The sequence below is a fragment of the Dendrobates tinctorius genome, unplaced genomic scaffold (assembly GCF_039654945.1).
Source record: "Dendrobates tinctorius isolate UK_male_01 unplaced genomic scaffold, ASM3965494v1 ptg000029l, whole genome shotgun sequence".
In the NCBI taxonomy this organism is placed as follows: Eukaryota; Metazoa; Chordata; class Amphibia; order Anura; family Dendrobatidae; genus Dendrobates; species Dendrobates tinctorius.
Window position 1 is genome coordinate 6085505 of NW_027361697.1, and position 144179 is coordinate 6229683.

Here is a 144179-nt window from a genome sequence, read left to right on the forward strand (position 1 = left end):
GGAAGGTGACAGTAGGGGAGAGTAGGGGAAGGTACACGCCATAGAGAGAATATGGGTGTACCTAGCCCAATTTGAAAGACGTTGTCATGTGGCGTGCGCGCTGGTGAGTAGCAGTAGGCTGCTCAGAGCATAGTGCTCCCAGTATGGTTCGGCCCCCGCAGATATTGGGTTTGGTCCGACAACAGAATGTAGGTGTAGCTTCAGAACGACGAAGGCAGGGATGACGATTGTCGAGGACGACAATGGACAAAGGAAGGGAGAGTGTAGGGAAGGTGACCGGACGGACGGACTAGTCAGAGTGAAGAAGGAAAGGTTTGCACAGTGTAGGTAGGTGTCAGTTATTACAGTGGGGAAACAGCTAGGAAAGTGTAGTGGACGTGCAGTACCTTGGGTGGACATTAGATGGCAGGGAGGAGTGTGAGCAAAGGACTTGACAGCAGCTTAGGGCTTTAGAAACCGTTGGTCATGGGGGGCATGGTTGGAGTGACAGTTTCAAGGAACCGGGTGAGCTATAAATTCTGAGGGAGGGTTCCAGAAGATTCCAGTCCCCAGGGGGAGCTCAGGTGACAGGAGGACTGCGCCAGTCTGTGCACTCTGAGGAGAATTCGACCAAGGGGACTGAGGAGAGAGAACGTCAGGGGGGTGGTCCTGACAGGAAGGTACCACAGAAGAGACGTGGCAGTGGGTGAAAGATACTGTATTTAACACGACAACTGACCAGTGGAAGCGCTGTTGGTTTACGGGCCTAGGGTGGCCACAGTGACGGACCTGTCAGGAACGTCAAACAGTGAAGGAGGGACGGTACGTACAAATACGTCCCTGGTGAAAAGTACAGTGTGAAAACGGCTCCGAAAACGAAGGGCCGACAAGTGCAGAGAAGTGCGGTGTGTTGCGGAGGCCGTTAGGCGGACGGCAAGTAAAGAAATAAACTTGGACCTGTTGTACCCAGTACCTGCCTCCATCTTGTCTCTGTGTCATCTCTGCGCGGTATAAAAGAGGGACCACCCCCCAGCTCGCCCGACCCACCGACCCTACACTTGTAGACACAAATATAATGTGTTCACGTGGGAAATGTTATTTATTAATGTTTTTGTGTGCTATGACTATCTGGATTAAAGGGATAATCATTCAAATTTTAAAAATTGCAAATTTTTTAACATTTTCGTCAAGCTTCTGATATTTTTTATGAATAAACACAAAATTTATCAACCTAAATTTACCATTATCATAAATTATGATGTGCCACGAAAAAACAATCTCAAAATCATTGGGATTTCTTGATGCGTTCCACATAAAGTGACATTGGTCAGAATTTTAAAAAATTGGCCCCATCACTAAGGGGGTAAGGTTGTAAGAACTCCTGAAGAGTGAGTTTTTAGCTTGTGCCTGAAAGTTTCAAATTTAGAGGACAATCTATAGTGCAGAGCACTGTATTTTAGAAAGGGGGGATTGCACCAGGCAAAAGGAAATAGCCATCACCTGACGCATTTCAGATTGCATGTGATCCTTAATGATAGCATGATACAATATTTCCTTTTGCCTGATGGACCCATTGTCCTGTGTTCTGTGTACCTTCGGTTTGTTGAGTTGGTGAGTGACCTGGACTTTTGCTTTGCATTTATGGGGGAAGCATAAAGAAAATCTTGGAGTTGCTTAAGCAAGGAGCAGACAAGAGGACTGCAAAGAAAGAGATCTTGTAAATATGGAGATTTATTGTGGGGAGGTATATGGAGATGTGTGGAGGAGATGCATTGTATCAGGGAAAAGTGAAGGCATTCATTTGTGATAACTAGGTCTATTAAAGGGGGAAGAGTGAAATTAGGAAAAAAAATATGAGTTTAGTTTTGTCTTTGTTACATTTTATAAAGCAGATGAAGAAAAAGAAGGCCAAAGTGAGTGATAAGGCGCTCTTATCACTCAACACTGTGGTGGATGCCACGCTTGCCTTAGATCTATTTTCCTGAGTCAAGAATATTTTCCTGGGCAATCCGTGAACTGATGAAGGTCTACTGTTTAGACCAAAATGTTTGCTTCTTCTGGAATGCAGTTGTCAAAAAAAAAAAATCTATTTCTTCACAATATTTGAGTGCCAAGTCTAACATCTGCTGCTCTCAGTGATCAGTGGCTGAAGCCACTCCTTGCATGATTCTATAGCCAAAAGCCAGTGGTTCCCAGGAGGAATAAAATTAATTTCCACTTGGTAGACACACTTTCAGTGCATCGGTTGGGCAGCTTTGGAACACTATTAACTTGCATATTTACCCAATATCTGCAGGTTAATAGTGTATGGGGACATGACAAGTTACCTTTAAATTTACTCCTGTCTTGAATATCCATCAAGGTATCCATGCATCCTCTCTCAGCTGTTATAGCAGGATATAGCTGTTATAGCAGGAGTACCATTTGTTACTGACAAGCTTGCTTTATATAGTGAGGAAGGCTGCAGAGACAAAATTGGTCAGGTAGTACAAAGACTATCGTATGAGATTTTTGTTGAAATAACGTTTTTACAACATTAAGAGTGAGATGGATACTTAACTATTCTTTTCTGCACAACTTTTGTCTTCTCCTTCTCCCGATCTGATATAGTCTACAGAGATGCTAGAGTACAGTTTAGCAGACACTGATATTTGGAAAGAGCTCCATATTGAAAAGCATGGAGCGGATCAAGGGGAACGCAAGAAGTACAAAGAATTCCAGCGAAGAGATAAGCGAGCATTGTGCTCGAATACTGCAAACCAGCCATAAGATGGAAAGATCATTCAAAATTGAAGAACCATCTAAAGTGTACTTATCTTACTTACTTTTTAAGAAAAAAAAGCAAAAATTGTTAACATCTATAATAGTTATAGCCTACTGAGCAAAAATTGTTAACATCTTTAAATCTATAAAAGTTATAGCTTACTGATCACTGACTTGACCTTTGCTTGGATGATTTTCCCCCCAACTGGCATGCCTTATCTTTGTAAAAAGACCCTCTGCAAACCGTAGACACAGCAGAACTGCTCCAGCCTACCGGTTCCCTAAAGTGGTTCATCTAGGCCTCTCCAATCACATCCCGCTTCTCTGACCTTCCTCAGGAGAGGTCTCTGATCCCATAAACTGTTATAAAACAACATTATAAACAGAAGATTAGCAAATTTAGGGGCAAGTGAAGTTATTTCCATGTTAATTGATGGGGATGCATGCTACTGTTTCTTTTACACAGGGCATTTTGGAAACCTATTTCAAGATTGGTAGGGGACCCTGCAGTCAGACCCCGAGCAATCACACATTTATTGCCGATGTTGTTGATCCTGTTTAGTGGGAAAACCTCTTACCAGATTTTTAACTGTCACAGAAAGCTATATCTATGGTAATTATGGTGAGATTAGATTTTTGCTAATCGTCAAGAGTAGTCAATTCCTTCCAGTGAAGAATTGATGATGTCGCTAGGGATTGCCCGTATCCATTAAATGAAACCATAATAGTCATTAATAGACCGTAAACCAGAATGAGAAGTCCTTGGTATTCTAGGCTTTCATCAGAATAATAAAAACAGCTTCTTTATAGTTATTTCCTGTCCATGAGTCTGTGTTATCCGATGATTCATTACCTTCATGTGGGTGTCCGTAATGTGTTTGTTACTATCAGTTCAATGAAGACTAAAAACACATTTTCCCGTTATTGCCCTGTTTGGCCTTCCACATTGTAGCTTTTAATAACTCACTAACGTAATATAAAGCAAAGAGGTTCCCACGTCTGTTGTGCGGAGTTGAACTGAAAACAATCAGCTGATTTTTCTACGTAGGATATTAAGATTCAAATACAAAAATATTAACTTAGGCCTTCAAAGAACATTCAAGTCAAACCGACCCTCCACCTTGGGTTGTAGAGTGATTCTACATTTTTTATATATAATCACTTTACCTGGTGTCCTCCCGCTGCTTCTTCTGACTCCGGTCTGTACTCCATTTGCTTGCTTTCAAGATGGCCAACACAATGACAATGAGTAAGTGCAGTGGTACGTCTAAACCATGCCTTTGGTATTCTACAATACAGAAAGGATCTTGGTGTTGTGATTTACAGCTTCCACTACACCCTGTACAGCTGCGAAGGTCATCTCGGAAGCAGGAGGAACTAATCTGACCAGAGGAACAGCAGGTGCAAATGAAGAGCACCAGATATCGAGACCCAATGTGAGAAATGTTTAAACAAATTCTTCAATAATTCGGCATTCCGTAAAATCAATTAATTTAATTAAACATAGTAAAAGAGGTATATGTTATCTACTGCGTTTCAATTTCAAAACGTGGGAGATTGACATGCACCAATTTTAATATGTTTCAATAAAAGAATTGATTTTATGAAGTGCCAGATTTTTGAAGAATTTTGTTTTTAAATACCTTGGAGTCACAAAGAAATTCAGTGCACCCTTGTTTCAAAGGAATCCAAACTTACCTTCTTGGGCTTAGAAAAAAGTAAAGCGTCTTCCCGATTTTTTTGCACAATGAAATGAAGTGACCTCGCTACTTAAGGAGAGGAAGAATCCAGACTCTGCGATAGTTAAGAAGTAGTTTTATTTTGGTTTTCCGGCACAGAATGAGACCCTTATCAAATATAGTCTACTAGCCCTTGCTGTTTACTGTTATATATATTTTTTACAACAGAGTATTTTTACATGTTTGTTATACTTTGTTTTTTCTGTGTTTCAGTCTTTGGGTGGTGTGAACACTGTCCTACCGACTTGTTCACTTTTGTGCATGGCTCATGTGTTTTTAATTTTTAACAACATGTAGTTTGTTTGAAAAATAGCTCAGTCCCCCTTACATGCATTTAATAATAAAAACTGTGCTCAAAGGTGGACAACCCATTTAACATAACTTTATTTGTTTTGTTTTGTTTTTTGTAAAAAAAAGTGATTTTTTTCCCCTCTGTACAGGTCATGTCTAAAATGGCATTTTTTTTTCAATTACTTTCTCAAGTCAATTCCTTTTTGGCAAAATTCCATAGATCAAAATGATTTTTATGACTTTAAGGTCAAAAGTCATATCCCAACCTCTAAAAATAGCAAGTAAGCCTTAATTTCCAGATAAGATTTACACAAATATCCCTTGGCAGTGCAGCTAGATCTGGTTTTATTCGGTTTCTTATGTTAAGACGGTCCCAGTCTGTATGTCACAAGGGTCGGGGGTCATGCCAATATTCACATTCATTAAGGCCCTCTTGAGTTATTTCAGTAACACACTGTTGCTTTTGTCTGTAGCTTTGAGCTCCCACTCTTTACCAGCAGATCTTTTCCCAAACATCAGCACAATAACAACCTTTATTGCCATTTAGAAATACCAATGAAAATTAACTGTTTCATGGCTTTTCGCTACATTGGAGCAAAAGCAAAATGCGTGGGAACAAAAACTTTTTTTGTAAAGTTATAAAGTTGAAAAACTTTTACAAATGCAGTTGTCATGATATGGGAATACAGAGATTGCGATCTTGACCTTCTCCAAAATGGACCATAGGCATCCTTAGCTATAAAGGCCATAACAGTGCTACATGCAGCCAGTATAATGACATATAATGCACATTAGTTAGTAATCATGGTCTAATGAAATAGCACCTGATTCCTGATGTCTGAGGGGTCCCATAGACCCTGTGTGATATAGACAATAGATGGTAGGTGGGGGCCTTGTTGCACATTATACTTTGGGCTGTAATGGGCACGATCGGGGCTGGCACCAGTCCAAGGTGTCCATGCTGCCTGTGTGGACCACTTTGCCCAGGTTTCCATCTAAGACATCCATTGCACATGCACCGTATATATAGAGCAATTTCAGAGGCTGACACCACCCTGTACAGCAGAGGTTTAACCTCTTACATACTGCTGTCAAATTGGTACAACGGCATTTAATAGATTAGAAGTGGAAGAAAATGTCCCTTCCAACGACCAATGACCCCTCTTTCTGATATGATTGCACGGTGCCGAAAGCATTATCATGAAAGCTAGGGGCCAACTGAAGGCCCCCTTGTATCTTCCATGCTTGTAATAACTGTGATAGGTAATTTTGCAAAACGCTGCAATTTTACAATATTGCCTTATAATAGTGTGGTGCCCCTGAGGGTTCAGTCGCCACAGAGGTATTACATCTCCTCCTGAGGTGTGGTACCCCACCATTCAGGTAAGGTGGAGACACCTGACCACGCTCCAACACCTGCATCCCACACAACACAGTAGTGTAGCAAAGCAACCTTTGGTGGCTCCCTGCTTGGAACACGAAGCGTGCTGGGAGGCGGGTGGAGTTTAGGTTGCACTAAAGAGCGGGAAGAGGATAGGATATAGGGAGTTAGTAACAGGAGTCTGACGAGGTCGGACCTGTGTAAGGAGATCCCCTGAGAGGGATGAAGGAGGGAAAGTGCTGCAGCCGACCTCAGTGATCTGGGTCCGCTGGCACAGGAAAGGAACACTGAAAGAAAGCCTGACTCTCCATAAGAAGGAAACGATTAGTACGGAACATGAGGAGAGGAAGAGAACAGAGGATTGAGGGTTAGAAGAGAACCCCTCTCAAGTTCTAGGCGCAAGGCCGGGGTCCGGTCCCCGAGGTGGTTGGATACTTATGGTCCCGCAACAGACACCGGAGGAATAGAAGTTTGTCATCACTTTATTCCCACACAAGACTTGGGGGCACAACAACAATGAGATAGAGGGCCAGGACTTAGAAGCAGAGTCCCCGAAGCAGGCTACAGCTGTCTGCCGTACAAGTAGAGTTCATAGGAACATCAGAAAGGAGAAACTCCAGTGTAACTCAGTACTAGGAGTACATCACTTAAAGGCGCTAAGAGGGAGACGTTCAGAAAAGGCACATAAGTTGGAGGAGTGTTGGAAAGGTGTGCTTTATCTTGCCTGGAGGTTGGCTGGGCTCCTGACCCGGAGGACACGGCACCGATGTGGGCTCTTGAGCCACCACAGACTGTGAGTAAAGCTTTCAACTACATGCCCTGGTGTCCTACACTTATTCCTGCATCAACCTGCCCAGCACTGCTACATCCCTTGCGCCCGACACTACACCATCTAAGTGTCGCTACATCCACTCTGCCCTGGGACTACAGCCCTGCCTGTGGAGGGCTATACCATCACTGCTGCACCACACCATCTGTCTCAGAGGAACTGTCTGCAGTGTCGGCTTATCATCTACATTGTCGAACACCACAGGTGGCGTCACGACTTACACGTTCACACTGAACATTTACAATGGGTGCCCAGGGCCACGGACCGGGTCACCGCTACTGTGACACTTCCCTGTGAGATACCGGCCCGGTACCGAGTACCCCACAGCCCTGGGTGTGAGGGCGACCCAATAGCATAAGCAATCAAATGGTACCTGATTATAGAGGCCAATAAAAAAAGTGAAGATAAAGAACAAATATTGTCACAAAATATATGAAAAAAATGTAAAACAAAATAAAATAAATATATGATATTTTGTTTCCTCACATGAGTAAATGTCCAAACTACTAAAATATCAAAATATTTATTCAATGGAAAAAGATGGAAAAAAAATCAAATTGAAAGAATAATTGTTTTTTGTTTAACAAAAAAATTGAAAAGAGATCAAAAAATTGTAAGCAGTATCGTATGATTATGATAAAAATTGCAGACTGTATCATAAGAAAACAAAGCCCTTATAGAACTTTATCAATAAAAAGAAAAAAGTTAAAGGGCTTGAAAGGCAAAGAGGAGAAAAAATAGTGAAGAGGGGCCCATGGTCACTCAGTAGTCCAAGGGACCAAAAGGAAAGGGAACCTATTCTCACCTCCAAAACAGCTAGAATTGAGCATTAAGATGAGCTATAGAACTGCAAAGGGCCCATATATTGATCTTGCACAGGGACCTCCATTTGTCTGTGTACGCCACTGGACCCACGTAAACCCGGAGCTGGCTCTACTCACTATACAAATATACTGTTAAACTGTAAAGCGCTGCGGAATATGTTGGCACTATATAAATAAAGATTATTATTATTATACACTTACAGTGGTCTACTTTATGTTGTCAGGCAGGTCCTATTTAAGTGATTTTTTGATTGAAAACAGGTGTGGCAGTAATCAGGCCTGGGCATGGCTAGGAAATTTAAACTCCGCTTCCCAATGATGTGATAAACCACAATTAATTTAAGGTTTATGGGGGATCTGGTTTTCACACAGGACCCTGTAGGTTTGGATTTCTTTTTCTTTTAATAATAAAGACCTTCATTGATAAACCATATTTCGTGTTTGTGTTATCCTTGTCTAATATTTGAATGTGATTGGTGATCTGAATTATTCAATTGTGACAAACACACAAAAGAATAGGAAATCAGGAAGGGGCCGAACACTTTTTCATACCACTGTAATGTTATATTGTGACAGAAACGTGTCAAACTCTTGTACAGTCATCACTAAGTTACCATCTCATTGGCTGCATTCACAAATTACAACCTTGGTCACTGCCTTTTGACTGCGACGTGTGAACACAACATTAGGTGGTGGACTAAGCAGAGATTTTGTTCAGCTTGGACAAGCTGTCTTCAGTTTGTTGGAGGTGATGATTTCAAAGAACTCCCTTTATGTGGAGCCCAATAAATTAAATGTTATTGAGCTAATGCTAAAAGGGTTTTAAAACTGGCCCACCATGGTCTAAATATATACTGTATATAAAAGCAAACATTTAATTTGCTGATCACCCACTGCTTCTCCTTAGCTCTTCCTTTGCCCCCCATCAGTCTCCTTGCTTCCTAATTAGGTAGGAATGGTGTGTAGGCACTGCAGCCAATCAGTGGCCTCTGCTGTGAGTAAAAATATCGATTTTACTGGGAGAGTTGTACAAGCTTGCCCAAAAGTTGGCATTTGTGTGTCTGAGGGAAGGGGTTTTCTACATGGTCCTGAGATGCTTGAGTGTCATGACTTTGAGGCATTGCAAAGTTGGTATTGCTCACTACCAAAAAATCTCCGTGATATTGCTGTCCTCTAAACCTCAGGTCAAGGTGGGCGCACAGACCTCAGCTATTGATGATGCAAGCTGGAAGGCATATGGGCAGCAAGGACTAGGCACACTCAGGTATCTTAAGAGCTGTAGGAACCCAGCAGGGATGAAATGTTCATACGAGCACAAAAAGAACAGATCGTAAAGCACACCATACATGGAGGTTTAGCCACTCAATCCCAAGACACAGATGTGTGTCACACTGGGCCTTAAATAGGTCTAGGGAAATGATATCATTAATCGAACTTGCAAAACCTGATGTGGAGTACAGCAGAGGGCAGTGGATACAAGGGAAGGAAGCGAAGCCCAGGATACCAGGGAACAAGTGTGGAATATTCCCGAGCCCAGTGTATTCACATGGACAGCAAGTTTTTTTTGGAAAGCTAATAATGATTCTCAGGACTTGGATCCACAGCAATTAACAGGTCTTTTAGAAACTACAACATATCCAAAGATTTGTAAAAGTATAGTTTTATTTTGATAGAATATTTAAATGTATCAGAGAAAAAGCGAAAAGTTCCACTCTCTGGATAAGAAATTGTGTATACCTGATTAATAATAGATGTTATGACCAAGTGAGTAAATTTCCATGGTCAACATACTTATAGATTTTTGCTTTTATTTCTAAAAACTTTGGATTGTTGACAAGATTTGTGATGTCTATGACCAGCATTAAATTCAATCCAATAAATGTCAAGGGGACAGATGTACAGTGTTATGTGATGTAATATCACATCAAGAATCTACAACCCGAGGCCAAATACTGAAGCCGAACAGTAGTATTCCTTGTTGTGCTGCAAATCACAAAGTCATGCCAGATGGGAGTAGATCAGTGCCCTTAATGTGCCGGATATGTTCTGATAGAAACATGAAAAAAAGAAATAAAAGAGATAAAATGAAGTAGGGTGCTACATAGCAATATGCCATCACACATATTGTAACAGCTAAGGCCAGGGCCAGACAGATGTAGATTCTCTCATCTGAGAGAATCAAGACGTTTATGAAAAGGACACTGATTAAACGCTGAAGATTGTGTGATCATAGATAATGTGATCTGATTGTCTCAGATGAGAAGAGGGAGAACAAAATTTCTCCATCTTCTCCATTGTGTCACTGCGCAGAAATCGGACTGCACTCAGATGTCATCGGAGTGCAGTCAAATGGTTTCGGAGCACTGATTAACTTCCATGGCCGAGTTCAATCTAATAGTGGGATCAAACTTGGACATGTGATTTTTTTTCCTTGGATTGGCTTGATCCAATTAATAAATTAGACACGTGGAAGGTCCCATAAAAAACATTGGTCTGAGTGTGATCGGATGTTTTGTCAGATCTTACTAGGATGGAAAATATGGTGGTGTGAGTGAGCCCTGAGGATGAGTTTATATCTTCATCACAGTCTCCAAAAGGCTCCATCACAGGTTCTGTGAAAAATGCAGAAAAGAGAGTGAAGAATGTACAAAACAAAAACCACACAGTATAGCTTAGGCTAGGTTCACATTAGCGTTTGAGTCCGCATGTGCAAACGCATGCAAAAATGCATGCAAAACGCATGATGGAAAAAACGCTGCTTGTGCATGCATTTGTATGTGCTTTTGCATGCGATTGCGTTGTTTCTGCGCATGCGTTCGATATTTCCAATGCTTTTCCAGTAGAGTTTCCTTGACATCAGACACTCGATGGTCGCGTCTCATGGGATTTCTATATATAGACACACCGCACAGATGAAATCCTCGACTTTTGCTGCTGTATCCAGCTGCAAGATGGATCTTAGCGTGGAGAGCTTCATGATTAATCTTGATTTGCATTTGAAATTGGCTGTTGCCTTTGCTGTGGCTTGTGAAGAAGAAGGAAGAGAAAGACGGAGAAGACGTTGTCGTCACTATTGGCAGCACCTCATTGTTGAAGTCTGAGAGAGCCATGGAGCCTACAAATCCTTATACACAGAGCTGCGTAAAAACCCGAAAAAGTTTTTCGACTACACAAGGATGTCAGAACAGAGCTTCGATGACTTGCTGCAACATGTCCGAGGATCCATCATCAGGCAGAACACATAACTACGTCGAACAATTCCTGCGGAGGAACGTCTGTTGGTGACCCTGAGGTACTTAAGTTTGAAAAACAAGCATATATCATTAGTATTATTGTTGGAAAAGCCATGTACTTTTTTTTTTACCATTTTCTGTTCGGCAGATTCGTGGCTATCGGAGAGACCTTATCATCTTTACATTTTCAATTCTGGATTGGAGTGTACACCCTTTGTGGGATTGTTGGAGACATCTGCCATGCTTTATGTGACTATCAGGATCCTGTCAGCGCCGGCGGGCTGCCGCGGCTGGACAGCCTCACTCTGAGATTCTGGGAGGCTTTTTATAGCCTCATTGTGGGCTCACTCCTTGTCGCTTATACTCAGACCCTTGGCCGAGTGTGTGACCCTGGTGTGCTTTGTGACTGTGATACTTTATGCTTGCTTGGTTTTGATCCGGTTCTGTCCCTGTTGCGAGTTCTGCTTGTTCCTTTTGTACTGCTCTGCTATTCCCGTGTATGACTCTTTTGCCTTGGACCTGACTACTCTCTGACTGCCTCCCTTGTACTGCGTTGCTATCTCTGTGTATGATTCATTGCTTACGTTTTGACTATTCTCTGCTTGTCCCTCTGGTACCGCGCCGTCCTCCCCGTGTATGACCCCCGCTTGTCTGACCTGAGTTTCCCTAGCCTTTGCTCAAGGATTCCTGTAATAGAACCCTATCCTGCAGCAGGACGCTAAGCCACACCCCCTTTGAACACATGATCGTAGGTCCTTGTACTGCTAAACTACTTTCAGTGTCGCAGGTCCTGTTGTCTGAACTTTCCCTGCAGTATCGGACCCCGGGTCCTCCCGTAGTCTGGGCGAGTTAACCTGTCCAGATTAACCTCTAAACTACCTGATCCCACAAGCTCAGCAGATCATGAGAGTGATGCTCTGCATGAAGAATTCATGCCCCAACCCACAACTGAACTCTGGCTGGAAAATGCTGCAACATTTCTGGACATTTGCAATTTTCCAAACTGTTTGTGGGCTGTGGACAGCAAACACATTCAGATTATGAAACCAGCTGGAAGCGGATCCGAGTATTTCAATTACAAAAAAAACTTTTCGATTGATCTCATGGCGATTGCAGATGCTGACTGTCGATTTGTTGACGTGGACGTTGGCTCATTTGGACGAGGAAATAACTCTCAGACTTTCAAAAACTCTGACATGGGCCAACGTTTGTATGGTAATGATTTCAATTTTCCACAGCCATGACCTCTTCCGAAAACTGAAGGACCGCCAATGCCGTTTGTTGTGGTTGGGGATGAGGCATTTCAAATGTGTGCCAACCTCATAAAACCGTACTCAAGTCGGGACTTAAATCACACCAATAGGATTTACAACTACCGACTGACAAGGGATGGCACAAAGAATTGTGGAGTGTGCCTTTGGATTGCGGGTATCTAAATGGCGCATTTTGGGCTCAGCTATCAATCTTAAAATTGAGACAATTGATGAGGTTGTGAAAGCGTGTGTTGTCATGCACAATTGCATCCTGGCAAAAGAGTGACCCAACTTAGAACTTGAGGAACCTGTTAATACCACATTGCAGGATTACCATGATCACCCTCTGAGGACTACAGTGGAAGCTGCACAAATGAGGGATAAATTTGCTGTCTTCGTTGTTTTGGTATTGGAAGTGTGGCATAGCAAGACGAAATGGATTAAGCCGCTAAGTAAACTGTACCTGTAATGATATGTACCTGTACGGTTTGCTGACTTTAATACTAACACCTTGACTGTAACTTTAATAATAAACACCTTGACTGTAAAGCCCCCATTACACACAGCGAGATCGCTAGCAATATCGCTGAAACGTCACTGGTTTTGTGTCTGATACGTCACTGGCTATGTCTGATACTTACCTGCGACCGGCTCCCCCGCTGGCTATCGCTGATCGCGCGAGAAGGTCCTGGACCATTTCTCGTCGTCAGCTTCCTGCTGGGCTTCCTGTGGCGCCAACGAGCGACGCATGGACGCGGGCGGGAGGATGTCAGGATCGCCGCGTCTGGCAGGTAAGTAGCGACCCCCGACCCCTGCGATGTCGCTGATGAGATCTGACTGTGTGGCAGCTCACTAGCGACCACTTAGCGATGCACCAGCGATCCATATCGTTGTCGGGATCGCTAATGCATCGCTTAGTGTAACGGTACCCTAACACCCATTAATACTTCACTCAACAATACACACATGTTTAAATAAAGAGATAAAGAAAACACAGGGACACAGGTATTGTGAAACAAAAGAATTTTTAATAACAAAAATAAAAATAAATTGAAATTTAACAAATAAATAAAAAAAAAGAAAAATAATGGGACTTACTTTCGGGGTCTGCAGGAGGGAGTTACATTGTGGACCTGGGGGGTGTCGGGCTGTGATGGTAGGTTAAGAGTGGTTGGGGAAGTTGTCACAGGGGAAATGGAAGTCAATTAGAGGATTGTTCAGTCTGAAGTACGCATGCATATCGAACACATGCATACGCATGGCCTTGCGCTCCAATGCATTCCTGTAGACAGTAATGCGTTTTTTTGATGCACTTATTCACATGTGCATGCTGCGCTTATTTGACAGATTTTTGACGCCTCAAAAAATGCAACATGTTGCATTCACCACGCACCACCGCATACCACGAAACGACGCATGCGTACGCATCCACTCAAGTGCTAGTACCAGGGGTGGAATTCAGACTCCCTGCTTGCGTGAGGGATGCCGTGTCCCGTTTGACCTCATTGTGTCAGCACTGAAGAATCCTCACAGCACGAAGTGGACGCAATCTGAGGATTCACAAATCTGTAGTAATATACAGTGACTGTAGCCTAAGGCTGAACAACCCCTTTTCATACCATTTAATGCAGAAAGCTCAGAACCGGATCAGCATATTGTGTTCTACCAGTTTTCCAAATCAACGGTAATTTTTACAACTGGTTCCGGTAAACCTGTGAGAACTGGTGGAATTCCATTCCTGGCTGCTACTATGCTAGTGGTCGCTAGCTGTCCTGCATTGATAATGTCCATCATTCATGTAACTGATGCAGTTTATCAGTGGCTTCAATGAAGACAGCTTTATTGAACGCATTCATATAAAGCCAAGCCGCAGGACTATAAAGTCACGTTCACACATTCAGTATTTGGTCAGTATTTTACATCAGTATTTGTAAGCCAAAACCAGGAGTGGAACAGTCAGAGGAATAATATAATAGAAACACGTCACTAGAGTTGAGCGAAACGGGTCGGTCATATTCAAAAGTCGCCGACTTTCGCTGAAGTCGGGTTTCATGAAACGAAACCCAACCATAGCGTGAGGTCGGCCACGAGGTCGGCAACCAGAGCGCCAAAGTCGCGTTTCAAAAGATGCTTTCAGCGCCCTTTTTCAGCCAATGATGGAGGACGCACACTGTGGGCCACGCGATGACATCCTCAAATCCATAGTAAGATTCAAATTCTCACCAATCCTATAGACGCCCTCCACCTTGTCATTCACCATCCAATTTCAGCCTGTTACATTGAGGTGTAATCTCTACTGGGTCTGAGACAATAGTTCAGCGTCCTCAAATCTATAGTGAGATTCAAATTCTCACCAATCCTATAGACACCCTCCACCTTGTCATACACCGTCCAAATTCAGCCTGTTACATTGAGGTGTAATCTCTACTGGGCCAGAGACAATAGTTCTGCGTCCTCAAATCTATAGCGAGATCCAAATTCTCACCAATCCTATAGACACCCTACACCTTGTCATACACCATCCAATTTCAGTCTGTTACATTGAGGTGTAATCTCTACTGGGTCTGAGACAATAGTTCAGCGTCCTCAAATCCATAGTGAGATTCAAATTCTCACCAATCCTATAAACACCCTCCACCTTGTCATTCACCATCCAATTTCAGTCTGTTACATTGAGGTGTAATTTCTACTGGGCCTGAGACAATAGTTCAGCATCCTCAAATCTATAGTAAGATTCAAATTCTCACCAATCCTATAGACGCCCTCCACCTTGTCATTCACCATCCAATTTCAGCCTGTTACATTGAGGTGTAATCTCTACTGGGTCTGAGACAATAGTTCAGCATCCTCAAATCTACAGTATAGTGAGATTCAAATTCTCACCAATCCTATAGACACCCTCCATCTTGTCATACACCATCCAATTTCAGCCTGTTACATTGAGGTGTAATCTCTACTGGGCCTGAGACAATAGTTCAGCGTCCTCAAATCTATAGTGAGATTCAAATTCTCACCAATAGTAGATACACCTTCTACCTTGTTTTACAGTACCATATAGCTGGTGGTATTTTGGGTACATTTTCACAAAAATGAGCAAGTATGGTGGAAGACGCCATGGAAGTGGGCGGGGGTTGCTAGCTGGTCCCGATGGTGGTGGTAGTGTTGCATCTGCTGTTAGTGGCAAAAGCACAATAGCACCTAAGGCAGGAGGTGTTGAGCCTGCGTCATCGTCTGGCTCCACAAGGCCTCGAAGGCTCTCTTTTCTGGGAGTAGGTAAACCACTTTTAAAGCCGGAGCTTCGGGAGCAAGTTTTGGCTTACATTGCTGACACAGCCTCCAGCTCTCTCACCTCCTCTTCTGAAGTTTCAAAAAATAAAAGCACTGAGTCGTCATTGGAGGCTCCTGTTCAGGAACAACACTTTTCCTTGTGTCCTTCACCCCTACCAAAAGTGAAGGATGTGGCAGGCCACACTACCGATTACTCCATGGAGCTCTTTTCACATACCATGCCTGGGTTAGCAAGTCAAATCGTGAATTCCCCAGTCCAAGATGAATCTGACATGGAGTGCCCTGATGCACAGCCACTGCTAGATTTTTCTGCTGGTACATTCGCTCAGAACACAACATTGTCCTCGCAGTGTACTGAGGCAGAATCAGACCCTGATGAAACTCAGGTGCCACTTCCCGCATACTATACCACCTTACACGGTGACACAGAGGAAGGTGCACATGAAATTGAAGAGGAGGTGATGGATGACCCCGTTGTTGACCCAGATTGGCATCCATTGGGGGAAGAGGGTGCCGCTGCCAATAGCTCAGAAGAGGAGGAGGATCCGCAGCAGGCAACGACATCGCAACAGCTGTTATCTGGCAGGACCGTAGCAGTCCAAAAACCTGTTACAAAACCAAAAGAGTTGCAGGACAGCTTGGCCAGACGGTCAAATTAGCACAGCGTGCAAGGTCTAAAAATGTCTTCCATAGTAGGAAGAGTGCAGTGTGGCACTTTTTTGAACAAAATCCTAATGATCAGGCAAAAGTTATCTGTAAGAAGTGCGCAAAGACCTTTAGCTGAGGGAAAAATCTGAGAAATTTGAATACCAGTTGCATGCTTAGACATTTAACCACCATGCACTTGCAAGCGTGGACGGACTACCAAACCTCACGTACCACATGTGCACCTGCTCCGAATGAAGGTAGTCAGCAACGCTACATTGCTTCCCCCACTGTAAGCCCACCGGTTAGCACACCACCAGCAGCAAATGTCGAGGTGTCGTCATAAGGGCAAAGCAGTCATGGAATCACAATGTTATTACTACAAAAGACTGAATCTAGGCTATCAGCAACACCACCAACACCATTACCATCACCAACCCTCTCTCAGTCCACCATGTCCACTGCTAGTTCCACCATATGCAGCTCTCAAGTCCAGCTCACCCTACCAGAGACTCTGAGTAGGACAGGAAAGTACTCATCCTCTCATCCGCGTACACTGACTTTGAACGCCCACATTGCCAAACTAATCTCGTTAGAGATGATGCCCTACCGGTTGGTTGAAAGCAAAGCTTTCCGCGAGCTCATGGCCTATGCAGTACCATGCTATGACCTACCCAGTCGGCACTTCTTTTCGCGAAAAGCCATCCCAGCCCTCCACGTGCATGTGAAAGACCGCATTGTCCATGCACTCAAGCAATCAGTGAGTGGAAAGGTGCACCTCACAACAGATGCATGGTCCAGTAGGCATGGCCAGGGCCGTTACGTGTCCATCACTGCGCACTGGGTTAATGTGGTGGATGCAGGGTCCACAGGGGACAGCGGCGGTGGGACAGTGCTGCCTAGCTCACGGTATAGGAAACAGTTGGCTGTAGGCGTTCGACCCTCCTCCTCCTCCAGAAGCGAAAGCTCGTCCACAGAGCGCAGTTGCACGAGCACTCCATCCGCAGCTGCCAGTGTTGCACACGAGGTGTCCCACTATCGAACAGCTAGTGGTAAGCGTCAGCAGGCTGTGTTGAAGATGATGTGCATGGGAGACAACAGACACACCGCAGAGGTACTGGCCGACTACTTGCAGTGACAAACTGAGTCATGGCTGGGCAGTCTACATCTTGAGGCAGGCAAGGTAGTTAGTGATAACGGCCTGAATTTTGTGGCAGCCATAGCCCTTTCAAAACTCAGACACATACCTTGCCTGGCTGACTCCTTGAACCTGGTGGTGCAGTGCTTCCTCAATAATTATCCGGAATTAACACCACTGCTCCATAAGGTGCGAAGACTGTGCTCGCACATCCGCCGGTCGCCCGTACACTCCAGTCGTATGCAGAAGCTGCAGTGATTGCTCCACCTTCCCAAGCACCGCCTAATTATCGACGTTGCAACAAGGTGGAACTCCACCCTGCACATGGTTCAGAGGCTGTGCGAACAGAGGCAGGCTGTAATTCATTTGTGGGAGGATACACGGGCAGACAGTTTGCAGGCAGACATGGAGTTGTCTGGTGTCCAGTGGTGGAAGCTGAAAGACCTCTGTAAAGTCCTTCAGTGTTTTGAGGAATGCACACGGCTGGTAAGCACAGACGATGCCATCATAAGCATGAGCATCCCACTTATGCGTCTGCTCATGCAAACTTTGACGCACATTAAGGAGCAGGCGTCTGCAGCCGAGTAGGAAGAGGAAGAGGGAAACCTTGATGACAGTCAGCCATTGTCTGGTTAGGGAAGTCTCGTGGATGAGGTGGAGGAAGAAGAGGAAGAGGAGGAGGAGGAGGATGATGGGGATGATTATTTTGGGGAGGAGGATGCTTCTCAGGGGGCAATAAAAAATGTTGGCGTGGCAAGGTCAGGTAGAGGGTTTGTGCGTGACTGGAGGGATGTGGATTTGCCAGAAAGTGCTCCTCCACCTAGCACTCGCAGTGCATCATTGACACCTGGAACATTGGCCCACATGTCTGATTATGCCTTGCAGATCCTAAAAAGGGACCCCCGCATTGCCAAAATTATGAACGATGACGACTACTGGTTGGCCAGCATCCTGGATCCACGCTATAAAGGCAAATTCCAAAACATCATGCCACAGGAGAACCTAGAGCTAATATTGGCTAACAAACAGGCAATTTTGGTAAACCGTTTGTTTGAGGCATTCCCAGCACACAGCGGCGGTGATGTTTTTCCAACAAGCCGTAGGGGGCAACATGAAAGAGGTGTTCGTGGTGCACACAGGCGAAGTGGCGTTGGACACAGGGGTTTCATGACCATGTTGTGGACTGATTTTTCAAGTACCGCTCACACGACTGGTAATACTGCATCGAAAGTGACAGGAGACAGCAGTTGTCAACTATGGTAACAAACTACTTCTCCTCCTATATCGATGTTCTCCCTCACCAGTCATTCCCCTTTGACTGTTGGGCCAGTAAACTTGACACCTGGCCTGAATTGGCACAATATGCCTTACAGGAGCTTGCTTGCCCTGCTGCTAGTGTGTTATCTGAACGAGTCTTCAGTGCTGCTGGATCAATCCTGACAGAAAAAAGGACCCGCCTGTCGACCCAAAATGTTGATGATCTAACCTTCATTAAAATGAACCATGCATGGGTTTCATAGGATTTTGTCCCACCCTCCCTTGCTGACACGTCGGTTGCCAGAAAAATGGCTTGCTTTTGTCCTCCTCTTCCGCGGACTTCTCCAATTACTCCATTTGCAGCTGCTGAATGTCCAACATCGACATATGCCAATTTTTGCACCTCCCTAACTGGGCTGCCTCCCCCCCACAGGGCCGGGGTCGCCACCTGGTGCACGCACCCGTGCGAGAGCCGTTGCCCTGGACAGGTGGTTGGGCACACTGTTTGGCAATGGCACTGGCACAAGATCCCCAATCAAGTGTCTCTGACGGTGGGGGTGCACACCCGCCGTCAGACACACTGGCGTACTATGAGGGGCCCTGTGCCAGTGCCGTCGCCAACGAGAGGGCCCCCCCTGCTTGCTCAGGATCACAGCACTTGCAAAGTTGAGATACTTACCTCTCCCTGCTCCATCGCCGTGACGTCTTCCGCGTTTCCTGACAGTGACATTCTGGTCAGAGAGCGCGATGACATCACGTCTGTACGCCCTCTGCTTAAACAGTCCAAGTGCAGTGAGATGGAAGATGGGGACGATGAGGAGTCCAGACTAGTACAGGGATTTCCTAGCGAGGAGACTTATTTAATTGTTTTCAATGTTGGGACAGCTATTTTTGGGGAGCACTATACTCTGGAGAATGATATATGAGGCCCACCATACACTGGAGCATTCCAAAGGTGGACGTCGGACACTGGAGCAACATTTACATGGCCCATTATGCACTGGAGCATTAGAAATGGGGCCCATTATATATGGAGCATTATTTGGGCCCATAACACAGTGGAGCTTCATCCATGGGGACCAACATATACTGTAGCATTGTGTGGAGCTCATCATACACTGTAAGGAACATTATATGGGACCAATGATTCTGTGTGGAGAAATATATGGGCCTCATTACTCTGTATAGCGCACTATGCGGTGGCCATAATACTGTATGGAGTAATATACTGTCCGTTTTTGGAGCTATTGGAGAATTTAAAATGGATATCAGTCATGAGATGTAAGAAGTGAAGTATTTTTCATTGTACTATACCGCTATTTCTCTGCCGTATCAGAGGATCATGAATTGTGGCATGTGTTAAAGGAGCCCATTGACACTCTTTGGCCCTGGGCCCACGAAAATCTGGAGCCAGCCCTACCCCCCCACAACTTTAGCTAAATAACCCCCCGTTTTCAATGCCTAACTATTATTATAAAGTAAATTAAGGTTGACAAGCTTAAGTAATAAGAATTGATGTTTTTGGCATTAAAATGGGCACTGTAGGTGTGTTTCCTGTCCTCCACTCACTGACGACTTTTCTTCCCCATTGACTTGCATAGAGTTTCGTGTTACAGTCGGCCTTCGACTTTTCACGATAATCGGCCGATTTCGTTCGACCCGACTTTTGAGAAAGTCGGGTTTCATGAAACCCGACTCGACCCGAAAAAAGGCAAAGTCGCTCATCTCTACACGTCACCACTTCTCTATTTATCACCCACTCCTGGTTTAGGCTTGCAAACATTGATCCTTCTCTACTCCCCCATAATCTCTTCTTCCCGCAACCGCATACAAGACTTCTCCCGTGCTTCCCCCATACTCTGGAACTCTCTGCCGAAACACATCAGACTCTCACCATCAACAGAAACCTTCAAGAAGAACCTGAAGACCCACCTGTTCAGACAAGCCTACAGCCTGCAATGATCCTTGGTCTACTGAACCACCGCCCGACCTGCTCTACCTTCTCCTACTGTATCCTCACCCACCCCTGTAGACTGTGAGCCCTCGCGGGCAGGGTCCCCTCTCCTTATGTACTTGTGTGTCCCTTGTCTTACACATGTTTATTATACTTGTCTTTATTTTCCCTTTTCACATGTAAAGTGCCATGGATTAAATGGCGCTATATAAATGTATAATAATAATATAAAATACTGACCAAATACTGAACATGTGAATGTGGCCTAAAAGGAACGTGCTCTATTTGTGTAAAATACACATAAAACATACATGGAAAAGAAGATGTGAATGAGTCCTAAGGATCTGTGCACACCTTAAGTATTTGGTGCAGAAAATTCTGCACAATTTCTGCATTTCTTGGTAGGGAAAACACAGCGTAAAATAGGTGTGTTTTTGATGCATTTTTTAGATGCGTTTTTGGTGCAGATTTTTTGCCATTTATTAATATGAATGAAATCTGCAGCAAAAATGCTGAAAAAATTGACATGTCAATAGCAATCAGCGTGTGCATGAGACTTCAGTATTCTTCTTTCCTTTGCTGACATCAGTTTTGTGACAAAACTGTGCAGGAAAAAGTGACAAAAATAGAACAAATCTGCAAGGTGTGCACAGGCACTAAGAGTTGAAGTGATAATAGGCGAGAGAGAAAGATCCTTTACTAAAAACGGAATCTTAGTTTAGTAGAATAGCAATTATTAAACTGCAGTCATTCAGTTTTTTGACTAGTCATCAAAAGCTGAGAAATCTGACCCAAGTAGGAAGCAATACCAGGCAACAGAAATGTATTATTTATACGACACATCATGTTAATTGGACAGATGAAACAAAATTTGCCTTTGGAACAGGAAGCAAATTTTATATGAAAGTGTGACATTCAGCGGCAGAATTGTGAAAATATCACTAGAACAAAACTTGCTGTGTGATAATGATTTGCATATACGAAATAAATGCCGACAATGAGACAGTGTACAGTGCAGGTGATGAAATATTGTACCTTTCTGTCATTCAGGAAACATGGAAGTAGTGAATAATAACCTAGACGTTGTTTATTGTGATACGAGATTGCAGAGTAATTGTAGTTTTACAATTCTTGACAATTATGATTTTGTTAAATTGTGTTAGAGGAAACAGGAAAAAAATCTCTTCAATTAGCTAAGAGGAAGAAAATATTAACTTCCTTTATTGTAAACTTTTCGGGCTGGGAATATTTATCACTTTCTGTATGTAGGTCATTCCCTTTTTTTGTCTTATGCGTGCCATTCTTTTTTCAGTATACTGTGACATTTCTATATATGACAGCAGTGACATTTACTAGACACAATGGTCATACTGTAGTTTGTGCTTATTCACAGTCTGATAATTCCAGAACACGAATGTGCGGTGTAAAGCTTCAGGGAAGAACAAAGCAGCACAGCGACTTGAGCGGCTGCGGATACAAGCGGGCACGCTTCACCCTGCCTTATTTCCTGACTACCACACAGCTTAGTTGCAGTGATTTATTATAGAGCAATACCTCATGAGTTTTTAGGTTTTGCTGAATAGTTTGGAGGGCTCCAATTTCTCATCCTATTTTGCACTCCCGTGACAATTCTGTCATTCTAAGACTTTTATATTATACATAGGTTTTTGCATGAAAAACAAATCTACTGTACTATATAATCGTCTAATTCTGTCTGTCTGTCCGTCTGTAACGGAAATCCCGTGTCGCTGATTGGTCACGCCCGGCCGCGATCAATCAGCGACAGGCGCAATCCGACCGCGAATTGGCGCAGAATTCGAATGACGCACGCCACCGCTACCGTCGGGAGATCTGCGGCGCTAGCCGCTGATCTCCCAACGGTTGCCGCGGGTCATCTCCTGCCGCACGGAGGTCAGCGGCGACGCAGCCAGGAGATGACCGGCGCAGCGCTCAATGTGCAGATGGTACCCAGGGTCCAGAGGAGAGGAGACTCTCATCCAGGCCCTGGGTACCATAAACCTGCAAAAAAATAGAATTAAAATAAAAAATAGTGATATACTCAACTTCCGACGGCCCCGGACTCTTTCCCTTCTCTCACCATGCGCCCGGCATCTTCTGGTCCCAGTATTGTTTTTCGCGAAAGACCGCTGATGATGTCGCGCTCTCGCGAGAGTGACGTCATCTCCGGTCCTTCGCGCTAAGCATTACTGGGACCGGAAGATGCCGGGAGCATGGAGAGGAGATCGGGGGCCGTCGGAAGGTGAGTATAACCCTCGCTGGCCATATTCTAGAATACCCGATGCATTAGAATCGGGCCACCATCTAGTCTGTAATATTCATCTTTTCACTCCAGGACTTTTACATGAGTGGCTTATCCATAGGATAGGACATCAATATCTGATCAGTAGGGGTGCAGGAACATCTGTTATTGGTGCCACCAGTGGACAGATGTTCTAAGTTTGGAGCTGCACAGCTCCGTCATCAGAATAGTGGCCACCACCAAGTACTACACATCCGCCCTCTATTCAGATCAATAGGGATAGGACGCACAGTACTCAGTCTCTGGCCACTATGCAGTTCACAGAGCTGTTCTGTGCAGATCCGCAACTCGGCATATCCAGCAGCCAATACCGGAAACAGCTGTTTGGTGGTGGTGCCGGGTGTCGCATCATTACCGATCAGATATTGATGACCTATCCTAAGGATATACCATCAATATAAAAGTCCCGGACAACCCATTTAATACTAGGACACGAACAATACACTTATGTTTCCGATTTTCTGCAGTTCACTTGTCAGCTTTACTGTGTAGACTGGGACAGAGTCACCAGAATTAGGTTATGATCACATATCCAGTAGTTATTTCCATTTTTGGAATGATAAAAAAAAACACAGAAAAATAGTTATTCATTCATTTGAATAGGGACGGAAATAGAAATATCCTAAAATTTATTTTGCGTGACTGCGATCCAGTTGCAATCTATTTTTCAGCTGGATCAAAAAACGAAGTCTGCACAACTTTTTTTCCAGTCCATAAAAATAGAAAGCAACTGGACATATAACATGGAAGTCTATGGGAAACAGATCATAACGGATGGTCATCTGTTACGTTATCAGTTAATAGATCTGGTTTTTAACCCCTGCCCATTCCCAGAACACTAGAGGTGCTCAAAGATGCCGCAAGTAAGAACGGATCTATTATAAACGGAACAAAGCAGATACAAAATGGAAACCAAAGTGTTCATCTGTTTTTTCTCCGTTTGTAATGGATCCTGTTGTAAAAAAAAATGGATTTATTACAAATGGATGACAACTGGACATGTGAACAGAGCCTTGTGTTATTGTTGGACCAGCTGCAGGGCTTAACAAACAGATAACAGCTCAATAGTTTTCCTCAGATATGGAAGAAAATTTGTTTTATTTACTAAAATCAGCTTCGTTGCAACTTGACAGAATAACCGTTCCTCAGAAATTATCACTTTCTGAAGGAGAGAAATTAGTCTATTGCAACTTTTTTGCTTATTAAATGGTTTATCTGGGAGATAAAACTTATTTTATTTTTAAAGGCTTCAAACTGGTTAAAACAAATGAAAGAAGCAGTACTCACTCTGACCAGTTTCCCGCAGCTGCAATTTCAACACTTTCCTGGTGTTAGGCTCACCTAATAAGGAGGATCCACTAAGCCTCAGGTCCGGGTGGGTACACAGATCCCGGCCATTGCTGTAGCAGACAGGAAGGCATGTACGGAGCGAGGTCTTGGAACATCGGAGGCCACAGTAAGACAGGTGCAAATAGGAAAGTCCAGAGCAACGAAGGCTTCAGGTATGCAGGGTCACAAGAGAGATGTTGACCAACAGCTGACAGAAGAGCACAGCAAACAAGCAGAATATAGGACAAGGAGTCTTATTATCAACATACAAGTGTTTGTCTTAAATAATCCCAGGCAGATGATGTTATGGAGGCATGCCGGGTCATTTCTGAAACCTGATGTGGAGCATAGCAAAGGGCAGTGGCCATAGAGGAAGGTGGTGAAGCCCTGCCAAGCCAAGGCAGGAGTGTAACCCATGGTCCCTGTTGAATACTTTTACCAGTCTCATCTTAACACTCCGGAAATCTCTGTGACCTGTTTCATCCTGATATGGGCTGAGCAGCACTTCTAGCCATTTTAACTATGTCAAGATTGGACCAGACAGTAGAGCTCAGCAGGTTACGTGTTTTAACGGGAGCTCATAGGGATCAGAGTGTGTCTTAAAAGTAATTTACATGCTTCCATTTAATTAAAGAAACTTAGCTGAGCTGATATCTTAAGCTCATTTGTTCTGGCGGATGCCTTATTATTAGAATTTACTGTAAATGGAATAATAAAGTGCACATATAGTACAAGCTATTGCGCATACAACCACATGACCTTTCGGGATGATGTTGTTGAACTACGTATTGCTGTTAGCTAAGAAGGAGGAATCAAATAGGGAAGTTGGTAATGTTTCCATTCAGTGAAGAGCTCTGGATATTCTTAAAGGTTATCCTGTCAGCTGTATTTTCTACCTGCTGGTGTCCAAGTATTAAATCGTGCTGAAAGCAATGTAAGGAAATCTCCAAACATTGAAGCCTTTGTTAAAATGAAACAAAAACAAGGGAAACATTCTCCTCCGTTCTCGGGTAACTATGCAAAAAATGTCTTTTATCACACAGCAAAAAGTATTGTCATAATGAACCCCTCTGGGAAAGACACAGCAGCGGAGCGGAGAGGACTCTGGACTTGTCACTATGAATTAAGTCCTTCTTGGTTGGGTAAGATCCACAGAAAGTATTTTGGCTTACCAATTGTTAATACATGATGAACGTTTTAGGTGAAAAGGGGGCACTCAGACCAAGTTTGGTTGTCTTTTACCATGTAGCACTTTATATGGGTCTATAATATTTTATATAATGTATCACTTATGTTATCAAATGCAAACTCACCTAAAATAAAGTCACAGGAGCGCAATCTTGTAGAATATAAGATTAGATTAATGTATTCAAGATAGCACTGATTGAGAGCTATCTTTTGGGCAAGCTATCATATTCAATCTGTGGGAGTCGGGAGGGAATTATATCACCGTGCCTTGCTTCCTGGTGGAGGTTGACGACAACCCTTAGAAAAAAGGAAAGTTCCCGCTCCTGGATAAAATTCCACTATATTGAAGTATTTTAAAGTTTCATTCCAAAAAACAACATGGTAAAAAAAAACAAAGCTTTGTGTTTCGAACGCTATCCGTCTTTTTTTGTAAAAGCTTTGAGACACCAGGAAAAAAATGGATATCCGGATACTGCACATCTGCCCCGTTCTCAAATAATTCGGGTTTGGATGTGCAGTAACCGTCCGTGGCAGCTTTTCTGTTGACGAAGCTGTTCAGATCCATAACTGAGCAGTTCCGACAACTGTCAACTCCAGGTACAGCTGATCTGCAGGGGTCGTCAATCTCCATTAGTCATCAATTGCAAAGGTAGCTGCCAGCAGCAGATCTTGATGACTTTGATGAAAGTACAATCTTCGTGGCAGAACATTCCGTTGACAACCAATAATAATAGCATCATTGTTCTGCCTTCTTCCACGTATGACGCTGTGTGGATTCCAGCATACTGCTTAACCTTTCATCCACTCCCAGAAACAAGACTGTATGGGTGCTTAAGTCTATTATTTATTGGTATGATATGGACAACAATGGGAGATGATAACAGATGGTATAGTAGAACACTGTAGTAGATGATATCAGAGGTTGCTGTACACATATATGGGTGACTCAGATATTGTTGTACACAATGTTGATGATTCAGGTAAAAACTATAAGAGACAGATATAATGCAGCATGTCAGTACTGGTAGATAATATACAATACACAAATACTGGCAGGTAATCACAGCAATACAAAGTACTATCACAACAGTAGCAATGATACAGGATTCTGTTATCATGCATTATACAAAAGCTGAGCAATATAGAGGATGCTTGTAACTATCATGCAGTGAAATAGCATTACAGAAGCTGAACATGCATTGCAAACATCATGGAGGGCTGCATTATGGCTCCTAACACAGATGCATTATACATAATTGCATTAACCTCTCCGGAATCCGCTTGTTATAAGCAATGGTTTTACAGAGAGCTGGACGCATGTGAGCTGCTCAGAAGACCGGCTGAAAATGGTTACATATTGTTGACCAGGGAAGGAAGAAGGGCGGTTCTGAACAGTTAGCCATTTAGGAAAACAGAAAATTCCAAACACAGGAATAAAAAGGAGAAAGGCAACTATGACACCTAATGGCCATAGCTGGGACAGCACTTAAAATATCTTGCTGCACAGAATGGGCAGAACAATCATTGATGGCAGCCAAAGCATTCTGCGCTTGACGCTCTTATTAAGTAAAGGTACTGTCACACTTAGCGATGTACCAGCGATCCCGGCCAGCGATATGACGCGGTCAGGATCACTGGTACATCGCTAAGTGGTCACTAGTGAGCTGCCACACAGGCAGATCTCACCAGAAACATCGCTGGGGACGGGGGTCGCTACTTACCTGTCACACTAGGCGATCCTGCGTTCTCCCGCCCGCGTCCACGCTCGTCGCTCGTCTCTCCACAGAAAGCGCCGCAGGAAGCTGACGACGAGAAGCGGTCCAGGACGTTCTCGCGCGATCAGCGATAACCAGCGGGGGAGCCGGTCGGAGGTAAGTATCAGACACAGCGATATCGCTAGCAATATCGCTATAATGTCACAAGTTATAGCGATATTGCTAGCGATATCGCTTAGTGTGACAGTACCTTAAGTCGAGATGTTTTTAAAATGTTTCCATTTTAATCAGTGGTTGTACAACCACCGATTAGACATCGATCACCTATCATAAGGATAGGGCATCAATGTTAAAGTCCCTTTTAAATTTTGCTGTCTCACGCATACACTGGGAGGGAGAGATATTGCAGCATTTCCTCACCTTTTTTTGCTCTTCTATGTTCACATTAATTTTTACTTCTGGAGAATTTCTTAGGAGATTTCTCCACATTTACAGGAAGCATGCAAGAATAATCCTTCAACAGGCTATATTAAAAATGTACTGTATTGGCTTTATTAAAAAATAAAAATAAATAGTAATAATAGGTACACTTTAAGGCAATTATTGATATATGCCCAAGTCATTTAAAATACACTGGAACCAATTCAACAAGACTGAAGTTTTTCACGCCGGTCTCTATGAATTGTGCTGGAGTCAGACACTCCTGACCCATTGAGAGATACATGTCTTTTCTTGAATCCTACAAGCCTGACTAGTGTCAAAAATGGCATGAGGCCACCAAAAGTGGCACATTTTTTGTGCTACCTCTCATTGTGCCAAAACTTCATGACCAGAATTCAGGCAAAAAAGCTTTGATGAATTAGGGCAATTGTCAGTATGCGAGACAAGTTTGATAACATAGATTGACGTTTTCCTGCCTGATATATTTGATATAATTATGTTTTGAATATTTGAAAGATCTACAAGTATCTGCTCATGCCAGGGAATAAGGAAACCAGAACTGGCATCGTCCAAACACATCCAATAGGGAAGGACTCAATATAATCTTTCAGATTCACATATTTTAGAGCCACAGTTCAGACACCTGGATATCATTTCCAGCTTTTGTGCTGGAGCTGTAAAATATAAAATCCAGATGGCAAAACTTCCCCGGGGTTATGATAAGCAACATCTTCCGTTGTATCACTCGGCAAGATAAGACTTGCTGAGAATTTAGAAAACAGTTGACATTTAGAAATATGTCAAGCTGCCTGAATCCTGGCTTGATTTCTTGGGAATTTTTATGGAAATGACTAAAAAGTAATGAAGAAAATATATTAGTATTAAACATCTGAGAAAAATTACATCAGAAGGAAGAGAAAGGAAGAGAAGGGAGAGGGAAGACAATGACTACTCCTGACTTACTGCTCTGCGCCTCCAGGTCTTTTATTTCCTACCTTACGCACACAGATCACACAGACTAATATTTGCATAAATTTGACGTACAAAGCATTTAATTAGGTAAATGGAGCAATAAAGTGTCTGGAAATATCCGTGATGTTTTCTTTGAAAACAGGATCCTTTTGAATTCTTATCATTTATTCCCACCTAATTATTCACCAATACTTTGTTAACTCAGTGTCTGTATTTTCCCCCAGGGGCATCAATTAAAGTTCTTTACTATTTTTTAAATTTCTGAAATGATTTTCTCTTCTAGGTCCCAACTGGGAGTTGTTGCTAGATAAGAAAATATTATATAAACTAAAAAAATGAACGTGGGAGTAGAAGTAAGACTCAGTGTGTCAATGGAATAAAATTAGCTTATACCCTAAAATTGATACATAACTGAACCCCAATATTTATCTACCAGAATGTTACCAGATACCCTCATTCTTCAAACTGGGACTGCACACAAAGTTTTCTATAATGTTGCAAATAGAATGGATATAACATAATGATGGAAAATATTGCACTGAATGCGCTCAACCGTAGGGTTCGTTGGGTCCAGTGTTCGGGTGTAAGTTTTGATATTTAAATTGGTTATCTGGGACTATTTCATTTTTTGCTATGAGCCTAACACCTAACTGGTAAGTAGTTAATAACTATTTGCCTGTTGTGTCTGGCGCCGATCTCTTCCAGCATAAAGGGGTTCACAGACTGCTCCTGTCAGCGATTCAGCGGCTTCTGCCAACATTACGTCGACAGAGCAGCGGCTTCTTTTCTGCTCTGCTCCGTTGACTGGTCATGATTGTCGACGTCATGCTGATTGACAGCCTGTTTCCAGCTGCCTAACTTCAAGTTGGCTGTCAATCACCATGATCAACAGAGCAGCCCAGAAGAGGAAAAGCTGCTCTGTTGACATGGATCAACTAAATCGCCGGTAGGAGCAGTTAGCACTAGCCTTTACTAAAAGAAAAAAAGTCCTGGATAAAGCCTTTAATACAGCTAGGTTTGCTCAAAATGTGATTATTCCTTGTACTGTCTCATTGTCCTGTCCACGGAAGTTCACCAGCAAGGCAGCATTGCTCCGAAAGTGGAATCACAAGACTCGCTGATAGCAACTGTGACTCCACCATGGGAACATATGGACACACTGCTGACGGGTTTCTAAAGATTCATCTTCCTTTGTCAAGGATAAGGAATGTCTTAAAAATGTCAGTCTAAATAGAATCACCTCTATTAACCAACATTATGCTATGCGGACTGTAATGGCAGGATTATAGCAAATGTCAGGTGCAGCCCCAGCTTTAAGAATCTGCTCATTTGGTAACATTACGGCAGATAAACATTGCTTGAATCAATTTTGGAATATATTAGCTGATTTTGATGCCTTCTCCTACTCCCAATTTTATATACAGCACAGACTTTTTTCTTCTTTTACATTTATAACTTATTTTCTGTACTTTAGGCATAAATCACTTTTATGTGTAGCTGTCGTTTTGTGTTTTGCATAATAGCACAAAAGGTTCCAATTTTGGTGTCGATAAAGTGGTTTTGTATATTTTTGTAAGGAACAGACTTTACTATTTCACTACCTTGGTACAGGTACAAGAACCTTTGCTTCCACACAACGGATCTGTACCGCATTTTATGTGTCGCCATATGGTGCTCCCATGAGGTGATGCTCCTAGGGTAGAATACTTACATAATACAGCACGTATTGGCGTATGCTCTAATTTTTTATCTCATGAATTCTATAAAAAAAAGCCTATGTGTTCTTCCATGCAAAATCATAGCTTCTGATTTGGGGGGATGATTAGACCTGGAGGATTTGCTGAAACAAACTATACTTGTGAACTGAGATTTCAGATCCCAATAATGCATAGTACAAAAAGAAATCCTGCATCTTTTAGGGTATGGTTCAGATTTCCAAGTCAGCAGAATACATATTAATTCAGTTTTTGACCCTTTGCAATGAATTTTTCAATCCCATCTGAATTAATCTTTTGTGCCGTCTGATGTTTTTTCACGCTCTCATTGACTTACATAGATGAGCGCTATCCAAAACTCGGGCATGCAGCATTTTTTCCTCGGACCAGCTCTGTGTAAGGAAAAAATTGGAGATGTTCATGGCCCCGTAGACTAACATTGGTCCTGGTGCGATCCAATGTTTTGTTGGATCATAGTTGGACTGAAAATAAAGTCTTCAATCATGAATCCTAATGGGAACCTGTCAGTTCAGATAATGCTATTAAACTGCATATAAAGAAGGTTGCTAAAAGGGTGGCACCTGGGAGAAAATGAACTTTATTCTTCCCGGGAGCCACCATCTTTCAATTATGCTGGCGTGCCGGCGTAGATACCATCAACACTTGCAGCACTGAGAGCGATAGTTATCAGCATACCCTGGTACTTTGACTGACAGCCAGGTCTTCACTGATGCACTGAAAGACCGACTGCAAGTCAAATTACTGGGGCGTTCTTTCTGCCTCTGTATAAGAGTATAAGCAGTATGACTGAAATCTGGCAGCTCCCTGAAGGAATAAAGCTAATTTTCTCCCAGTAGAGCAACCATGCACCTTTCTAACACTATTTACTTGGAGATTAACCCTATACCCCTGCATTGTCTGACTGGATGCATGGCAGACACGTTGTGCCACCCCATCGCTTGGATACTGAAGCCAGCAGCTGGCTTCAGAAGATGAGGATGCGCTGCAGGATAGTGGGGGAAAGGTTAGTAGGAGTGTTGATTTTTCTTTTCTATGTATTGAACAACAGCAGCGCAGGCAGGATGGGGGGAGCATATACAGGGATGGGGGGAGCATATACCAGGATGGGGGGAGCATATACAGGATGGGATTAGAATATACCAGGATGGAAGAGAATATACAAGGATGGAAGAAGCATATACCAGGATGGGGGAGCATATACCATGATGGGAGAGCATATACAGTGATGGGAGGAGCATATACTGGGATGGGGGAAGCATATGCCAGGATGGGAGGAGCATAAACCGTGATGGGAGGAGCATATACCGGGATTGGGGAAGCATATACCAGGATGGGAGGAGCATATACCATGATGAGAGAGCATATTCCATGATAGGAGGAGCTTATACCAGGATGGGGGGAGCATATACCAAGATGGGGGTACCATACACCAGGATGGCGTGACCATATACCTGGATGGTGGGAGCATATAATGAGATGGGGTGAGCATATACCAGGATGGGGGAACAAATACTGGGATGGGGGGCATATACCATGATGGGAGAGCATATACCGGGGATGGGGGGAGCACACACCAGGATGGGGGAGCATATACCAGGATGGGAGGAGCATAAACCGGGATGGGAGGAGCAAATACTGGAATGGGGGAACATATACTGGGATGGGGAAGCATATACCGAGATAGGGAAAGCATATACCAGGATGGGAGAGAATATACTGGGATCAGGGAGCATATACCAGGATGGGGGAGTGTTATGAATGGGTCACCGAGGAGGATGGCAGGAACAGGCTAAGCCACCAGAAAACCAGAGAGGTTGGTAACTAAGTGGATTGCAGACCCCTGATCCTATCAACACAACTAGCAGTAGTCGTGGAGCATTCCTACGATGCCCTAGATGCTTCGTCACGGTCGGAGAACTAACAGCCTAAAGCCAGAAAGGTGAAATCTAAACTGCCCCGGAGCAGATCCCCACAGGAATAGACAGCCCCCAAACATATATTGTGAGACAAGATGAGACACAAACACAAGCAGAGAACAGACTGAGCAAGCGATGGGGCCCAAGCTGTCTAGACAGGACAGGACAGAAAAGATACTGTCTGCAATCATGCACAAAACCCTAAAAAAATCCAACACATCTGATATACAAAAACCTGAGGCCACACGACCTCACCCCCGCTAGATCAGCACTCTGGTATAAAGTGGAAGCCAAGCAAAAGATACTAACATAACAGGGGACTGAACAAACTGACACAAGCTGTAACATATGGAGCGGGGCCCAGCGCAGCCCCCAGCAGGGAGTACGCTGAACCCTAGCAACTAAGCAGAAAGCAAAAAAAAAGGCACAACCAGATTAGATGCAAAGGATTAGCAAAATAATCACTTAACTGAACCATGCAGATCAGGCAGGAGACAAAAGAACTCCAAATGCACAAGGAGGAAATCACCAGCAAACATCAAGGGCAGCCAGCTCAATTATATGCTCCCAGGCAGTAATCCCAGGTTCCCAATTATTGTCATCAGGTGAGAAACTTCCATCAACCTGGCCAGCTCCACTACTCCCAGTAACCTCCAGAGGGAGCAGAGGGAGCTTCGGCTCAGAAGTCAGAGAAAGGCAATTCACAACAGGGGAGCATATACCAGGATGGAGTAGCATATGCCGGGATGGAGGGAGAATATATCAGGATAGGGGGAGCATATTCCCAGATGGAGGAAGCATATATTGGGTTGGGGGGAGCATATACTAGAATGAGGGAGCATATACCAGGATGGGGTCCCATATACAGGGATGGGGAAGAATATACCAGGATGGAGGAGCATATAACAGGATGGAGGGACACACACCAGGATGAGTGAATTATACCAGGTTGTGGGGACACATACTAGGATGAGGGGAGCATATATCAGGATGGGGGGAGCATATACCTGGATGGGGGAGCATATGCCAGAATGGAGGGACATATACCAGGATGGAGGGACATATACCAGGATGGAGGGACCATATACCAGGAAGGGGGGAGCATATACCAATATGGAGGAGCACATACTATGATTGGGGGAGCATATACCTGGATTGAGGGACATATACTAAGATGGGCGAATTATACTGTCACGCTGCAGCTCTGCATGTAAATGCAAACTCCACAAGATGGCAGCAGAGTAGAGGAAAGACTAAAATACTGCTCAGAGCAGACCAGCAGCACTGCAGTGAGGCTACCACCAGGTGGCAGCAGAATATTCAAACAGGCTGGGTCGATACCAGAGAGTGGGGAAACACAGAGTCAGAGGAATGCCAAAAACGGTCGGTACCAATCAGAAGCAGAAATACCAGAAGCAAGAAACAGGAGCAGGTCAGAGCCAAAGCAGAGTCGGGTACCGGGGAATTCAAACACACAAGGACATACAGAGACAGGACAGGCAGGGATGGAGAACACGGACACAAGCAAAGTCAGCTAAGCACAGCAGGACAAACCAGGGGTTCTCCATAGTCAGCTACACAAGCCATAGGCAGGAAATATAACTGACACTGCTTGCAGGAAGCAGTGCAGAAAAATAGCCAACTTGACACCAGAACGAGGCAGATAAAAGTTAATCCCGAATGACCAGACCGGGAAAAAGAGACACAGGAAAAACCCGGTCTGGACCATGACATATACCCGGTTGTTGGGGACACATACTAGGATGAGTGGAGCATATACCAGGATAGGAGGAGCATATGCCAGGAAGGAGGGACATATACCAGGGTAGAGGGATATATACCAGGATGGGGGGACAAATACTAGGATGGGGGCCACATACACCAGGATGGCGGGGTCATGTACCAGGATGAGGAAGCATATACCAGGATAGAGGGACATATACCTGGATAGGGGAGCATATTCCTTTATATCTGCAGTCTGGTACCCCTGCTCCTGTCTGTGCCTGCACTTTGTTGCTCCTGCCTGCTCTTTGCGGCCCCCGCCTGCTCTCTGTATGAGTTATTTTTTCTAAACTAAAATCTCAGTTTTCATGCTAAATTACCGTGTTGGGGCTTTGCAATAAATAATTGGGTTATGAGTTGCATTTTGGGCACTCGGACTCTAAAAGATTCACCATCACTGTGGTAGTACATTACTTGAATCAAATGGCGCCGGAGTCAGTGCATTCTCATACCACGATCTCAGGTGCCATTTTATTGAAGACACTGCATATGCAAATTCGCAGACACAGTGTATTCAAAAAATTGGTGGAAAATTAAAGCTGTGAAGAAGCAAGAGAAAAGAATGCAAAGTAAAGTGCACACACAGCATATATTGTGAATACAAAAGGCATTTTTAGACCAACAATGCCAGACAGACAAGAGATAACAATTAAAAATAATTAAAACCATGTGTTTGAGCGACATGCAAGAAAAATCAAGAGCAGGTAAGTGAAAGTAATGTATATAAAGTGCAAAAATACATTAAGAGCAATCCATGTCAAAAGAGAATAATAATAGACCAATGAATCAAATGAGTAATGAATGGATTCCCAGGGAGAGTGATATTGATCAATAAAAAATAGACTTAATTATATCTATAAATCACTAGATGACATCATTATCTTAAATATAGAATTGAAATTGGAATAATAATGAATTAAATATCCAAATCTTAAACCACTAGCAAAAAACCACTCTCCCTGAGAATCAAGTCATAAATTAATATCATGATCAAGATATAAAGTCATGGACCAATAAAAGGAGTAGTACATATCTGTGCAATCTGTGATGGGACATTTATGAGTAGCAGAAAAGAAAAATTCCAGCGCAAGAAATGGAAAATTAAAAATCCATTTTATTGTGCCAATGCATATTAAAATTCCAGCAGGTACAGCATATCAGTCGGATAACTGCAGAACAACGCGTTTCGACGCCTCAGGTCTTAATCAGGAACATGATTAAGACCTGAGGAGTCGAAACGCGTTGCTCTGCAGTTATCCGACTGATATGCTGTACCTGCTGGAATTTTAATATGCATTGGCACAATAAAATGGATTTTTAATTTTCCATTTCTTGCGCTGGAATTTTTCTTTTTTCTTTTCCACTATTGATTGAATGCCTAGTCAAATCCGTGCGCAGGATTTGGATTCTACCAGCAAGACAGTACGGTGAGCTGGATTATTTTTTCTTTTCTTTTTACCATTTATGAGGAGCGGTTCATTTAAGGAGCTTGTGTACATAGGTTATTGCTAATTGCCAATTAGCTCATGGATATTTTCACAATGAGCTATCATATGTATTAGATTGATGGTATTTTATATATGTACTACTCCTTTTATGCATTTACTGAACATACATTTCAGTAAGCCAACATTTCGGATTTTAAAATCATTTTTCAAGCTGGTGTTATAAAGTATTCTAATTTACTGAGATAATGACTTTTGGGTTTTCATTGGCTGTAAGCCATAATCATCGACATAAACAGAAATAAACACTTGAAATAGATCCCTCTGTTTGTAATGACTCTATATAATTTGAGTTTCACTTTTTGTATTGAAGACCTGAAATAAATTAATGTTTTTATTATATTCTAATTTTGTGAGATGCTCCTGTAAGTCAGATTTTAGGTATAATACACAGCTTTCAAGGCAAATTGAATATGAGGAAGAATAGGATTTGCTAATTTGTAGTCATAAAACATTTCTTTCTTTGCTCCCAGACTGAGGTTTATGTTGAAGCACAGCATTGCCGACCTGACTGTCTAATTTGGCAATGCTTACTTTAGCTGCTGCTGTTTGCCTATTGTTATTCAATGACGCAGGACCAGCAAGTGAATGTTAGAGGCTGGAGATGAGAAGAGAGAAAGGAGAGATGAACGCTGGGGAATCCAGCCAGAAGGGAAACAAAGTGGAGACAGAGACAAGTGAAAACATACAGGGGGTTTAGTATGATTACAGCACAAGTACTGGAGTGAGATCAAATTTAGTATTTGCCCATTAGTGACGGCTGAGCCCTGATGGATAGGCTTTTCCAGGAGCCACCAGTCCAGACAGAAGCGCTATCAAAATCAAGATAAGGCAGGGTCAAACAAGGATGATAAACTGTACACAATATGCTGAGATGGGATATAGAGTATACCATGATACGCGATCATCAGCACATTTTGTGGTGAGCTGCCAAACACGCATCTCTCATGTGCCATTGGTGGTCCACAATGATGTTTCTCACTTTGGCTGTGATTTGGTTTTGCTCCTCTTGCTCTGAGGATCATACCAATGATTTAATTATCATTTTTCCATGGCTTCATAAGCCGTGGAGAAACCTTAGCAAAAATGTAATGATGGAATTCAGTACATATCAGACATCATGAGGAATTACAGCCAGTTTGAGGAGATGGCAAATTGGTGATTGTTTAAGGGTCCCCGTTTCATATCTACCTCAAAATTATGCAGAGACATGATCAGCTGGGATATTTTGCAGATGACTCATTTACATTGCTCTGCAAAAGGTGGAAATGTGCTTTCTGCTTCAGCTCTGCCCTAAGTTTTTAAAGGGGTTGTCGGGCTACAGATATTGGAGACCGATGTGAGATTAGTGGAGATCCGACACCCATTGCCACCAAAGATCAGTTGTCCCTTACTCCAGTAGTGGCCATATGTAATCAGTGCAGTGAATGGAGTTGAACAAAAAAGCCCTGTCGTGTAGTGGCCGCTTCCGAGAACTGCAACTCAGATCTTATAGAAGGGAATATGATATTTGACCTAGTTTTTACCAGCCACTACACAGTGAAAAGATGTGTGTTGTTCAGCTCCATTCACTAATTACATATGCCAACTGATCAATGTAGTTGTCAGTGGTGATTAATCCTATGGATAGATCATCAATATCATTAGCCCAGATAACCCCTTTAAGACAGTATTAGGTAGACACATGCTTGCCAACAGTGCCAGTTTTTCTGGATCAGTCCTGCCAACAAGCCAGCAAAAGAGTTCAGCAAATCCACACATAACCATGGATGTTTTGGAGATGCTCCTGGGTCTACCTGCTGATTTGCCACTATCTTTTTGTTGATGGTCTATCCTCCTGAGCGGTCATCAATATCTGATCGGTGAAGGTGCGAAACCCTGGACTGCCTCGCCGTTCAACTGTTACCAGCATCAGCCGGAAGTTCTCAGATGGTGGAAGAACAGAGTAGCTCCATAATTTCTGTAGTCGCCGTGGCCAGGTATTACAGATCCATCTTCTATTTTTTTTGCATAGGGGGTAGATCTGCAATACCTGATGGGCTGTCGCACACCCACTAGGTATTGATGGCCTATCCTAAAAATAAGCCATCAATAAAATGATATTTCATGTTCTAAATCTTAAAATGATGGCTGTGTATACAGTATTGCTGCATGTGGGCAATGTATTATAATATTATTTAGACATCATATGGCAGTTTTTGTGGGCAATGTATGGCACTATAAAGTGAGCACTATATGGTATTAATACTTAGATTGTATGTGCTTGTGATGACACAGCATTTTATCTTAATTAACCAGATGTCCATTTTCAGTAAGCCAGGAGGAATAGACTGTTATCTATATGTTGACTTTTGAAATTATGTGTTTCTTTATAGTTTGTCAAGAAAACACAGAATTTTATTCATATAAGCTTGTAATATTGACTTGTATGTTGACATTTTATGTAACATATTGTGCTGTTATCCTGGATGACTAGTGATGTTTACTGATATGCTGATTGATTACACATTGTCCAAGCCAGCTAGTTTGTTGACTTGCAAAACAGAGGAGGAAAAACTATGCAAATAGATTACATAATCAAACAATGTGAGTTGATCTCATCACCATTTTTCCTCTCTACCTGGGAAAGCTGACTTGAAGGACATTTGTCAGCTATAAAACTAATAGCTACCTCCAGACATCCAGACAGCTAAGAAGAACCAGAGACTCTGTACAGGACAACAGCCAAGACATCATGGATCCATCATGAGGGACACAGATTTGTCATTCAACAGGATGCCAGCTTAGGGGAGCACGGCCCCGGCTGTAAGAATACAGATCTGCTCCATTGACCATTGCAAATCTATGGATATGTTTGGAGTAGTCAATATTTGTACCCACTGGTCGCCTAAGCCCCATGGATATGTTTGTGGTCACTAGGAATGGAACCCACCGGTTGCCTGTCTCCATGGAGATGTTCAGAGAAGCCAAGTTATCACTGTCCGGTCAACTGACCTTGTACCTCCATGGACTGTCATCTTCCTGAGCTTGTCATTACCTCCTCTCTGTGTGCTTGCCAAAGATGGGATAGTTGGCCTTGGAAGCTCTCATGTAACAGTTGCTCTTATCCTGGCGAGTCAGTAGAAGAGTGGGACTCTGTAACTTGCACCATCTTGAGTATTGTGCTGGTACAGTCCTACATGTTATTTGCCTATTTCGTGGTTCAATAAAGCATTGTCACACTCTTTCACCGTCACCCTGTGTTGTCTGAGTAGGGTTATGCCCACGGGGAAAGGAGAGTGGGCGTTCGTTGGGATGATCCCTGGTCCATGCGGTTAACAGCTAGCTGACCAGGGCTCCCACCCCGTGTTTCCACAGTGCTGTTATTATTTTATATAAGCAGTTTTTTCTTTATATGTCATAAAATAGAAAGCAGCCCATTTTTCGCTATCTGCTTTTCTATGACCCCATTTTCCTTAACACCCGCCCTCCTCAAAAGCACTTAGGAAAAGAATAAAGTGATGGGCAAATGTCTGTAGATAAAACACTGTGATGTTCAACAGAACATTATAAAACTAGAAGCGGACATGACACAATTTCATCTATTTGGTAAATTTACACAGTGATATCATGTAATAGGAAGCAAAACTCTGTGATTGAAGATGAAGACCCAAACTGATCCTAAATGTAATGCATGGCAGCAGTGAACATCCAGAGATCCTTCAGAGAAATGACAATGTGCTGCTGCCTGTGGCCTCTACATCAAGAGATTGGGTTATGAAGCTTGACAATGCATGACAGTCACTGACAGCGCTGCTGAAACAGAGGCAAAACAAGAATAACTCTACCACATAGAGTTTTGCTTAGTGAGCTGAATACATATTCCTAAGAATTTTTTTTTTCTGCAGCCTAGAGCAGATGCCAAAAGTAGATGATCTCATGAAAACAAAAAAATGATATTGGCTCCTTGGTCAGAATTGATCTCCTTAATTATAGGGGTATTCCTATTTTCACTAGCGGACACAAGCAGAAAAGGGCCCCTGTGAAAAAACAGTATATGGGCCCTTTGCAGCCCAATAGCTCTTCATAATGCACAATTCCACCTGCTTTTGAGGTAATAGTGGCCCCCTGACTTCTTGGGCCCCTGTGTGGCTGCACACGGTACAGCAATGATATGACCGCCCCTGCCTATTTCTCATGCCATAAGCATCTATAGATGCAGGTACCACTTCTGATAGATGAGATATGTAGGATACCAGAGTTAGGGGCCATCATCTATAAGACATTTGAAGAAAATGCAAAGAATACGCTAAAAAATTCTGTGCTGGAGGAGAAAGAGTTAAGAGAAAACTGAGAAAATAAGCAGAGGGAGACACAGAGAGATCATGCTGAGCATTCTAATAAGTCTTTTATCTCATCTCAGAGCTGGATTCCCATCTATAATGAACAGTACTGCTGTATAATATCCTCCATGCTGCTGCTTCTGTCTATGTGCTAATAAATGAAGGGCATGAATCCCTTTCTCTACGCGCTGTACTGTGTATGGGAGACTTCATAGCAGGTAATCTCCCCCCACCAGCTCAGAGTCGGTTGCAAATTAGAGAGAGAGCCTGTAGAGGGAAAAACTATTGAAAATGCAGTACTGTATATAATACATATAATGGCTACAATGATCATTATTCCTCATTACCAAACACATGACACCATATTCTGAATTATTACTTGAAAGTAAGTTTTTCTAACCCACCAGTAATTGTGTAAAATGAAATGTATTTACTCAGTCCTTTATCTGCAATCTATCAGATAGTTATATTTTGTTTTTTAAAGATGATTTAAAGAGGTGGCTCAGAGTTGTTCATTTCTCCTATCTGACGTAGACGTATGAGGACTTATTTTTCCAGGGTGACTTGTATTTGTCAGGATCACCATTTAAGTTACAGAAAACATATAAGCTTATTTTTATTACCGCTTCACTGGGAGCAATATGAACAAAATAACTTTTTTATTTACTTTTTAAACTTAATGAAATTCACTGTGCTGCACAAAGAAGAAGTTAACTTTATTCTGTGGGCAGTGGCATAACTAGAGTCCAATAGGCAAAATTTGGACCTGGACCTCAACCTGCATGTTCATCAGATGTATAGGCCCTTTTAGCGTTCCAGATCCTGTGAAGACATTCATATTCACCCTCTCATGTAAAAATATCCCCCATCCTGTAATAATGTACCTGATCCTGGCCCCTTCCTGTAATAATATCCCCCATCCTGTGCCCCTTCCTGTAATAATGTCCTCCTTCCTGTCCCCTTCCTGTAATAGCATCCCAATTCCTGGGCCCCTTCCAGGTATAATACCCTCCATCCTGGGCCTTTTCCTGGTATAATGTCCCCCATCCTGGGTCCCTTCCAGTGACAATGTTCCGCTCTTCTCCAACAAATGTAAAAAAAAAAATTCTGTTCATCTTCCACTGTCCTCATGGTGTCCTCTTCTGTAGCCGGCGCAGGAGTCGTCAGCTGACTTCAGCGTGCAAGCAGTGGGCAGCGCATGATGTCACTGCCATGCACTGGCAGTGACTTGCACAATAACATCAGCTGCAGGCCTCTGATTGGCCGGCGGCGTGTATTACAGTGTAGTGCAGAGTGTCGGCGGGTCTCTGTGCTACAATACATTCCACCTGAATGTGGATCCTTGGATGCACTTCCAGCTGAAGAAACTGCTGTTGTCAGCGGGCCACTCTCCCGCACAGGTCGCACTCTTTGGAACTGCGATCACTACATCCCTGTCTGAGTCAGTACAAGTACGGAGTTGCTAAAAATATATAGCTTTTTATGTCTTATTTCTGTACAATTAAATCCCTGATTGAAATAAAAAATATTTGTTTTTCTGTTGGCTTATTCAGAAATCAATACATTTTGATAAATATCAAGCAAAAAAAAAAACTTGAGCATTTTTTGGCATCAAATGCTGTAGTTTTCATTGGTACAGTACATACAACTCTTGTATTACTTTTTATTACGCTGTGTTGGAAGCAAAATTAACAAAATTTGAATGAATCTAGATATACAATTGCTCATTTTGCCCTTCTACCCAGCTAATAATTCTCTTTTCTCTGCTCTGTATAGAATCAGGAAGTCTCTTGTCTGCAGAAATTATTCTGCTCTTCAATTCCAGACCCAGCTGCTCCACCTCCCCCTACCAGGTATTTTGCAGTGACTCATGACTCATACAGGGAAAATTGACCTCCTGTTTCTACATAGAGCTTAGAAGGAATCAGCTAGTCAGTTTCTAATCACGTGTTGTCATGGACCTAATGAAAAAGAAAATAATTAACTGGGTAGAAAGGCAAAATGAGCAATTGTAAGGTACACAGTGCTGTATAATATGACGACTGCAATATAGTATGAGGATATTAATGTTGATAGGAGGAGGGCTTCTTTAACCCGCTGTTTCCGTACACAGTGCATGCTGCAGATAAGCCAACTTAAAATCCACCAGTGAGCTTGTTTTGACAGGGAACTCTGACTTTTTATTGGTATTTTTCTGAACTACCCTTTGCTGATTTATGACTAAGGCCTCATACCCATTGGAGATTTAAAAAACGGTCCGATTTCTGGACTGTAAAAAAGGGTGGAGTGTTATGCTAGTGTCATGCGATTTCTATGTGATTTTTAATCTTTCCATCCGTTTTCTATCCGTTTTCCTTCCATTTTACATCCGTTTGCAATCCTTTTTTTTTCCCAGCAACTATTTTTCTACAGTCATTTACAGGACCATTTACAGTGTTCTATACCACAGAATGGTGATGTATCCGTTTAAAACGGATGGAAAACGGATGGTCTGTTTTTGGTCCGTTTTTTTAATTGCACCCATTGACTTGTAATGGTGAAAATCGCTGCAAATCGCAGCATGCAGCGATTTTTTCTCAGACCGACTTTGGATGAGAAAAAAATCGCAAGTGAGATGTCACCCATTCACTAACATTGGTCAGAGTGCAGTCCGATGTAAAATCGGATTGCAATCGTCCAATTTTATCGCCAGCGAGTATCAAAGTTGAGCTGAACTTTGAAGAGGTCATAAATCAGCTGAATTGAGCTCAGAAAACCATCAGTGAGCTTGTTCCTGCTGGGAGCTCTAACTTTTTGTCTGTCTTTTTCAGAACTCCTCTTTGCTGATTTATGACTATGACCACATCAAAGCTGAGCTGAACTTTGAAGCGTTCATAAATCAGCTTAGATGAGTTAAAAAAAAGACAGAAAAAAGTTACAAAGTTTCTATCAGGACAGTTCACTTGATGGATTTTCAGTTAACTCATTCTGCCGCCATTAGTGTCCATGGAAACAAACAGACTATAAAAGCCAAATGGTGAAACATGTTTAATGCAATTGAATTTCAAAAATGATTTTAAGCAAAAAATACAATCAATTTAGTAAAAAGATGTCTGCAAAAGTGTTCATACCCTTTAGGCATTGGGCAGTGTTTTCCTCATGTCACACCGCATTCTGAGTTTCCATAATCAGTTCTAGATTTTATGCAGCTATGTATGCTGTATAACTTTAGTTTCCATGGTTACTTGATAGAACTCTATTAAGTTTTATGTTGATACATCTTGAATGTATTACTATATTATTCTAATAATTCTGGGCAAAACTCCAACAAGGATGCAGAATAGATGTCACTGACAGATATCTCTGATTTTGCTTACATTTCCACTGGCTGAATAATTGGATAACTATTCTTAACAGCTTACAGAATGTTGCAAGCCATCCTTTTTTTTTTCTCCAGCTGTTTTTCAAATGAAATACTCTTAATCTGCTTAAGTATTTTTACCATATAGGAAGATCTCTCAAAAGAAAACTCTCCAACAGCCGTGCATAATGCCCTATTAGAATCCCTGCGGCTTCCCATCACTTGCCAATTATTGCATTGTTATCTTGGCTTTAAGTGTTGGGTTGACCCTTTGTATGCTGAGCCCCACTCTTTAGCCCACCACCCTTGGTTGCCTTATTGGATTTAACCCGGGACTGTTGGACTCCTCATCTCTCTCTTGTCTCTGCCTGACCCTCTGGACTTGGCCCCAGCGATTACAATGACCTTGTCTTTGACCTATGATACTGTCACCGTCCATTCCTCCCCGGAACTGACCTGATTTGCTGATTATTCTACCCTCCAACGACCAGCAACATTTCCATGAGCTCAATCTAGAGACTTTTATAGCCATATCCCTGAAAAGCACAGTGTCCTTGGGACCCTCTAAACATCAAGGTTTGCACCAAGTCCTGATTGAGTTGACGGTTAAAGAGAATATGTCACCCAATCTGAGATATTACAGAATAATGTAGAGACTGAGACCCTGATTCCATCCATGTGTCACTCACTGATTTATCAGCAAGAGATTATCACTCGAGGATTAGTAAAGCTGCTGCCATGTAGTCCTCCATATTCATGAGTTGTGTGTAACCTCGTCCCCACCACTGATTGGCAGCTTTCTGCCTACTTGTACACAGAAAGCAGCCAATCAGTGCTGTGGGCGGGGTTATACAAAGCTCAGCATTAGAGAACTGCTAGATCTGCAGCAGATAAAACTGTGATTTTATAAAAAATAACATATCAAGAACCCCAGTAAGTGATACATCGCTGGAATCAGGATCTCTGTCCCTACATAATGCTGCTCTCAGATGGGGTAGGCAAAACCTGGTGACAGATTCCCTAAATGCTAACCATAACGAGGACTAATTGATGATACAGCATGTTGATTGTTACAATTGTTCATTCCTACACAATTTGCATATTCCTACGTGAAGACCAGACTGAAGAAGACGACTAGACTGGAGATGGGCAGCTTGGTGCAGTATAACGTCACTGTATTACGTGGCCTCAGTCTGTAAGCAATTTCTCTAATGCTTTAGGGCATTTTTTTTTTCATTTTCTTTAGCTTTGATTCTATTATAAACATTTGATGATTGCTCAGATCATTGTGAATATGTAATATTTAACTTGTCCTCGCTCAATGTCTCCTGCCCCCGGGCTGCTCGATCCTGGCATCAACTATGTTTGCGTTCCACTTTTGACCTTCCTCCCCCTCCACCTCCCATGATTACCACCAGTCCCAGATGTGATTGTCTGCTGCTATAAACATCGACTGCAAACAAATGACAGCATCCAGACGCCAGATGTGACACTGATCCACTGAAACCTGGTACCAGGTGGCAAAGGAGCTGAATACATGCTGCTAGGTTGTTTGTACACTTGATATATCTTTTGATGATATAAGTAAAGTAACCTTAAAGGGGTTTTGTGATGAAAGTCTGTAGTCACTGTTTGTGACCGTAGACATTTTATTCCTTACATCGTGCGCAACACACAGTGTCAGGATTCTCCAGTGTTGCCAATGAGATCAGGTGGTCAAATGACTACAATTTGCATACATGTGATCACATGCTGACTAGACATGCTGTACCTCTCACAGTACAAGTGAATTGAGCAATGCTGATCATCACCTCTAGTTGGAATGTGGCCGGAATAATGCAAGTCACATACTTGAAGTCAAGTGATCGCTCGCCCTTGCAGGCAACATCGGAGAATCCTGACAGCATGTGGTGCGCACACTGTAGAATTCACTCTATGTGATTGCAGACTATCACAAGAAGACCAGACAACCTCTTTAAAAAGTAACCGTTGTTTTAATTTTTTTCATACATCAATAATAAAAATAATAATAATCTTTATTTATATAGCGCCAACATATTCCGCAGCGCTTTACAGTTTAACAGTTTCAAAACACAAGTTATAAGTAACAACGCTAACAATACAATAATTAAAGCAAAATAAGACGACCCTGCTCGTGAGAGCTTACAATCTACAATGAGGTGAGGGAGATACAAAGTACAGGGGTGTATTTACAATTGTGTATTTACAATGAAGGTCCAGCCATCTTGCGGGAGTGAAGGATGGATGGAGATAGTGAATGGGCTACACATGCACACTTACACAGAGAATGAGTTTGATTAGTGAATGTGATAGGCCGCTCTGAACAGGTGTGTTTTGAGGGAGCGCCTAAAACTATGCAAATTGTGGATAGTCCTGATTTCTTGGGGTAGAGCATTCCAGAGGATAGGAGCAGCACGGGAGAAGTCTTGGAGTCGGGAGTGGGAGGTACGGATTAGTGCAGAGGTTAGTCGAAAGTCGTTTGCAGAGCGCAGCGATCGGCTAGGCCGATAGACAGAAATGAGAGAAGAGATGTAAGGGGGTGCCGCACTGTGGAGAGCTTTGTGGGTGAGAACAAGTACTTTGAATTGGATCCTATAATGAATGGGCAGCCAATGTAAGGACTGGCGAAGAGCGGACGCGTCTGAGTACCGATTACCCAGATGGACGATCCTAGCCGCTGCATTAAGTATGGACTGGAGAGGGGATAGTTGAGTGACGGGGAGGCCAATTAATAGAGCGTTGCAGTAATCCAGGCGAGAGTGGATCAATGCAACAGTGAGGGTTTTTGTTGTTTCCATAGTGAGAAAAGGGCGGATTCTAGAGATGTTCTTTAGGTGTAAGCGGCAAGAGCGGGCAAGAGATTGTATATGGGATGTAAAGGAGAGATTGGTGTCAAACATAACACCCAGACAGCGCGCCTGCTGCCGGGGTGTTATTGTGGTACCACCCACGGAGAGGGAAATGTCAGATTTAGGGAGGTTAGTAGACGGCGGGAGCAGAAGAAGTTCAGTTTTGGAGAGGTTGAGTTTCAGATAGAGAGCGGACATGATATTGGAGACTGCGGACAGACAGTCACTGGCGTTCTGTAGTACAGCGGGGGTAAGGTCGGGGGAAGACGTGTATAGTTGTGTGTCATCAGCAAAAAGATGGTACTGAAAGCCAAATCTGCTGATGGTCTGTCCAATTGGGGCCAATTGGGGCCATCAACACAGTACACATTATAAGAGGACATTTTGTAATATATATTAACAGAGAACTCTGCTTCTTTCTACTCCTGGACTGATTATGTATGTTTCTCCCCGTGTTTGCGTGGGTTTTCTCCGGGTTTTCTGGTTTCCTCCCACACTCCAAAGACATACTGATGGGGAATTTAGATTGTGAGTCCCAATGGGGACAGTCATAGTAATGTCTGTAAAGCACTGTGGAATATGATGATATAAGTAAGCATAATAATAACTAAATAATTTATTCCCAAAATTCTCAATTCACAGATAAATCTGTCGTTAGTAAAAACACAGATTTTCCCCGTCACTGAGATAGGAGATGACAGTTGGTGCTCATAACATTCAATGATTTATTGTAACTGTTGTTTTAGGAGAATTTGCAATAGAATGTCTGGGTTTACCGCTAGCTTCTTTCTCCATAGAATTTTAAAAGCACCAACTACCATCTCCACTCTCAGTAATGGGAAAATCTTTCTTTACTGAATTTAGATTTTACTAATTTTATACATTAATTGAGAGTAAAAGGTCAATCCAGAAGGAGAAAGAATCAGATTTCTCTGATATTACAAAGGTCAGCCCTAGCCCTAAAATGGGTACAAAGCACTTACCGTGATCAGTCTTTTATGTCAACACCTCGTTAGCTTGCAACATGTTGATGTTCTAATTCCAACGTGCTAACACAAAGTAATAAAAAAACAGTCAACTATATATATATATATATATATATATATATATATATATATATATATATATATATATATATAATCAAATCAGGCAAATAAGCTACATCTAACGTGACTCGGACTATGCCACCGAGGTGAGGCCATACCAGTCAATAACACATTTTTTCTTTCTTACTATATGGCAGAAGACCCTTTGAACTTCCCTTACCTCCCCCCGGCACTAGGGTCAGGCTGCAAGCGCTACCTCTGCACCCTATATAGCTATGGCTCCTATTTGTGGGATGAGTATGATTCTCCCTCCACTTATCAACACTGTTGCTGCCACTGTCGAAAGAGAAGCAATCTAGGGACCCCTTCTTTTTTTCTCAGGCTCAATAAGAGTTCTAATGTCTTCTTTTATTACACAAATGACAAGGAATACGTTGTCTGAAAGTATATTAATAGAAATTACCTGCAGGAAATGGAATTGAAAAAAACGAAGCAACCATTAATCACCAGACAAGCACCACTACATGGCCAATGCTCTGATGGCAGACCAAGACAGAAGTGGGCTCTGTGCAAGAACAGTACACAAGCCCTTTGCAGTCCAAAAGCTTAACTGTTTTTAAGTGGAACTGAGCCCACCAAAGTTGACCAAACACATTATATATATTCAGATGTAAGATGGTATGGATACGTCCTGGAACTGAAGTAGAACTGTGCTTGCTGGTCTGAGTCCTGAATAATCAGAAACGCCATTTTGAAGCTCTTAGGCTAGTTTCACACTTGCTTTTTTTGCAGTGCGTTTTTCCCGCAAAAAAACGCATTGAAAAAACGCATACAAACGCATACAGATGCTGCGTTTTTTTCAAGCATTTTTATGAGCATGCATGAAAAAAACGCAGCGTTTTTATGCGTTTGTATGCGTTTTTAGTGCGTTTTTACCGCGTTTGCGTTTTTTTCCAACATTAGGTGGCCCCTCACACTAACCCAAACCATGACTTTACTAACCCTAACCCTAACCCTGACCCTGACCCTAACCCTTAACCAAACCATACCCTGATCCTAACCCTAACCCTGACCCTAACCCTGACCCTAACCCTAACCCTGACCCTAACCATAACCCTAACCCTAACCCTGACCCTAACCCTAACCCTAACTCTAACCCTGACCCTAACCCTAACCCTGACCCTAACCCTAACCCTTAACCAAACCATACCCTGATCCTAACCCTAACCCTGACCCTAACCCTAACCCTTAACCAAACCATACCCTGATCCTGACCCTAACCCTAACCCTGACCCTGACCCTAACCCTAACCCTAAACCCCCTTAACTAACCCTAACTCTAACCCAAACCCCTAAATTCCACTGTCTAAACTAATGGTAAAAAAAAAACGCATGTGCAAAAAAACGCATACATAAGCATGCCAATGCGCACATATGCTCACCATAGACTTATAATGGGTGTCTTGCTGTAAAAAAACGCATTGCGTGCGCATGCGTTTTTTTGAGGCAAGTCGGACGCCCAAAAAATGCAACAGGTTCCATTTTGTGCGCCCGAGCGCATACCGCAAAAAAACGCATGCGCGGAAAAACGCGTACAAACGCATGTGTATGCGCACATAAGCGCAACCCATGCAAAGTATAGGAAAAAAAAACGCATGCGCTATTTAGCGCTAAAATACCGCGAAAAAAAACGCAAGTGTGAAACCAGCCTTAGGGAATGCAGATCTCTCAAACGCAGGGCTTCCCTATGTCCTTAGCAATATAAATGCCATCTTAAAACTCTTAGGGAATGCCAATCTCTCCAATGCAGTGCTTCCCTAAGTCCTTAGAGATAAGGCCTCACTGTTATGATGGAGTCACCGTAGGAGGCAGACACAAAAATAGAAGCTATGTCCAGAAAACCAGAGAAGTTGGCAACTATCAGACTGCAGACCCCTGAACCTATCAACACAACTAGCAGTAGCCGTGGGGGGTTCCTACGATGCCCTAGACCCCTCGATCACAGCCAGAGCGCTAAATAGCCTAAAGACAGAAAAGGAAATCTAAACTGCCCCAGAGCAGACCCCAAAGCAAAAGGCAGCCCCCAACATATAATGACGGTGAAGCAAGATGGAAAAACACTCACACAGATAGAAAGATAGACCGAGCAAAGACGGGGCCCAAGCTAACTAAACAGAACAGGAAAGGAAGGTTGCTGTCTGCAATCTGCCAAAACCCTATCAAAGACATAAGCCAACAAGCTGATATGAAAAAGACCCTGAAGCAGCTAGGCTTCAAAAACTAAATCAGCACTCAGGTATTTTCAGAAGACAGAGCTAAAGGAATTCAGCACACCCCAGCAGGGAATGGCAGAAATCCAGAAAAACAAAGCAAAACAAAGTCAAAGCACAAATGCAAAAAGCCGAGCAGAAAACAGCTTTAGAAGAGCAGGAATTCAGACTGGTCTCCAAGGATCCCACAGAGAAATCACCCGCAGGGCAGAAGGGCGTCGGCAGCCTTATATCCAGTAAGTAACTCCACTCAGCCAGTCATCATCATCAGACTCAGGTGTTTGATAATCAGGCTCACTACCTTTCTTTACCAGAAGAGGGAGTTCCTCGGGCCTCAGTAGTGAAGGGGAAAATGAACTCACAACACCTCACATTCCATAGCCCAAGATGCTGTGTAATTGGTTGTCCTCATCGAGTCGGATCATGTCAAATCAAACAATGCATCCCAGAGTCACCAACAACAGATCCAGTCACATCGCCCTATCCAGACTTTCTCCAAGGATCCGCAGCTTCACCTCCACCCAAAAACCCCTGCGCTCAAACTCCAGCCTCTCACCGCTGCCCTCTACTGGCCAAATCATTGGTTGCACCAATGGTATGACCGCCCCTGGACATACATATACATGACCTCTGCAGCAAATTATTGGTGATGTTTGCAAGTATCGCAAGTGACTGCTGAGGCCATTGATATATTGCACATCAGGCAAAGTAAATGGTGGGGACCATTGATCCTGAATGGGTGGGGAATTTTTTATTTTATTCCATTTTCTTCCAGCTCATTCATTTATTTTACCCTTCCTACTTTCTTTTAGTTTCCTTTGCTTTTCCATACTTCCCTACATGACAGTTCTTCCATGTTTTAAGATGACTAATATATGTAAATTTATTAAAATTAGCAGCAGAGGACGCAATATGTCTGGGACTTTTACAAAACGCAGCAGAATCAAACATCAAAGGTGTAATCTGCATTTATTGTGACATTTTCTATTTAATCCCCCGGATGGGAGCTGTTTTTCCTGCTTTTAATCCTTCCCTCGCACTTTTTCTGCGACATTCTATATATGTCTGCAATGATTATCTGAAGTCATGCTTCTGCTGCTCGGCCGCCGTCTCCTTGAGCACTCTCCTGAGATGGTTAATAATCCTTAGATCTCTTCCTGAGCTCCATCATTCACTGCAGAGGTTGGGACTGTTGGAGCATGGTTAATAGGGGTATGGGAGGCGGAGAGGTTATGCTTAGAACAGACATCATGTGACTATTAGTGTTTTGGTACCCATGCAGGCAGAATAGTGCTCAGCATCAGTCAATGCAAGGGATGGCAAGGGCTATGCTAAAGCATCCAAGCAGCCATCAAACCATGTGTTGCATTGCTTGAACAGACGCCTTGGGTGGATTACCAGGGCTAGGATTGAGCCATCGCACAAACGAGGGCAGGAGGCTTGGTGTAGGGGGGATTATTTATCAGGTGGGGGGTCTACACTCTCTGGATAATGCATCAAAGCACCAAGCTTCGGTCTCTCAGCTTGAGCTGTCCGGCACGTTCAACCGATGATATGGATTCTTCATTGGGGGGTCAAGGAACAGAAAAACTGCCAAGGCCATGTGGGTCTAATCTGGGGTAAGAATTCTCATCCTTTTCAAGCGACCCACCCACTCACTTTTCCCGTCCTGTTTTTGTGCCAACTCTCGCATTGTTGATGTCGTTCACGTTACAATACATCTCCCCCGTTACCTCCTCCATCAACTCCCTAAACCGAACAGTCTGCGTGAATGAATAAAAGGATCTGCAATCAATGTAAATGATGGTGTGTGCTGCATCGAAGCGAGAAGTGATGATACATCAGCGCTAGTTAATGTCATGCGGGGAGAGGGGGGATTATTGTCAAAGGGACTCAGCTTATCTTCCTCCAATGTTTTGTCATTTTTTTTGCATTTTTTGATCTCCCATCGTGCTCATTATTATCCATTGTTTTGCCTTCTATACGTGTGATCATGCTCATTGCATGCATTGCCTTCGGAAGACGTGACCATAAATGTTCTTGGTCGACTATACAATCCATAAGAGACGTTCTTCGGGGACAGCAGCAGGCAGGGAAATGAGAAACACGGCTGACAAGAGCCTGTTCTATCTCCAACAATGGTTACATCAAAGGACGCTCTGCGGTATTCGCTCCATGACATTATCATATACTGCAGGGGAACAAAAAAAAAGTAAACTGGCAGGGAAAACAGCCATTTGTAAGAGCGAGAAGGATGACGTGCTGTCACCGGAGAACGGGACTCATTTACAAAGTCATCAACGCGACCTGACATTGATATTGTGAGGATGTTGATGACGCAAAGTGGGAATTCGTAGTCTCATGTGTGTAGTTACTGCAAAATCTGAAAAGCCGACGGGATCGATTGGTGCCTAGAAATTCATGCCCCGGATTATGTGCAAAGCATGTTAGCAAATCAATGTATTCTATCTTAATTGTTAAATGCCGACTCGGGGGAGATGCTACAATAAAGTGGCAATCAAATGATGAAGTGGAGAATACTCACGGGACGGAGGGTCCGGCCTTCTTTTTGGCCAGATTTATATCACTCGGTAACATTTCTTGGAGAACAAACCCCCAAAATTATTTCATTATTTTTCCTTTGTAGAAATTAGTAACCTACAGGTTATTTAATTCACTATGTCTAGTAAGAAATTTTGGAATTCAATTGAGGAGAAGGGTTAATTTTGAAATATTTTACTACTTCTCCGAACTCAAGGGGCGAAAATGAATTTATACTGTGACTCGAGGATGACCACCACTCATCCAAGGTTTCATAAAATTCTAATAATTGAAAGGGTTAATCAAAAGAGATTAATATTAGATTTGAGGGCACAAGCTGTGAAATCACAAAGCCTCCGTCTGCCACCGAGACCCTTATCTATGGCCATCTGGGACGAGAGCAAGAGAGTATAGGGGGGAGATGGAAGCGTTAGTCGGGATGTTTAGCCTAAAGAAAACCTTGATTTGCAGCGGTATTATTCTCTCTACTTCATTGTCACATTTCTGCATTATCATTTACGTCTAGGATATATTGGTCTTTATTATCTGTCCTATTGTTATGACATATGTGAAGCTGTTCTCCAACACCGGCCTTTAATTTCTTTGTCGTTTTTGCAATACTTAATTCATTTTACGTCATGGTAGGTATTGGGCTGGGTTTACCTATATCTCTCTTGCATCAGGTTCAGGTTCAGCACTGATGGCAAAACAGATATAAAAATGCATCATCTAGGCGTTTTTACCATTTACTGCTAGGCGCTGGTCAACAGCCGGACCCTGTTACATGAGACATTGAGTCAAACCACCAGGCAATCGCCTGCACTGGACAGGTGAGAACGATCCCACTGCAAACAATGGGATCAGTTCCTCCATCAGTTTCCCTACGATGTATTACTGAAATGGCGCATGGAAACGATGACGCAGAGGTGGCCACAAGTAATTCCAGCCTGCCATTTCATGCATCCGTCATGATTAATGAAAAAAAGAGCAAAGATTGTAGGTTTTAATTGTAGAAAAAAGTGTGTTACACCAAGGACAACATCTGAAAGAATTTTGTATGTTCTTCCCGTGTTTGCACTGGTTTCCTTACCCCACCAATTTAGATTGTGATCCCTAATGGGTACAGTGATGATAACGTCTGTAAAGTACTGTGAAAATTAAGGGCGCTATGTAAGTGTGTAATATATACCAAATTTTTTGGACTATAAGACACACTTTTTCCCTCCGAAATGTTAAAGCAAAGTGGGGGTGCATACTATAGTCCAGATGTACAGTACCTTATTTTATAGTCCGGCTTTAGATGGGGGGCGGTGGCAGTGGTGGAGAAACTGGTCACAGGAAGACGAAGCCTGCGGCCAACACTGTGCCCTCTGCTAAAGAAAATTATTATTCACTGCTCCCCAAGCCCATAGTCCCTCCCACCTATATTCACTGACGGCCCCGAGAGGTGGTAGGGGCTATTGGCGTGGGGAACAGTGAATATTCATTCTGTTTAATAGCGGGCACACTGTTAGCTGCAGCCGCTAGCTTCCTGCAGTGGCTGGGTGATCACGTGTTCCTGCTATTAAACATAATGAATGTTCACTGCTCCCCACGCCCATAGTCCTGGGTATGGGGAGCAGTGAATATTCCGGCAGCCCTTCTTGGCGTATGAGGGCGCAAGGCAGTGATGCTCACCTGATACAGTTGTGACAGTCAGAACTCCAATAGAAGCATGTAAAGGCTGCAGCAGGACCACCAAGGAGATGAATGAATGAGAAATATGGTGGTTCAGAGTCTGTGCTGACCGAGATTCAAAGATATGACCACACACACGACGGTGAAGCATGAATGCGGTTGATTGCAAACCCGTTTCAAGGTTTCCAAACCTCTTAATCAAGACCAAGCTACAATGATGATTCTGGTTTGGTCCTTATGAAGATGTTTGGAAACCTTGAAATGCGCTGTCAAGAAACCGCATTCATGCTTCACCTTTGTGTGGCATAAAAAATTCTGAAATGTTGCAAAATGGTGCGACCTTTGGCATTTTTACACCAGTCCCAACCAGCTATGGAAAACCCTTCCTGACAAATTCATCAAAATGCACTTTACTAAAGTTGTGTAAATTACTCCAGAAATATACTCCAGTCCTGACTGTTGTAACCTTTCTGGTGTAAGTGTACGTCAGTTGTAAGATGTGCCTAATCCATTCTGCGGTGTGCGCCTATTAATAAATTAGGTGCATATTACTACAGTGGCCCTATGTCTCATTCCAGTAATGAAGGATTCAGCTCTTTTTTACCTAGATAATTCATTTACTAGCTTCACCCTTTCACCTTTGTGCTCCTTAGTAGTTCATTTCATGAAGGTTTCGCCATGGGGCTGCCTCCCTCAGGTGCTATAGCCACCCTTTGTGCATCCCTTGTGCATACATAGTACACACTCAGGTCTGACCCAACACTTTGCTGTACATGTAATATGGCTACAGGTATAGGGTTCTAGCACTCTGTTTTGGTTACTCACAGTGAAGCCACTCAATTATTAAAAGAAGAAGAGCTCTTCTTAACTACTTAAAGGGGTTCACAATTATATTATTTAAAAAAGATGTGTTAGGGATACGATTTTGTTTAATTTACTAATATATAAGTATTACAGGTTCTCCTCCATTTTTTTAGTACCGCCTTCCTCACATTCTGCACAGCTCTCTTGATCTCACAATGGCTGCTAATGGAGGAGCATGTGACTATCATGTGATCAGCCTCCTCCAATTGAATGACAGCTTTCCCGTGCACACTGTATTTCAACTGGAGGAGACTGATAGGCCGGTCTGGTCACGTGCTCCTCCATCAGCGGCCATTGTGAGAACAGGAGAGATGTGCAGAATGTGAGGAAGGAGGAGACCCTGTAATAATACTTATATATTAGTAAGGGCCACAATATCATGTCCCCAACACAATTCTAATAACGCATTTAAAGATTTTTCTGTTTTCACGAAGGACATGCCTTTCTTTTTGTAATGAAAAGGCGGTCTATTTTCCATTCTACTTTCTGTATCAGTTTTTCATGGTTTGTAAAATCTCTGCTTGCTTTCATTCAATAGATATTGTAATAATTTTCTAGAGGATAAAAATCTGTCCTGGTCATAAGATGATCACACCAAGTCTCAGCTTGTACAGTTATCAAAGTTGTGTTGTTAAATGACCTGCTCTCTGGTTTTTCCAAGACATGTCCTGATTTTCACATTTATATCCAATGGGTTCTAAAATTGAAGGTTTCTTTTGAATATTAGCAAGCAGAGATCTTGTACACCAAGTCATTATTTATTATAAAACTAAAAGGCTAAGGCTGGTTTCACATTTGCGTTTTTTTTCACGGTATTTTAGCGCTAAATAGCGCATGCGTTTTTTTTTCCTATACTTTGCATGGGATGCGCTTATGTGCGCATACACATGCGTTTGTACGCGTTTTTCCGCGCATGCGTTTTTTTGCGGTATGCGCTCGGGCGCACAAAATGCAACCTGTTGCATTTTTTGGGCGTCCGACTTGCCTCAAAAAAACGCATGCGTGCGCAATGCGTTTTTTTACAGCAAGACACCCATTATAAGTCTATGGTGAGCATATGTGCGCATTGGCATGCTTATGTATGCGTTTTTTTGCACATGCGTTTTTTTTTTTACCATTAGTTTAGACAATGGAATTTAGGGGTTTGGGTTAGAGTTAGGGTTAGTTAAGGGGGTTTAGGGTTAGGGTTAGGGTCAGGGTCAGGGTTAGGGTTAGGATCAGGGTATGGTTTGGTTAAGGGTTAGGGTAGGGTCAGGGTCAGGGTTAGGGTTAGGATCAGGGTATGGTTTGGTTAAGGGTTAGGGTTAGGGTTAGGGTCAGGGTTAGGGTCAGGGTTAGGGTTAGGGTCAGGGTTAGGGTTAGGGTATGGTTTGGTTAAGGGTTAGGGTTAGGGTTAGGGTCAGGGTCAAGGTTAGGGTTAGGATCAGGGTATGGTTTGGTTAAGGGTTAGGGTTAGGGTTAGGGTTAGGGTCAGGGTTAGGGTTAGGGTTAGGGTCAGGGTCAGGGTTAGGGTTAGGATCAGGGTATGGTTTGGTTAAAGGTTAGGGTTAGGGTTAGGGTCAGGGTTAGGGTTAGGGTTAGGGTCAGGGTCAGGGTTAGGGTCAGGGTTAGGGTTAGGGTATGGTTTGGTTAAGGGTTAGGGTTAGGGTTAGGGTCAGGGTCAAGGTTAGGGTTAGGATCAGGGTATGGTTTGGTTAAGGGTTAGGGTTAGGGTTAGGGTTAGGGTCAGGGTTAGGGTTAGGGTTAGGGTCAGGGTCAGGGTTAGGGTTAGGATCAGGGTATGGTTTGGTTAAAGGTTAGGGTTAGGGTTAGGGTTAGGGTCAGGGTTAGGGTTAGGGTTAGGGTATGGTTTGGTTAAGGGTTAGGGTTAGGGTCAGGGTTAGGGTTAGGGTTAGGGTCAGGGTTAGGGTTAGGGTCAGGGTCAAGGTTAGGGTTAGGATCAGGGTATGGTTTGGTTAAGGGTTAGGGTTAGGTTTAGGGTCAGGGTTAGGGTTAGGGTTAGGGTCAGGGTTAGGGTTAGGGTATGGTTTGGTTAAGGGTTAGGGTTAGGGTCAGGGTTAGGGTTAGGGTCAGGGTTAGGGTTAGGGTTAGTAAAGTCATGGTTTGGGTTAGTGTGAGGGGCCACCTAATGTTTGGAAAAAACGCAAACGCGGTAAAAACGCACTAAAAACGCATACAAACGCATAAAAACGCTGCGTTTTTTTCATGCATGCTCATAAAAATGCTTGAAAAAAACGCAGCAGTTGTATGCTTTTGTATGCGTTTTTTCAATGCGTTTTTTTGCTGGAAAAACGCGCTGCAAAAAAAAGCAAGTGTGAAACTAGCCTAAGTTCCTACTATGAGCTCTTTGATGAATCTTTCTGCACCCATTAAGTAAGATAGGTTACTTGCATTTTTTTTTTTAAATGAACAGCATCAAAAACTCACCAAAAATCGTGGGAACGTAGCTTAATAGAAAATTCTGGGGGTTTTTCTTTTCATAATGCAAAGAAAAAAAAAACTATTTAAAGTGGGTTTTTCACTTTAAGAAAAGTGGACCCCAATCTCTTTCATATTTGTCAAATGGAAAAAAAAAAAGCAGGTACTCACCTTCCCCGGATCTAGTCTCTGTGTTTTGCCTGCAGTGGTGACGTTCTATCTACAGTGCACATCACCGCTGCAGACAATCACTGAGCTCAGAAGCTTGTGCCATCTGAGTAGTTGCTATGTTTATTATTATTTTTTTTAGCATAAAAGCGTTGGGGGACTTTTTCTTAAAGTAGAAAACCCCTTTAATAAAGTAATGCTTGAATAACGCTCACAATTTGGTTCTGCTATACATTTAATACCTGGAATGTTTTACTTCCGTTTCGGCATGCATTCACCCTTTTCGTAGAAGTTACTTTCAAAGAGAAATAGTGGCATATTGTATAGACACTTGTTGTAACTATTAAAAAGTAAATATTTTTGTATTTTTGACCTTTTTTTATTTAAAACGTAAACGATTGCTAGATGTACCTAGAACATTAGTAACAACAACATGTCTATCAGTGGAAATAGGTCATTGCCCAATGTCCTGAAATGACATTGGAACCAAACCATCAAGTCTGGTAATCCCACGTGTAGCTGATATTGGAGCAGATTACTGGCTTAAACAATCGCTTTTTTTGGTTTAACTCGTAAATAGCTAATTAGTCCATATTGACGATACGTTCGGATGTGATAATAATAACAGGCGAGTTCAGAATGTAATGTGCATACTCTGTAAAACAACTCTGTGGTTCCCTGCAGACAAAATCTATCCTCTTGGCAGTAAAAATGGTGCATTCAAAACAACCATTTTGCGGCTTTTTTGCAGTATTTTTTTTTTTGGGTGGAGGGTTGCCTTAAATGTGTGCTTTGTCTACAGTACATATTTAATAAAGTTAGTTTTATTACTCAAAAATGCTTCAAAACTGTAACAAACGTTTTTGTTGTGTTTTTAAGCATTTTTGGTGAGTAAAGTACTGTAGACAAGGCACACACGTAATCCAACCCCCCTCCCCCAAAAAAATACTGTGAAAAAATGCTGCAAAAAAGTTATTTTTGCAGCATTTTTTCACTTTCTGATCGCTTTCTATAGGTCAAAAGGTGCTGAAAGAATTGACATGCTGCAGATTTAAAAAGAAGCTGCAGTTCTCATATTCAGAGAGGGGGAAGAAAAACAGGCGTGTGTATGAGATTACTGAAAAAAAATGCTGCAAAAACACTGCATGCCCTCTACCACAAGATCATTGACTACAAGTTAGCGCACTTTTTATGTCGGATAATTTTAACCAGGGGCAAATCAATCATTTGGGCCATAGGCCAGTCACTCAGACTGCAGGCACCACAATCAGGGTAAGCCCATACTTAGCTACAGCACTCAAGAATTGAGTCTCCGCTGCTGTTATTGTCTAAAGTGCTGATGATAACGCTGCAGCCAATCAGTGAGATAAGCGGCTCTGGTCGAGTAGTTGAGCCTCTTAGACCCACTGAGCACACTGATTGGTTGAAGCACTGCTTAGGGGCGGGGGTGGGGTTAATGAAAACTGAAAAACGCTTAAGTTGGACAAAAAATTTCAATTTCAGCTGGTTTGACTATGTAATATGTATGAGGGGTTATCCTGACTTCACTCGAATTGCATAAGGGGAAAAAGGATTGGACTTATTGACTTTCACTGCCTGATCTCTCCGAAAATCAGTCACCAACAGAGGCTTCCTCCCGTCTACCCATAAAAAAACTGATGCATGCTCAGTCAGACGGAGTGTTCATGTGTATGGGGGAGTCAGGAGGAAGATGTCATCAGAATCAGTGTATAGCCTACAGCTATGTAAGGTGTGCCTGAATTTTTAGGAGTGGTGTCAGCTGGATATTACTTAGGACAATGCGTGATTGTAAATCTCCATTGTATGATTTGGTTCAGTATAATAAATATTAGCTAAAAATCAAATTTAGTTTAAGCCATTATATGTAATTAGTATAGTCTGATGGCTCTCATATGTGTTATTTGCTGTTCTCAAAAACAATTATTGTCACCAGGTGAAAATTTACTATTTGAAACAAAGGGTGTCATGAAGATATCCTCTTTTCAAAATGCTGCCGGTTCAGCGTTCAGCCGATTGCGGCTGGTCCTTCTCTCACTCTCGATCTGCCGTAGTCGGCAATGGAAGATACAGCCATATTGTTCCCCTATTCCATGAAATAAATGGATGTCGCAGGTCTACAAGAGGAGGAAATTCTTAAAAAATAGACCCCAGGTCTTCCATGTAGAGGGAGTCCCTACTTCTCCACGTTGTCCTACTCTTATGGACGTATCCACAGGTGTCTTCTGGTAGACCGTTCCAATACTGGTTCTTCTATGGGTCATCACTGCCCGGAACTTTATTACAGGCAGTAGGAGCAGTTTTCTAGATGATACTTGTTGATCCCTTTTTCATTTTCATTTTCCAGGAATACTGTGGTGTGAATACCAATTGTAACTATGAAAAAATTACCAGAATGTATGAGCTTAGTTGAAAAAATGCTCAAAAAACAACAGGAAATGGAAGATATTACAGCCTTAGATGGTGGCTACCTCAAACTAAGCCATAGGGCATGCTGGCCATAAATATTTAGCGCATAAACTGTTAGAGGATTATTCTCCTCAAAAAATCAAGTTATTCCCCATCCATTGTATAAAGGATAACTTGCTGGTCACTGGAACCCCCAGAAATCCTGAGATTTGGAAATCTCAGAATGGGTGTGTGCTGTCCCTTCCTGAATGGCGTTGAGGTGCATAAACTATCCATGAATTCCGTTAATTGTTTTTGGGACTGACGAATATAGCACCTGGCTATTTCCAGCCGTCCCAGGAGAGGAGACCAAGCATGAGCACTCCATTCAGGAAGGGGCCGCAGATCCCCATTCTCTGGCTACCAAAGACTCAATCATTTGGGGGGTTCTCAGTGGATGGATCCCCATTGGATATGGCATAACTTGATTTTTTTTAATAACCCTTTAAGGATAATATCAGATTGTGAATTAATTTTAGGTTGTGAATGTCAAAACCCTTTCAGTTTTACTGCAAATTGGCACAGTTTTGCAACTCCATTTTTGGCCTTGTGACTTGTCTTGGTGAAACACATTAATAAATCATGTTTTTCCTTCCTTTATTACCTGTTCTGTCGCCCTTGGGAAAAATACTATTGATGCATCTCCAAATGAGTTTTATTTATCAACCTACATTTTTTTCTCTTTTATTTGGAGAATAAGATATTCTCCCACCATTACTCCTACCTTCTTTAAGTACTTAATTGTATATATTGTTTCTCCAGTAAAGAATGCATTTCCTGCTTTACCACCGCAATAATGACTGAACGAGATCCTTCCTGGAAATGCTCTAGATGTGGAATGTGGGATTTGACTTCTATGGCGACAAAACACTGAATCATTGAAAATCCTGATGATGCAGAATTACTATATTTCCTGCAATTCAATATTGGAGACTTAACCTACTTTACCAGTAAATTGTCATTTATTTGGTCCCCCCCATTGTCTACATGCCAGCGACTTCTATTCTGTGATTTGTAGGACAAATGTTTGGTACTGGTAGGCAAAAACTGCTATTTGTCTAGTCCTTAATTTAGTAATTAAAAATAGAGTGACTCTGTGTGTATTTTTTATAGATTGTGTTTGTCAGATATACAAGTGGTTTATAATATTTCATTATTTGGACTTATACCCGAGTGTTAGTCTTTGAGGTACTGGCCATTGTTTATGCACGGCATGTCCGCCATCAAGTGCCTCCATACTGAGTAGGAAGAACTGCAGTACCATTCACAGCCACTATTCAATGTGTGGAGCCATGCTAACAAAAAATACAGCTAGTCTTGCAATAAACAAGCCTTCATCCAGCTATACTGATGGAAAAAGTAAAAATGTTATTGCTTTTTGATTGAGTTGATGAAAAAAGTCAGTAAGGCTGGGGCTACATGCTGAAATGTGTCACATGACAGCAGTTCTCTGAAAAGTTTCATAACAAAAACATGTGCAATTTGCCTTCAACTTTCTGTCAAGCGACTATTTTATAGCTCTGATTTTGCTTTAAATAAAACAACCAAATGTCATTATAAATACATTTCTAAGTGCATTTAAATAGCAAATCACTTGTTATTCAATCTTGTACATCTAACAGAAGGCTGTCCTACAATGTTAGTAGGACACATGTCTGTTGTGAACACTTTGACCTGACTTCTGAGTTTGGGCTCCCTCTGGTGGTTGCTGCTTGTAATGGAGCTGTTCGGGTTGACAGAAGTCAATCACCTGAAGATGATGACTGGAGGTCAGGTGTTACAGACTGGGAAGATTTAAATCAGCAAGCTTCCCTCAGTTGCTGCTGGTGATTTGGTTTTCTTCCTGTGCATTTTGAAGTCCGCTTGCCCCCTGTTTGGTCCTGCATCGTTCAGATAAGTTATTTGTTTGCTGGAATCTTTTTGCATTTGATCCAGTTTTTGTCTTTCTCTGCTCTCTGCTTTGCTGTGTGGGTTCAGCATTATTCCCTGCTGGGACCAGTGCTGGACCTTGTTTCATATGCTACAGCTTATGTCAGTCTGTTCAGTATTGCTAGTCCCCTGTTATATCAGTATCTTTTGTTTTGCTTTCAGTTCACACCAGAATGCAGATCTAGTGGGGGAGAGGTCGTATGGGCTGAGTATTTTTGCATATCAGACGTGTTGGATTTTTTTCTTAGGGTTTTTTGTGTGATTGCAGACAGTATCTTTTCTGTTCTGTTCTATCTAGACAGTTTGGGCCCCATCATTTGCTTACTCTATTTTCTGCCTGTGTTTGTGCCTCATCTTGTCTCACCGGCAATATATGTTTGGGGGCTATCTATTCCTTTGGGGTTCTAGTCCGGGGCAGTTTAGCTTTCCCCTTTCTTGCTTTAGGCTTAGTTAACTCTTTGGCTGTGCCGAGGCATCTAGGGCATCTTAGGTACGTCCCATGGCTAATTCTAGTTGTGTTGTTAGTTTAGGGGTCTGCAATCCGCTTAGTTACCAACCTTTCTGGTTTTCTGGTTGCCTAGCTTGTTACCCGGCTATCCTCCTCAGTGACCTAATCATAACACATGTCTGTGAGCATATGTATTAGTAAGCTCTGCTGCTGTGACCTGGAGATAGCATGACAGTGTGGGGTACAGGTTATCTCCAGGTCACAGCAGTCATTCAGATAGACATGTTGGACAGCAGTGTGAGCGGCCTCGTCTTATCTCAGCACTCTTGTATCTCCACTGTTGGATCAGATGGACAGAGTAGACAGCAGTATGAGCAGCCTCCTCATAACTTAGCACCCCTGGTATCGCCAGTATTACATCAGATGTACAGGGTGGAAAGCAATGTGAGCAGCCTCTTCTTATTTCAGCACCTCTGATATTTCCAGTAATACATCAGTTAGACATGGTAGACAGCAGTGTGATCAGCCTCTTCTTACCTCAGCACTCTTGTATCTCCACTGTTGGATCAGATGGACAGAATAGACAGCAATGTGAGCAGCCTCCTCTTACTTTAGCACCCCTGGTATCTCCAGTATTAGATCAGATGTACAGGGTGGACAGCAGTGTGAGCAGCCTCTTCTTAAGTAAGCACCCCTGGTATCGCAAGTAATAGATCAGTTAGACATGGTAGACAGCAGAGGGATCAGCCTCTTCTTATTTCAGAACCTCTGGTATTTCCAGTATTAGATCAGTTAGACATGGTAGACAGCAGTGTGATCAGCCTCTTCTTACCCAAGCACTTTTGTATCTTCACTGTTGGATCAGATGGACAGAGTAGACAGCAGTATGAGTAGCCTTTTCTTACCTTAGCACCCCTGGTATCTCCAGTATTAGATCAGATGTACAGGGTGGACAGCAGTGTGAGCAGCCTCTTCTTACCTTAGCCCCCCTGGCATCTCCAGTATTAGATCAGTTAGACTAAACATGGTAGTCAGCAGTGTGATCATCCTCTTCTTATTTCAGCACATCTGGTATTTCCAGTATTCGTTCAGACAGACATGGTGGACAGCTGTGCTGGCGGCCTCTTCTTACCTTAGAACCCCTGTATCTCTAGTATTAGATCAGATAGACAAGGTGATCAGCAGTGTAAGCAGCCTCTTCTTACCTCAGAAATACTGCATTAACAGTATTAGATCATATAGATAGGGTGGATAGCAGTTTTACCAGCTTCTTCTGATCTTAGCACTCTTGTATCTCCACTGTTGGATCAGATAGATGGAGTAAACAGCAGTGTGAGTGACCTCTTCTTACCTTAGTACCCTGAAATCTCCAGTATTAGATCAGATAGACAGGGTAGACAGCAGTGTGAGCAGCCTCTTCTTACATTAGCACACTTGGTATCTCCAGTGTGGAGACATGGGGGTCAGTGGGTGCTCTCATCCGTTGGCCCTGCTATCTTTATAAAGACTGCATGGACCAAGGCTCATACCACTGAACGCCTTCACTCTCTCCTTGTGGGCAGAGCACTACTCAGACAACACAAGGTGAGGGTAAAACAGTGTGGCAATAATATATTGAACCACAAACGCACAATAGCATATAGAACAGTCCCTGCAAATACCCAAGATGGTGCAAAATAGAGTCTCACCCTTCCGCTGACTCACCAGGATTAGAGCTGCATGCAGTGCCAAATACCCCCACAAGTGGCTCTCCGATTTTGATGGGCCCCCACAGAGAGTAGGTGATGACAAGCTTAGGAAGCTAACTGAGAGAAGTGAGGTAAGTGGCCAGGTGACCTGAATTTCCCAACCGGGATTCTTTTAAGATGATGGTTAGTGAAGCAGTCCTGTGTTCTTTCAGCCAGGGCCGTGGTCCCCTAAGCTGATATTCTGTAGAGTCACATGGACCAGAAGAAAAAGTCTCTTTATATAGTTCACAACTGACCTTCATCCAGCATCCAGAGGTCAGAAAGAGATGTGAATAAGGCCAACCTGCATTGTTTGTTTATGCAATCTTTGCATAGTTTTTTTTGCCTGTGTTTGGAATGCAAACAAACTGGCTGGCATGGACAATGTATGTAATCAGCATATCAGTAAACATCATTGTTTAGTGGCTATGCATTACTGTTTTGCAAAGATAACAGAAAAAAACTGTAGGAGGTAATATTAGGGGTAAATATTCGTCCTACAACAAGAGTCAATACTTCAGACAACAATTTATGATCCTAGGCCTGCTCAATTTACGTCTGGCATAATTAAGAGGAAATGCTGTGTTGTCACATTCAGTATTTGATCAGAAAGACAGGGTGGATAGCAGTGTGAGTGGTCTCTTCTTTCCTAAGCAACCTGATATCTCTAATGTTGTTTCAGAAAGACAGGGAAGTCAGCAGTGTGAGCAGACTTGTCTTACTGGTATATTCAGTAAATCGCCCTACACATAAAAGGAAAGGCAGAGCTTTGTACTGCACATGTGCACATACATCAAAACTACAGAATTAACATGTATTTATAATTGCATCTTCTTTAGTTATTAATTCTTTCCTATTCCTTAAGGAAACCCTTTAACACATCTGTGAAATATCATTTGTGGACTGGAATATTGGATGTCATCTTGGAATATGTTAATGAAAGCAGTAATTGTTCAACATAGAGCACTTTCAGCCGTTCAGGACTTAGACATAGATGTAGCCATGTTGAAACAGTGCCTAAGGGGCAGTAAATAGTTATATTATTAATGACAATGATGCTTTGTGGCAAGGCCAAGTCCTCATACATCTCCTAACAAGGATTGCTCAGCTTTTGCTGGGAGATTTCCATTCATTTTATTGCTAGAGGTGGAAACTGCAATGAGTATCAAAAAGTTGTATTTGTCTGAACTTCCCAGCCATCTAGGACCCAGTGGGACAGATCCAAATTTAGAGAGCTGTCCCAGGTGGTCCAAGGTATATGCCAATTTCACCTATATCTGCATCCTCAGATCACTGGGAGAATGGGGGCATCATACTGTGGGGTGAAGGCTGTATGAATGCATGATGCTTTGAGAGGGGTGGCTCTATAGAGAGTTTTTCTCACAGTGCTAGTGGAGATGTCACCGAGGTCACGGCAGTTCAACCCGGCTGGGAATGGAGCCTCAGTGACCAGACGTAATCTCTATGACGTCACCACCGGTCTCTGAGGCTGCGCTCGCAGCCATTCAGTCACCAGTGTCTTTCAGACTGGACGGACATCAGTTGAAAACTGTTAATCCCCCAGACATGGATTATGGCGTGTGACAGAACGATGGACAGGTATGGTACATTGTTTTTATTTTACTTTTATTACAGGAGAACGAAGGCTTCGCTGGAATTAGGCGTATAAATAAAAATGGAAAACTGTGTTTAGTGTTATTTCAAATAAAGGACTTTATTCTGGCTGTGTCTTTATTTACCATACAACTGTAGGATTAGTAATGGATAGGTGTCATATAGATGCCTCTCCATTACTAAGCCATGGGCTTGCTGTCACCTTACAATACAAAGGTGACATCAACCCCACAAATATGAGCCCCACTTGCCACCGATACAGGGCAAGTGGGAAGAGCCGAGCAAAGTGCCAGAATTAGCGCATCTAGTAGATTTGCCTTTTCTGGACAGCTGCGGGCTGCTATTTTTACGTTGGGGTGGGCCAATCCAATATCCTTGGCCCCTTACCAGCCTGAAAATACCAGCCCCCAGCTGTCTGCTTTAGCAAGGTTGGTTGTCAAAAATGGGGGGACCCCACACCGTTTTTTTAAATTATTTATTTAAATAATTGAAAATTCAGCGTGGGGACCCCTCTATTCTTGATAACTAGCCTTGCTAAAGCAGACAGCTGAAGGTTGCAGCCCCCAGCTGTGAGTTTTGTCTGGCTGATTAGCAAAAATACAGGGGAACCCACTCTGTTTTTTTTTTAAATTATTTATTTACAGCGCAGGAGCGGCTGATGAATGTTCCCATCCGTCACTCCTACTCTCACCGTTATCAGCGGCAGCAGGTGTTGGATGATGGGAGCTGTTGTCCCATCAGCTGACACCAGTGACTAGAGGTAAACTTTATACCTTCAATCACAGTTGAGTGCTCTCGCTGTCTTTTGACAGCGTGGGAACCTTGGCTTTCTGACTGGCAGTGATGATTTCTCCACTGATCAGAATCGGTGTTTCCGCGCTGTCATGCACATGACAGCACAGCAAACATTGAATGTTCGGGACCCCCATTCAAGTGAATGGGGTCCGAGCTCGGATCTGGGTATTGCTCTAGTACCTGAACCCGAACTTTTTGTAACTGTTCGGCCGAACCCGCCGGACCCGAACATCCAGGTGTCTGCCCGTCCCTACATGTTAGGTTATTCTAATAGATATGTAAAATAGCTTTGTAGTTACATATTTTCTTAATCTTCTTCCACTAATCCGGGTTCCTATTGTGCATTGTTGTTGTTGTTTTTAATGAAGAATTTCATAACTTCAAAGTTGGAATTAGGTGTATTCAAAAGAGTTTTTACAGCAGTATTTTATCAGAAAAGGTGGTAAAAATGCTAAGCACATTTCAATCATTAGTTTTAGTAAAAATGATTGTATTGTGCCATAAGTAACATTTACCACCTATCCGGGGGAAAGATACCGTATATTTGTGATGGCTGAGAAAACCAATGACCTGGAAGTTCTCTTTGTGAATGAAGTGTCAGTGAGCATGTGTGACCATTCTTCCAATATACTGTATAAGGGCCAATCCCTCAAAATACTTTCTTAATGATAAAAATGTTACAAAACCTTGTTTTTGGCAAAGTCTAATATTGCACACGTGGAACTGGAACCGGTGCTTGGGATTACACATATGTGCCCAAATTTTAATGGCATGATACAATCATTGGACTAAGAGTAACTAGGGCGTAGGTACCAAACAGCCTAGAAAGAGAAAGACAAGCCTAGGTGGACAGCATAAGTTACTTCAAAGGGTAATGAGACCCAGTACAGATCTGCACCCCCCAACCCACCCTTGCACAAGTCCTACAAACAAGGGTTCAGCGCAGCACCCCAGGGATCATGGAAATTATGTAGGGGAAACAAGAATCAAATCCTAGCATCCCAGTAGGTTAGGAGTAAAGTCATGTTTTTTTATTAAGAGAAATTAACAGCTCGATTACACATGAATAAAACATCATAAACAATAAAGGATGTAGTAAGACAATAGAGAATCATACATCACCACAATTACTACATCCTGACATCACAATCATCAGAGAAACATTACCCATTTGTACTATTAGATTCTAAGCTGTGGGGTAATTCAAATGTGAAAAACGTATGCGAAGGAATAGGAAAGAGAAAACGTAGGACAGAAATGAAGGAAGGAAGGGTAAAAGTTCACATGCAGTCAAAAATTCTTTTTGGTAAAAGGCTTTTTTTTCCAACTTAGCAAGTAAATACCTAAAAACAGAATATATGATAACTTGATGGTCTCTGGGAATCCCACCACTGGGTCCAAAACAATCTCAAGAATAAAACCCTGAAAAGCCATTTTTAATTGGAGCCTCATGATTATGAGCTTCCATGGCTGCATTAAATCCGAGCTCTTCTGAGTTATGCTCCTCAGATCGATGGAGACCCAACGTTGGGTTCTGATTTCTATAACTGCCTATCCCAAGCTGTGCAAGTTCTGTCATCGCCGCATTCAAATGATGCACATGAGGGCCATGTTCTTGGAATTGGTATGGGCCTAGTGGTGGGACTTCCAGCTATCCGCACGTTATACAGTTGTGGCCAAAAGTATTGACACCCCTGCAATTCTGTCAGATAATACTCAGTTTCTTCCTGAAAATGATTGCAAACACAAATTCTTTGGTATTATTATCTTCATTTAATTTGTCTTAAATGAAAAAACACAAAAAGAATTGTCCTAAAGCCAAATTGGATATAATTCCACACCAAACATAAAAAAGAGGGTGGACAAAATCATGTGATGCTTCTCTAATTTGTGTAATTAACAGCACCTGTAACTTACCTGTGGCACCTAACAGGTGTTGGCAATAACTAAATCACACTTGCAGCCAGTTGACATGGATTAAAGTTGACTCAACCTCTGTCCTGTGTCCTTGTGTGTACCACATTGAGCATGGAGAAAAGAAAGAAGACCAAAGAACTGTCTGAGGACTTGAGAAACCAAATTGTGAGGAAGCATGAGCAATCTCAAGGCTACAAGTCCATCTCCAAAGACCTGAATGTTCCTGTGGCTACCGTGCACAGTGTCATCAAGAAGTTTAAAGCCCATGGCACTGTGGCTAACCTCCCTAGATGTGGACGGAAAAGAAAAATTGACAAGAGATTTCAATGCAAGATTGTGCGGATGTTGGATAAAGAACCTCGACTAACATCCAAACAAGTTAAAGCTGCCCTGCAGTCCGAGGGTACAACAGTGTCAACCCGTACTATCCGTCGGCGTCTGAATGAAAAGGGACTGTATGGTAGGAGACCCAGGAAGACCCCACTTTTTACCCCGAGACATAAAAGAGCCAGGCTGGAGTTTGCCAAAACTTACCTGAAAAAGCCTAAAACATTTTAGAAGAATGTTCTCTGGTCAGATGAGACAAAAGTAGAGCTTTTTGGGCAAAGGCATCAACATAGAGCTTACAGGAGAAAAAAAGAGGCATTCAAAGAAAAGAACATGGTCCCTACAGTCAAACATGGCGGAGGTTCCCTGATGTTTTCGGGTTGCTTTGCTGCCTCTGGCACTGGACTGCTTGACCGTGTGCATGGCATTATGAAGTCTGAAGACTACCAACAAATTTTGCAGCATAATGTAGGGCCCAGTGTGAGAAAGCTGGGTCTCCCTCAGAGGTCATGGGTCTTCCAGCAGGACAATGACCCAAAATACACTTCAAAAAGCACTAGAAAACGGTTTGAGAGAAAGCACTGGGGACTTCTAAGGTGGCCAGCAATGAGTCCAGACCTGAATCCCATAGAACACCTGTGGAGAGATCTAAAAATGGCAGTTTGGAGAAGGCACCCTTCAAATATCAGGGACCTGGAGCAGTTTGCCAAAGAAGAATGGTCTAAAATTCCAGCAGAGCATTGTAAGAAACTCATTGATGGTTACCGGAAGCGGTTGGTCGCAGTTATTTTGGCTAAAGGTTGTGCAACCAAGTATTAGAATGAGGGTGCAAATACTTTTGTCTGGCCCATTTTTGGAGTTTTGTGCAAAATGATCAATGTTTTGCTTTTTGCTTCATTCTCTTTTGTGATTTTTCATTTAAGACAAATTAAATGAAGATAATAATACCAAAGAATTTGTGTTTGTAATTGTCACGCGGCGGCTGCCGCGGACTTCCTCTCTTACCTCCCTCCGGCCCCTGCTCACCCGCTCTCCGGGGGTCACCTCCAGCACATCTTTCGTCTCCATGGACTGCCCCAACATATTGTCTCGGACAGAGGAGTCCAATTCACCTCTCGCTTCTGGAGAGCTCTATGCAAATCGATGGATGTCACCCTTGACTTCTCCTCATCTTATCATCCACAGTCCAACGGTCAGGCAGAACGGACGAATCAGAGTTTGGTGAACTACCTCCGGCACTTTTCTAATATCCACCAGAACGACTGGTCTGAATTACTCCCGTGGGCTGAGTTTTCTTATAATAACCACATCAGTGAATCTTCTGGCAAATCCCCGTTTTTTGTCGTCTACGGTCTACATCCTGGTGTACCTCTACCAGTTCCCCCCGCCTCGGGTGTACCGGCGGCTGATCTTCTGTCCGGCGAATTCTCCAGGATCTGGCAGGAGACCAAGACCGCTCTCGAGTTGGTGCGTAACAGGGTAAAAGGATTCGCAGACAAGAGGCGCCTGGATGTCCCACCATATCACCCAGGTGATAAAGTTTGGCTAGCCTCCAAGTTTATTTGCCTCAAAGTCCCGTCCCACAAACTGAGCCCCCGCTATATTGGACCTTTTGAGGTCTTGTCCCGTATTAATGATGTCTCCTATAAATTGCGTCTTCCCGCCTCTCTCCGCATCCCTAATGCTTTCCATGTGTCTTTGCTTAAGCCAGTTATTTTCAATCGTTTCCTTTCTGAAGCTCCTCACTCACCTCCGCCTGCCGCCGCAGACGATGTATTTGAGGTGAGAGATATTTTGGCCATGAGAAAGCAAAAAGGGAAAACCTTTTTTTTGGTTGATTGGAAGGGCTTTGGTCCTGAGGAGAGATCCTGGGAGCCCCAGGAGAATATCCAAGCTCCTCGAATCCTGGCTAAATTTTTGTCCGGTCTGCGGGGGAGGGCGCGTAAGGGGGGGGGTACTGTCCCGCGGCGGCTGCCGCGGACTTCCTCTCTTACCTCCCTCCGGCCCCGGCTCACCCGCTCTCCGGGGGTCACCTCTCTGCCGCACCGGCCGCTGCGGGTCTCGGCGCGGTCTCTCCCGGCCTCCCGTCCACGGCCCACGATCGCCTCTGTCCAGCCCCCTGGTGCGCGCTCCCGCTCCTCCTCCTCGGCGGGTGCGTCTCCTCGCTATGGCCGGGCGCGCGCGCTCTCCCCCACCTGAGGACGCGCGTCTCCTCCTCCAGCTGGAGGTCATGACCTGGAAGGCCTTCGCTCTCCCTATATCAGGCCGCCTCCTTCTGGAGGCGATGCCTGACTATCATTAGTACTTGCTAGTGACTCTGGCCGCTCTCCTAGCGCTCCCCTGCCTTTTCCCGTGCATTTACCTAGTTCCTATTGTGCTTCCTCTCCTAGGTTCTGTGGCTTCGGTTCTCGTCCGTGTCCCTCCTGTGTCTTCAAGCCTTGCCATCCCTCCTGTCTCGCCAAGACGTGCCGTCTCTCCTGTGTCTCCGAGCCGTGTCGTCTGTCCAGTGCCTGCTCTTTGGATCTACCTGTCTGTCCGCTCTGACTTTCCCGGGTACCGGCTACCGTGGTGATAGTTCCCCGTGGGCCTGCCCCATACACTCCCTGTATAGGGGGTGGTCCACCTGGTCAGCTCGCCCTCGGGAGGTTCGTTGCCACGGTCTAGTGGGTCCACCCCAGGAGTACCTTACAGTAATCATTTTCAGGAAGAAACTGAGTATTATCTGACAGAATTGCAGGGGTGTCAATACTTTTGGCCACAACTGTAACTATATCCCCTCAGTGATAACTTGCTCAGATGGAATAACTTCTTAAATCTTTCAGATTTGTCCATGTAGTTTGGAAACAGGAAAAAATAAAAAGCAAAAAACACAAATATCCTAAACTAAAAAGTAAAAAATAAACTGCAAATAATGCATAAAGGTAATAATAATAATAAGGGTATTTAGTAAACATAATTTTGATTTAAAAAAACTTACATTGTGCATACACATTAACTTACTTTCTCAGTTCAGACTCCAGTTTGGAAACAAGGCAAAGTCTCAAAACGGGATGATTTAGGATATCCTAAACTTTATTAAGTTCTCAGCTGTGGGTTGCAAACTTTTGTCAACCCATTGTGTGTTTAGTCCTGCCAGCTCGCCAACTGCTTCATCCTACAAATCTAGGTCACTTTCTCAACCCATTGCGTTTCAAATGGTGGGATTCGTGTAGATGCCAATGCTGTGGAATTAGGCATTTCGCTGATACAATAAAATGTATGGAAAGAACATAGGTCAGGACCTCAGCTTGAGTAATCAAGTAAATAGAGAGTATTTTAGATGGGCATGCTTTGTTTATCAGGGAATTCAAAAGGGTCTGACCAGATGGCAGCGTCAACAAATGCGAGAGAGGCCCTCAGTGTGGGTTTGACATCTCCAGCACAATTTGTTAAAAGACAAACCAACTTGTAGTGATTTTCTTGAAGTTTATTACATTTTGACAAGCCATAGGAGTGAGAATTAAGTCCCTGTCTTCCTTTGTGAGCCGGAGTCTCGGCTCTGACTCCGATGGTGACAGGAAATATAGGGTTTCAAGGGATGAAAATTTGGAGCATTTTAAATCATTCTAATTTATTCTGTCTATAAAATAGACAGTAACTCTGGCCAATGTGTCCCGGTGTGCAACACGTGTAGCCGGTGACCTTGTATAGGCACTAATAGGATGTCACTGATGTCAGTCCATCAAGTCATGAAATTTCTTTCCTACTAAATATTCAATAGTGAGTGGTATTATTAAAAAGTGGTCGTGTTTACAAACCAAAACAGGTATCAAGCCATAAAGTGGAGACACTGTAAATTTACATAGCCAGGTCACTGATAGCGGAGGAGCAAAGGGAAGAAAAGTCACCAACGCTCTGCTAATTGTATCACTGCAAAGATCCAAATATCTGGCGCTTATATCAGTGCATTATGAGCTTCATAGCTGAGCAAGCCGTACATCACCAAGTGCAATGCCAAGTGTCAGACTGAGTGATGTAAAACGCTCCACCACCATAGGACTCCGGGCAGTGGATATGTGGTTTGTGGAGTGACGAATCACAATTGTGTATCTGATGGACAAGTGTGGATTTGGCAAACGCCAGGAGAATGTTATATGTCTGACTGCACTGTGCCAGCTGTACAGTTTGGTGGAGGATGGATGATGCTATTGGGATGTTTTTCAGGGTCAGCCTAGGCCCCTAAATTTCTGTCAAGGGAAATCTTAATACTTCAGCATATAAGACATTTAGGACAGTTGTTTTCTTCCAGCTTTGTAGGAACAGTTTGGGGAAGACCCTTCTTTGATCCCCATGACTGTGTCCTCGTGACAATGTCCGTAAAGACATAGTTGGGGGTGTTTGGTGTGGAAGAACCTGACTGATGCCACATAGTCCCAAACTCAACCCCATCCCACACCTTTATGATGAACTAGAATGGAGATTATGAGCTCAGCCTCCTCCAACATCAGTGTCTGACCTCACAAATGCTCTTCTGTATGAATGGGTGAAAATTCCTACAGACACAATCTTTTTTTTTTCTTAGCAGGAGCAGAGGAATCCGAACTCACCTTAGCTGCCTTTCACAGAAGTCGGACTCTCTAAGTGATTTTTCATCTTTACACGATGCCAAACACAGCCAAGGACAAAAGTAAGTGATTAATTGTTGACATCTATATACAGTATATTAATATATTTTCTTATTAATTTTTGGATTTGGATTTTTTTTAATAATGGATTTTCACATGTACGATCCCATATGTTTCTATAGCTGAACACTTTTTCCCTTATTGTGTGAGTCCAGTATTGTATGGCGCACCAATACTGTTGTATAAAGCAATATTAATTTTGCACACGTTCTGAACCTTTAGTCAGAATCAGAAAAAACACACAGTATGGCAAACGTGCATGAATACTCTGTTGTAAAATATATGTAACAGTAAGCAGCAAAAGCTAGTAAAAGATGATAACAAACACAGGGTATTTAGTTGATACGTTTTTTGCAAAAAATGTATACTAAGCTGCTCCACCATGTCACGGTAACCCTTCACGGAGCAGTCCTCTCTAATGTATTAAAACCTGATCACGTGAACAATACCTACATGAGCAGGATTCAGAAAGGCGCTGCCCAGTATGGGCTTTTATGTGTTTTTAATCCTTTAGTCAGAATCAGTATTAATAGCGAGTGACAGGGTCACTGGCACTGTCTGTGAGAGGAGATATGTATCATGGAGAGTGCTTTCTTCCATGATCTGGAAACCCAAAAGTTTCTCTCCAGCAAGCTATGTGCCGAAGGAGTTATTCAGCCATGTTATGGGACGGGTTTGTAAGTGAGTAGGTCAGAGATTGGCGGGACGCCTACTCACCATATCTCCACACCAAAGGTGTGGCTGGGATGTTAATTGTACCGCCACGGTTTTTTTCTCTGTGTTGTGGTTTGGAGAGGAGGGACTCCAGATGTGGCTTCAGGAGGAACTCATTTGAGCCACGCGCCACATTGAAGTAAAGGTATTATTCTGCTGGGAATGCAGGGACACATCTGCCTGCCAGACTCTTGGAACTCCAGAGACAGAGAGAGAGATGCATCATCCTTCAGAAAAACATTCAAGTTTCACATTCACTTCCATTATGCTCGCTACTCAAGTAGCGCGCGTCGGGGCATCGGACGTGCTCGATTCAAGTACTAAACTCTCGAGCATTTCAGTGCTCAATCATCACTAGTCATAAATAATTCTAATAATCATTAAAAAAAATCAATCATGTTATATACAGACAGTAGCATTACCTTCTAAACAGTGACACCATGGTCTGCACACGGGTTAATGGTATTATTCCTTATCTGGTATTTCTTGGAAAGACCATAATTGATGATAACACCAGAGAGCTTCCTAAAAATGTAACTGCAAGACCCAAGTCTCCAGTGCAGCATATTTTATGCCGTAGATATAGGCAGTATATATTCTTAGATTAGAATGCCGTATGCTCATATTCTGGTTTTCCTGCTAGAACAATCTCAGGGGAAATATGTGCAGCTGAATATATTAGGGAACAGAGACTTTGCAATAGCATTTTGCTAATATGATGTGAAATGGAATATCGCTCACAGCCATCCAGAGTGATCCAACAATAATGCATGGCTCCGTGGGAGGCAATCCACATCTTGGAGACTTGCCTGAGAACCTGCAGCGGCAAACAGGGTTAGAGGCAAACTGACTATTTTAATTCAGTCTCTTATCTTATGACAGATTACTTGGCAGCCAGGACAGACTTTGGAATTCATCTCAAAATTAAAAATGCCTTGTAACTAACTGCATGTTTTTTAAGAGGTCCTTTCAAGGGTTATGATGTATTTCATTAGAAAAAAAATGAATAGCCCTAAAAAAATTCAATTGTGAAAAAAAATCTACTTTTTTTATTTGAAATGTTAAGAAAGTAAAGGAAAAAAAAGTTTTTAGGGTGCTTGGTGCTAGCATAAATGACTTGGGTAATCTTCTGGTCCAGAAGCTCCAGTCATGCCCATCTACTGGAAGTCTGAACCCCAATATTGCATCAATTGGGGTCATTTACATACACATTAAGCACGAAATACATCACTTTTTTCATGTAAGGGCTCATCCATATGATCATATTTTTGGCCCAAGTGTGATCCAACAATACATCGGATCGCACTGGGACCAATGTTATTCTGTGGAGCTGTGCACATCTCATTTTTTCCTAAGACTTACTCTGCATGTGTGAGTTTGATCCGATATTCGGTAATGCAAGTCAATGCGTCAGTGGAAAACATCGGACTGCACTCGGATGACATCTGTGTGCAGTCCGAATTCCGCGCACTGACAAAACGGAGAAGATGGAGACATTTTTTTCCTCCATCTTCTCCTACTCGGAGAGCGTTGGATCTAACCATGGTCACACTCTGATCAGACTTTAATCAGTGTGATTTGCATCACTGACACGGTTCTCTCGGATGAGAGAATCTACGGTCGTTTGCACCTGCTCTAATAATTGTTTTTTGAAAACTTTTCATTTTAAAGGCTATTCATTTATTTATTAAGTTATACTGTCATTATAGCTAAGCTAGGCTTAAAATCATTTGTCCTATTTAAGGGTACACTGCAGTCAAAAGTCAACTTGGTCAATGTTGCAGCAGCCAGTGCACATATCACAGTGAGGATCAGAGATTATGTCTGCAAATCAGCTTTAGAGCTACTGGTTCAGTCATAATTAAAATGTGCTTCCATTTAATTAAATTACACAGGACAGCAAATTGCAAATACTGTTGATGCTAAGTAATGTAACAGATACTGTAGGATGTGATGTGCACCAGAATAGGAAAATATGCATATATATATATATATATATATATACACAGTATATATATGTATACATTTATTTACATATATATTATGTATATCATAGGATTATATTTTTTCATGCAGATCTCTAAACGTCGGCTATATTCAGACTTCATTTTGAGCTTCTGTCATTCTGTCAGAGATATACGTCAGGAACCCTAGTGTATGACATTTTGGCATCTGCTGGGTTCATTTATCCCTATAGACCCTTTTGTCCTGTGTATCTGGAGCTTTCCATAGTTAACAAAATCGATATGTGAACAGACCCCCAACAACAAATAATTCTACACTGCAAAAAATAAGTGCTCATCAAATACATTTTATAACCTTAAACTGAGTGTATAATGGCAAAAGCTGTTTTTAAAGGGAATGACTCATCAGAAAATCACCGATCGTGCAGATCAGATTTTTAAAACATTAGAAATGTTGCTATCTCCATACTGGCCACTGGGAATTCTTCACTTTTTATCTTCCAGCTGTTTAAGGCAGGAAGCAACACAACTACATTAGCCGCAATGAACAGACTCTGACCCTATCTTTTGTATCCAAGCTCCTTATGAGCGTGTGCAGACGTCATTAAGAAGGAGGGGGAGCTGTGACATCACCGATTGTGATTGGTGAATCCTGTGTTATCAGTTGTGTGTAGAGGTGCTACCTCTAATTGTTGTCCTGCCTCTGTTAATAAGGAAACTGCTGAAAACACTTCCCCAAACAGCAAATTGGAGTCTACAATGGCCCCAGTCATCAATGTAATAATTGTAATATTTTTTATTTTTTAATAAAGATTATGATATGAAAGAAAACATTGCCAAAAATTATAAACAAAATGCTTGTAACACAAAAATCTGATTTAAGAAATCGATCATTTTCCGATGACATTTTTTTCTTTCTGGGGCACATACCTTCTATTGTCCAAGGGCTCAATAACCAATGTCACTTTGAGAAGTAACTTTTTCAGTATAATGTATTTCCTCTTTAAAGGGGTCCAAGTTTATCATCAATTCTAGATAATTCCAATGGGTTCACAAATTGTTTACAAATTTCGTAAATAGTAATTATATAACTGAATATCTTCTTGTTGTAGACAGTTCTTTCCTTGCTCCCTGTATTCTAGAACCGATGAGCCACGGATTAAGTATCTCTTTCGCTCCCACAGACGACTGAGCGCAGAAGAAGCTAGAAGGTGGGCTCGATCGTTCGATCTTCTCTTGTCTCATAAATGTAAGTACAATAAACATGAAAAGGCAGGAGAGCTGCGTACTATATATTACTTGTAAACATCCTGAATTGTTTGTTCTTCCCGTGACTTAATGAATCTGGAACGTATACAACTATAACAAAGCCACAATAATGGTCTTGCTGTGTATTGTACTGAAAATGGCAGCACTGTTATAATCTCCTAAATGAGCTCCACTGATGTTCCTGAGGTGGCAGAGATAAATTGCATAGATTAATTAAAGTGACATTAGGTTTTCCTCTTGCTTTAATGAAGAATAGGGAAGGGTGCTAGTCACAGAGCAACAGACAGTAGTAATCTTGTGTTTGGCTGCCTGGGGTGCCCATACACGTGCAGGTTTTGATTGTGATTTGCACAGGTTTTTTTTATGTATCATTTCCTGATTTTGGCTTCTGTAACTCCATTTACAAAATGTACAAAACTTAGTGAAAAGCTGCACGTGTACAGCCGCGTAATGCTGACGTTAGTAATTGTTCCTCACTTGGGCTCAATCGGTGTGGAGATGTTGTTTCATCTGCTGTGTATTTCCATGACATGCTGCAAAGATTTCGCACAGCCAAGTTAGCTTGGTACAGCTCCTTGTATCAATGAAACTTCATTCCTTTCACAAGGATTTCAAATAAATGTATTATAGTATCATAAAGGCCCCCATGTACATTAAATAATAGTGATCTGAGTCTGCTATTTTCGTCCAAGCATCTTATGTTTATGGGGGCCTACCGACTGTCCACCAATTGACTATTTTTAGGGCAGATTCATGTTGCGTTTAACCAGCTCGTTCAACGCATAGCGTTGACGGGCTGGTTAAACGGTATAGCGTAACGTGATTGCGTTATGCTATACCTGCTAGCACAGATGATTCATCAGTGCTAGCAGTGACGGAGCCTCAGACACTGCAGCCCGCGTCCGAGGCTCCGTCACTGAATGACTGCACATCATGCCGCTTTACGGCATGCGTCGCGATGAGCCCGACAATGGGGCTGAATAACGTGGTGTAACGCAGTCCATATAATGGACTGCCAAACGTAATGTGAACCCAGCCTAAAAGCTATAAAGAAGGGGAAATTGGAATACAATAGCCCAATCCTTTTGTTCGGTGGGGAGATAAGTTGCTATCAGATGATTCTGGCATGGCTCTCTCATAGAGAACGCAGAAGCACTCGACCAAGAGCTTACTAATGTATATGGCCAGTTTAAAGAGGTTATGTTGTCTATAGTCACTTTATCTGACTGCAGACTTCAAAGTGTGCACATTGTGCGCCGTCAGGATTCTCCAGTGTTGGCGTCGAGAACAGGTGAGCACGTTACTGCAAGTATGCAAGATCCTGTACAGACATAGCATTTATATGGGCAGATTTCAGACCATTAGCAAGCTTCTACTAAATTTTTACAAGTTGATCAGCGCTTTTTTATTGCGCAGGAACAGAATAAACAATAATAGGATCATTCTGCCCCCACACAGCATCATGTTATCGATAGCACATCCACCCTTTAGATTAGCCAATGTGCTGCAAAATAACAATGAATTTTATTTCAGCACAAACTATCTAATCACCGGACACGCAAATGTTTTGCACAGTTATCAGCCGAATATTGGGAGCGAGAGTTATCTTGATAACTCTGTCCCTCTAATATTAAAACCTGAGTCCCGACTGTTTCAGACATCTGCCCATGGGAAGCTATATAAATGAAGTGCCTAGCTCAAAAAAGGGGATTTCTTTGGTTTTGCTGTAGTTTCTTGTTCTTTGTACTTTCTGAGCTAGACATTTCATTTATATAACTTCCCATGGTCAGATGTGTGTCGGGCCTGATCCTGCTCTGCCTCCATGTACATTTAGGTCATCTGACACAACCTGAAGTTCTAATATTAGAGGATAGGACCATCCCGATTGGGGTACACCTTGTCGCGGTGGGATGGCTTTTAGGCGTTGTTAATTAAAAATATTGTTTACTAAGTATACTATGTTAGTTATGTGTAGCATTACTATTTACGTATGTACAGTAGGGTATATGCTCATTTTGTTTCTATCTTAGGTTTTGTGTGAACATGCTCCTACACATTGCACGTACATTATACCAACTTATGCTCCGGCTCATTTCTTTGGTTTTCCTATGTGCATGTTAAACTTAAATAAAATAATTTTGGCATTTTAAAAAGAACAAACTTGGAAAATATATTGACATGTGACATCCAGGAATGTAACGCTGCATACAGTATTGCATATAATAATGCTAAATAGTGTGCAGATAAGCGGTGCCAACTGGTGTAAATATCATAGCACCGTATTTTTCTCATGTAACAGTGGCATACAATGTGGGGAAAAAAGTCATCCAGAATAGATTGCATGTTCACACATCCAGACATAAAGGGTCAGGTGTTTACTGGGTGAGACATACGGGATCAGAAGGATCAGACATACCGTATAATCATCCATCGAGACATGAAAGGTCAGAGTCAGGCCCATACTTGTATCCTGCACACCACCTTAGGCACCCAAGTCCGACACTGTAAATATATAGTTACACACACAGACAAAGTCGCACACGCTCACCCAACACCCCCACACCATTTGGACCTTCTTCTTTCTCTTACATTATGGGAAATAACCATTTTAAAGGATTCAGTGCCACAAAACAATTTGGGTAAATTAGATGAGAGAGATGTTGCACCCTACTTGTAAGAGACAATTCCTTGGTCACGAAACTTACTTACAAAGAATTCTGCCATTTTGACATTTTTCTAGGTGGTATCCTTTGAATATGTGTTGAAAAGTTAATTATAAAAGTCTCTCCATGTATAATGAAAGCTAAAATCTCGGCCAGCAATCCATATGCATTTAGCCCAAAATGTTCAAAACCCAAGTAACTTGTGCAGGTAGAAAGTCATAAAATCATTTTATGACTAATTCACACGTTCTGTATTTGTTCAGTTTTTTACATCAGTATTTGGAAACCAAAATTAGGAGAGGAACAATCAATGGAAAAGTATAATAGAAACACATCATCAGTTCTGTATTTATCACCCACTCCTGGTTGTGGTTTACAGATTCTGATGTAAAATACAGACCAAATACTGAACGTGTGAACCTAGCCTTATAGCCCCGTTACACATAACGATGTCCCAGCGATCCCACCAACGATCCGACATGGATGGGATCGCTGGGACATCGTTAGGCTGATCGCTAGTGAGCTGTCCCCTAGACAGCCGCTCCAGTGATCAGGACCAGCGTGTACGCTGGTTTCCAAGGTAAACAGCGGGTATCCAAGAGCCGCGCGGCTCTTGGATACCCGCTGTTTACATTGGAAACCAGCAGCCAGCGTTGCTGATCGCTGGTCTCTCGCTGCCACACGCAGCGATGTGCGCTGGCCAGTGGGAGACCAGCGATCAAAAAACGGGCCAGGACAATGGAGTGCGATCAGCGATACCCGGCAGGGGGTCCAGTGGCTGATCCCCATCACACACAGCGATGTCGCTGGCGAGATCGCTGTGGCGTCACAAAATCAACGATCTCGCTGGCGAGATCGCTGTGTGTGATGGGGCCTTTAGGCGTCTAATCTTTTGAGATAAATACATTTTTTGTTGTACACATCCTTTTTATGCTCCCTTGTATTATATTAATATTGCAGTTTCTACCTAGAGTAATACAATATTTTAGTTTTTCTACATCATAGGTATTTATAATAAATTTTTCGGTAGGCTATGAGCAAAATTTTATAGTTTGTGATTATTTTTTTTTTCTTTGCAAGAATATTAAAACAAATTTGGATAGTTTTTTTTTCCTTTTTCTTCATGGCATAAATGAAAGTTACTAGATAATTTTATTTCTGGAGGTCTAATTTAGGAAAATAAAATGTTTGCTGTTTCATTCAATAACCTCCCCCCCCCGTATTAATACTTTAATACTTTAATTTTTCTGCTAATAGTGATTACAAGTAATATAGTTTTACTTTTTTTTTTAATAAATGGGAACTCATTGTTTTAGTTTCAAAGCACAGTACCAAAGCAAGACCAAGCTCAACTCCACCATAGAGATTAGACTAATATTGGCCAAACCCAACAATATTGATTGGTTTGGCCAACAGTCTAAAGCTGGAGTCACACATAGCGACTTACCAGCGATCCCGACAACGATATCAAGGTGTCAGGATCGCTGGTAAGTCGCTATGTGATCGCTTGGTGAGCTGTCACACAGACAGCTTCACCAGCGATTAGCACAGCGATGCCGAGCGCGCGGCATCGCTGTGTTCGTTAGCGCTGATGACACATCCCTGTAAAAAAATAGAATTAAAATAAAAAATATTGTTATTCTCACCTTCCGACGTCCTGCGCAGCCATCCTGCCTCTCTCCACGCTCCCGGTCCCAGTGATCCTTTGCGAGAATGACTGCGAGAATGTCACGGTCTCGCGGTCATTCGTGCAAAGGATCACTGGGACCGGGAGCGTGAAGAGAGGCGGGATGGCTGCGCAGGACGTCGGAAGGTGAGAATATCAATATTTTTTATTTTTTTTATTATTTTTTACAGCTGATCGCTGGTCTCCCGCATGTCACACGCAGCGATGCGTGCTGGCCAGCGGGAGACCATCGACGAATAAAAGTCCAGAGGTTTCTTGCAGCGATCAGCGATCCCGGCAGTGGGGCCAGTCGCTGATCGCTGTCACACACAGCGATCTCGCTGGTGAGATTGCTGTTGTGTCACAAAAGTTGTGACTCAGCAGCGATCTCGCTAGCGAGATTGGTATGTGTGACTCCAGCTTAATATGTATGGGGACCCCCGACAGATGATTGTTGTCAGAGTTTAGCATCAGGCTTGTCTGATTTTGGACTGATGATCATTTTGTCCTTCCGGAGATAAGCCCCACCAGAGATGTCTGCGGGCAGCTCTCTCATAGAGAACACAGGAGTACTCCACACAAAGTATGAACGCTCCTGTTTATGGGAGAGACAGTTGTAACTCAAAAGATTGGCAAAAGATTGATTTGGTCTTTAGACATCTAAGGTGTATGGGGGTCTCACGGTTGTAAATGCAAGAGCCTAATCTAGGTGATGGTACCAAGGAGAAAATGGAACAATGCTGTCAAACTCTATAAAAAAACTTTGTAATGACACAAGTACCTTGTAAAGTTAGGGGTTAAAGCTTTCAACCTACAGATCTTCTCACAATAAACGGATCACGTGTATCCAACTTATCAGGTCCCAACCTATCAGCTCAAATTTGTGAGAAATCTGGTATCAGGTGCACAATTTCCCTGCAGCACCTCTGTAGGTGAAATGAAACAATGCAGTTTTCACTGGAATCAGTGGGAGGAACATGAAAAGCACATATGTGTTGGGTCCTCCCAAGTGAGAGATGCTCTTATAGCCATTCTACGCTCTTGAAAAAAAAAGATGAGGATATATGAAAATGCCTCTTACTTATGGCATGGAGTATGCTATGAGGAAGAACCTTTTAGACACATCAGTTCAAAACACGTAGACCATTGGTTTATTTTGTTGCCAAGATGTCCTACTTTTAATCTTGTGATATGTTTTAATCATCGATCATGGATTGAATAAAGATATACACTTTTTGCTTCATCTGAAGATTGAGTGCCGGATTAATCACCCATTATCTCTCTGGGGAACTCTATTTAAGATTGTCCAACCTTAACCCTTTGTTTTTTGATGTTCACTAACACAACATTTACAAGATGAACCGAACCAACTCTGCCTTTCTTTATAGATGGTCGCTCTGCATTTCGTGCCTTCCTTCAGACTGAGTTCAGTGAGGAGAACCTTGAGTTCTGGATAGCCTGTGAGGACTACAGAAAGACGCGCTCTGTAAATAAACTGCCTGCAAAAGCACATCATATTTTCCAGGAATTCATTGATGTTCAAGCTCCCAGAGAGGTAAGCTTAAAGTAAGGTATTTTCATGGTCAGTGATACAATTCCAATTATCCTTCTTGAAGACACTCTACTTTGCCGCCATGCAGTATACATAGAACATTAAAGGTGGTTCTCCAAATATTTAGCTGGTTCCTCTCCAGTCAAGCTCTTCTATTGGGTACAACTTGGAAGACAGCTAACTAAAGAGTTTTGAAAAGTCTGCACTTCTGTGGTGTAGCTCTAGGGTTTGCAAGTTGATAAGGTGCCCAGTTTCCAATATGAACTCAAAAAAGTAACTTGATTGGGATGGAACTTCAAGATAGAGCTGTAATTTGGGATCAGAACTAGCTATGTTCTCTTGCTACGACCCACTACATGACTACCTTAAAGAGCGACATTTGAATTTTTACCATCAGACCAGTAAAGGGACTCTATCACCTAATCTGGGAGCAGCATAATGTGGAGACCTGATTTCAGAAATGTGTCACTTACCGGGCTGATTGCTGTAGTTTTGATAAAATCATTGTTTTATCAACAGGAGATCATCATTAGAAGCCTAGTAAGCCTGCTGCCACATAGTCAACCACACCCCCATCATGGATTGGCAGCTTTCTACCTACACACCAAAAGCTGACAATCAGTGGTGTGGGTGGGGTTATACAGGGCTCAGCGTTTAGAGAACTGCTAGATCTGTAGCAGATAAAACAGTGATTTTATCAAAACTGCAGCAAACAACCTTGTAAGTAACACATCGCTGGAATCAGCATCTCTAACCCTACATTATGTTGCTCCCAGATGGGGTAGCAAAAACTTGGTGACAGATTCCCTTTAATACTGCTATGATCTGTTTAGAATATGCAACTTTTAAGTCGAAAAGCATTTAGAGAACTGGTAAATGTGCAGCATTGTCCTATGCTACAGAGATGCCAAATATACAGCGAAGAATATTACTGTATGTTTCTATATTAAATTTATAAAGATTTTTGTACAACCAAAAAAAGAAAAACTAAACCTAACCTGCCCTTCAACAATCACGTACCAACGGGTTATTTTTATCGTGTTCTGTCTTGGCATTTCACAGGCGCACAATAGATATTTTTAAATATAGGCATAATATAGCAGCACAAGCCTTTGGAATAATTCAGTAAAATGGTTGGCGATTTTAAAAATAATCACTGAATAACATTTTCTCGTCATAACTAAGGTCATTACATTCCCTTTAGTATATTCCGTCTACTGGTGATTCAGATGTTGAGTAGGTCCTTGAAGTTAACTTATATGAATCATAAGCCATTCCTTTCCTCCAGCATGAATTTATTCCAAACGTCTTTGAAAAAAAAAAAAAGTAATCGTTCCAGAAAGTTAAGCTGATGCTTTCCAAATATCATAAATATTATCTTATAAGGAAATGATAAATTGATTGGTGCAATTTTAGATGACTATATCTTGATTACAAAAGCTTAGTGGTTTGTAGATGTAAAGGGATAGACCCATAAACAAAGTTCATTTTATTCAATAGATCTTGGAATAATAATAATTTTCACAATTGGATGTGTTTGAAAAAAATGTTCCTGTGCTGAGATAATTTTATAAGTGTGTCCCTGCTGTGTACTGTGTAATGGCTGTGTCTAACCGTACAGGAACATGGTCTGATCACACCACAGCCCCTGGGCAGGGGAGGACAGAAAAGAAAGTATACAGACATTATAGCATGGGACCACAGCTGAGTCTTTCTTTGAGGTAAAATATTCCTCAACATTTTAACGACCAGGGACATTTCCGTTTTTGAGTTTCCGATTTTTTGCTCCCCTTCTTCCCAGAGCCATAACTTTTTTTTCCATCAATTTGGCCTTATTTGGGATTTGGAGCTGGGTGGCAGCTGGCGTTTTTATTGATATCATTTTGGGACAGATATGATGTTTTGATTGCCCGTTATTGCATTCTATTGCAATGTTGCAGCGTCCAAATAAACGTAATTCTGGCTTTTTGATTTTTTTTTCTCGTTATGCTGTTTACCGATCTGATTAATGCTTTTTAAAATCTTGATAGGTCGGGCATTTCTGAACTGGGCGATATCAAATATTTGTTGTTTTTTTTGTTTTTTTATTCTTTTATTTTGAATGGGGCAAAACGGGGGTAATTTGAACTTTTATATTTTTTTAATTTTTAAAATGTTTTTAAAAACTTTTTTTAAATTTTTAAAATATTTTTTTTTTTAAATTTTGCTTTACTTTTTACACTTGCTTCAATGGTGTCCATGGGATTCATCCAATCGCCTGTGCTACACGCAGGCGAGTTATATTTTTTAACCTTCTAATGGGTCTCTGGTGTAAAGCAAAATGGTGACCACCTCTATTTTTGTAGAAGCGAATTGCAAAAAATACACATTTTGCATTTACTCATCTCTAGTTCCAACACAAAGAAAACTCACAAATTGCACTTATTTGTCACACAATCTACCTCCCCCATGTGTGAGCGCTCACATGCATTGATGATCTTAATATTCTCATGGACAACACTCCGGTTCCGCAACTGCCTGTGTTTGGAAAACTCAATTCATTCATTATATAAAAGCTTTAAAATCCACTAAAACTAGTTGAAAGTAAACAAAACCCATAGACCGCTGTGTCTCTTTGCAACTTGTTATGGGTGATTTCGATGGCTTTTAGTAATGAATGAATCATACTTTCCGACTGCTGATCAGATCTTATGCTCTTCATTTAAGTAACGAAATCTATTAGAGTCCCCCACGTCATCTACTATATAATTGTCTTATTCTGTCTGTCTGTCAGTAACCGAAATCCTGCGTCGCTGATTGGCCGCGGCCGCTGTTTGTAACTGTAAGCTGCGCCTGCCGCTGATTGGTCACGGCCTAGATGGTGGCCGGCCGTGACCAATCAGTGACAGGAGGGATTTCCGTTACAAACAGAGAGACAGACAGACAGAATTAGACGATTATATAGTAGATACACGTCTGTATGAGGGGAAATCTATATATATATACACGTCTGTATGAGGGGAAATCTATATATATATACACGTCTGTATGAGGGGAAATCTATATATATATACACGTCTGTATGAGGGGAAATCTATATATATATACACGTCTGTATGAGGGGAAATCTATATATATATACACGTCTGTATGAGGGGAAATCTATATATATATACACGTCTGTATGAGGGGAAATCTATATATATATATATACACGTCTGTATGAGGGGAAATCTATATATATATACACGTCTGTATGAGGGGAAATCTATATATATATATACACGTCTGTATGAGGGGAAATCTATATATATATATACACGTCTGTATGAGGAGAAATATATATATATATATATATATACATCTGTATGAGGAGAAATATATATACACACGTCTGTATGAGGAGAAATATATATATATATATATACACGTCTGTATGAGGAGAAATATATATATACACGTCTGTATGAGGAGAAATATATATACACACGTCTGTATGAGGAGAAATATATATACACACGTCTGTATGAGGAGAAATATATATATATACATCTGTATGAGGAGAAATATATATACACGTCTGTATGAGGAGAAATATATATACACACGTCTGTATGAGGAGAAATATATATACACACGTCTGTATGAGGAGAAATATATATACACACGTCTGTATGAGGAGAAATATGTCTATACACGTCTGTATGAGGAGAAATATATATATATATACATCTGTATGAGGAGAAATATATATATACACGTCTGTATGAGGGGAAATCTATATATATATACACGTCTGTATGAGGAGAAATATATATATATATACATCTGTATGAGGGGAAATATATATACACACGTCTGTATGAGGGGAAATCTATATATATATACACGTCTGTATGAGGAGAAATATATATATATATATACATCTGTATGAGGAGAAATATATATACACACGTCTGTATGAGGGGAAATCTATATATATATACACGTCTGTATGAGGAGAAATATATATATACACGTCTGTATGAGGGGAAATCTATATATATATACACGTCTGTATGAGGAGAAATATATATATATATACATCTGTATGAGGAGAAATATATATACACACGTCTGTATGAGGGGAAATCTATATATATATACACGTCTGTATGAGGAGAAATATATATATATATATACATCTGTATGAGGAGAAATATATATACACACGTCTGTATGAGGGGAAATCTATATATATATACACGTCTGTATGAGGAGAAATATATATACACACGTCTGTATGAGGAGAAATATATATATATATACATCTGTATGAGGAGAAATATATATACACACGTCTGTATGAGGGGAAATCTATATATATATACACGTCTGTATGAGGAGAAATATATATATATATATACATCTGTATGAGGAGAAATATATATACACACGTCTGTATGAGGGGAAATCTATATATATATACACGTCTGTATGAGGAGAAATATATATACACACGTCTGTATGAGGAGAAATATATATATATATACACGTCTGTATGAGGAGAAATATATATATATATACGTCTGTATGAGGAGAAATATATATATATATACGTCTGTATGAGGAGAAATATATATACACACGTCTGTATGAGGAGAAATATATATATATATACATCTGTATGAGGAGAAATATATATACACACGTCTGTATGAGGGGAAATCTATATATATATACACGTCTGTATGAGGAGAAATATATATACACACGTCTGTATGAGGAGAAATATATATATATATACACGTCTGTATGAGGAGAAATATATATACACACGTCTGTATGAGGAGAAATATATATACACACGTCTGTATGAGGAGAAATATATATACACACGTCTGTATGAGGAGAAATATATATATATATACATCTGTATGAGGAGAAATATATATACACGTCTGTATGAGGAGAAATATATATACACACGTCTGTATGAGGAGAAATATATATATATATATATATATACATCTGTATGAGGAGAAATATATATACACACGTCTGTATGAGGGGAAATATATATATATATACACGTCTGTATGAGGAGAAATATATATACACACGTCAGTATGAGGAGAAATATATATACACACGTCTGTATGAGGAGAAATATATATATATATATACATCTGTATGAGGAGAAATATATATACACACGTCTGTATGAGGAGAAATATATATACATGTCTGTATGAGGAGAAATATATATATATATACATCTGTATGAGGAGAAATATATATATATATATATACACGTCTGTATGAGGAGAAATATATATACACGTCTGTATGAGGAGAAATATATATATACACGTCTGTATGAGGAGAAATATATATATACACGTCTGTATGAGGAGAAATATATATACACGTCTGTATGAGGAGAAATATATATATACACACACGTCTGTATGAGGAGAAATATATATACACATGTCTGTATGAGGAGAAATATATATATATATACATCTGTATGAGGAGAAATATATATATATATACACGTCTGTATGAGGAGAAATATATATACACGTCTGTATGAGGAGAAATATATATACACACGTCTGTATGAGGAGAAATATATATATATATACATCTGTATGAGGAGAAATATATATACACACGTCTGTATGAGGGGAAATCTATATATATATACACGTCTGTATGAGGAGAAATATATATACACACGTCTGTATGAGGAGAAATATATATATATATACACGTCTGTATGAGGAGAAATATATATACACACGTCTGTATGAGGAGAAATATATATACACACGTCTGTATGAGGAGAAATATATATACACACGTCTGTATGAGGAGAAATATATATATATATATACATCTGTATGAGGAGAAATATATATACACGTCTGTATGAGGAGAAATATATATACACACGTCTGTATGAGGAGAAATATATATATATATATACATCTGTATGAGGAGAAATATATATACACACGTCTGTATGAGGGGAAATCTATATATATATACACGTCTGTATGAGGAGAAATATATATACACACGTCTGTATGAGGAGAAATATATATACACACGTCTGTATGAGGAGAAATATATATATATATACATCTGTATGAGGAGAAATATATATACACACGTCTGTATGAGGAGAAATATATATACATGTCTGTATGAGGAGAAATATATATATATATACATCTGTATGAGGAGAAATATATATATATATATACACGTCTGTATGAGGAGAAATATATATACACGTCTGTATGAGGAGAAATATATATATACACGTCTGTATGAGGAGAAATATATATATACACGTCTGTATGAGGAGAAATATATATACACGTCTGTATGAGGAGAAATATATATATACACACGTCTGTATGAGGAGAAATATATATATACATGTCTGTATGAGGAGAAATATATATATATACATCTGTATGAGGAGAAATATATATATATACACGTCTGTATGAGGAGAAATATATATACACGTCTGTATGAGGAGAAATATATATACACACGTCTGAATGAGGAGAAATATATATACACACATCTGTATGAGGAGAAATATATATACACGTCTGTATGAGGAGAAATATATATATACACGTCTGTATGGGGAGAAATATATATATACACGTCTGTATGAGGAGAAATATATATATACACGTCTGTATGAGGAGAAATATATATATACACGTCTGTATGGGGAGAAATATATATATACACGTCTGTATGAGGAGAAATATATATATACACGTCTGTATGAGGAAAAATATATATATACACGTCTGTATGAGGAGAAATATATATATACACGTCTGTATGAGGAGAAATATATATATACACGTCTGTATGAGGAGAAATATATATATATACACGTCTGTATGAGGAGAAATATATATACACGTCTGTATGAGGAGAAATATATATATACACGTCTGTATGGGGAGAAATATATATATACATGTCTGTATGAGGAGAAATATATATATACATGTCTGTATGAGGAGAAATCTATATATACACGTCTGTATGGGGAGAAATATATATATACATGTCTGTATGAGGAGAAATATATATATACACGTCTGAATGAGGAGAAATATATATACACACGTCTGTATGAGGAGAAATATATATACACGTCTGTATGAGGAGAAATATATATACACATGTCTGAATGAGGAGAAATATATATACATGTCTGTATGAGGAGAAATATATATACACACATCTGTATGAGGAGAAATATATATACACGTCTGTATGAGGAGAAATATATATATACACATCTGTATGAGGAGAAATATATATATACACGTCTGTATGAGGAGAAATATATATATACACGTCTGTATGAGGAGAAATATATATATACACGTCTGTATGAGGAGAAATATATATATACACGTCTGTATGAGGAGAAATATATATATACACGTCTGTATGGGGAGAAATATATATACACACATCTGTATGAGGAGAAATATATATACACGTCTGTATGAGGAGAAATATATATATACACGTCTGTATGGGGAGAAATATATATATACATGTCTGTATGAGGAGAAATATATATATACATGTCTGTATGAGGAGAAATCTATATATACACGTCTGTATGGGGAGAAATATATATATACATGTCTGTATGAGGAGAAATATATATACACACGTCTGTATGAGGAGAAATATATATATACACGTCTGTATGGGGAGAAATATATATATACATGTCTGTATGAGGATAAATATATATATACATGTCTGTATGAGGAGAAATCTATATATACACGTCTGTATGGGGAGAAATATATATATACACGTCTGAATGAGGAGAAATATATATACACACGTCTGTATGAGGAGAAATATATATACACGTCTGTATGAGGAGAAATATATATACACATGTCTGAATGAGGAGAAATATATATACATGTCTGTATGAGGAGAAATATATATACACACATCTGTATGAGGAGAAATATATATACACGTCTGTTTGAGGAGAAATATATATATACACGTCTGTATGGGGAGAAATATATATATACATGTCTGTATGAGGAGAAATATATATATACATGTCTGTATGAGGAGAAATCTATATATACACGTCTGTATGAGGAGAAATATATATATACACGTCTGTATGGGGAGAAATATATATATACATGTCTGTATGAGGAGAAATATATATATACACGTCTGAATGAGGAGAAATATATATACACACGTCTGTATGAGGAGAAATATATATATACACATCTGTATGGGGAGAAATATATATACACACGTCTGTATGAAGAGAAATATATACACACACGTCTGAATGAGGAGAAATATATATACACACGTCTGTATGAGGAGAAATATATATATACACGTCTGAATGAGGAGAAATATATATACACACGTCTGTATGAGGAGAAATATATATATACACATCTGTATGAGAAATATATATATATATATATACAGTCATATGTTAAAGTTTGGTCACCCCTATTAATGTTAACCTTTTGTTCTTTATAACAATTTTGTTTTTTTGCAACAGCTATTTCAGTTTCATATATCTAATAACTGATGGACTCAGTTATATTTCTGGATTCAAAAGAGGTTTATTGTACTAACAGAAAATGTGCAATCTGCATTTAAACAAAATTTGACCGGTGCAAAAGTATGGGCACCTCAACATAAATAGTAGATACACGTCTGTATGAGGGGAAATCTATATATATATACACGCCTGTATGAGGAGAAATATATATATATATATACACGTCTGTATGAGGAGAAATATATATATACACGTCTGTATGGGGAGAAATATATATACACACGTCTGTATGAGGAGAAATATATACACACACGTCTGTATGAGGAGAAATATATATATATACACATCTGTATGAGGAGAAATATATATACACGTCTGTATGAGGAGAAATATATATATACACGTCTGTATGGGGAGAAATATATATATACACGTCTGAATGAGGAGAAATATATATACACGTCTGTATGAGGAGAAATATATATATACACGTCTGTATGGGGAGAAATATATATATACACGTCTGAATGAGGAGAAATATATATATACACACGTCTGTATGAGGAGAAATATATATATACACGTCTGAATGAGGAGAAATATATATACACACGTCTGTATGAGGAGAAATATATATATACACATCTGTATGAGGAGAAATATATATATATATATACAGTCATATGTTAAAGTTTGGTCACCCCTATTAATGTTAACCTTTTGTTCTTTATAACAATTTTGTTTTTTTGCAACAGCTATTTCAGTTTCATATATCTAATAACTGATGGACTCAGTTATATTTCTGGATTCAAAAGAGGTTTATTGTACTAACAGAAAATGTGCAATCTGCATTTAAACAAAATTTGACCGGTGCAAAAGTATGGGCACCTCAACATAAAAGTGACATTAATATTTCGTAGATCCTCTTTTTGCAAAAATGACAGCCTCTAGTCGCTTCCTGTAGCTATTAATGAGTTCCTGGATCCTGGATGAAGGTATTTGTGACCATTCCTGTTTACAAAACAATTCCAGTTCAGTTAAGTTTGATGGTCGCCGAGCATGGACAGCCCGCTTCAAATCATCCCACAGATGTTCAATGATATTCAGGTCTGGGGACTGGGATGGCCATTCCAGAACATTGTAATTGTTCCTCTGCATGAATGCCTGAGTAGATTTGGAGCGGTGTTTTGGATCATTGTCTTGCTGAAATATCCATCCTCTGCGTAACTTCAACTTCATCACTGATTCTTGCACATTATTGTCAAGAATCTGCTGATACTGAGTTGAATCCATGCGACCCTCAACTTTAACAAGATTCCCGGTGCCGGCATTGGCCACACAGCCCCAAAGCATGATGGAACCTCTATCAAATTTTACTGTGGGTAGCAAGTGCTTTTCTTGGAATGCTGTGTTTTTTAGCCTCCATGCATAACGCCTTTTTGCATAACCAAACAACTCAATCTTTGTTTCATCAGTCCACAGGACCTTCTTCCAAAGTGTGACTGGCTTGTCCAAATGTGCTTTTGCATACCTCAGGCGACTTTGTTTGTGGCGTGCTTGCAGAAACGGCTTCTTTCGCATCACTCTCCCATACAGCTTCTCCTTGTGCAAAGTGCGCTGTATTGTTGACCGATGCACAGTGGCACCATCTGCAGCAAGATGATGCTGCAGGTCTTTGGAGGTGGTCTGTGGATTGTCCTTGACTGTTCTCACCATTCTTCTTCTCTGCCTTTCTGATATTTTTCTTGGCCTGCCACTTCTGGGCTTAACAAGAACTGTACCTGTGTTCTTCCATTTCCTTACTATGTTCCTCACAGTGGAAACTGACAGGTTAAATCTCTGAGACAACTATTTGTATCCTTCCCTTGAAAAGCTATGTTGAATAATCTTTGTTTTCAGATCATTTGAGAGTTGTTTTGAGGAGTCCATGATGCCACTCTTCATAGGAGAATCAAATAGGAGAACTACTTGCAAGTGGCCACCTTAAATACCTTTTCTCATGATTTGATACACCTGGCTATGAAGTTCAAAGCTCAATGAGGTTACAAAACCAATTTAGTGCTTCAGGAAGTCAGTAAAAAGTAGTTAGGAGTGTTCAAATCAAGAAAATGATAAGGGTGCCCATACTTTTTCACCGGTCAAATTTTGTTTAAATGCAGATTGCACATTTTCTGTTAGTACAATAAACCTCATTTGAATCCAGAAATATAACTGAGTCCATCAGTTATTAGATATATGAAACTGAAATAGCTGTTGCAAAAACCAAAATTGTTATAAAGAAAAAAGGTTAACATTAATAGGGGTGCCCAAACTTTTACATATGACTGTATATAAACAAATCTGTATGAGGAGAAATATATATATACAAGTCTGTATGAGGAGAAATATATATATATACGTCTGTATGAGGAGAAATATATATATACACGTCTGTATGAGGAGAAATATATATATACACGTCTGTATGAGGAGAAATATATATATACACGTCTGTATGAGGAGAAATATATATACACACGTCTGTATGAAGAGAAATATATATACACGTCTGTATGAGGAGAAATATATATATACACGTCTGTATGAGGAGAAATATATATATATACACGTCTGTATGAGGAGAAATATATATATACACGTCTGTATGAAGAGAAATATATATATACACGTCTGTATGAGGAGAAATATATATATATACACGTCTGTATGAGGAGAAATATATATATACACGTCTGTATGAAGAGAAATATATATATACACGTCTGTATGAGGAGAAATATATATATGTATACACGTCTGTATGAGGAGAAATATATATACACATCTGTATGAGGAGAAATATATATATATACACGTCTGTATAAGGAGAAATATATATACACACGTCTGTATGAGAAGAGATATATATATATACACGTCTGTATGAGGAGAAATATATATATACACGTCTGTATGAGGAGAAATATATATATATATAAATATATACACGTCTGTATGAGGAGAAATATATATATATACACGTCTGTATGAGGAGATATATATATATATACACACGTCTATATGAAGAGAAATATATATATACACGTCTGTATGAGGAGAAATATATATATATATAAATATATACATGTCTGTATGAGGAGAAATATATATATATATATATATATACACGTCTGTATGAGGAGAAATATATATATATATATATATATATATATACACACGTCTGTATCAGGAGAACATCTCCAGAATTCGCCCTTTTCTCACCATGGAAACAACAAAAACCCTCACTGTCGCATTGATCCACTTCTACCTGGACTACTGCAACGCTCTATTAATTGGCCTCCCCGCTACTCGACTTTCCCCTCTCCAGTCCAAACTTAATGCAGCAGCCAGGGTCATCTACCTGGCTAATCGGTACTCGGATGCGTCCGCTCTTCGCAAGTCCTTACATTGACTGCCCATTCATTATAGGGTCCAATTCAAAGTACTTGTTCTCACCTACAAAGCTCTCCACAGTGCCGCACCCCCCTACATCTCCTCCCTCATTTCTGTCTATCGGCCTAGCCGACCGCTGCGCTCTGCAAAAGACTTTCGACTAACCTCTGCACTAATCCGCACCTCCCACTCCCGACTCCAAGACTTTTCCCGCGCTGCGCCAATCCTCTGGAATACTCTACCCCAAGAAATTAGGACTATCCACAATTTGCACAGTTTTAGGCACTCTCTCAAAACACATCTATTCAGAGCAGCCTATCACGTTCACTAATCAGTCATTCTATGTGAAAGTGTGAGTATGTAGCCCATTCACTTTCTCTGTCCCCCACCTTCTCAAGATGGCTGGATCATTGTAAATACATCATTGTAAATACACACCTGTGCTTTGTATCTCTCCCACCTCATTGTAGATTGTAAGCTCTCACGAGCAGGGTCGTCTTATTTTACTTTAATTACTGTATTGTTAACATTGTTACTTATGACTTGTGTTTTGAAACTGTTAAACAGTAAAGCGCTGCAGAATATGTTGGCGCTATATAAATAAAGATTATTATTGTTAATATCCAGTATATATATACAGTGGGGCAAAAAAGTATTTAGTCAGTCAGCAATAGTGCAAGTTCCACCACTTAAAAAGATGAGAGGCGTCTGTAATTTACATCATAGGTAGACCTCAACTATGGGAGACAAACTGAGAAAAAAAAATCCAGAAAATCACATTGTCTGTTTTTTTTTCATTTTATTTGCATATTATGGTGGAAAATAAGTATTTGGTCAGAAACAAAATGTTATCTCAATACTTTGTGATATATCCTTTGTTGGCAATGACAGAGGTCAAACGTTTTCTGTAAGTCTTCACAAGGTTGCCACACACTGTTGTTGGTATGTTGGCCCATTCCTCCATGCAGATCTCCTCTAGAGCAGTGATGTTTTTGGCTTTTCGCTTGGCAACACGGACTTTCAACTCCCTCCAAAGGTTTTCTATAGGGTTGAGATCTGGAGACTGGCTAGGCCACTCCAGGACCTTGAAATGCTTCTTACGAAGCCACTCCTTCGTTGCCCTGGCGGTGTGCTTTGGATCATTGTCATGTTGAAAGACCCAGCCACGTTTCATCTTCAATGCCCTTGCTGATGGAAGGAGGTTTGCACTCAAAATCTCACGATACATGGCCCCATTCATTCTTTCATGTACCCGGATCAGTCGTCCTGGCCCCTTTGCAGAGAAACAGCCCCAAAGCATGATGTTTCCACCACCATGCTTTACAGTAGGTATGGTGTTTGATGGATGCAGCTCAGTATTCTTTTTCCTCCAAACACGACAAGTTGTGTTTCTACCAAACAGTTCCAGTTTGGTTTCATCAGACCATAGGACATTCTCTCAAAACTCCTCTGGATCATCCAAATGCTCTCTAGCAAACTTCAGACGGGCCCGGACATGTACAGGCTTAAGCAGTGGGACACGTCTGGCACTGCAGGATCTGAATCCATGGTGGCGTAGTGTGTTACTTATGGTAGGCCTTGTTACATTGGTCCCAGCTCTCTGCAGTTCATTCACTAGGTCCCCCCGCGTGGTTCTGGGATTTTTGCTCACCGTTCTTGTGATCATTCTGACCCCACGGGGTGGGATTTTGCGTGGAGCACCAGATCGAGGGAGATTATCAGTGGTCTTATATGTCTTCCATTTTCTAATTATTGCTCCCACAGTTGATTTCTTCACTCCAAGCTGGTTGGCTATTGCAGATTCAGTCTTCCCAGCCTGGTGCAGGGCTACAATTTTGTTTCTGGTGTCCTTTGACAGCTCTTTGGTCTTCACCATAGTGGAGTTTGGAGTCAGACTGTTTGAGGGTGTGCACAGGTGTCTTTTTATACTGATAACAAGTTTAAACAGGTGCCATTACTACAGGTAATGAGTGGAGGAAAGAGGAGACTCTTAAAGAAGAAGTTACAGGTCTGTGAGAGCCAGAAATCTTGATTGCTTGTTTCTGACCAAATACTTATTTTCCACCATAATATGCAAATAAAATGAAAAAAAAAACAGACAATGTGATTTTCTGGATTTTTTTTTCTCAGTTTGTCTCCCATAGTTGAGGTCTACCTATGATGTAAATTACAGACGCCTCTCATCTTTTTAAGTAGTGGAACTTGCACTATTGCTGACTGACTAAATACTTTTTTGCCCCACTGTATATATACAGTATATATACACGTCTGTATGAGGAGAAATATATATATACACACGTCTGTATGAGGAGAAATATATATATATATATGTCTGTATGAGGAGAAATATATATATACACGTCTGTATGAGGAGAAATATATATATATACACGTCTGTATGAGGAGAAATATATATATATACACGTCTGTATGAGGAGAAATATATATATATATATGTCTGTATGAGGAGAAATATATATATATACACGTCTGTATGAGGAGAAATATATATATATATACGTCTGTATGAGGAGAAATATATATATATACACGTCTGTATGAGGAGAAATATATATATATATACGTCTGTATGAGGAGAAATATATATATATACACGTCTGTATGAGGAGAAATATATATATATATACGTCTGTATGAGGAGAAATATATATATATACACGTCTGTATGAGGAGAAATATATATATATATATGTCTGTATGAGGAGAAATATGTCTATACACATCTGTTTGAGGAGAAATATATATATATACACGTCTGTATGAGGAGAAATATATATATATACACGTCTGTATGAGGAGAAATATATATATATATGTCTGTATGAGGAGAAATATGTCTATACACATCTGTTTGAGGAGAAATATATATATATACACGTCTGTATGAGGAGAAATATATATATATACACGTCTGTATGAGGAGAAATATATATATATACACGTCTGTATGAGGAGAAATATATATATATATATGTCTGTATGAGGAGAAATATGTCTATACACGTCTGTTTGAGGAGAAATATATATATATACACGTCTGTATGAGGAGAAATATATATATATATATATATATATATACACACACATGTCTGTATGAGGGGAAATATATATATATATATATATATATATACACATCTGTATAAGGAGAAAAATATATATATATTCTGTCTGTCTGTCTCTCTGTTTGTAACGGAAATCCTGCGTCGCTGATTGGTCATGTCCGGCCCGCCACGACCAATCAGCGACAGGCGCAGTCCGGCCATGAATTGGCACGGAATTCGAATGACACACGCCACCGCTACCGTCGGGAGATCTGTGGGGCTAGCTGCTGATCTCCCGACGGTTGCCGCTGGTCATCTCCTGGCGCACGGATTTGCCGCAATCAGCGATATTGGCGTGGAATCTTCATAAATAAACTACATACATATTCTAGAATACCCGATGCGTTAGAATCAGACCACCATCTAGTAGATACATAAGAAGATAAGAATCGGTGTAGACTTTTTCAGAACCTTAATTAGCACATAACATCAACTAGAAATCATTCATCACGCCTTCACATGTGGCCAACAATTTCCTGCGTTGTTCTCCACCCATCATGATTATATCAGCCTGACAATTGAATCAGACTCTTTAATTAGCTCCTAAGAAATAGCTGGGATGACATAATAATTTTTTAATATACATTTGAATATACTGAGAACAAATTAAATATTTTAGTGTACCTGTTATTTTTCCTCAAAACAGGCTAAAACTAAGAACATAATTTTTCTGACTTCATCCCCCACAACAGGTTAAAATATATTTACTTGCACATATTAGTCTCTTATCCAGTCTTAATTCTCATCCTTTATTACATACCACCCTCTCCTTTTCAGTGGACACTTCCTTGCATCAGCACTCTGTCAGTACCATAGATGCAGGAATTTCCCTTCCTTTACATTACGCCTTGTACTTGCCATTGTCTGATTGGTTGCCTAGTCCAAAGTGAAAGACCACCTCTGTATTAGGCTAGTTAAACATTTGCGTCTTTGTGCGCAGCGCATCGTGTGCAAGTAGAAACGCATGCAAAAATGCATCATGCGTTTTTGCATGTGTTTGCGTTTTTTTGCGCATTTGTTCTCTAGGTGTTAAACCAGTGTCTACACATGTGTACTCTTAAAACGCTTGCGTACACAAACGCAGGCGTGCGCATATCCATGCACACGCCTGCGTTCCCTTAGACTGTAATGCACTGTTTTGACGCATTCCATGCGCAAGCATACGCATGCGGTTTTTTGACGCCTTTGGGCAGACCCAAAAATGCAACAGGTTGCGTCCGGCACGTCTAGACGCACACCTTGAAAAAACACATGTGCACGAAAATGCAGAAGAACGCATGCAAACGCAAGACCATGTGCACGCCATGTTAAACATAGGTACGCATGACGCATGCGCACGGATGCGCACGATGCGCTGCGCACAAAAACGCTAATGTGAAACCAGCCTTAGGTATGTATGTCATGTTAACAGAAAGGAGACTAAGAGCAAAAAAAACAAAGACCCAACCCCATTTTCTGTAATCCATGTAGGCATCTCTGCAGCTCTGCTGCTTGAGACAGATTATACTTGACAGAAGGCAGTGGATAGTAATTTAGACAGAAAGGAGATACCTATTGGCCGACACTGTGATTTTTAAAGCAAAAAATTTAATTTTGAGAAAGCAAAGGAATTTTACAAATTGTGTCAGTCATGTAATTTGCCATCAGATGACTCAAAGTTTATTGAAAGTGACCATTTAATGAAATTACGATTGAATTTACCCTATCCTGAGCTCATAGACTCATATGTTCTCTTGTCATTCAATAGGTCAACATTGATTTCCCTACCCGAGAATTGACCAAACGAAACCTTGTGCATCCAACCTTGTCTTGTTTCGACCTTGCCCAACTGAGAGTGCGGAGCCTAATGGAAAGGGATTCCTACCCAAGGTTTCTACGCTCACAGATCTACAATGACCTCCTTAGCCAGACTCAGAAGAGCCCTTGTTAGTTATATGAGTGGTGGCAGAGACAGAATTGTCTATCCCAAGAAGAACCATCTTGCACTATGACCAAGAAGACTTGAGATGATTCCAATACGACTGCTTGAGACAATACAGCAGCTTCACTGCCAGCGCTACACATCTCATCTTCATCCTCACCTTACTATCCTTAAGTTATTTGTGGATGCTTAAAACAAAAGTCATTGACCCTGCAAAGGAGAAGATGGAGTGAAAAATATGAAATTACAAAGATGGGTACATTATATACACAACATAACGAAACATCCCCGATCCATCACATCAAATATGTTCTTAATTTTTACATTCTAATTTCTGCAGCAAAATGTCTAAACTCGTTATTTTCACTTTGGTATTTACTTAATCAATGTGTCACTATGTCCAACTGTAATTAGGGCATTCTTCATAGAGCTATACACTTTTTTAGACTTTTTTTCTTACTTTTAAAAGACAGATATAGACTTAGAAATATTTCACTTTCAACCAGAGCTTCAAATGGAAGATGGAATCTGTCAACATTATATCACCTCCAAGCTATTTATATGTGCATGCAGCTCTTTCATAGAGAAGCCCAGAAATACCTTAACATGGCCAGTCTGTTGCTCTGTTGCTGAGAAATAGGAGTTTGAACTGATATGCAAATGTGTATGGTAGATCCAAAGCCTCTGTCACTCCAACTCTTTTCCCTGCCCAGTACCGCCTCCTCCTGCAGCTTGACTGATGGCTCCTTTGCATGAAGTCACACAGAAAAGAGATAGTCAGTCAAGCAGGAGGGGGCTGCCCTGGGTGAGGAATAGAGCTGGAGTGACAGAGGCTTCAGATCTACCAGAATCCTTCAGCCTCATTTGCATGTTAATTAAAACACTGATTTCATAGGTAAGGATGAATGGACTAGCTATGTAAACATATTGCTGGACTTGCCTTTGAAAGAGCTACATGTGCATATAAATAGCTTTGGGGTGTGAAATCTGCTGACAGATTTCTTTTAAACTTGATACGTCTGCTTTCAGAGTCAACAATGGGGCCTCACAAACAAAGGAAATATCAGAATAAGCAGGTAATTAAAAAACAGTTCTAAGAATGTTGTTAGAGCAAGTGATGATTCATGTTGCATACTTTGAAATGGAGGTAAATTAATTAGCTTTCCCTTCCGGTCATCAATTAGCTTAACTATCTTGACGTCATTATAATAGGAAGTTACTCATAGTAGGGGTTTGATCTCCAAGGAATACGACTGCACAAGTCATTCAGAATATCTTGGAGAAGTTGAAGGAAGCAGCACTATCGGTCAGAGCGACAGCTTTCACAGATAATTCAGAGCTGTAATTCTCCCACACGATAAAAGTATATAATGCTCCACAATTTTGGATTATTTGTGACAGTGCGTTCTGCTTTGTGCAAAACGAAAAAAGTGGTTTGGTACCATGTTAGCCAGTAGAAAAAAAAATATAAAGTGCTCTCAGTGAGAGAAACAAAATAGGAATCTTGTGGGTATGATACCTTTTAATGGCTAACAAATAATAGTAAATGATGTTACAAAGCATGCTTTCGAGACAACTTATGTCTCTTCATCAGGTTGATATAACAAACTATTGTGCTTTAAACTGTATATAAATAAGGTTTCTTCAAATATTTTGTTATATCAGCCTGATGAAGAGACGTAAGTTGTCTCGAAAGCTTGCTTTGTAACATAATTTACTATTATTTGTTAGCCATTAAGAAGTATCATACCCACAAGATTCTAATTTTGTTTCTCTCACTGAGAGCACTTTATATACTGCTTTGCGCAGTCATGTTCTGTGACATGTTTCCTACCAATGCCAATAACATGTTATCCTTTATTATCCAAATCAGCGATAATAAGAGACACAGTGCTCCGGACAGACATCGTTTGCCATGTGAAAGCTATGCACAATCTTGATTATTTTTTCCCCTGAAAAAATAGAAATATGCAGAAATTTTACAACAGTCTAATCCAATTTGCAAATTTCTTCGCAATGAGATTAAGGGAGTTGATGGGAAGAGTCAGGTTTTCTGATTGGTGTCTCTTTGGGGGAATGGGTGTATGAATGGATGGCTCTGTAATAAATATGTTTGGTAGAACATAGTGGTGAGATAAGTAGGACTATTGGATTATGGTGCACCACAACGCTTTTGATGTTCAAATGTTAGATCTTCATATATTTGCATCTCAAGAATGTTTTATACCAAATCAGAACCTCTTTTTATCTGAAGATGCAATTATACCCAGTCATAAGCTCAGAAAGACTAAAGCAGTAAATGTGTTTCTGGGTCGTAGACATTTTTCAATGGACAGGGAAGAATAAACTACTGTCAGACTCTTCTCCAGCTTAACTTTTGCAACAACGAAAAATCCGACCTACCTAATCTTTCTTTCTCTTCCATAATGGTTGATTGGAAGATCTCTATGTAGAGTAGGTCATCAACCTTCTTTCATCTATTGTTAATGGGATCAGTAATGTGTATGGCTTTGTGACAACGTGAGACGTGAATAGAGTTGAGAAAATTTCCCAAAATTCGATACTAGCAGATTTGTTTACTTTGATGTGGAAATTTGATTCCTATCCAATAAATGTTGTGCCAATAGAATCTATCAGGAAGGCATTATAAAAAAAAAAACTCTTTTACTCACCTTTCTTCAACCCTCCCCTCATACATGAGATTAAAGTCTTCCGAACCTCTCAGTTTAGGTGGGATCTACTGACCATCTAATCTGTATAGTGGCTTTAAATGCATCTTTTCCTCATCTGGTCGCCTTAGGCTGGCCATAGACATTGGATTTTTTTACATCATTTGGCAACAACCACCTTTGCCTTCTCTCCCATCCAATACACAGGAGCGCTCGCTTGGCCAAACACGCCTCAGTTCTCTATGAGAAAGTCACCAACTGACAGGTCGGCTGGCGGCTTATCTCAGGGAGAACAATGCAATCGTCAGTCTGAAATCAGAGAAGTGAGATCAACATCTCTCCCAACCAACATTCTGCCGGTGCCCCCATACACATTAGACCATCAATATTGGTGGGCTCAGACAATCGTTCTTTACGATTTGCCCTAAGGTGAGAATTCCTTTGTATGGGGAAGTCGGGAGAATTACTGTAGTTGTTAGCCAAATGATTAAGCTAACAACTATCTAATATGTATTGAGCCCTTAGTGATATTCTGTTGGAAGTTGTTATTATTATATGTGTCTATGTATGGCCGCCCAACGGTTGCGATATTAATGGCAGCCTATCAAGGGTTTTGTTCGCATGACCCGAGAATTACTTTTGTGATAAATTGGAATCTTTACCTTACTTTGCGGAATGGTAGTGGTGGACACATAAAAACCAGGGTCCAGATATTTAATTTTATTATAGACTACAGAAGAAATTTCATTTTGTATCATCACATTTCTTTGCATTGTGTGATTATTATCAGTAGCTTCGTTTTTAATCTCCGTGTTTTTTTTAAGTAGGAACTAAAGACTTTAATTTTTCTGTTTGTATATAATATGCACAATCCAAATGGATGAATATACCTCGTGTTCTGCTTTTGCAATATACAATATTCACTGGGTTCACACTTTTTGCAGGATCCTAATTATTTTTACTGGAACTCAACATGGTGCCAAAATAATTTCATTTTTACGGGACACATCCTGATGAGATTTTTTTTCACCTTTGAGGTAAGCTGAAGTATTGGAAGAAAAAAAAGTCAACACTTGCAAATTGAGATCAATTTATCAATCACTTTTGATCTGCTGCAAAAAAAAGATGTGTGAACTCCAAGGTTAATAATTAGGTTTTGCATTTTGCACATGTATTTTAGTAATAGCTTTTCTCACTCAGCCAGATCCCAAGTATGAAAACCGCATCATGGCTAAACAGAAAGACATCAGGGAAAGCCGTGGATAAAACCGGGGTAATCGGACCCTGCACTCATACTCCTTTCTATAAAGGCCTCCTAATTCGGTCTCTAATTCCTACTAACAAGCAATTGATAGCAAAACAGTAAGTCACGGAAGGGAAGAAGACTGCAGGCAGGGGAGTACATGGATATTATGAGGCCCAATTGCAAAAGTCCTAATTGGACTCCCCTCCGTCCTACAGAAAAATGTATTCTGCGGAGTAGATGTGGGCGCATTGGCACAGTCAAAAAGAGCATACTTCCCAGCTATAAAGACAGACAATGAGGTTTGTATAGTAACACTTATGCAGTAATATGTCCCCTACTGAAGCTCCTCACCCACCCACTATGACACCCCATTCATGGCCCCCGTAGAGTATTTATTTCAACAAAATGCCCTCCATGCACACCATGATACTGTCACAGTGAATCTTCCCCATTACCCCCCATTTGCTCAGCATGGTGAACAAAATATAATGTCCCCATAATTCCGTCACCCACATTATGATGCCCCACAGCACCCTCAAACTATGCTGGTTCCCTACACAGAAGATGGCCCCTACACTTTATGATGTGCCCATTGTCCCCCACACAGTATGATGTCTTCCACAGCCCTCCACACAGTATGATGTCTTTCACAGCCCCCCACACAGTATGATGGACTCCACAGCCCCCCCACACATTATGATGGTCTCCACAGCCCCCCACACAGTATGTTGGCCTCCACAACCCCCCATACAGCATGATGGTCTCCACAGCCTCCCACACAGTATGATGGTCTCCACAGCCCCCCACACAGTATGATGGCTCCCACAGCCCCCCACACAGTATGATGGTCTCCACAGCCCACCACACAGTTTGATGGCATCCACAGCCCCCCACACAGTATGATGGTCTCCTCAGCCCCCCACAGGGTATGATAGTCTCCACAGCCCCCCACACAGTATGATGGTCTCCACAGCCCACCACACAGTATGATGGTCTCCACAGCCCCTCACACAGTATGATGGTCTCCACAGCCCCCCACACAGTATGATGGCTCCCACAGCCCTCCACACAATATGATGTTATCCACAGCCCACCACACAGTTTGATGGCATCCACAGCCCCCCACACAGTATGATGGTCTCCTCAGCCCCCCACAGGGTATGATGGTCTCCACAGCCCCCCACACAGTATGATGGTCTCTACAGCCCACCACACAGTATGATGGTCTCCACAGCCACTCACACAGTATGATGGCCTCCACAGCCCCCCTACACAGTATGATGGTCTCCACAACCCCCCTACACAGTATGATGGTCTCCACAACCCCCCTACACAGTATGATGGTCTCCACAGCCCCTCACACAGTATGATGGCCTCCACAGCCCCCCTACACAGTATGATGCCCCCAAATCTCTCCCCAGCCATCATGTTTCTTTTTGGATACAAATTCTACTTAAGTGAAAACAGCAGTAAATATTTGCAGCATAAGGTGACAATGAACAGCACCAGGGGAACCTTTCCGTTGATTCATGTTCTCCTAGAATGGATTTTATGATGCAGTTTAACAACATAACACCTCCGGCCATGTAATGTGTGATCACTTTCTGACTATAATTTCAACACAAGATGGATTCCAGATGAAGCTCTATATGCCAGGACAGACTTTATACACTGTCCAGGCTCGCTTGCTCCTGGCTTGTTGTGCATTGCCCTAGTTGAAGGCATAACTTAACTACAGTAACATTGGCAGCTTGAGGCGCAAACACAGCAATATAACAATCTGCTGCTATTTTCAAGATGTCTCAACTGCAATGCTTCCATAAATGTGCAGGAAGCTGCTAATCAGACCATTACTAAACAGGTTGTCCTTTCTGGACAACCAGTTTTCAGAAGGAAGCCTCCCTGGTGAATGGGAAGGGTGTGAATTCTCACACAACCACATGTAATTACTGCAGGAGATATGTAGGATTAGGATCTGTTCACATGTTGTGCATTTGGTGCGGATTTTATTATTATTATTATTATTATGCATTTATATAGCGCCATTTATTCCATGGTGCTTTTCATGTGAAAAGGGGAAATATAGACAAGTATAATAAACATGTGTAAGACAAGGGACACACAAGTACATAAGGAGAGAGGACCCTGCCCAAGAGGGCTCACAGAGTACAGGGATGGGTGAGGATACAGTAGGAGAGGGTAGAGCAGGTCGTGCAGTGGTTCGGTAAACCAAGGATCATTGCAGGCTGTAGGCTTGTCGGATTTTATGAGCAGATCGTCAACACAGAAAACCAATAAAAAAAAAGTTAAATAACTTTTATTCATAGTCGTTAAAAATACCAAGTATAAACCTAATATCATGTAAATCAGGACACAAAAAGGCCATAAAAAGTATACATCGCCATGTCGGTATGTTCAATACAATTGATTAAATACAGGAAATTACCTAAGGGAATAGTGAAGTATCTTAGCCTTAGTTACCCTTCCTGGCAGCGGAGGATGGCACACTAAGGGGTACTTCACACACAACGAGATCGTTAGCGAGATTGCTGAAACGTCACCGATTTTGTGACGCAACAGCGACCTCGCCAGCGATCTCGCTACGTGTGGCACATAGCGGCAACCAGCCCCCCGCTGTGATCTCGCTGATCATGCTCGAATGTCCTGGGCCATTTTTTGATCGTTGACGTCCTGCTGGCCAGCATGCATCGCTGTGTTTGACACCGACGAGCGACCTCGTTGGCGACACAGAACTCATGGATGCAGGCGTGAGTCGTCAGAATAGCTGCTGTGTGACAAGGTCCCACAAATCGATTTGCACCAGCTTTAATCAGAAGTTCCTTCCAGTGTGGACTTGCCCATGCACAGCAAACATTCAAATGACTGGGTGAATCAGGTGAACAGGAGATGGGGAGACACTGCCCTTCTTTGATACCTATATCCCAAATCCGGTGTATAGTTATCCAGATGGGAGTTAATTTCTTGAGATTCAAGGTGCATCTTGTGCAAATGTATGTAAACGTGAACAGTGTAGGACTGGGGTGACAAGGGCCACGAGTAACATTGATTCTGGGGGCTCAGTGTTAAGCTACATGCAAATATCACATTACCCTCATTCACAAACTTACCTCTCTTTCTATATATTAATTAACTAGTTTGTTGAGTGTAGAAGATGCTGCTTTTGTCTCTACATAGTGAATCAAATGTATTGGGCCAAGTACTGCTCATGTTGGTGGGTAAGCGGGGCCTACCCCAGGGAAGGTGAATACTTTGGTGGGCCAGTCCAAACCTAAACATAAACCAGTATGTTTTGTTTCCCATTGACTACTATTATAAAAAAATGAATACATGATTGAATAGATGTTTTTGAGGTCTCCTACTGTGCTATAAAGCATAGCAGTAATCCTTTCAGTACTGTCATAACGAGTTATCCTGATGTTAACCCGTCTGCATCTACAGTTTACTAGGCTTTTCGGCCTGACATACGGCCTGGGGTTTATCCGCAGAGCTGAATAAAACTGCAGAAAAACATCATTATATCATAATGAGTTATAGCAAATAACACACTTAGTTCTAGGTCTCTGGAACACAAAAAGGCCAACTCAGATCTGTTTGTAGTGTTCACAGGGAACTTCTGCTCCAATGTGACTGCACCTGGTCTGTACAATGCGTAATCACCAGATTCCATTAATATTAACATTACCGGCACTGAAAGCACCAGACATATAGAGCCTGCATGTAAAAGGCATGCACAAATTTTGTCTTTACACTATTTCAATGTTAGTGTACCTTCCTTACCCTAAAGGAATTTTATTATTATTATTTTTTATTATAGCGCCATTTATTCTATGGTGCTTTACATGGGAGAATTTTAGCTGCTTTCTTTTCGCAACAGCACAACTCTTTATTCATGGCATTCGCTTGGTATTGCAGCAGAGCCACCTCTAAATGACTGGATTGAGCTGCAATACCAGTTGTAGCCCTTAAACAAGGGTGGCGCTGTAACTAGAGAAAAGCAGCTTTTTTTTTTTTCCCTGAACTCATACAACATGTTTTATTTTCCATAGCTGTTTTATATGAGTTGTGTCACATACATTGTGACAATATTTTAGTGTAGATAAAGATATTCCCCAGATGTTATTATCTGTGCTGAACAACAGGAACGTTGTGATAATCAAATCCAGAACGGCGTTGAAGTTTAGTTCTCTCAAGATTGCTCCATGCGGCTAAATGGTGCCTAAATATAGACGCCGGTGTAGCTGCATAGTTTTTAAAGCATGAGGCTCTTCAGAAAAACACCAGCTGTGTTTTTACTGAAGCATGTTCTTTGTCTTTTTTTATTTAATGATTTTTGCAGCATCTCTGCCACAGGCGTCTTATTTTTCAAATTTTACATATAAAATAGTTGTGGCTTCCAAGCAGCAGCCGCCTGAAGAATGGCGCGGTCACTCCTTTTATCCGCTTCACGGCTTTCAAAGTCTGCAATGGTTAAAAAAAAGTTAAAAAGATGGAAAATGTGCACAGCAAGTCATTTTGACTTTGCTGTGAATGTGTTCATCATTTTGAATATTTATTGAGCCCTTTTTCAGGTGGGTTCCAGGCAAAATTAGCCTTAAAAAGATTCTGTGTTCACAAACCCTAAAGGAGACCAAAGGGTTCCTCTGTTTTTCAAAAAGAAGCTATTATTGTGACCTCCAAACATCTAGTTACAAGATCTGCATTGTCTGCCTTATAGAGGATGGTAATGCTATTAGCGGCATTATATTGTCTAGGGGCCATGGTACACATTTTCCATTGGGGTCCATTAGAATCCGTTCAATAAATTCTAAATATTTCATAGATTTTTATTTAGATTCCTCTGTTTCTATCTTTCGAGAAAGCAGCCCTGATGGTTGCCTTATTATGAGTATATCTATGGCTGGCTGCAGGGGCAGGCATATCATTGGTGCAACCAGGGGCCCAAGAGAAAAGGAGGCTCATATCCACTTACAAAGCAGGTATAGTTGTTCATTATGATACGTCTATTGGACAGCTAATGGCCCATATATTGTTCTTGCACAGGGGCCCTCTTCTGTTTCTGTCCACCAGTGGCTGAGAGATATTAATACTACATTTTGCAACTCTCCGGTTTTTGCCGAATGTAAAAAGTGTTTACTACGGTGTCGGTGCTGGACCATTATACAATTCCTGTTCCCCATTTACCCCAATATACTGCATTTTTCCTTTCTGTTTGCAATATGTGAAGCCAAAATTGTCCATGTCCATAGGCTGCAGTGACTTTTTAAAACTTTTTTGTTACTATGTAACTACTGTATATCTTCCAAGTTCAAAGATGACTGGTTCAACTGGTTTACAATAAGTTGGGTGTAATCCAGATCTTCCAAGCGATGTCTTGTCCCTTATGTAAAGAGTGTCTGGAAACGCTACGTTGGCTATTATTTCCTTCTTGGCACTTGTATATATATGTATAGTAGCATCATAGGTTGACGAGCGACGGTGTATGACTAACATACAGCAGACCAGTAAAAATGGTACTAACTTCCTTGTATAAAATAACACTGTTCCTGTTGTAGCACTTGTTTATCATCTTGCATATAGATTTATGGGTATTCACAGACTTTTGGACAATATTTGCTGTCAACATTCATTTTCATCTTTTGTCTTAACGGCAACTGCAACCCGTCTAGTGCCCTGTAAAGTGATTACCTGTCAGTAATGATAATGACCGGTGTAGTCTCAGTACGTTGCGAAGCTACAGAATATCAGCTGTTTTTTTATTATTTCCATTTGCAAATAATATCTATAGATATAATGGATAGAGCCTTGTACACACTTATTTTTTTTTCCTTGCCAACTCCATCATTGTGTCTATATTCTGTATAAAATATACAAGTTCCTTTCCAGACATAGAGCAACTTAAATGTACTGTAATAGGCCCACACTTGTGAATTTTACTCATATCAGTCTTCAGCGTGTAGTAGAGAATGAACCCACATAGCTTTGTGTGCTCGTCACTAACGTGTAAACCTAGTTAAAAACGGAAACCGTGACTAACCAGACATAGGATGGAAACTTTCACCCACAACATATCATCTTGTTTCAGTTTTAGCAGTTGCTTCTAATTTTGGCTAGTAAAAAAAAAACACCTACGTAAAAAAGACAATTGTGAAAGAAAAGCTGCAAAAATATATATTAAAAAAAATTAGTACAAAAAAAATTGAAAAATTGTAAAAATAAGGATAATATGTGTTGTGAAATAATAATTAAAACAAGAAATAGAACAATAAAAGATGCATTAAATAAAAAAGAGTGCTATGATTTTGGCTAACTATGATTAGTGCTAATAAATACTGTAATTGGTTCTTTTAAGGTGCAGTCAAGTTGTGATTTTTGCAGTCATTGTTACAAATTTGACAGCCTCGTCTGTATACAGTCTAAATGATGAACACAAATCTGACAGCAATTAAGTCCAATTAGAAACAGTGAACTTATCTCCTTCACCAAGAAGGTGATGTCTTTGTTTTGTCTATCAGCATCCCATCATTCAAAAAGGGTTATTAAAAAGAAATAGCTATCCATAGGATAACAGATAACTCGCTAGTTACACATGTTCTGATAGCTGGGATTCCCAGCATTCCTGAAATCAGGGCTTTGGAACCCCGAGAATGGAGCTCTGCAGCCCCGTCTCCTATGCACAATCTCCGCTCCATTCAACTGATCATATGCTCGATCTCCACTCCATTGAATGGATAGTATGCTCGATCTCCACTCAATTGAATGGATCATGAGTGTGATCTCTGCGCCCCTGAATGGGTTGTAAGCTTGATCTAAACTCCATTGAATCGATCGTATACTCGTTCTCTGCTCTATTGAATGGATCACATGTTTGATCTTCGCTCCATTGAATGGATCATATGCTCGATCTCCTCTCCATTGAATGGATCGCATGCTTGATTTCTGCTCCACTGAATGGATCATATGCTCGATCTCCACTCCATTGAATGGATAAAAAAAAATCATGTAATTAAAAAAAATTATTTAAAAAATAGGTCACTTTTCGATGATAGCTGTCCTTTAAAGAAGACATGTCACCATTTCTGACTTGACCGATTTAATAAACAACTTGTATTCCCTTTATAATAAACATTTGGGATTCTGCACTGTGCTGTTCCTCTGTTACTCTTAATGAAAAATTTAAATTTTTCTGTCAATTGGGTGTTACCATTCTCTGTGTCAAAGAGGTGTGTTCCTATATAATCTAATACGGTCACCACTGATTGGGCAGAGACCAGAATCGCACCTCTAGGAGACAATTTAATTAGTTACAAGGAAGAATCACAGATAAAGGGAAAACACAGAAAAGTAAAACCTTGAATGAGGCTATACCACCATCATCTAATGTCCCTATGTCACTTTTTTATTCTGTGTAAGGCAACTGCAGTGATGTGTACGGGGGATGTTATCTGTGAGATCCATACGTCTGTACCAATGTATTCACGTCACTTGTATTGTGAATTTCTCTTTACATATACAGTATAAGAAGAACAATCAGAAATCTGTACAGAAATACTATAAATGGCAAATGACTGAATCACTGATTTCCATGTTCTGCATGTCTCACACATTTCTTATTTTCTAGACAACCATTTTTGTAAAAAATAAATAAATAAATTAAATAAATCATGGATTGGTTTTCATTTAAGTTTGGATAAATTTTAAAATTTCCAATAAAATCTGTAAGACCTCAAACACCTTGTTGTACTACCATTGTAAACCATGTTGTGGGGATCCATAAGAGCAGCCTCTAAGGCTTTTTCCATTATATCAATGCTGATGACCTACCCTCCGGGCTCATGCACACAAACTTAAAAATCATGATTGCCGTTCGTCATTTTGATGGCTACCACTCTCTAAGTGCCTGTGAACATCTGATTTTTTTTTCTCGTTTTTGACAGATAGCTCTCGTACCCATTTTATTCTACGGGCCGGTGAACATGTCCAATTTTTTCCTTGGAATAAGTGGTCAAAACCAAAAAATCACAGCATACTCGATTTGCCTTCGGTAATCAAGATGCTCCCAGATGCTATTCAAGTCCATGGGTTCGTCTTTCACGACAGACTGAATGAAGAAGATGGAGAAACTTTTTTTTTTATTCTCCGAATCCGAGAAAATCGGATCCCACTCTGATCACGTTCCGATTAAACTCTGATCAGATGTGATTAGCATAATCAGGCAGATTTTCTCATAGTAGGGTGACCGTAGCCTTTGGATGGATACCAGATTGATTGTTATCAATCCCAATCAGCTGTTAGCAACTTTGGCATCGTCCAGATGTAAATATTGTATGGGTCGGGACGGCACCGTTCCATCACACTGTTTAGTGGCTGCTCTCGTGTACTCCATTCACTTCATCAGGAGCTGATCTGCAGTACCTGAGGCAACCACCAAACATCATAAAGCAAGAGAAGAAAAAAGGACCACTGCAAGGAGCACACACTGAACCAATTAGAAAATAATTATTTTATTGATGCAAAAAGTACATGTTAAAAACATAATAAAAACATAGTAAGCATCCCACAATATATAACAGTTGAGTAAGGCACATAAGACATATGAATCCTCATGTAATAACCCATATGTGAAACATATGTGATCCACCCCCACTGTAAAACATCACAGCAACCACCCCATAACTAGGCTCATGGAGACCAAGGGCCCTAATATTGCACAATCACTGCATGAAATCATTCCATGCATATATCCCTACATGCTTCCTGGTTTAGGCATATAGGCCATAATAGGCCACACAGCAATATGGCCAATATCAGCAACCCAATGCTCAATTATGCCACACCAGAAAATCTCCAAAACGCATAATAATAAGGTTGCAGTAAAAATAATATTATTATGACCAAGTGGGCACTACACCCAGGACCATACCCCACACGTATCGCCACAACCCATGCGGCTTCGTCAGGGGAAGTGAGCTAACCATGGTCCAACAGCTTTATGTACCTTACTGAGGTCCAGGTGAATATGCACGTGCACCGCAAGAGAACCACCTCCATCCGGAAGTCCCAATCACTATGAGAAGACCGGCGTCCCGGTCACATGAAAAACATGGCTGCCACGCATGCGCAATGTGCTGTATAGTGATTAATAGTCAAGAAGCAGAGGCTCCACCGCGCATGCGTCCAATGGAACGCATGGAGCTCTCCCATGGAATGCAAGACTCACACACCAGCATGCTGGGCTGTGCAAGTCAATCCATATATGCTGCACAAGGCAATCAGCCATATAGACACGCCAGCACATGGGTGAGAGGTTGCAATACTAATGGCGCGTGATGCTCCCGGGAGCGCAGTACATAAAAGACAAACATAACAATACAATAAACAGAGATACACAGGGAAGGGATTACAACATGAAAAGGAGCAATGGGCTGAATGATAGTGCGATAAGGAGTAGTGAGAATAAGGAACCTAAGGACCCAATAGGGAAGAAAAAGGGGCCATAATCGCCCAAGCCATATATAGAGACCTGGTTTCTTGATTGTTCCAAGACAAGGGAAAGACATAAAAAAATTATTATGTATATATCATGAACATCAATCCATGTCATAAAAATGACAATTGGTGTTTGCCAATCCACTTTCTATCTCATTTATAATTAGATTATGAATATGTCACAGATAGCAGAATTCTCAAAGAATAATGATGGATGCAAGACATACCATACATCAATAATTAACATAATGTCCATATGGGCATTGTTTATCCTAACATGAGCCCAAAATAGTAAAACAATTGTATACCCAAATCAGCTATGATCACCCTATTATAACCATTCAAAGACCAAGAGAGAGAGAACCAAAATCCTACCCAATGATCCCCATGAGCCCAGATCTAAAGATATACCATACAGGTCCAAGACCATATTATATCACGAGAAATAATGAGGAATCCATTGAGGGATTAAAAGCCCAAAGAATTGTATGTAGGATAACCTCATGAACCAACAATGATCATGATAATAATACCCCCTTTTGAAACCCCTACTGAACAGAACATCGGCACAATGGAAAAAACCCTCTCAAGAAGACTTTCAGAGATACCATATATCCCTATCTGATGAAACTATATAGATCAATTCAGTTATCCCAAGCTTTATTCAGACACTTCATACATATTGAAAAACAAAAACCCTAACGCAATATATCCTGAATACGATTCCAATAAAGTAATAGTGTGACTGTCTTCCCCATAGATGGTGATGTCCAATAGGATAACTGTATAAGAGGAAAAGAAAGGGGAACATCGTAAATAATCATCCTAAAAATCCCGTAAACAAAAGCTCCTCATTTAAACCCCTCGGGCTTAATGAGTCCAAGTTGAAAATCCATCTGGACTCTACTTGTAATAATAGCTTCTTAGGCGACCCCCCCTATTCGACAATGATATTTTCTCCAATCCGACCACCGTGGTACCAGCGATCTTACCAGCATGGTGGACCAGGAAATGGGCTGCCACAGATGTCAACGTCTTGCCCTTGGTCTGATCAATACGCGCCAGATTGATTGTCGAGAAATGTTTCTGTATCCTCCGGCGTAATTCCTGGGAGGTTTGACCGACGTTAACCTGATGACATGGACAAATTAATGCATAAACCACACAAGTAGTTTTGCAATTAATATACGACCTTAACCTATGTCTGGTGCCATCTCTTGGGTTCACAAAGTAATCCCTAGTGGAATGCATATGGGGCATATGGTACAATTGCCACATGCAAATGAACCCCTAAGTGTCATTCCCCTTTCCAACCCAATTACTGGTCTCATATAGTGACTTTTTGTTAAAATGTCTCTAAAATTCGGAGCCCTCCTTGCTGTTATGCAAGGCCGCTCCGGCACAAGGGCAGATGTGTGCAAGTCCGTCGTGAGTATACCCCAATGTCTTCCAAGCACTTCTCTCACCTGTGACCACTGACTGTTATATTGTGTAATAAACCGGGGCATTGAATTTTGAATCTTGTCACGTGTAGCCAGGAGAGAATCCTATGTACATCCATTCGCTCGCTGATAAGCTCGTGAAATACTACCCCGAGGATTATTTCTCTTCTTAAAGTGCTTCGTTAATTGTACGGCCTCCTCACGAAACACTACATCCGATGTACAGTTTCTTCGTACTCTCAAAAATTGCCCTACAGGAACCCCATTTCTCGTATGAGCTGGATGGAAACTTGTATAGTCCAGCAGGCTATTTGTAGCGGTAGGTTTTCTGAACAATCTTGTGGAGATACCCCCATTCACATTAGAAACTGTAAGATCCAAGAATTACGCCGGAGGATACAGAAACATTTCTCGACAATCAATCTGACGCGTATTGATCAAACCAAGGGCAAGACGTTGACATCTGTGGCAGCCCATTTCCTGGTCCACCATGCTGGTAAGATCGCTGGTACCATGGTGGTCGGATTGGAGAAAATATCATTGTCGAATAGGGGGGGTTCGCCTAAGAAGCTATTATTACAAGTAGAGTCCAGATGGATTTTCAAGTTAGACTCACTAAGCCCGAGGGGTTTAAATGAGGAGCTTTTGTTTACGGGATTTTTAGGATGATTATTTACGATGTTCCCCTTTCTTTTCCTCTTATACAGTTATCCTATTGGACATCACCATCTATGGGGAAGACGGTCACCCTATTACTTTATTGGAATCATATTCAAGATATATTGCGTTACGGTTTTTGTTTTTCAATATGTATGAAGTGTCTGAATAAAGCTTGGGATAACTGAATTGATCTATATAGTTTCATCAGATAGGGATATATGGTATCTCTGAAAGTCTTCTTGAGAGGGTTTTTTCCATTGTGCCGATGTTCTGTTCAGTAGGTGTTTCAAAAGGGGGTATTATTATCATGATCATTGTTGGTTCATGAGGTTATCCTACATACAATTCTTTGGGCTTTTAATCCCTCAATGGATTCCTCATTATTTCTCGTGATATACTATGGTCTTGGACCTGTAAGGTATATCTTTAGATCTGGGCTCATGGGGACCATTGGGTAGGATTTTGGTTCTCTCTCTCTCTTGGTCTTGGAATGGTTATAATAGGGTGATCATAGCTGATTTGGGTATACAATTGTTTTACTATTTTGGGCTCATGTTAGGATAAACAATGCCCATATGGACATTATGTTAATTATTGATGTATGGTATGTCTTGCATCCATCATTATTCTTTGAGAATCCTGCTATCTGTGACATATTCATAATCTAATTATAAATGAGATAGAAAGTGGATTGGCAAACACCAATTGTCATTTTTATGACATGGATTGATGTTCATGATATATACATAATAATTTTTCTTATGTCTTTCCCTTGTCTTGGAGCAATCAAGAAACCAGGTCCCTATATATGGCTTGGGCGATTATGGCCCCTTTTTCTTCCCTATTGGGTCCTTAGGTTCCTTATTCTCACTACTCCTTATCGCACTATCATTCAGCCCATTGCTCCTTTTCATGTTGTAATCCCTTCCCTGTGTATCTCTGTTTATTGTATTGTTATGTTTGTCTTTTATGTACTGCGCTCCCGGGAGCATCGCGTGCCGTTAGTATTGCAGCCTCTCACCCGTGTGCTGGCGTGTCTATATGGCTGATTGCCTTGTGCAGCATATATGGATTGACTTGCACAGCCCAGCATGCTGGTGTGTGAGTCTTGCGTTCCATGGGAGAGCTACATGCGTTCCACTGGACGCATGCGCGGTGGAGCCTCTGCTTCTTGACTATTACTCCCTATACAGCACATTGCGCTTGCGTGGCGGCCATGTTTTTCATGTGACCGGGACGCCGGTCTTCTCATAGTGATTGGGACTTCCGGATGGAGGTGGTTCTCTTGCGGTGCACGTGCATATTCACCTGGACCTCAGTAAGGTACATAAAGCTGTTGGACCATGGTTAGCTCACTTGCCCTGACGAAGCCGCACAGGTTGTGGCGATACGCGTGGGGTATGGTCCTGGGTGTAGCGCCCACTTGGTCATAGTCATATTATTTTCACTGCGACCTTATTATTATGCGTTTTGGAGATTTTCTGGTGTGGCATAATTGAGCATTGGGTTGCTGATATTGGCCATATTGCTGTGTGGCCTATTATGGCCTATATGCCTAAACCAGGAAGCATGTAGGGATATATGCATGGAATGATTTCATGCAGTGATTGTGCAATATTAGGGCCCTTGGTCTCCATGAGCCTAGTTATGGGAAGGTTGCTGTGATGTTTTACAGTGGGGTTGGATCACATATTTTCACATATGGGTTATTACATGAGGATTCATATGTCTTATGTGCCTTACTCAACTGTTTTATATTGTGGGATGCTTACTATGTTTTTATTATGTTTTTAACATGTACTTTTTGCATCAATAAAATAATTATTTTCTAATTGGTTCAGTGTGTGCTCCTTGCAGTGGTCCTTTTTTCTTCTCTTGCTTTATGATAGTTATTCCCCTGTTGCTGCACCTAAACCCTTACCTATATACTGGTTATTGGCACAGTTAGTGCGCCCCATTGTGTCTAGTATACCTGTGTTTTGGTCGGTTCTCTGCCGACCTTTCTTGTGGGTTGCACACACTCGATTGGGAGTGTATGTGCTTTGTTATTGGCCTGGAACATTATTGTATGCCCCAGGCACGAGTAGTATAGTTGATTCATGGTGCTGGTATATATATATTTTTTAATTGTTCTTTACATATTGTTGTTTTGTTTCAGCTTTTCTCCTTGCTGTGGTTCTTCCCGGGATGGATTGGGAAACAAGAGAGGCAGCTTGGAGGGCGCAGTCTTCGGATATTTTTTCCTTTTCTAATATCAACATACCTAGTTCAGAATATGCCAGTGTCACTGCAGAGTTGACAGCAGCACATAAATCAGGCATCAGATTGTGGTGGAACATTCGGTCCTTGGAGGAATATATTAAATCTAATATTGTGCCAAGAGGCTTGAGGGTCTCTATATATCCGGCATGGAAACCCTCTCCGGACTTTCGTGCCACTTGGGAGCAGGGACTTTTACGATGCTCAGGTATAATTATGAATATGCTGTTGGAACACGACAGGGAGTTATTAGTCTCAGTTAAAAAACAGATTAAAGAATTAGATACCAAATTGAGTGCTTTTGATGAAGTGACTCAAGTATTACCTTTCAAAACTAAGCTCAAAGAGACTCTGGATAGATATCATAGGGAGATTACTCACAAGTAGTGTTGAGCATTCCGATACCGCAAGTATCGGGTATCGGCCGATACTTGCTGTATCGGAATTCCGATACCGACTTCCGATATTTTTTCAATATCGGAATTCGGCATCGGAATCGGAAGTTCAGTTGATTGACGGCCTGACGTCATCATGATGCGCGGTGTGTGCGCATCATGATGCGCCGTCATTTCGGGCCTTCCGGGGGTCTCTGCCGGCCTGCCGGGGGGCTGTGCCGGCCTGCCGGGGGGCTGTGTGGACTGCCCGGGGTCTCTGCCGGCCTGCCGGGGGGCTGTGCCGGCCTGCCGGGGGGCTGTGCACCCTGTGGGGGTCTGTACCGGCCTGCCGGGGGGCTGTGCCGGCCTGCCGGGGGGCTGTGCTGATGTCCGGGGGTCTGTGCAAGCATCGTCCGATGGGACTACAAGTCCCATCGGGCGATGCCTGCTACCATGACAGTGATTGACACATTAGCCAATGATGGGACAGTAGTAGTCCCATCATCCGGCTAATGTGTTAAATGTTAAAAAAAAAAAAAAAATACTACATACATACTACATGCTACATACATACTACATATATACTACATACATACTACATACATGCTACATACATACTACATGCATGCTACATACATACTACATATATACTACATACATACTACATACATACTGCATGCTACATACATACTACATACTACATGCATGCTACATATATACTACATGCTACATACATACCACATACATACTACATGCATGCTACATATATACTACATGCATGCTACATACATACTACATATATACTACATGCATGCTACATACATACTACATGCTACATGCATGCTACATACATACTACATACATGCTACATATATACTACATACATACTACATATATACTACATGCATGCTACATATATACTACATACATACTACATATATACTACATGCATGCTACATATATACTACATACATACTACATATATACTACATACATGCTACATACATACTACATACATACTACATATATACTACATGCATGCTACATATATACTACATGCTACATACATACCACATACATACTACATACATGCTACATATATACTACATGCATGCTACATACATACTACATATATACTACATGCATGCTACATACATACTACATGCTACATGCATGCTACATACATACTACATACATACTACATGCTACATACATACCACATATATACTACATACATACAATACATTCATACAATACATACATAGACATACAGTACATATAACATAGAGTAACATACTTACCAATACTTGTCACATTGTTCCCCGAAGCCATTGTCTTTCCGGAATAAATATTAACATAACAAACCACAAAAATACTCACCCACGATCCGAAGCAGTCCACGAGTGTGTCCCACGACGATCTTGGGTAGAGAACTGCAGCATCAGATGATGCTGCCGTTCTCTACGGGCTGCAGGAATCCAATGACGGAAGGTAGGTATCCTTCCGCACTGTATTCCTCCGCCACTTAAAAAAAAAAAAGTCCCTAGTCTCACTTTATGCCATTGCTGTGTGGGAAATTCCCACACAGCAATGGCATAAAGTGAGACTAGGGACTTTTTTTTTTTTTTAAGTGGCGGAGGAATACAGTGCGGAAGGATACCTACCTTCCGTCATTGGATTCCTGCAGCCCGTAGAGAACGGCAGCATCAGCTGATGCTGCAGTTCTCTACCCAAGATCGTCGTGGGACACACTCGTGGACTGCTTCGGATCGTGGGTGAGTATTTTTGTGGTTTGTTATGTTAATATTTATTCCGTAGACGACAATGGCTTCGGGGAACAATGTGACAAGTATTGGTAAGTATGTTACTCTATGTTATATGTACTGTATGTCTATGTATGTATTGTATGAATGTATTGTATGTATGTAGTATATATGTGGTATGTATGTAGCATGTAGTATGTATGTAGTATGTATGTAGCATGCATGTAGCATGTAGTATGTATGTAGCATGCATGTAGTATATATGTAGTATGTATGTAGCATGCATGTAGTATATATGTAGCATGTATGTAGTATGTATGTGGTATGTATGTAGCATGTAGTATATATGTAGCATGCATGTAGTATATATGTAGTATGTATGTAGTATGTATGTAGCATGTATGTAGTATATATGTAGTATGTATGTAGTATATATGTAGCATGCATGTAGTATATATGTAGTATGTATGTAGTATATATGTAGCATGCATGTAGTATATATGTAGTATGTATGTAGTATATATGTAGCATGTATGTAGTATGTATGTAGCATGCATGTAGCATGTAGTATGTATGTAGCATGCATGTAGTATATATGTAGTATGTATGTAGCATGCATGTAGTATATATGTAGCATGCATGTAGTATATATGTAGTATGTATGTAGTATATATGTAGCATGTATGTAGTATGTATGTAGCATGCATGTAGCATGTAGTATGTATGTAGCATGCATGTAGTATATATGTAGTATGTATGTAGCATGCATGTAGCATGTAGTATGTATGTAGCATGCATGTAGTATATATGTAGTATGTATGTAGCATGCATGTAGTATATATGTAGCATGCATGTAGTATATATGTAGTATGTATGTAGTATATATGTAGCATGTATGTAGTATGTATGTAGCATGCATGTAGCATGTAGTATGTATGTAGCATGCATGTAGTATATATGTAGTATGTATGTAGCATGCATGTAGTATATATGTAGTATGTATGTCGCATGCATGTAGTATATATGTAGCATGCATGTAGTATATATGTAGTATGTATGTAGTATATATGTAGCATGTATGTAGTATGTATGTAGCATGCATGTAGCATGTAGTATGTATGTAGCATGCATGTAGTATATATGTAGTATGTATGTAGCATGCATGTAGTATATATGTAGCATGCATGTAGTATATATGTAGTATGTATGTAGTATATATGTAGCATGTATGTAGTATGTAGCATGCATGTAGCATGTAGTATGTATGTAGCATGCATGTAGTATATATGTAGTATGTATGTAGCATGCATGTAGTATATATGTAGCATGCATGTAGTATATATGTAGTATGTATGTTGCATGTAGTATGAATGTAGCATGTATGTAGTATGTAGTATGAATGTAGCATGTATGTAGTATGTAGTATGAATGTAGCATGTATGTAGTATGTAGTATGAATGTAGCATGTAATTTTTTTTTTTTTTTTTTTTTTTACATTTAACACATTAGCCGGATGATGGGACTACTACTGTCCCATCATTGGCTAATGTGTCAATCACTGTCATGGTAGCAGGCATCGCCCGATGGGACTTGTAGTCCCATCGGACGATGCCTGCACAGACCCCCGGAGCCTGCACAGCCCCCCGGCAGGCCGGCACAGCCCCCCGGAGCCTGCACAGACCACCGGCAGGCCGGCACAGACCACCGGAGCCTGCACAGACCCCCTGGCAGGCCGGCACAGCCCCCCGGCAGGCCGGCACAGCCCCCCGGAGCCTGCACAGACCACCGGCAGGCCGGCACAGACCACCGGAGCCTGCACAGACCCCCTGGCAGGCCGGCACAGCCCCCCGAAAGGCCCGTACAGACCCCAGAGAGGCTGTACAAGGGCAGGAAAGGGTTTTTCTTATTCCGATACCGGAAGTCCCATAGACTTGAATGGGACTTCCGGTATCGGAATCGGCGATACCGATACTTTTTTTAAAGATCGGCCGATACCATCCGATACGATACTTTGAAGTATCGGATGGTATCGCTCAACTCTACTCACAAGAAAAAATCTAAATTTCACAGAGATCGCAGGGATTTTGAGGAGAATCAGGTATTTCAATGGAAACATAAGGGGAATACTAGACATAGGGCCCCCATGGATAGGGTCCCAGAGAGAACTGTGGAGTTGGCCCGCAAACCTGATTATACATCGGGTAGTGATTTTTTATCTTCAGCCGAGAGCGAGGCCGACACCGGACCAGAAGGGGCCGTCGCAGGCGGCCGGATGTTTACAAGAAACACTCGTTTCAGGGGACGCAGGCCCCCGCAGTACAACCAGTACAGGAATTTTCGCAAGTAGAGGAGGAGGTCGTTGTGGAGGATGGGATCATGGGTACACAGGTACAGGAGAATGTGCTTCAAATTATTAATCTATCTCAATATAATCTTTCACCATTGGAAATTTCTGTGTTACAGAGGGGATTGACCTTTGCGCCTGTTAAGGGTATGGATAAGTTCACTTTGGTCAAGGATCTTTATATTTTTTGCAGACATTTGATTCTTCAGGTTTTACACAATAAACCACGGATGGTGGATGGCTTGGATCAGACGGACCGTCAGGTGCTACAGGACTTATTGGATCTTTTACAGGAGGATACGACAAATGGTAAAAATCGGTTTCCTTATAAAAACAAATCGATGGTAGCTCCGCTTTTTTCCTTGGTTCCAGCTATCAGGGCTTTTTTTGAATTGGTTAAAAAGGATTTTTTGGCCATTCCTGCCAGGTCACGCCATGTTGATAATCTGCATGCGGGGGAAAGATTGGCTGTGGACAATTTAAGGTCTAACAAATTGTTTGTTATTAAGGAGGCTGATAAGGGCGGAAATGTGGCGTTGTGGCTGCATGAATTATATCAGGAGGAGGCGCACCGCCAATTGGACAATGTTCGCTTCTATAAAAGATTACCATCAGATCCTACAGGACCCTTCTCTATTAAATTTAAGAGACTATTGGATAGGGCTTTTGAGTTGGGTATTATTAGTAAGAAGGAGATGGAATTTTTGTGGGTTGAACATCCCATCACGCCTACCTTTTACATGCTGCCCAAGGTCCACAAGGATCTTGTGAGGCCTCCGGGCCGACCGATAGTTGCCAGCATAGGCAGCTTATGTGAAAAGGCATCTATCTATGTGGACTACTTCCTCCAGCCTATAGTGAAGACTTTACCATCCTATATACAGGATACCTCTCATTTTATTAGGAAATATCGTGATGTCATTTTACCCTCTGGGGCCTTTTTGGTCACTTGCGATGTGGAATCGCTCTATTCAAACATTGACCATTCTGATGGCATTATATCGGTATTGTATTTTCTTGATCAGGCAGTCCAGTCGAATAGAATGCATGATTCATTCATTGTGGATCTGCTAGGGTTTATTATGAAGCACAATTTTTTCCTTTTTGACAGGTCCTATTTTCTCCAGACCTCCGGTGTGGCTATGGGGGCCAGATGTGCCCCGGTTTTGGTGAATCATTTTCTCGGATGGTGGGACGCCACTCGGGTATATGTAACAGGAATGTTCGGAGATAAAGTGCGACATTGGTCGCGCTTTATCGATGATATTTTTTTCATCTGGACTGGTACGGCAGAGGAATGTGATGCTTTTATGGGGTTATTGAATTCTAATCCATATAACATCGTGCTCACTTATACTGTGTCCTCTATTTCAGTTACTTTCTTGGATCTTATGGTTTCTAATGTGAATGGGGGTATCTCCACAAGATTGTTCAGAAAACCAACCGCTACAAATAGCCTGCTGGACTATACAAGTTTCCATCCAGCTCATACGAGAAATGGGGTTCCTGTAGGGCAATTTTTGAGAGTACGAAGAAACTGTACATCGGATGTAGTGTTTCGTGAGGAGGCCATACAATTAACGAAGCGCTTTAAGAAGAAAAATTATCCTCGGGGTAGTATTTCACGAGCTTATCAGCGAGCGAATGGATGTACACAGGATTCTCTCCTGGCTACACGTGACAAGATTTGAAATTAAATGCCCCGGTTTATTACACAATATAACAGTCAGTGGTCACAGGTGAGAGAAGTGCTTGGGAGACATTGGGGTATACTCACGACGGACTTGCAGACATCTGCCCTTGTGCCGGAGCGGCCTTGCATAACAGCAAGGAGGGCTCCGAATTTTAGAGACATTTTAACAAAAAGTCACTATATGAGACCAGTAATTGGGTTGGAAAGGGGAATGACACTTAGGGGTTTATTTGCATGTGGCAATTGTACCATATGCCCCCATATGCATTCCACTAGGGATTACTTTGTGAACCCAAGAGATGGCACCAGACATAGATTAAGGTCGTATATTAATTGCAAAACTACTTGTGTGGTTTATGCATTAATTTGTCCATGTCATCAGGTTTACGTCAGTCAAACCTCCCAGGAATTACGCCGGAGGATACAGAAACATTTCTCGACAATCAATCTGGCGCGTATTGATCAAACCACGGGCAAGACGTTGACATCTGTGGCAGCCCATTTCCTGGTTCACCATGCTGGTAAGATCGCTGGTACCATGGTGGTCGGATTGGAGAAAATATCATTGTCGAATAGGGGGGGGTTCGCCTAAGAAGCTATTATTACAAGTAGAGTCCAGATGGATTTTCAACTTGGACTCACTAAGCCCGAGGGGTTTAAATGAGGAGCTTTTGTTTACGGGATTTTTAGGATGATTATTTACGATGTTCCCCTTTCTTTTCCTCTTATACAGTTATCCTATTGGACATCACCATCTATGGGGAAGACGGTCACCCTATTACTTTATTGGAATCGTATTCAGGATATATTGCGTTAGGGTTTTTGTTCTTCAATATGTATGAAGTGTCTGAATAAAGCTTGGGATAACTGAATTGATCTATATAGTTTCATCAGATAGGGATATATGGTATCTCTGAAAGTCTTCTTGAGAGGGTTTTTTCCATTGTGCCGATGTTCTGTTCAGTAGGGGTTTCAAAAGGGGGTATTATTATCATGATCATTGTTGGTTCATGAGGTTATCCTACATACAATTCTTTGGGCTTTTAATCCCTCAATGGATTCCTCATTATTTCTTGTGATATACTATGGTCTTGGACCTGTATGGTATATCTTTAGATCTGGGCTCATGGTGACCATTGGGTAGGATTTTGGTTCTCTCTCTCTTGGTCTTGGAATGGTTATAATAGGGTGATCATAGCTGATTTGGGTATACAATTGTTTTACTATTTTGGGCTCATGTTAGGATAAACAATGCCCATATGGACATTATGTTAATTATTGATGTATGGTATGTCTTGCATCCATCATTATTCTTTGAGAATCCTGCTATCTGTGACATATTCATAATCTAATTATAAATGAGATAGAAAGTGGGTTGGCAAACACCAATTGTCATTTTTATGACATGGATTGATGTTCATGATATAAACATAATAATTTTTCTTATGTCTTTCCCTTGTCTTGGAACAATCAAGAAACCAGGTCTCTATATATCGCTTGGGCGATTATGGCCCCTTTTTCTTCCCTATTGGGTCCTTAGGTTCCTTATTCTCACTACTCCTTATCGCACTATCATTCAGCCCATTGCTCCTTTTCATGTTGTAATCCCTTCCCTGTGTATCTCTGTTTATTGTATTGTTATGTTTGTCTTTTATGTACTGCGCTCCAGGGAGCATCGCGTGCCGTTAGTATTGCAGCCTCTCACCCGTGTGCTGGCGTGTCTATATGGCTGATTGCCTTGTGCAGCATATATGGATTGACTTGCACAGCCCAGCATGCTGGTGTGTGAGTCTTGCATTCCATGGGAGAGCTACATGCGTTCCACTGGACGCATGCGCGGTGGAACCTCTGCTTCTTGACTATTACTCCCTATACAGCACATTGCGCATGCGTGGCAGCCATGTTTTTCATGTGACCGGGACGCCGGTCTTCTCATAGTGATTGGGACTTCCGGATGGAGGTGGTTCTCTTGCGGTGCACGTGCATATTCACCTGGACCTCAGTAAGGTACATAAAGCTGTTGGACCATGGTTAGCTCACTTCCCCTGACGAAGCCGCACGGGTTGTGGCGATACGCGTGGGGTATGGTCCTGGGTGTAGCACCCACTTGGTCATAGTCATATTATTTTCACTGCGACCTTATTATTATGCGTTTTGGAGATTTTCTGGTGTGGCATAATTGAGCATTGGGTTGCTGATATTGGCCATATTGCTGTGTGGCCTATTATGGCCTATATGCCTAAACCAGGAAGCATGTAGGGATATATGCATGGAATGATTTCATGCAGTGATTGTGCAACATTAGGGCCCTTGGTCTCCATGAGCCTAGTTATGGGGTGGTTGCTGTGATGTTTAACAGTGGGGTTGGATCACATATGTTTCACATATGGGTTATTACATGAGGATTCATATGTCTTATGTGCCTTACTCAACTGTTATATATTGTGGGATGCTTACTTTGTTTTTATTATGTTTTTAACATGTACTTTTTGCATCAATAAAATAATTCTTTTCTAATTGGTTCAGTGTGTGCTCCTTGCAGTGGTCCTTTTTTCTTTTCTTGCTTTATGATAGTTATTCCACTGTTGCTGCACCTAAACCCTTACCTATATACTGGTTATTGGCACAGTTAGTGCGCCCCATTGTGTCTAGTAAACCACCAAACATCGTGACTGCGCTGTAGTGTTCTGACCCATCACACTGTTAAAATTTGGCCACTCCCAAAGCTGTTAGCATCTGATTGGTGCGAGTTTCGGTCCTCCACTGATCTGATATTCCTACAGATCGGTCGTCAACATCAGCTTAGTGGAAAACATTCTTTATGGATCCTATGGATGTTACCTCTATACGATCTCATTAAATAAATAGTGGCATACTTCAATGCATGCAGTGTTATAGCAGTGTTCTCCCTAGATGCATTGCTTTTTTAGAAAGAATATGTTGCCTTATGGTATCACTTTACGGAGGCATATGTAGAGCCTGGGGTCCATAATACAGAACCATCGGTGCTTATTGTAAAACCTTCTGGAACAGGGTACTGTCAGGGTCCTGACAGCGCCGGCGTACAGCCTCCACTAGGCAGGGACTCACCCGCACCGTAGGGACTCCTGGGAACAAGAACAGCCGGAAAATAAAGATGCACGGTACCTGAATGTAGAAGTTTAGAAAGTAGGCACAGGACCTATGGTCATGTGAACGGTGATGTGACTGCAAGGGGGCGGGACTTAGCATCCTGCTTTCAAAGAAGGCAGAAAACTCAAAGTCGGGCAAAGCGGGGGTCATGCACAATACAGGCAAGCAAGGTACAGGAGGGATAAACAGACAGGAGGTCAGACAAAGCCAAAGGTTATACACAAGATCTCAGTAAAGTACCAGGGATGAGACAGAACGGATAGTCAGAGCCAAGCAGAGATCAAAACCAAACAGACGTAGAAGGTACCAGGCAGAATCCAAAGCAGAATCCAGAGAACAGACCGAGTCATACACAGAGAATCAAGCAACCAGAACACAGCACTAACACACTCAGGAGTCACCACATAATGCCAAGGGCAAAAGTATAACTGACGGGGAATGGGAGCTTCCTGAGGCTGTAAGAAGCCTCCCCAGAACCAATGAGAGGCCACCATAATAGGTCCCAGGTGTGCAGGTGAGAGTCTGCACTGAGGTCAGAACATTAACCCCAGCAGTGCCGGTCACCCAGCACTGGTATCATGACAGGTACATGCTGTTGCCTAAAAGGGTAGCTTCCTCATAATCTGAAACTGAAGTGGTTCTTCGGCACTACAAAATTGGTGTATTGAGATTGGTCAAAAATTTCAGATTGGTGGGAGCTCGTCTCCGGGTTACGCTACTTCTATCTACTCAACTCGGCTTAATGGGGTTTCCAAGTAAAATAAATGATAATTTATTCACAGGATAGGTATTAAATACTGACCAACAGGTGTCCCATGGCTGGGACCAGTACCAATCGGCAGATTTAGGAACTTTTGTACCTGTTCCAAAGTATAGTAGCATATCTGATGCCTTATGGCCTCTCTATTCATTCTCTATGGTGCTGCCAGAAAAAAACAGAGTGGAGCACTCGGCAACTCCATGGGGAATGAATGGAGCATCGGTTGAGCATAGGCAGTGCCGCTCCATCTTAAAGGGGATAACAATTTCCCATCCTTCCCAGCGATCGGACTCCTATTGATTAACAAGCTATGACGTAGAGAGGAGATAACTTGTTTTTACCGGAGAACCCCTTTCATGGACAATTAAAATAACATGTGAATTAAAGTGAGAGAGTAGAAAAAAGGCTGACAGCAAGTTTCATCTCTTTAAAAGCGATGTTCCCTCTCAAATCCATCAAATTTCATTTAGACACTGTCCTTTGTAAAAAAAAAAAAAAAATAGCCCACAGTATTTGCCACTGCTAATGGTTAAGGCTATATTCACATGTCCAGTGATCATCCGTTAGAATGGATCCAGCAGCAATCCGTTGACATAAACTGCTTTTTGTGTTCTGCCAAACAAAAAAAGTAGATTTCAACTGGATTCGTCTTTTAACATTGAAGTCTATGGAAAATGGATCTGTTATTTAGCCAATAGCTATCAGTTTTTTGCTCACTTGAAAAATATGCATTTTTTTGCTTACTGGATCAGTTCCAAATGGAACAAAACTAATGACTATTTAACGGAACCATTTTCCATAGACTTCTATGTTAAAAGACGGATTCAGTTGAAATCAGAATTTTTTTGTTTGCCGGACCAAAATCTGTTTCCGCACAACTTTTTTGTCAATGGATTGGTGCTGGATCCATTCTAGAAGATGATTTCAGGACATGTGAACACAGTCTAAGGTATCCTAAATCTGCTGACAGGTTCCCATTAAAACCAACCTGTCTTTAATTATTTAGGAACAAATTGATGATAACTACGAAATATCAGTCTCACATGTTACCATCCTCCCAAAAGTATGAGGTCTTTCCAGTGGGATTTTGCACCTTGCTACTTTAACAGTTGCGAGAAGACGTAAAAAGTGTCATCTATTTCTGAAAATGGGCTCAGAATGTCACCTCATTACAATATGAATCACAGTGTCACATCCCTAATTACGTACACCCTTCCTGGCCCATTGTACAGGTGTCGTGCCCACCTTACAACAAGCCTTCGTATACATTCACAGGCACCTGACATGGGGAATAGAAATAACTTAACAAAAGAAAAGGAATTAAAAAACAAGTGTAAAGTGCTAGGGTTGCTATTTGATTAAGGAAACAGTGCAATGCATATTACTCCAGAGATTGGAGGCGTTACTTTAAGTTGCTGAGTCCCAATGCAAAATCTGAACATAGGTTCCACTTACCATGTGCCTTGGTCGTCCCCTTTGAGCATTAACACCTGGGTGCAAGTTCTACTCCTGTAGCTACCCTCTTGATGGAGAACCAAGTCACAGATGTGTAAAAAATTATAACTATTCAATGCTGATATTTTTATTAAAACAATAGAGGAAATCGGCAAATTCATCTACCAGATTCCTCCATGTGTCTAATCTGTAGGTGGTAAGGAATGGTTTTGATCTAGCCAACCCTTCACATTTGCTTCTTCTAAATGTCATCAGTTTGGTTCAAAAATCCATGTGATTCCTCATATCTGCATGAGATCAAAGTACAAACATGAAGGCACATGGCTGGAGCTACACTGTAGAAGTGGTCAAGTTCTCTGTATTGTCAAGTAACTATTCCAGAAGCCATATGTAGATTTCAACTACCATTCGCAAAAGTTTTGCTAAGTCTGGGTTCCCGAACCAATGATTTCATTTCAAGGAATTGTTTTCGTATAACTTTTACTTTACGTGGAAATATTCTGATAAGAAAATTCCAGCAACACTGAAGTTGACAATTATTTGGTGCCTACAGCAATAATTTTATTTATTTTTATAGTATTATTTTAGGGACTATTTTTTTTATTATATTTTGGGTTGTCCAGGATTAGAAAAATAAAATCTGTTTTGTTATTCAAAAAAAAAAAAAGAAGCGCCACTTTTGACCATGAACATTGGCCGGGATTACAGCTCAGCACTATTCACTACTCACTAAAAAACAAAGGACCTGCTAACAATCTGTAATCTGCTGTAGGGCCTCAGGGAGCTGACCTTGGAGGCTAGGCAGGACTCAACAGGTTGAATATTTAGCTATCTCACCCTATTGTATCCATTGTATAGATAAGTGGCATCAGAGGCATTAAGGCCCCCATACAGCTGACAATCTGAGGATTATTATGACATCCCAACTCCTCTGACAGTTGATGTTGGTGGAGATAAGGGTCAGGTAGTTTGAACTTAAACATTTGACCCCATTGTTCTCCAGAAGATAAGTCACCACCAGAAAGTGTCTGGTAGGAGTTTCTCTACTCTGTCTGCCAAAAACACATGGATGCTCAGCCAAACAGTTTCCTATGAGTTTCTTCTACATCTAATCCACATGCTGAAGACAAAATATGCAGTGAAAATTAACCAGTGCTGCAAATTTTATATGTGCAGTTTGTCAATTTAGGCTTCCAAATGTATTGCAAATCTGCAACATTGCAGCAACAAAATGCCCACAATTTGGTGCAAAATTGCTACTGCGTATTTTGCTTTCGAAATTACACTGTGGAAAGGTCACAGTGGCTAAGTCTAGTGCTAATGTACCCTAAGTGGAAACAGATATGTAAAGGACCCCACACACATTAGACTAAAGTTGTCTAACTCCGCTAATGTAGGCAGGATCGACTAACAGTCTCTATCCCCCATATACATTAGCTTAATGTCGGGCGAACCCCCAGTATCAGAGGGTTTGACCAACAGTTTAATGTGTACGGCGGCCCCAAACCAACTGATTGTTTGGGTATTTAGGATCCAGCATGTCCAATTTTAGACTGCCTATTCAATTGTTCTCCCAAGTCTTGATGATCGAGCGCTCCAGTGTATGGGAGAGATGGCCGAGAAAACTGCATGCAAAGCAGACAGATATCTAGTATGCATAGTAGCCTTTATGTGTATGTGGGCCTCCCGACTCTCAGCCTATAGATGAGGATCTGACCAGTTGCAATTCAGCATCCAATCTTTTTGCTCTCTCTGGAGATAAGCCTCTGCCAGATGAGCCCAGCAGTGGCTCTTTCATAGGGAACACAGAGAAGTTCAGCCAATCTAAGATTTCTTGTGTATGGGGTAGTCAAGAGAGGAACCTGTCTTAACCAGAACACCATGTATCTTGTCTTTTAATTTTTAAATAAGGAGCTTCAAACTATTTTACAATATTGTATCAGAAGAACTGTAATGTTTGTACATGTGCTATTCTGTGATATCATCTGAAATAAAAGTGAACACTGAGGTGTTTTTCTCTAGGAACATCTTGACTGTCTCAATTGTTCTCCAAGATAATCTGCCATCTATGTTGAGCACTGTGCGGACTATTTTTGGAGGATCTAAAAAGTTCAAATATAAAACATAACAGAGATATTGCATGAGATAAGAAGATACAGTGTTAGTACTTTGCATTCATTGAAACTTTTAAGCTTTGCATACAGATTTTAGCAGATGACCTGACGAAAACCAATTCTTTAGTCACACACCACTCATTGGTACGTTTTGTTAGTCATTGTAACCATGCATCATGTAACATTTTTTAAACGCTTTATTTTTTGCTTTCCTTAAGGATTAGATTTGAGTTTCCGTTATTTGTATTGCATTGTTTTTATCGTCCTTCAGCTTGATCTCAAACCATGGCGACTTGATGGATAGATGCTCTGTAGGAAGATCAATCTTGTGCAAGCCTAGATAGGTTCACCAGGGTCTTGTAGTATCAAGCCATTGGGTTGCTGGTTTTCCTCTTTGCATTGCTCCTTCTATTCTTTTGATCATGATGGCATTCTTTACTTAAAGATAAAAGTGTTTGCATCTTAGAGGAAAGCTTTGATGCTGCTATGGAGCCCATATGAAAGTGGTAAACAGCCAGAGGGTAATGACACATTTGGACTGTTTTTAGAAGAGTGATAAAACAAAGTGCAGTCATACCGAATGTCACTTTTAAATTAGCTTCACAGAAACTGAAGACATAAGCTGACCATACATTGGTGATAGCTTCCTGCAAAGCACTCATTTGTACGATAGCTATGTGGTATCTCCCAATTCCTGACCCCCATACACATGAACATTTAGCCAAGCTTTCATGTGTTTTTAATGGGGCGAGAGGAGAAAGACACTTTCAGGCAACTCTAGAACAAAAAAAGAGAACAAAAGAGTTTGGATGTTCAGTTCCAAACCGCCTAACCCTTATCACTCCAGACATAATATTTTGGCAAAGTGTTGGCATTAGATTGTTGGATGATCTCACCAAAATTGGCACGTTCATTTGACTTTTATTAAATGTTTACAGGAGCCTTGCCCTCTCTTTTTTCAACACTTACAAACTTCTCAAATTGAGTCACTGATACAAGGGAACCAAGACCACATTGACTTTATCCCATTTTTAAAGCATTTTGAAAGCCTCGAAAGTAATTCCCATCTCTATTGGTGCTTCACAGACAAGGTTATGGGGGCTTAACCCAAAATGGATGGAATAGAGATGGGGCAAAGTAGAACAAGAATAGGAACAATTTTAACCTTATTTCAAAATTCCTACTCATTTCTGCGTAGATATAATTTTTTTTTTTTTTTTTTTTAACTATTTGGTTTCTGCTTTGAAGTGTAGAAAGGTTTTTTTTCCCTTTCTCTGTTTGATGGCCTTGTCCAGCGTTAGTTATTTACCCTGCATAGTAATGCCTGCTCTGGCCTTGTGCTAATTGGTTAATTACTGATTGTGGCCTTTTGGTGGCTGAAGCTAGCAGACATTTCATTTCATATATATTTAGCTCTGGTTGGGATAGCACGCGTGCGGGCTCACGCGTGCAACAGATATTAAGTGCAACGGGATCAAGTGTTTTGCAGTTAGACAATGCAGTTGGACAGGTAAGGTGCATAAGTTTTTCATGCACGCATGCTTCTTGGTCAGTCGTACTACATATGCATTGCTCATATCAACCTGCTGCTTTTTTGTCTTCACCTCTGCTTTCTAACAACTCGCCTGCCCTTTTACACATTCTGTGCACTCTCTGCATATCCACCCCTCCCTTTTCCCCTCTCCCATGTATAACTCTGAGGCTCTATTGACATTTCTTACCCACACCAAACCATCCAAAACCACCATGCAGCACTCAAAATGTTCATACAAATCATCCCACCACCTGCTTTTTCTGTTTTTTCTCCTTTTAATAGTTGCAGGTGACATCTCCCCCAACCCTGGGCCTCCCTCCACCAGCATACGTTACTCTCCTCCATCTGCATATAGAAACCCTGCTAATCTTATTAACATTCAGTGCATGCCTTCTCCTCTCACTTTCCAATGTGCTCTCTGGAATGCACGGTCTGTGTGTAACAAACTGACTTACATTCACGATCTTTTTCTCTCTAATTCCCTTAACCTTCTGGCTATTACAGAAACCTGGATCCAGCATTCAGACACCACCGCTGCTGCCGCTCTCTCGTTTGGTGGGCTAAAATTTTCACATACCCCCAGACCTGAGAACAGACAGGGTGGAGGTGTTGGTTTGCTCCTTTCATCACAATGTGCTTTCCAGGTCATCCCCCTGGTTCCCTCACTTACATTTCCTTCCTTTGAAGTCCACGCCGTCAGACTCTTTAAGCCCTTCTCCTTACGAGTGGCGGTCGTTTATCGCCCTCCAGGCTCCTCCCGCCAGTTTCTAGACCACTTCACCACCTGGCTTACTCACTTTCTATCCTGTGACATCCCCACCCTCATCATGGGAGACTTTAACATCACCATCAATGATCCGCTCTCCCAGTCTGCCTCTCATCTTCTTTCTCTAACTTCTTCATTCGGCCTCTCACAGTTTACTAATTCTCCTACACATGAGGACGGGAATACTCTGGACCTGGTTTTCTCCCGTCCCGGCTCGCTGCACGACTTTACTAATTCACCCCTCCCGCTCTCGGACCACAACCTTCTTTCCTTCTCTGTCAAGAATTGTCTCCTCACCCGGAACACCCCCACTTACCACACTTATCGGAATACACGTACCATTAATACCCAACAGCTTAGGGACAATCTCCACACATCTTTAGCCCCCATCTCCACCCTCTCCTGTCCAGACATAGCATTGTCACACTTCAATAATACACTGAAGAATGCCCTAGATGAAGCAGCACCTTCTATACGCAGAAAGACCCGACACAGACAACGGCAGCCCTGGCACACAACGCAAACACGCTTTCTTCAGCGCTGCTCGAGGTGTGCAGAGCGGCAGTGGAGAAAATCTCTCTTAGCAGAAGACTTCATCCACTATAAGTTCATGCTCAAAACCTATAACTCTGCCCTTCATCTGGCCAAACAATCCTACTTCACCACCCTCATCACCTCACTATCCAACAACCCAAGACGACTTTTTGAAACCTTAAACTCCCTCCTGAAACCTAAAGTACAGGCCCCCATCACCAACCTCAGCGGTGAGGATCTGGCCACTTATTTCCTAGAAAAAATCAACCACATCCATCAGGATATCTCAGCCCTATCTCCTCAGTGCCTGGATCCCCTTCCCTGCCGCACCTCAAGCTCACTAGACATCTTTGAGCCTGTTTCAGAAGAAGAAGTTTCCAAGCTCCTCGCTTCTGCTCGGCCTACAACCTGCAACAGTGACCCTATTCCTTCACAGCTCCTGCAGTCTCTCTCACCAGTGGTCACCACTCACCTGACTAAAATATTTAACCTCTCTCTTTCTTCAGGTATATTTCCCTCCTCATTTAAACATGCCATCATAACCCCTTTACTTAAAAAGCCATCCCTGGACCAGAACTGCACTGCTAACTACAGACCTGTCTCTAATCTTCCCTTCATCTCTAAACTCCTGGAACGCCTGGTCCACTCCCGTCTAATCCGCTATCTCTCGGATAACTCTCTTCTCGACCCCTTACAATCTGGTTTCCGCTCTTTACACTCTACTGAAACTGCCCTCACTAAAGTCTCTAATGATTTAATAACAGCTAAATCGAAAGGTCATTGCTCCCTGCTGATTCTCCTGGATCTCTCTGCCGCATTTGACACTGTGGATCACCAGCTCCTCCTCACTATGCTCCGCTCTATAGGCCTCAAGGACACGGCCCTCTCCTGGTTCTCCTCCTACCTCTCTGACCGCTCCTTCACTGTATCTTTTTCCGGCTCCTCTTCCTCTTCTCGTCCCCTTACTATCGGGGTCCCGCAGGGCTCAGTCCTAGGCCCCCTCCTCTTCTCTTTATACACTGCCCCTATTGGACAAACAATCAGCAGATTTGGGTTCCAGTATCATCTCTATGCTGATGACACCCAATTATACACTTCTTCCCCTGACATCACCCCTACCCTAATTCAAAATACCAAGGATTGTCTGTCTGCTGTCTCTAGCATCATGTCCTCCCTCTATCTGAAACTAAATCTCTCTAAAACTGAACTTCTTGTGTTTCTCCCCTCTACTAACCTCACTCTACCTAACATCGAAATAACCCTGGAGGGTTCAACCATAACTCCCAAGCAGCATGCCCGCTGTCTTGGGGTCATATTCGACACTGAACTTTCCTTTACTCCGTACATCCGATCACTCAGTCGCTCTTGTCACCTGCATCTTAAAAACATCTCCAGAATCCGACCTTTTCTCACCTTTGAAACTGCTAAGACTCTTACTGTCGCTCTTATTCATTCTCGCCTGGACTATTGCAACTCTCTTCTGATCGGTCTCCCTCTTACCAAACTTTCTCCTCTCCAATCCATCTTGAATGCGGCAGCCAGGGTCATATTTCTGTCCAGCCGCTTCACCGATGCCTCCATCTTGTGCCAGTCATTACACTGGCTACCTATTCGCTACAGGGTCCAGTATAAACTCATCTCTCTCACCCACAAAGCTCTCCACTGTTCTGCACCGCCTTATATCTCCTCTCTCATCTCTGTCTATCGCCCTACACGTGCCCTCCGTTCTACAAATGACCTAAGACTAACATCCCCCGTAATCCGAACCTCGCACCTCCGCCTCCAAGACTTCTCTCGTGCTGCTCCAGCTCTCTGGAATGCACTTCCCCAGGCGATCAGACTGATACCTAGCCCTGACCTATTCAAGCGCGCTTTGAAAACCCATCTCTTCAAACAAGCCTACCACATCAACTACCCAGCAAGCTAACTTTGCCCGGTTCCCTCCTTCCAAATATTATTCTGAATCTGCACCCTACTATTCATCTGTCTCCACACCCTTCATGCACATGATAACTGCACTTGATACTTGTCTATTGCACTTAAACACACGGGCTGATGACCGGATCATGCAGCTTTATATGAAAATCCCTATTATAATTGCCAGACCTGAATTAACAAGCATTTTTCACCTACTGTGTCCCCCCATTTCCTTGTAGATTGTAAGCTTGAGAGCAGGGACCTCACTCCTAATGTCACTGTTTGAATTGTCTTAACTTGTATTGAATTTATTGTCTGTACATGTCCCCGCTTAATTGTAAAGTGCTGCGGAATATGTTGGCGCTATATAAATAAAAATTATTATTATTATTATTAAGAATGAATGTGTAACAATTCCACAACCGATGGAGAACCATGAATTGGAGACCACTACTCTAGAAGAACATAGGCTTCCTGAAATGATTTGAAAACACATGTATTTTGTTCAGTGCTCACATGAGCCCATCATATTCTGTTAATTTTATTGCCGTTGATATATGTGAAAGTATAAAGCATTGTGAAGAATTAGATCGCTCTGTTCTGTCCTCTCTTACATTCCATTCACATCCCAAGCATGTGTGTTCAAGCCCTTCAGCAAGTTTGGATGCTTAGATCTATTATGCACACCTTAGTTGGCGGTTTCATTTTTTTATATGACAATGATCTGTTCATTGCATAAAAACAGGTTCATATAAAAACACATTCATTCTAGGAACACAATTATTTTGCAGTGATGTTTTCAGGAAGTGAAAATTAGTACAATAGTTGCAAATATATAAAAACAACAAAAACTTAGAGAAAAAAAATCACCATATATACAGTATATATATATATATATATATATATATAGATACATACAGTTAGGTCCATATATAGTTGGACAGACAGAGACAACATTTTTCTAATTTAGGTTCTAGACATTACCACAATGAATTTTAAACAAAACAATTCAGATGCAGTTGAAGTTCAGACTTTCAGCTTTCATTTGAGGGTATCCACATTAAAATTGGATGAAGGGTTTAGGAGTTTCAGCTCCTTAACATGTGCCACCCTGTTTTTAAAGGGACCAAAAGTAATTGGACAATTGACTCCAAGGCTATTTCATGGACAGGTGTGGGCAATCCCTTCGTTATGTCAATCTCAATTAATCAGATAAAAGGCCTGGAGTTGATTTGAGGTGTGGTGCTTGCATTTGGAAGGTTTTACTGTGAAGGAAACATGTGGTCAAAGGAGCTCTCCATGCAGGTGAAACAAGCCATCCTTAAGCTGCCAAAACAGAAAAAACCCATCCGAGAAATTGCTACAACATTAGGAGTGGCAAAATCTACAGTTTTGTACATCCTGAGAAAGAAAGAAAGCACTGGTGAACTCATCAATGCAAAATGACCTGGGCGCCCACGGAAGACAACAGTGGTGGATGATCGCAGAATAATCTCCATGGTGAAGAGAAACCCCTTCACAACAGCCAACCAAGTGAACAACACTCTCCAGGAGGTAGGCGTATCAATATCTAAATCTACCATAAAGAGAAGACTGCCTGAAAGTAAATACAGAGGGTTCACTGCATGGTGCAAGCCACTCATAAGCATCAAGAATCAAAAGGCTAGACTGGACTTAGCTAAAAAACATCTAAAAAAGCCAGCACAGTTCTGGAAGAACATTCTTTGGACAGATGAAACCAAGATCAAGCTCTACCAGAATGATGGAAAGAGAAAAGTATGGTGAAGGCATGGTACAGCTCATGATCCAAAGCATACCACATCATCTATAAAACACGGCGGAGGCAGTGTGATGGCTTGGGCATGCATGGCTGCCAGTGGCACTGGGTCACTAGTGTTTATTGATGATGTGACACAGGACAGAAGCAGCCACATGAATTTTGAGGTATTCAGAGCCATACTGTGTGCTCAGATCCAGCCAAATGCAGCCAAACTGATTGCTCGTCGTTTCATACTACAGCTGGACAATGACCCAAAACATAAAGCCAAAGCAACCCAGGAGTTTATTAAAGCAAAGAAGTGGAATATTCTTGAATGGCCAAGTCAGTCACCTGATCTCAACCCAATTGAGCATGTATTTCACTTGTTAAAGACTAAACTCCAGACAGAAAGGCCCACAAACAAACAGCAACTGAAAACCATTGCAGTGAAGGCCTGGCAGAGCATCAAAAAGGAGGAAACAGTGTCTGGTCTTGTCCATGAGTTCAAGACTTCAGGCAGTCATTGCCAACAAAGGGTTTTCAACCAAGTACTAGAAATGAACATTTTATTTACAATTATTTAATCTGTGCAATTACTTTTGGTCCCTTTAAAAACAGGGTGGCACATGTTAAGGAGCTGAAACTCCTAAACCCTTCACCCAATTTTAATGTGGATACCCCCAAATGAAAGCTGAAAGTCTGAACTTCAACTGCATCTGAATTGTTTTGTTTAAAATTCATTGTGGTAATGTCTAGAACCAAAATTAGAAAAATGCTGTCTCTGTTCAAATATATATGGACCTAACTGTACCTACATATAATGCTACTCACTTGGGAGCGATATGAGGTATCACAAGAATTGTCTGGTTTATTGCAGTCATCATAAACCACATCACAGGAACTCAAATACAGCCTTTGTCCAGCTCAAATTACAACATTTAACAAAAAGCAGCTCAAATTACATTTAACAAAAAGTCTATACAATAGGGCTGGATAGCCCGCTTGGCTTAAGGCCCCATCTCACATAGCGAGATCTTTAGCGAGATCGCTGAAATGTCACATATTTTGCGACGCAACAGCGAACTCGCCAGTGATCTCGCTACGTGTGACACATAGCAGCGATCGGGCCCCCTGTTGTGAGTTCATTTTCCCCTTCACTACTGAGGCCCGAGGAACTCCCTCTTCTGGTAAAGAAAGGTAGTGAGCCTGATTATCAAACACCTGAGGCTGATGATGATGACTGGCTGAGTGGAGTTACTGACTGGATATAAGGCTGCCGATGCCCTTCTGCCCTGCGGTTGATTTCTCTGTGGGATCCTTGGAGACCAGTCTGAATTCCTGCTCCTCTAAAGCTAAGTTTGCTGCTCGGCTTTTTGCATTTGTGCTTTGACTTTGTTTTGCTTTGTTTTTCTGGATTTCTGCCATTCCCTGCTGGGGTGTGCTGAATTCCTTTAGCTCTGTCTTCTGAAAATACCTGAGTGCTGATTTAGTTTTTGAAGCCTAGCTGCTTCAGGGCCTTTTTCATATCAGCTTGTTGGCTTATGTCTTTGATAGGGTTTTGGCAGATTGCAGACAGCAGCCTTCCTGTCCTTTCCTATCTAGGTAGTTTTGGGCCCCGGCTTTGCTCAGTCTATCTTTCTGTCTGTGTCAGTGTTTTCATCTTGCTTCACCGTCATTATATGTTGGGGGCTGCCTATTGCTTTTGGGTCTGCTCTGGGGCAGTTTAGATTTCCCCTTTCTTTCTTTAGGCCTATTTAATTCTCCGGCTGTGATCGAGGGGTCTAGGGCATCGTAGGAACCCCCCACGGCTACTGCTCGTTGTGTTGATAGGTTCAGGGGTCTGCAATCTGATAGTTGCCAACTTCTCTGGTTTTCTGGACTTAGCTTGTATTTCTGTTTTTGCCTCCTACGGTGACTCTATCATAACAGCCCCCGCTGCGATGTCGCTGATCGTGCTCCAATGTCCTGGGCCATTTTCTGATCGTTGGCATCCCGCTGGCCAGCATGCATCGCTGTGTTTGACACCAATGAGTGACCTCGTTGGCGACGCAGAACTCAGGGACGCAGGCGTGAGTCGTCAGAAGAGCTGCTGTGTGACAATGTCTCAACAACCGCCGAGGTCGTTGTACGGATCGCCAGATCGTTGCTGCATCGTTGAGTAGATCTGCCTGTTTGACATCTTACTAGCTACCATGTAGTGACGTACCAGCGATACTTACCAGGTCATATCGATGTCGGGATCGCTGGAGTGTCGCTATGTGTAACGGTACCTTTAGGGTCCTTTAGTAAAGGCACTCAATCCAGGACATCTGCACAACTCCTTACACACAGGCATATGTAAGACAAACAGGTGTCATTTTAAAAAGTGAACCATACCCAGTTGAAACAATACCCCTTGAAAGGAACACTAAAATCTTCTCACCCAGTCAAATATTAACCTGCTGTATACTAATGATCTGAAAGAGTCTTAAAAACAATTGCCTACCAATGGACATCTCTTGGCTAAAATCTCAGTAACTCTTAAAGCGAACCTGTCATGTGAAAAAACACTATAAATCTGCTAATATGGCGTTAATAACAAAGTTAATAGCATTCTGACACCATGTGGTGCCAGCACTGAGAGCCCCGTTACCGGGAGGAAATTAACTTTATTCTTCCTGGCAGTCTTGGGCTTTCAGTCATAGAGGAAGTGCTGGCGTGGTTTCCGTCACTGCTCAGTGCACTAGAGCTGGCTGTCAGTCAGTGCCAGGGTCTTGGTTACAGTTTCCACTCTCTATACACAAAGAGGTGACTGAAACTGTCCCGATGCCACCCCTATGACTGAATCCTGTAGCTACTGGAAGGAATACAGTTCATTTCATCTTAGTGTGGGCACCGGGCAACTTCACAACGCTATTAACCTACCACTAACCCCTTATCTGCAGGTTAATAGCATTTTTGACATAATAGGTTCCCTTCAATGGTCTTTATTGAATGGGATACTGACATACAGGATCACAACCTTTAAAGAAAGAGCTTTTTTTTAAAGGGTTTATCCGGTCAAAACCGATAAGTCTGCAGTCACTCTGTGTGAATGCAGACCTATGAATCCCCTCAGCGCACGCATTGTACACTGTGAGCATTCCCCAGTTTCTGACCAGGACTGGAGGGCATGTATGCGATATACATACTCCCGGCCAGTGGGCATAGCCTCTAGTCATCCATGTCCACTGGTCGGGCACATCACTAGCCGGCGCGTGGCTTCGTTCCATACAAGTGTATTGAGAGCAAGGCCGCACCCACTGGCCAGGAGTCTATATAACTTATGCATACCCGTTGGTTCCGACTCCGAAACTGGAAAATCCCCACAGCGCACAGTGCATGCAAACAGAGTGCACACTTATCAGTTTTGATTGGACAACCCCTTTAAGAAAACTAATTTAAACATCTCCTGTATTGCTTGAATATTATATATAAAACAAGACTAATGTTACCACTACATCAATTTCAGCCCATTAACAAGTTATCCATAAGTACTTAATGGGCATGATACCCTTTTTTGTTAAAATGGGATTTTGCCAGTTGCCATATCTCACACAGGAGGAACCAGCAATGATTTAGATGGGAACTGTCCAATGTTTTTTTTTTCTCCTGTGGTTCGGGAAAATTTAACACTTCTGCAAAAATATCACAGCTGGGTATCAGTTTATCATCTGAGGAAGCTTCTACAGTAATAAAATATATATTGCCCAATGCATAAAAATCATTTAAAGGGGTTATCTAGTGAAAACAATTATCTGCGAACTCTATCTACTTCTGTAATATTTGAGTTCGTGTTCAGCTATTCAGCCTATATTTGTGTGGCCCAGCCACTTGTACAAATACAAAGAGGAGGAGGAAATTGATGGTGGTGGACAACTCTCGATCATGGAGTCCTATCTCATTGTAGTTTCGGGGTGGCTTAGTTTGATCTTTAAGAATAATATTCCTCTGTTAGGCTACTTACACACATCAGTTTTTTGCCGTCAGGCAGGATCCGGCTATTTTTAGAAAAAACGGATCTGGCATAAATTTTGGAGAACTGTAGAAACGGATCCGTTTTTTTGCTGGATCCGTCTAGCAGGTTATATCTGTTTCCTGGGGGCTGGCCAATTGGATCTGAGCATGCGCAGACTTAAAAAAACGGATCCGGTGGCTGGATCCGTCTTTTTCTGGATCCGGCGCATTCCGGCGCCCATAGACTTTCATTGTAGCAAAAAGCTGGAAGCGCTGGATCCGGCGCTTCCGGCTTTTTCGCCGGAGACAAAAAACGTTACAGTAGCCGTTTTTTCCAGACGCCGGAATGAGACAAGTAGCCGGATCCGGCAAAAAACGGATGAAACGCAATGCCATCCGGCGCTAATGCAAGTCAATGGGGAAAAACTGGATCCGGCATTGCATTTTGCCGGATCCGGTTTTACAAAAAAAAGCCGGATCGCGCCTGACGGCAAAAAACTGATGTGTGAAAGAGGCCTTACGCTCCTCTCCTTGATCCAGTGCTGGGCATTTCACCCTTCTCCTCTAGCTGGCTTCCACTGTTGCTTGACATGTCAGGCTGCCATTACTGCTTGTAATAAATCTCTGACATCATGCTCCCAGGCCTTATAGGTCGGCTCAGGTGAAGACTGCTTTCCTGCTCTGCCTAGAACTTCTTGACATTCATCTTTGCTACACCACTGATTAGTTCTGCCTTGGACCTTGTGACAAACTCACCTTTGATATATTGCCGAGTTAACTCTGTCATGTCATTTCCAGCTCTACACTGGACGTTGTGACAAACTCAGCACTGCTTTACTATTGAGTCAACTCTGCTGTATTGTATTGCAACTCAGCCCTGCTATCTCTTTTAGTCTACTCTGCAGTACCACTGTCTGTGCTGCACTGGACTCTGTGACAAGCTCAACTCTGCAGCATAGCTGAGTCATCTCTCCCATACTGCTGCCAGCACTGCATTGGACTCTGTGACAAACTTAACCCTACTAAGCAGGTAAGTCATTATTACTGTTGCTCTACTCAGATGTGATCAATCAGTTCCTCATCGCCGAGTCTCCTCTGCTTCTTTGCGGATTACAGCCCAACTATACTTCATCGGTTCCCTGGCCTACTCTTTGCTTCCCCTATTGTCAGGCTAGGTTCACATTGCATTAGAGCAGTCCGTTCAACGCAAGCGTTAAACAGACTGCGCTAACACTACTCCTTTTTGTGATCGCGTTATGCCATCGGGCTAGTGCAGATGCTCCATCTGCGCTAGCAGTGACGGACCCTCGAACGCTGTAGACCGCGTCCGTGGGTCCATCACAGCATGATGTCACATCGCTAACGCATGCCGATTATGACATGGATTAGCGATGCGCTACGTTATGGCAGTCTATGGGTGCATTAACAGATGCGTTACATTGCATTAATGCCACTTTGTAATGCAATCCGTTAAATGGACTGCCATAACGCAATGTGGACCACCCCTTATTCAGCCACCACTATGTCCCTTGTTCAGTCTTGGTCTCTCTGCTGCACCAACGTTATCTGTCTGTGCTACATAATGACTACTCATCCAGACCAATGGTTTCAAGGATCCACTTCACTTAGTGAGTCATAAAATCTACTCATATAGAAGAAAGTGGTCTTCTAAGCCCTGCTAGACTCTAGGGCCTTGGTCCAACTAAAACCTTTGCCCCCACTGTAGTCCTCATTGAGATGCTTGAGTTTTCCATGTATGAGAAAATTGGACGGATTATTCTGATCAGATTTAGATCAGATTTGGATCAGACTTTGGTCAGAGTGTGTTATGAATGTCATTTGATTTTCTCGTATGTGGAGAAATGAAAAAAAAAATTCTAAACCTTATCCATTCTGACAGTCCGTGAAAGTCGTACCGCACTTGTCATCCATGTACAGTCCAATTTTTTCACAAGCCCCATTGATGATTTTGATCCGACCTTCGGTTCAAAATCGGACATGTCTCCGATACTCGATCCGAGGAAAAAATCGGACATGTGAATGACCCCATAGACTACCAAAAGTACGAGTGCTATCTGTGAAAACCACGGACCGCACTCATACTCGAAAATTGGACAACTGCAGGAGGCCTAGTGCTAATTTTTCTTTAATACACCAGTACACATTGCTAATTATATTTACAGGTGCCCCCTTTGATGAACTCTCGCAAGTTCTCTTAGGTGTTCATGTTTTTTTTTTTCTAAAAATTGTATGTTTGTGAATCTAATTGACAATTTCTAAGTATTAAATGCTGTTAGTTTACATAAGCTATTTTTTTTCTTTTTTTTAAGCAAATTAAGCAATAGCCAGTTGATTGGTAGATAGATAGGGCTGCATATAAATATATATTATCAATATATTCTATTATATGCATGTGACCGCTCAGTAATTCAGTGCTTAATTTTACCGATACATAAACCTCATTGTGTTTTGTTACCTGGGAAGGATCCTTAGAGCCAAACTGCCTGAAGCA

General features: G+C 41.5%; 1 protein-coding gene across 2 annotated transcripts; it reads left to right on the top strand.

The window, feature by feature from the left end:
• Nucleotides 1-50585: 50585 nt before the first annotated feature.
• LOC141085775 (regulator of G-protein signaling 8-like) lies at nucleotides 50586-101145 on the top strand. 2 transcript variants are annotated; one of them, XM_073571340.1, is made up of 5 exons: nucleotides 50586-50944; nucleotides 72778-72882; nucleotides 76701-76807; nucleotides 82545-82711; nucleotides 99591-101145. In XM_073571340.1, exons 1-5 carry the CDS (start codon nucleotides 50817-50819, stop codon nucleotides 99771-99773), a joined length of 690 nt encoding a protein of 229 aa, XP_073427441.1. In that variant the 5' UTR covers nucleotides 50586-50816; the 3' UTR covers nucleotides 99774-101145. The 2 variants fall into 2 exon arrangements, with proteins under 2 accessions (XP_073427441.1, XP_073427442.1); XM_073571341.1 differs by having other exon boundaries at nucleotides 76743-76807.
• The last annotated feature ends 43034 nt before the right edge of the window (nucleotides 101146-144179 follow it).

What these genes read in the sequence shown, in the direction of transcription:
- LOC141085775 (XM_073571340.1), top strand. Translation starts at nt 50,817, where the DNA reads ATGCATCAAAGCACCAAGCTTCGGTCTCTCAGCTTGAGCTGTCCGGCA. An exon ending in CCATGTGGGTCTAATCTGGG is followed by an intron (nt 50,945 to 72,777) that starts GTAAGAATTCTC and finishes TTTTTTTCTTAG; the next exon opens with CAGGAGCAGAGGAATCCGAA. An exon ending in TCTTCTCTTGTCTCATAAAT is followed by an intron (nt 76,808 to 82,544) that starts GTAAGTACAATA and finishes CTTTCTTTATAG; the next exon opens with ATGGTCGCTCTGCATTTCGT.